The following is a 132,446-nucleotide window of genomic DNA, read 5'->3' as shown; positions in this document are numbered from 1 at the left end:
GAGAACAGCAACAGAGGTCAAACCAATGCTACAATTTAACTTTTTTTTTTTTTCCCCCCTTTAAACCCAGCATTTTGGAAGTGCCGGATATAGCAACACAGTTTAAACAAGTTATCATATTCTGCTTTTTATGGGTTTAATATGCTTTTGAGAAATATCTGTTCTAGATATTATCGTTGCATAGATCCAAGTAACCATAGGGAAATAAGCACTCAGAAAAGTTAGTTAGTTTTTTTATTTATTTATTAAAACCAAGACAGTGAGGAAGGTCTTCCTAGTTTTGCTTCTTTGGATATATGTCAGTGCAATCCATAGCATCAACATGGAATCATATAGTGGAAAATAAAGAAGGCCCAAACAATGATTTTTTTTTTTTTTAAGAGCAAGGGGGAGGGTAAAGGGAAGCTGAACCAAAATGTAAGTTGTTTAACAGCAGCTCTTTTCAGACACTGTGTGTAAATGGTCTCTTATGCAATTAATAAATGTAATGTGATATAATAATGTATACAGGTATTTATTAGAATAGGTTTATCATTGCTTACTTTTGATGTCACATGGAAAATCTTTTGTCTCAGCTGAAACATACCTTTATTAGATTTTGATGTGCATATTAATTCCTGCTACTGTCTGATGCGTAGAAGTGCAGGTAGACCACCTTCATTCGACAGTTACTTTACTGTAATTCCCAAGCCAAACCTTTCTTCTCTTCGACAATGTTCAAGATGTAGGACTTCTATTATTTCCTGCTGCTCTGTTTTTTCTTCTTTTACTTAAATTAGGCTGTTTCTAACCTGGTGAACTGAGAGGTTTTGTTCAGTAAACATAGTGAAAGAGCACTGCTACCAGGTGAGATTTTTCTTCAGCCCCCTTGTTAACTTACTGCTGTATTAATTTCTGCAGTGCCTTCCCCCTCCTCCCCAATGAATTAACTACCATGAATAATACATAATTTTATGACCTGCCTTTCACCCTGAGGGAGAATACTACAAGGTTGCTTTAGACACTAGTCAGGATTACGTCAAGATTGCTAACTTCTTAGTATTACCTTTTTGGCTTAATTGCATTTTTCTCTCACTAAAATGAAAGGAGTAGTAAAAACAGTAGACATATTAGTTCCAAATAATCATGGACTTCAAACTGTTCCTTTGCACTTTTAGTTCAAAGACAGTCTTTTTGATAAGTCATTAAACCGACTTATGCTCTTGGGCTGTAGAGAGTATTTGATGGCAGCAGTTGATGCAGACTGTGCACTCATCACTCATATCTATGAGCAGTTTAAAGGTGAAAAAAGATAGTTCTGACACTTAAAAAACCAACCCAGAATGTTAACAGCATAGCAATGCTCAGTTTAGACTGAGTTTTAATTGCCAGTTCCTAATATGTATCCTGATAGCAAATGTTCAGAAGCATCAAACAAAAATTGGCATGGTAGATGTCAATTTAGTAGTCCAGTAAAATGTGAGTGGAGGCTAGTGACATGTTTTGTGCTACTGGAAGTGCCTTATGTCAATTCTGTACTGTGAAACTGAATGTCCTGTTGCCAAAACAGGATGTGGCGATGCTCTTCCTTTGGGAGAGATGATTGACTGGAGGCCCTTTTGCCCCTCTGTATTCTTGAACATGTTTTGCCCCAGGGAAGGGCTGGGTGGCTGTAGGGTGTGAGCTGACACATGGAACATCTGAAGCAATTTTTGAAATTAATCTTAAAAGCCTAAGCCAAGGAGTTATTAAAAAATGTAAATGAACCTGATAAGTAGTGGCTTTTTTCCCCAAGATTAGTGTAATAGTCACATTAATTACGATACTGCTAGATTTTAAACTAGAGCTTCCTTTTCTGGAGGAGGGGGTAGTGGCTTTTTTCCCCAAGATTAGTGTAATAGTCACATTAATTACGATACTGCTAGATTTTAAACTAGAGCTTCCTTTTCTGGAGGAGGGGTAGCAATCTTTGTCACAGCAGTGGGAGAAGCTTAAAGGTACGATTAAGATGGCAGCTCTGTTCTCAGAGCATCTCTTTTTGCATTTTGATTTCCACTGTGCTTCTCCTTCTGATGCTGAAACTTTTTGAGCTGGGACATGTGTCAGCTACTGTTTCACTAATGTGTTTTCTAGCTTTGAAGCTCCTAAAAACTAACTGAGCCATGGGCTGAGCTGGGCACTATGCAAACGATTACTTTGGGATACAATCCTTGCCTCAGAAAATGTAAATCTGAGTTGGAAAAGGTACAAGAGAAGAGATGAGGATAGGAGTCGGAATATTATGTTAATGATACAAGCAGCTAACATTTACTGTAACAACAAACATCTCAGGTTGCCTCTTGCTTAACAAACATCAGTGATAACGATGTAGAATGAAAAGATTACTGAAAAGTCAGACCAAATTTTCATCTCTGCATTGGTTAGCAGGAACACTAAAGTAGAGCTCTAGATAGGTAGGGATTTAAAATATTATGAGGATTTTCTTTGTTTAGGCAACTCCCAAATAGAAGATCTTTAGAATCCGTTCTTTTTTAGAAAGGTCCTTTGAATCTCCCGTGTGATACTTCTTGACTACAGAAGATTTAAAAAAAAATAATTACTACATGATATGGGAGTGCTTCTTCCATTTCAACAGTCAATGTTTACTAAAGAATATAATAGGAAAGATTTTGTTGCTTGTGTATGCGTGTATTGTTGTTGTTAACCTCCATCTTGGGAAAAAGCAGATGAGAACATGAGTGGAACAAAGTGGCAGTAAGGGACTTCCTCGTGCATGCCTTGCCAGTAGCTGCCTTGCATACTGAAACAGCTTTTCTCGCTACGGCAATGGCAGATTGACTTCTGTCTCTCTGCCAGTCCTGCTAACTGCCAAATTGCAAGCTAAGTAGAAGGGTGAAGGTTAAAAAACTGACACCATGAATTCCCACCAGAGGCTGCCAGTAAGCTTGTATCCACGCTGTGGCATGCGCGCTGTGATCTTGAAGTGAAAATATCTGCTTAAGAGGGGTATAAAATGCTTGGGTCATGTTAGTCTGCATGCTTTCAAGGTGCAGGGGGATGAAGAAGGTGCTACAGCAACCCAGCCTCAAGAAACAGAGCCACGGGTGGTTGTGGCAAGGTCTCGGTTAGTCACTGGTAGGAGTGTGCTGCTTAACTTTAGGCAGGTGCTTTAGGCGCCTCTGTTGTGCCGCTACAGTCTTTAGGCTGTCTGCTTATTCTGCAGAAAAAGCAGGGTCTTCCAGACCTTTAAAGGCATGTGCGTTTCTCTTGTTGGATATGTAGAAGCTTAGGGAAATTACCGTAGCTAAACTGACTAGCAAAAGTTAGGAGGGTATTCACTCTTCTGGTGGGACACAGATGTTAAAAATTGCTACCTACTGTAGTTTCTGTGGCTTGGCAGATCAGATCAGTCCAGGACCTAACACCGTCTCTGTTCTGAGTTCCTACTGCAAGAGGTACGCAGCGCCTTAGACGAGTGCTGATGCCCCCAAGGCCCCCTTTCCTCCGGTCCAGACCCATCTCTCCACAGTTCCATTTACACCCCGCGTGCACAGGACAGGCACGTGGCCAGGGGTGGCTGTCTTGTTGGCTGCGTTGTACCTGCTTTCCCCGACCCAGGTGTGCTCAGCGAGAGTGCCTCTTAGCAGCATCTGCAGCAACAGCAGCCCCGGAGCCCACACCGTCCCCCCGGTGCTCCAAATGAGCCCTTTTTTTCCTTTAAGGAAGGCGTAGAGCAACTAGAGCACTGCAGTTGGAAACAAATTGGGAAAAGATCTCAAGGGTATCTAACGTTGCTGAAATATTTACAAGGTTAGCGTGGACATGGCATGTTCTTTGACAACTAAGTGTAACAGTCAATGTGACCGATGTGGTTTTACTCTGCGCTTAAGTATATATGCTGACTTGTTCAAAGACATGCGGAGGCTCGAGAAATCAACTTGCAGTTTTGCAACCTTATATTATTTTCCTCATACTAAGATGGGCTACTAACTGAGAGTTAGTTAGGCTGTTTCTGCCAAGACTTCTCTACCTCAGCATGACCTTGCACAGCTCTTTAAGGCTCACTGGCACCTTGCCTCCGAGGAGGAAATGCTGACGATGCTCTCTGCGATGGATCTGGTATTTCCCATCTGGCTCTCCCCTGTGAGGTAGGGTAATGGTCCGGTTTACAGGTTATAGCAGAAATCTGTGCCAGCACCTCTAACTTTTACAAGCAAGACTGAAGCACAAGCAGAGGAGATGCAGTGTTTATCTCTTGAGAATACTGTTCTGTTTCCATGGCAGTAGACAGCTCAGTCCAGATTTGGGCGATCTTGTCTGCAAAGTAGCATGAAAAAAATTAGGAGAGAAAAACTTGACTGCAGCTGAATGGAGGCAGTCAAAATTAATCAAGCTTGCATACACTGAGATTGGGTCTGCTATATGAGACTGCAGACGCTATGAAGAAACCTCTTTGCTTCCTGCATAGCTAAGGTATCTGATTTAAAATCTGCCTGCCTCAGTCAGTGAGACTCTGTGGGAGACTTCTGCCACTTGCACTCTAGGAGTTTCCCTTCTGACAGGTAAACTATAACTACTCACAGTGGGAAGAAAAAACATTGCAAAACATAATTATTAAACTTTGAATCAATAGTAGAGAATGAACTATCGTTACAAAATCTCCTATACACTGATAGAGTAATCAATTAAATGGCTGTTGCTTCAAGGATGCCTCAAAGATCATCGGTGCAAACATCTTCAGAAGATAACCTGTTAAAGCAGATCCCTTGCCTTCTTGGGGTACGTGTATTATGGTCTCTTACTAAAAATTAATGAAAATAATGGAGTTTGTTAGTCACAGAAAGGAGGAAAATGATAGATGAGGTAGGTTTCCTGTTAAACTTTGGTGGAATGCAGAAACTAGGTGGAACAATGCCAGTCATCTGAAAACCTGTGTAGTCCTTTTAGTATGTTTTCATTGATTTTGATGGCATGTGAGGGAGGATTTGCTGACTTCCTCAAATAAATCACCATCATATGTGGGTTATGTATCGGATTTGAACTGATTTTAGGAGAAGATCAGTAAAAGCTAGCATTGTGAAACATAAAACTGCTTCCAGAAAATTTTAGTAAGTGGACCTATTCTTTTAAAAACACAGACTAGCTGTTCAATAACAGTTTGAACATTGATTGAGGTAGTAGATAGAGTGTGTGCTGGATGATAGATAATATAATTTACCAAAATAAAAATTTAAAGGTCTCCCCCCCCCCCCCCCCCAGGAGTCAAATTATGTCCAACTAAATTTGATTACTTGAGAGACTTAGAAACTAAAGATCACTTTAAGTTTCTTTGTAAGGTTGTTTAGTGGTACTTGTGCTGTGCTCCTGTAAATTGGCTGTTTCTTCATACAGTCTTTGCCAATGAAATGAAAAAGACAGATGTTTCAGAGCAAACTATGTTATATCTGGGTTTTTTTGTTGTGTTGTTTTTTTTTTTTCTTAAGAGACCGCTAAAATAGATAATAAGGCACTTCTGTTTAGGCAGATTTAATTCTTTCAGGGCATGCTCTTCTGTAGCTGAAGAAAACTATTTGTCCTGCATCTTCTAGGTGATTGTTGATTATGTATGTCATTGGAGTGCTTAAGACTTGCAACAAGATGAGGCCTTCATTATGCTCACACAAAGTTTTATTATTGATGTGTTGCCCAAAAAGTCAGTCAAAATGAATGAGATGGATAAAGAATAGAAAATTGCAGAAATGTTGGGAATAGCATTTCTGAAAATGTTCATGAGGCTTGTGGTCCTGTACCAGGAAGCAGAAGCAACGTCAGTGGAGGGTAGCTCGTCTCTGCTGGCTCAGATAGCCATGCTGTAAGAGAAGATATCTGGCTTGGGCATTTCCCCATTTTTCCATCTCTCTGTGCTTTCTGATTACAAATGGAAAGATTTACCCCTTTTGAATGATGGAAGCTTGTACCCAAGAGCTGTAACTAGTTTGGAGGTACTGCATTCATTTCCCTGTCCCTCAGGACTCTGTATGTTTGACTAGGTCATTCAAAGACCTTTTTTTTTTTTTTCCAGTCTTTGTAAGTATATAGAGAACCTGGAAGAAGCTCAGTGCATGTATTTACATTCTACTTGAACTAAAGAGTAAACGCCTGTTGAGGAGCTCAGTACTGTTCTCACTGTTTAATTAGTCTTCTTTACAAAGCCACTATCTTGCTGACAAGTGACAGTCCCTCAGAAGTGGCATCATGTGCTGGCAAGTTATGAATGAGAAAGACACATCACTGACCTTTAACTGGAATTGAAGCAAATTTTCAGGATAGATCAAAAATTCATTCCAACTATTTCAGCATTGGGCTCTAAAAAATGTAAGTATGGACAGAGCCTGAGGCAATGCCTCTTTTTATAAGCGGAATGTAATATCCTGTATCTCCTGAGAAAACGTGCATCCCACAAATGTGAATCAGCACTGACAAAGCTACTTGAATTACAGCAGAAACAGGTGAGTAATCCTTCTTTCCACCATCTTGCACTGCTGATACCTCTGGCATTAGTAACTGGGGGGAGCCAAAGGGCACCCTGGGGTCATGAATGAAGAAGGCAGTGGCTAGGAGAAGATTCTGGGGTGGTTGACGTTTGGGCAAAGGGCGTGTGGGATCTACTCCTGATTTAGAGGAACAGTGGAATCGAAAGCGGAGGGTGACAGTTTCTAAGCGAATGCCCCTGTGAGAGCAGGTACTTTGGGTCTGGGAGTTTACGAGGCTGGTTGGAAGAGATGATTGATTAGAATGGCTCCACTTGCATTACACGTGTATTCTTGTAGCATCGCAGCCAAAACAGTCCTGAGTTGGGGAATTTTCACTTACTTTATTTATTTTAACCACATGGGAGGCAAGCGCCAGGGCTGGCTGAGGCTCTGGAGGGCAGGGGGCTGCTCACAGCAGGGCAGAGCCAGTTGGAAATGGATAGGACCGGCACTGGGTAGCTCACAGCCATCTCCCTGCGGGCACCCTGCAATCCCGCTGCCCAAACCTTGCTGTTTGCACCCAATATGCTTAGTCAATATGATCGCGTTTGAAGGAATGTGTTTTGCCGCAGAGGCAATGCTAAGCAGGTTGCTGAACTTGGACATGTCAGTGCTAACGAGAGCTTTGGAAAACAGGGAAAGGTGGAAGGAATTTGGGAGAGGAGCAGAAAAGAGATGGGGAAGATGTCTCTGGGGGGAGCTGAGACATGGAACAGGACAGGCTTGAGTTCCTCTGTGGGGGGGAATCTGAGGGACACCCCGTGGAAGGAGCCCAGCTCCACCTCAGCCCCCAGAAGAGAATTGGCAGATTCTGTGCTGGAACTGCCTGAACCTGGAAAGGTCAAAGAAAGGGTGTAGCTTGTGGTATCGGAAGTTTGTGAAGAGGGACATTGCTTTGAAATCTTTCGAGCACCTGTGGGAGGACTGGAGAACCGAGAAGATGAGGAGAACATACGGGTTGGTGTGCTCCAGGGTCTCAACTTACAGCAGGAGGAAACATGAGGATATCCGAGGAAAAGTGCAACTGTTCGGCCCAGAGCTGAGACAGGAGCTGTGTGTGACACTGGGCTGCAGCTGGAGTTAACGCAAGGTAAAATGGGCCAGTCCCAGCTCTACAGCGATGTTGGTTCACGCTCCCCTTCCCAACACCCCTTTCTTTTGATAAGAGAAACTTGAAGCCTATTTTAATGTACGTAAAACTGTACACAGGGAAGGCAATGACTTAACCATGTAGCATGGGTTGTGCTGTGGATTACTAATTAAGCAATGCAACCAGTGCTCACCTGTTTTTTTCTACTGTGTCATATGTCTTCTCAGGAGACCCCAATCTTGGGTTCCCTAGTTTTAATTTCCTTGATAAATATAACATACAAGGAACTTCTCCAGTTTTTCATTTTTCGATGAGAGATACCACATTCCCCAGAATTTCACAAAGAATTGAAGATCTGGGGTGGGGGAAGGCAGGTGAAGCACACCTGTGTGTATGCAGCCCCTCATATAGGGGACTCCTGCCTGCTACTGTGGGACTAACAGTAGACTGATTTCATGACAGCTTTCACATTTTGTCCATCTGTCTTGTCCAATCTTAGTTGTATTTATATTTTTCTACAGTAAGACCTTTTTTCACCAATTCTGTGTTATTGATCAAACCAAGCTTATATTTCAACTGCGTTAACTAAAAATGCAATCGTGCTTTGGAATTTAAAAATAATGACAACTTTCTACTGGCTTGGTTTCCAGCCTTGTCCAATTTAACGACACCATGGTTCCTTACAGTTGTATTTCACAGACATTTACTTAATAGATTAATTCTTTTGCAATTTCAGAGTAGGATTCTGACTTATCAATGTACTTCAGTATAATGTGGCTGTCATGTTCTGCAAGATCTGTAATGAATTAGTACATGTAATTGTAAATAGTAGAGATGATTATAAATAATAAGGGAGAACAGAAAAATACGTGAAACAAACAAGTAGAAGCTTAATAAATTGTTAATGACAGTGGATATTTAATATAATTAGTTAATTTACTTAATCATCAACTAAACTGATATAAATTGGTCATATTTTGGCTGTGTTATACTGTCTTCAATTATAATTTTCCATTATAAAATTGATTTTTTTGTTTGTTTCCTAGTTACAACATTATATGAAAAATATGAAATGGTGACCTGCACTAGAAAAACTTGGTGGCTTCTGCCTCTTCTGTCCTCCTCAGGAAGACAGATGGTAGCTGGGCAGGTTCCCAGGGACCTTCCCAGGGACCCCCTAGTCAACAGGGACAGAGCTCCTCCAGGAGGTGATTCAGAGATAACTGTTACTGGGGTACGCTGCATTTGTCCTCAAATTTGCTTTTCTTTTCCACAAGTCCTTTCTTCCATTTACTCTTTTATTGTTAGACAGCTGGTAACCCAATGACGTTGCATTGCAGTATTCAAGCTTGCAAGAATGATTGCTGCTAGTAAGTAAAACGCTTATTTGGCTTGGGTTTCTGATAATGGTCTTCATATCTCATGTTATTGCTTTGTTGGTTAAAAGTAACATAGGACCCTTCCTTTCATAATACCTATCCAACAGGGAAAATTGGTTGTGCATTGCTCAGTGTCACTCAGTTCCTCAAAGAAAGTTCCAAATCCTGAGCTACAGAAATGTTTCCACTTAACTTTTACATGAACATGTTTGAGAGTATGTGTAAATAGTTTTGGGTTTTTTTTTTTCCATTTGCAGATATATTTCACGGTTAGACTCAGGAGGCGCATTTCTCTCCCTTACGTATGTCTCATGCTTCCACTTTTATTGGAAGCACTGAGAAGTGCAAAAATTCAAGTCAGTCTCTTGTAGGGGGGAAATGAATTCATGTTACTACAGTTGCCTATGTAGAATACTGTCATTCAAGAAAATGTTGGCTCTGGAAAGTCAATGTCTAATATAATTTCATGCTTTATTGAGAAGTCTGCCACATGCTGAAAATACAAGGAAGAGTGACACACAGAGAAATTAATAGCATTCTATTTAGTAACAGACATGTTGTAGAATACGGACATTTTGATGTGACCGAAGGACTATTATATTCTGGAAGAGACCATTCCTTTTCTTACCAGTTGGAAAAATTATTTCTGTGGCTTATTCTTCCCCATGCAATAAAAATGCTTCCCCTGTGTGCTTAAAAAGTCTGAAGCATAAACAGATTTCTCATAATACATGCCTTTTTCATGGCATTGGCATTACGGGATATGACTGTAAAGTTCTTGCTTATGAGATGCCATTCTTAGGTTTCTTAGGTTGTTGGGTGGGTTGTGGGGTTGGTTTTTTTTGGGGGGGGGGAGTTGGTGGGTTGTGTGTTTGGTTTTGTTGTTTTGGTTTGTTTTTTTGTTGTTTGTGGTGGTTTGGGTTGTTGTGGGGTGGGTTTTTTTTGGTGGAGGTGAATGCTTGTCTTGTAACTTGAGCACAGATGTGGGACTTGAGCAGACAGTGACAGTTCAGAGGGAAGTCCTGGTATTCTACGATGATAGAGTTTGTCTAGTGCTTTGGCAGCTACTGCCACCCCATGGCTTTCCATAATGGATGAATGCTGCAGAGCTTTAATATGTTGCATTTCTCCAGAAACCTCTCGCAGGTCAGAATATTCATTTTGTCTTACTGCCTCCTTTTCCATGTCCCCTTTTCAGAAAAATCCCCTCTGCAAAGAAAAGCAAGTATGGCATGAGCAGCGTTGCTTTGGTTTAGGACGGGTGAGTCCTTTCCACTGGATTTACAACTATGTAATTGAATATTAATTTTGGCTCCCGGGAGTTTTCACTAACTGATTATATCTGCTTTGGCAGGATATGTTTTGCTTTCTTTTTTTTTTGAACTTCAAAACGTACATCTGGAGAAAGCTTTTGAAACCCATTTCTTAAAGTTGCTGCTGCTTTGGGAGTCTGTGTTTACATCATGGATGCCACATACAGACAGATCTGGGTTAAAGCAATCTGGTCTAAGCACAGTGTTCGCTGAGCATCGCTTCCAGCAGAGCTTTGCCCTCCCAATGCCAGCAAGTGCCCAGCCGAAGGCTCTGACGCGGAAGGGGGACATTTCAGATACCATTATTCCACTCATTACCCTACTTCATGCCAGGGAATACTCTTGGTGTGGAGGAAGATTTTTCTTTTGAGGAAGCAGCAAGAGGGATCTCCTCTCATTTTGTGTATCTTCTCTCTGGGGCTGGAAGCTTCTTCCCCTTTGACCAACCCAGTTGAAACCAGGCATCAGTAAAATAGCCTGTAGAAAATAACTCAGCTGGCTTGGAGGCAGAGACTTTGGCACAGGCATTGGGCTCCCTCATGTACTATTGGGGACTCCCGACTTCCATCCCCCCCACCGCCCCCAACCTCCAACGTATGAAGCGTACCCACTGCACTGTATCTGTGCACCCACTATGAAGTGTGCCCACTGCACTGTGTCTGTTTTTTCCAGCTGACGTGAAAGTTGGATTCCCTCTCCTCCAGCCCTCCACCCCCGGAGGCCGGGGCTCCTCCAGCTGCCGGCCTGCGCCGGAGCTGGCCCCGGGGGCTCCCCAGGAGCCGGGGCGCCCCTCGCCGCCGCAGCCAGCCAGCACCGTGCGCATCCCCGGCCCCGCAGCGTGAGCCGGGTGCTGCAGGCACAGACCTGCCAGGTGAAGGGCCCTCTCCTGGGGGGCTGAGCAGCTCCCCTCCGCAGGCACCTGTAGCGAGGCGCTGCTTTCCCTGCATTCCTCCGAAAAATAGCTATTCTCAGCCCCGCTCCCTTCCCGCGTGTTTTCCTTAAGTGAACCAAATTTGCATGTAGCTGGAGCGGAGGTGGTGGTGCCTTTTTCGGAGAGATGTGGTATTTGTTTTTGCTGTCGCCTCCCTCCGCCCCGCGGGGCTGGGAGTGGGGTGCTGGAGGGGTACGGAGGGACGGCTCCCCTGCCCCCGCCCCGGGGAGGAGCTTCGGCCCCAAATGAGGTGCGTTTCCACCTTTGGGTTCGTCTTCCCGAAGAGGCGCTGGGATTACGGCAGCACCGGTCCCCGAGGTGCCCCGACTCGCCGCCCATGGCTCCGCTTTCCGCCCGCGATGCTCGCTCGCAGCCCCGATGTGGAACGGCGGCGTCTCCCTTGTAACATGAAGGGAGCGGGATCTCCGAGCGGGCGGCGGGAGCCGCTTTTACGCCTTTCGGAGTTGAGCACGGCGGGAGGGAAAACAGCTACCTGAACGCGGAAAAAAACCCAAAACCAACAACAAGTAGTTCTCGCCCGGCAGAGAGGCACGGAGAGCGGCTGGGAATCGGCGTCCGCCGCCGCGCACAACCGGAGCCCGCCTGGGAAGAGGAGCCACTTTCTCGCTCTCCTCTGGCAAAGGTAGCGGAGGGGCGGCGGGGAGGAAGGGGGCTGGCGGGGGGCGCGGAGGGACCGGCGTGAGCCCGGCGCTGGCTCCGCCGGCGCTTCCCCGAGATGCACGCTCGTCTTCAGGATTTGTCTGAGAAAGTAGCGAGCCGAGCTCCACACAGACAGCTTTTCCAAGGGTGTGCCTGCTGCCTGGGCTGCTGAGGGGCTCGGTGTGTCTTCCCCACAAGCAATCCCTCCCTCCCTCCCTCCCAAAATAGGGGCGGGGGGAGAGACAAACCTCTAATCCTTCTTTTTTTCCCCTCTCGTTAAGCTGTTAGGATAACAAAAGATAGATGCCCGCGAAATAATTAACCGCACACTTTCTATTCCATCAGCTCGGTTCACGCAGCCCCGCGAGGGGGAGGGGGGTGGGGACGGTGGCGGATCCGTACGCGGGAGAAGCAGCAGTGCCATTTCGGTAGCCTGCTTTCGGGGGTAGCGGGGAGAGAGCCCCGAGCTTCGCCGGGGGCGGGGGGGGCAGGCGGGAGAGCCCTCCGCGGGAGGAGCGCGGCCGAGATGCCCGGCGGTGGGCGGGCGGTGCGGGGCCGGGGGCTGGCGGCGGGGCGGGCCGGGCCGGCAGGGCTCTCCCGTCGGTGCGGGGCGGCGAGATCACGGGGGTGGAGGGGCTGGGGCAGGCGGGGAATAGGCCCGCCCCGGTGATGCCTGGGGGGCTTCTCCTCGATTTCTTCTCTCTGTTTGCGTTTAAGGCAGAAGCCCGATCCCCGCGGACCTGCCCGCGGCCGGCTGCCCCCCTGCCCAGCGACCGGTGCGCCCCCCCCATCCCCGCTGCCGCCTCCCGCGCCCTCCCCAGTCATGTCCGACCCGGAGCGATGGGGAAGCTCGAGGACAACGAGAGGGTGATCCTCAACGTGGGGGGCACGCGGCACGAGACCTACCGCAGCACCCTGAAGACCCTGCCGGGGACGCGCCTGGCCCTGCTCGCCTGCGAGTCCCAGAGCGAGTCCCCGGGCGGCGAGGAGCCGCCGCCGCCGCCCCCCAACCCGCCGCCGCCGGCGGGCGGCTGCCCGGAGCCCGGCAGCGGCTGCAGCCCCCGGGGCAGCGGCGGCGCCAGCGAGTTCTTCTTCGACCGGCACCCGGGGGTCTTCGCCTATGTGCTCAACTACTACCGCACCGGCAAGCTGCACTGCCCCGCCGACGTCTGCGGGCCGCTCTTCGAGGAGGAGCTGGCCTTCTGGGGCATCGACGAGACCGACGTGGAGCCCTGCTGCTGGATGACCTACCGCCAGCACCGCGACGCCGAGGAGGCCCTCGACATCTTCGAGGCGCCCGACCTGCTGACGGGCGAGCCGCCCCCCGACGGCGACGACGACGACCTGGCCGCCAAGAGGCTGGGCATCGAGGACGTGGGGGCGGCCGCCGAGGGCAAGGGCGGGCGCTGGCGGCGGCTGCAGCCCCGCGTCTGGGCGCTCTTCGAGGACCCCTACTCCTCGCGGGCCGCCAGGGTAAGCGCCGCCGGACGGCGCTCCCGCCCGGGGCGCCCGGGGAGGCCGCGGGGCTGCCAGGGGCGCGCACGCCATGGCCCCCCGCGTGGGAGTGGGAGGCAGGCCCGCGGGGCGTCGAGGGGAAGCTCGCCCCGCTTGGGGCGGGCATGCAGAGGCGGTGGGGCGGTGGCGCTCGTCCCCTCTGCGTCTGCAGGCACTGTCAGGCAGGGAGGGGGTCCCACCGTGCCGGCGTCCCCCCGTGGGAGCGTATGGGGCCCCAAGGAGCCTGCGAGGGAGCCACGCTCGCCCCCCCTGGCCTGAGCGGGGGTGCGGAGGTGCGCTTGCTGGGGGACCCGTTTGTGTGGGGGTGGGCAGGAGCAGCCCCAAGGTGCCCTCGTCCTTTCTGAGCACCCGCACGGAGGTGCCTTCACCGGGAGGCCGTCATCCCTCCCCCGGCTGTCGGAGGTCTCGGGTTCGGGGTGAGGTGGCGACAGCGATGCGGGAGAGAGACCTCAGCCCTTTCCCAGCTGCGCTCTGTCTGCGCTGGGAGGTGATCCTAGTTCAACAAAGTAAGCGTGACAGGGGGTCACCCTGGCTCTCCCTCCATCGATTTCTCAGGGTGACCCTCACAGGCTCTGCGACTGAGGGCATGGGGACAAGGCAGTAAACGATCGTACTAAATTTCCGTTATTTAGATAGGGATTTTAGATTTTGATGCCGACTACTTTCTACTTTGACGATTCGGATTTCAGTTCCGTCTCTTAGTTGCTGTTGTCAGTGGCGATGCGGGTTCGCTTTCTAACCCAGGGCTTTGGAGCAAACAAATGGTTGTAATTCTTTTGAGAGAAATATACGGCAGTGCCTCGAATTTAACGATGAGAAAAGCAATCACTAGCAAATCCTCCCTGCAATACAGGAAAAAGAACTTGTAATCGGAAATGCTTGATTATAAAATGGTAATAAGTCTTTTGCAGCATATTTACCAGGATTCTCATGAAGTATTCTGAGCTAAGCCTCATCCTGCAGAAAGCGTAGTTACGGTGGGTGTCTTCTCCTGATCAGTTCCACTGATTTCACTGGCAATCTCATAGATGTGACCATAAGCGTGTGGTTAAGTGACTTCCTGAATTGTACCCTATGGCCTCATGCAGTTTCTGTGAAAGTTAGCAACTCCTATGAGCTTAGTGAGGTAAGTTAAACAGAAAGTAAAAGTCTCTGCAGTTACTACTGTCACTTGCTAAGTGCCAGCATTGTTTACGTTTTTGAAGGTTGCCCACCAATACGTTTTCCCTTGACAGCTGGCTCCAGCTGATACTTGAAATACGTTTTTAATAAAGGATCAGTTCTGAAGAAAAACTACCAGAAGTGTCTATCTTTGCTCATCAATGACATACCCACGTTGCTCACATCTTAGCTGTCTGAATCCTAAAGGAAATTTGGCTGTCAGTTACCTGATTAAACAGTAGTGCGCGTGAGCGGTGATTGCGCTGCAAGTTGTCTTTCACCTGCTGTTTCGTGGAAAGTTGCTGACAGCGTTGAATCTGCAGCTTTTACGGTAGGGAATCTTTCCACTCAACTTTGCTGGAGGACTGAGGAGGACGAAGTACACGTTAAATGGAAGATACCAGGAAAAATAGGAAGGTAGGCATGCTGATTGCAGTTGTGCCCTGGACTGTTGATTGGTTTTTCAGTCCACTTTGGTCCACTCTTTGACAGAGCCTGTAGGCACTTGCTTTCCAAATTTTCCATCTGTGCTAGACCATCCTGAACCGTCGGCGGCTTGGGTAAAGGTATTTTGGGTTTGCAAAATGAATGCCGTCATTAGCACTATAATAGAAAATTGTGATGTGGCAATATTCATCACTTTGAAGATCATTTATTTACCTTTTTAATAACTTAAAACCTGGTTTTAAACATCACATTCTGATTTCAACGCCAGGCAGCCGGAGTAAGGCAGCATCAGAGCCATAACAACGGTGTCTAAATCAGTGTTTTAATTTTCTTCAAGGCTGCTACTCTGTACATTGATATTTCAGGTAGGGAGACAACTTTGAGAATTGCTGTCAAGTTTTAAAGCATTAAGTAAATTTGTATTTAAGGGCTAGCATGCACTTAGTAAGCACTCTTGAACACAGTAATTTAAGGTGATGGTAACCTTAGTTTGGAACTGAGACGTTACTGTCAATTCAACATTTTCCCACACCTGAAACAAAGACATTATTTTCTGAGTATTCTGGCAAATACAGTTTTGTTTTGTGTCAGCTGAAATGATGACTAACTCTAAAAACATTTGAGTGAAATGCTGGCCTTACTGAAATCAAGACAAAACTCTGTGAACATCAATCTTTTCCTCGTAGTGTTAGCTACTGACTCATACACCACTTAGATTATGGTGAGGCTGCTTAGCGGTAAACTTTCTTAATAACTGTGGTAATTATTTTTTTTAACATTACTGCCTGATTTAACTTCAGCAATGTCTGTTCTAGGAAGCATGATGATGATAAAAATGAGATATTTTCTATTAATGAAATGGTACTTAATATTTGTGATTTTCTTTATCCTAAACTGTGATCTCTAAAAATAGAAATTTATAGAAATTCAAATATAAGTTGCCATGGTAACCTGTCGGGGGATAGTGCACGCACAAGATTATTCTAGCAAGACCATCCAGTGATGTTATATAAATAGTGAAACTAGTTTGTTGACAAGAAGATTTACTTTATTTGAGATTCTAAAAAAAATTTCAACTTTTTGTGTACGTAGGTTGATATTCAGATAGCGACATCTACCAAACGTGTTTTTTTGTAAATATAAAATGTAGTCCATGTACATACAATTGTTTTGAAACCTTCAACACTTTTCTGTGTTTCTAAAGTTCAGGAGTTACATCTGAATATTATTTCTGTTTTCATTTTACCATTTTGGATTTCATAGACTGTGAAATGAAATTAAAGAGTATAACAGTACTCCTTTCACTCCAGACTTAATAGAGCAATCATTCACAAACTGCTATTTGACAGAATGCATTATGTAGATATGGAAAGCTACTGGCATAAGGTACTGTCATAGGAGGAGAAGCATTGGGCAACTAAATCTTTCTATGCGTTGGTTTAAGCATCTCTGAAACAGACACCTGATTCTTATCTGAATCATACATGTGCGTTGTGAGTTTGACTAGTTAATACCTGTAAATTATTTTGGTATCCTTTGATGGCTCATAAGTGCAAAGTACTCATTATGCTTTAGTAAAGTGCAAAGATACATCTAAATAGTTTGTAAGAAAGTACAAGAGGCATAATAATTAAGCACTGAGTTTAAAAGAGTGTCTGCAGATGCCCAGCAGGAGCTAGAATGTCAGTGCTAGTCTCAGATATCATATGTCAAATTAATTAAGCTTTTAAGGCCTTTTACTTTTGAATAATAGTTGAAACATGATGCTGTTTAAAGAAGTAATTAGTATTTTTCATTGATTTTTCCGAAGGATTATGGATTGCTCATGTACTTAGTGCAGGAACTCAGAAATGGACCTGGGGTTCACAAAGTTCATAGCTATAGATCCTTCACTTTCTGAGAAGACTGTAAATCTGTTCACAGAGAAAGGGACAGTGCCTGTGAAGTTGGGTAGCTCAGCAGGGCGGGAGCCAGCGTGGCCCAGGGCACTTGAGCAGGCGCTGCCTGCAACGCCCTTGCTGTTTTCAGGAGCTGAAGGCAAGTTACACAACTCCTTTGCTGTACAGTCTTTATCTATAGGAAAGATCATAATTACTTGGTTTACAAGAGAAGGATAAAAACTAATTAGCAAGTATTTGTAAAGTTTGTTGTAAGTAAGTATTCACTGAAATGCAAATAAAACCACAAAAGCCTTCCAGTCTAGTCATCAAGATACTTACACCTTGCAGGTGTTCTTAAAAATACTGATCTTGTGCTGCTTCATCGTGACATGAGGAGCTGGGCTTGAGCAGTGAGCGGTATTGTTGGATGGAAATACGAAGTTCCTATCTACTGCTTTACGTGAAGTTACAGTCAGAGGCTCCTTTCAGTGTCCCATAACATCTAGACCAGCTTTGAGCATTTGGTGGGGATGGTTGTAGGAAGAATCAGCTGAAATAACTGAGATGGTAGAGGGAGAAAATATGATTCTATAGATCCCCTCGAAAGGTTAAAGCCATGGAAATCCTATTGGAGAGTGTTCTTATCAAAGATAAGTGATGTCTTTATTTGGTGGCTTGCTTACGTTTTCTCCAGGTACCTAGATATGTCACCTGTCATGTACTAGGGTGAATGAATGGGGTGGGTTAAATTTAGGGCTTTGGCTGTTCGTGATGCAAGAGGGTTTTTATTTTTGGTGGAAGCAATGCTGCTGGGATGGTGCGATTGAGACATCGTGAATGGAGTGGTGAAGATATGTTAATCTCAGAATACACATTTGTAGATTAATAGTGAATAGCAGAGTTTATTTGCTTTCTTAACAAATAAAGAGGCCGTTTAATTTATAAGTGCAAATCTTTACTCTCTATCTTTTATCCAACAAGGAAAGCAAGTATACTTTAGATTTTACCTTTAATAATTTTTGAGTTATGCAGACATCGTCTATCTGAAAATGATTACCAGCATGGCAAAAGGAATACCCTCTTTTCAGTGTCTTTATCAACCTTTACTATTTTCTTTGTATACTTTTATAATCAAAGTGCTGAATTTATTTTTAAGTGGGAAAAGAGTCCATTAGATTAAATTGGCGAAAACCAGTCATTCTGCTTGAAACATTTAGCCTATGGGAGCTGTTGTTTTTAAAGAAACAGCGAGATTTGTTCCTAATGACAAAAATCATAATGCATCACTGTTACAGATATTCATACACTCCGTAGCTTCATGTGTACATGGGCTGACTAAAACCCATTATAAGTAATTTTTATTAATGTACTTCTAGCATGCTGGCTGTTAAAAGTCTTAATTGGAAATTGTAGCTTAATACATGACGTATTCACGATAAACTAGCTTGATCTACCTTAAATGTAGTGCTCTGATGGCACTGACATATCGGTGAGGTAAAATCAGCAAGATTTCTGCCTCCCGAACTTCTGCCTTTTCCTCTACAGCTGTTCTGCCTGATGCTGCTCCTGTTTCCATGGAAACAAGCCAGCTCTTGGCTTCCTCTTCCCATTGAACACAGCCTTCTCGCTGTCACTTATTCATTGGGGAAAAGCATTTTGTCATGGCTCTGAGATGAATGCCACAGAGATGATCCGTCCTATCATTTCAGCAATAGCTGTTACGTGCGTGCATGTGCGTACAGCCAGATTTGTCTGCTGATGACTCTCAAATAATTCGGTTAATGGACTTATGCTGAATTTGCTTTGGTGTAAGTGGAAGTGGAAATTAGCTTAACATGCACAGCCCAAGATAATAATGGTGGGAGAAGTATTTTCGGTTGAGAAATCTGGCAGAGCACGTTCCCTTCCTTTATGTAGTTAATACGTAATGTGCTATCTGTCACGTTTTGTTTACCGTGGTAAAATTCTTAAATGGTTTACTTTGGGGATGAGAACTTACCTTCAAACTGATTAAGATGGTGGTGGGAGGAGTAGCTCACAACTTCTGGTGAATATTGTATAGGTTTCAACGCTACCGTCAGATGAGGTATCGCGTTATCATGCCATTGTCACATGATACAGTCAAGATACGAAGAAAGTGATGTAAGAACACTGGTATCTTTGAGGTCCCTATTTTCTTAAAGTGTCTGGTACTTCGTCCAAGGTAAATGTATCAATCAATAACCTGTGAAGAAGTCAGCATTTTTGCTTGCTTTGGTGAATTTGTGTTGAGTCATATTCAAAGAAGTCCGGAACTCAGACTAATCCCAAATCCTTGATTAGTTTCCTTCACTGTAGGAAAGTGAAGGAAACTAATCCCTTACGGTATTTTAAGGGAAGTTTGTGTAAAACTTGCTCGTCCTTTTCTCCCTCAATGATCATTGGCAGAAAGTGCCTGTTCTTCTCTTCCTATGAAGTTACCTTGCAATTGGGGTAGAAGGATCAGAGAAGGGAAAGGGCATCACTATATAAATTTTTAATATTTTAATAATCTCTTATGAAGTGCTGCTGTCTAGTAGTTTTAAGATGGAAGAGACAAGTTCTTCTCATTATCAAGTGTTGTTTCAGCGCTCTTCATTTCTGCAGAGTCCTCCTGCTCGTCCTGCGCTTCAGACTCTTGGCACATCTTGGGGAAACATGGTTTCCTTCAGCCACAACTGGAAATAAAGCGTTTATGCTCTCTATATTTAGCATGTTCCCTTTTAATTCTCTTTACTAAACTCTTCTTTAGACCTTACTTCTGGCAGCGTGATTTACGTAAGCTTATTGATTCAGTGTCGAAACTTGTGGGGATTTCTGCAGTTTTCTTTTTACCATGAGTAAAGTAGCTAGGTAAATAAAAATATAGATATGGTAATATTTGGAATATCAACGTGATAAAAGGGATTCAAGTTGTAGCGATTACCTGGTATATTCCCTTCCCTATTGTGATATACACATGTATATGTTGATATAACTAAATGGCAATTTTGTCAGAGAGAGCTGTAGAAATAGCTGTAGAGAACAAACATGAAATCACACGGTTGTTTGGTTTTTTTAGTTCCACAAATGTGTTTAATTAACTTCATTGTTAGTACTTTATGATGACTAGAGCACTTTTGAAGGAAAAACTCCACTTCCATCTGTTAATCAGTAGTGTTAAAAATAGAATGCCATCTAGTCACATGAAATACAATTTCTTGTGATTTGTTATTGGCTTTACAGAACTTTTGACTGAAGTGGTGACTTTAAGCTTAAAAACCAAATTATCTAATTATATATTATAACCATGTGTTGTTTCCCCCCCCCCTCTGCCTTTAATTTGAAAATTCTGAGATGTTGCTGTGTTTTTGGTCTTTATACCAGCAGGTTAATTATTACAACGGTATAATAATTCAGTCCTTTCTTATTACAGACAGCCTTTTGTAGTTTTCTAGTGTTTCTAGGTGAAGAACCTTAGATATCAGGTCTTTGATATGCTCCTGAAAAATGCTGTAAACAGAGAACAGACTCTTACCCCAGTGCTGAATATTGTGGTTCAGCACTGGGGTAAGGTTCATTAATATGCATGAAATATACCATACAATATCATCTAGTCTTATTCCTGATATAAGTCTAGTTTCTTAAGTGTTTACATTTTCATTAGTGTTTAGCATACAAAATTATATTATTTTTTTTTTTTAGTGTGCCTAGTCTTTGAAAAAGGTGAAGTATCTCTTGAAGTTTGTGGGTTTGGTTTTGGTAATGTGTAGAGTACTAGCTGTATAGCATTAATCTTCTTTTAAACTGTTTAATCCTTATCCTAAGAGAAATAATTCTTATTTAGGAATGACTTCCACCACACTGAAATGCTTGCTTTGATAAAAGCACAAGGCTACTCCAATACTTCGGGTCTGATAATACGTGGGATTTTAAGGCAACAGAAATCAAACGCTGAAACTCGATTAATGGCTGAGAAAATTCTCTTTCAGTGAATTGCATTGGAGAAGGTGAAGTTCAGTAGAGTGAAAAAGAGGGCTACAGAACAGTGCTGTGAAATGCTGCATACACGTTGTTGCAATATTAAGGAGTACACGCTGAGCTCCTGACTATTTTGCAAGGGGACTGCGTTGGTGCCTGCCGCAGCGCTGAGTGAGAGTGCTTAACCATCCCCAATGGCGTCCTGCTGGCAGGTGCTCTTAAGCAGAGGAAAGAATAATGTCTTCTAATCATATTTCTGTTGGCCTGTTTAATTTCTCAGCTCATAAACGTTCACAAAATATATTAGGCTTTTATATGCTGTCTACTGTAAGATTGAGGGTAATCAAGTATGTAGTAATTTGTATTTTATGTAAAGCCTGTGCAATCACAGATTTTAATTTTTTTTTAAAGTAGTGGTAAAAATTATTACGGGACGACGTAAAAGATATTTTTAAAGTATACAAACGTGTGGGTATAAACTTTCTTTAGTTCTTAGACAATACCAAAGGAGATGTCCTCATTAGTCCTTATTTTTATATAGGTATTCAAAAATTCTTTGTACTTTTCAAGCGAGCTGTCTATTGTATCTTCTTCATTGGCACTTGGCAATCCTTTATCCATATGAATGGCAATTATTTTTAATAATTGGTTTCAGGAGTATCTTAATTTTCACAGGATAATGATTATTAGGAGCTGAAAAGGTTAGCTTAGATCTTTTTTTTTTTTTATATCATCCCCAGTGTTATGCAGGTTTTTTTCTGACAGAAATTTTGTAGTATTCTAAGTTTAATCCAGATACGGTTTGGAGAAGAACCTTATTTGTCTTCCTGGTTTCTGATCACATTTGGGAAAGGAGTTTTCTTGCATTTTGAATTCTAGGTCTGATACCTACCTTCAGATTTGCATTTGAATTTTAGGATATAATTGATGTGTAAGCACATCTGGATTTCATCTTGAACATTCTTGCATTAGTCTGGGAAATTATTTAAACAAATTATAAAAAACTCAGTGGGAACTGAGTTTTGGCTCTCTCCAGCTTCCTGAGGAGGGGAAGTGGAGAGGGAGGTGCTGATCTCTTCTCCCTGGTATCCAGGGATAGGACTCGTGGGAGTGGTTCAAAGCTGCACCAGGGGAGGTTTAGGCTGGACATTAGGAAGCATTTCTTTATCGAGAGGGTGGTCAAACACTGGAACAGGTTTGCTAGAGAGGTGGTCGGTGCCCCAAGCCTGTCAGTGTTTAAGAGGCATTTGGACAATGCCCTTAATAACGTGCTTTAACTTGGTCAGCCCTGCATTGGTCAGGCAGTTGGACTAGATGGTCGTTGTAGGTCCCATCTAACTGAAATAGTCTATTCTATTCTAAATAAATAAGTTTTGGTCTTCCAACCTTCTTTTCCCTTACAATGGAAAATGAAGTCCTTTTACTTAATAATGATGATGTTTCATATTTTCATGGTTTAAAAAAATAAAGTGTGTATAGTAAATGGCATATAATAAATGATGCCAACAGCTTTTTTTTGGGGTAGAAATCAAGCAGGGTAAGATTTCGGCACAGGTATTGAACATCAGCTCTGCTGTATAACTCACTATCTGTTTATTATCTGGTAATAGTTGATGTTAAGCAAATTGATTTATACACCTTACACATCTTCATCCTTTGGCCAGTAAATTTTATTACTGGCTATATTCGAGGCTATTTGAATATAGTTTTGAATTTGAGGATTGAGACTTTTGACAGCAGGCCGGAGTTATTTTGCTGCTTGCTTGCCTAGGTGATATACCTGTGCAACTTGGGGAAAGAAATGGTCATGTTTGTCCTTTGTCTCCAAAACAGGCATGGGAAGCTGATGTTTCAGTGACCTGTGAACGGTCAACAAAATTGGTTTGATGCATTGCAGCTACAGGGTCTCCTTGGTTAGTCATTGCATGTTTTAAGTTGTTGCCTCGATAGCAGAACAAATGAGCTGGGGGAATTAAAAAGGAGAAGATATTTGATAAAAGGGAAAATTACATCTTGGTGAAAAAAAAGCCATTATGGACTGAAGCAGAGAATGTATTTTCATTATTTTGGTTTGTTGTAATATAGCCAGCCAAACCTTAAAACTGGCTAAGGCATTTTGTCATGTGTGTCTGCTTTCTTTGAGTCATGTTCATTGCTGTAAGGATGGAAGATGGTTGTCCTTAAACTTCAGGTTTATCTACTTATACTTCTTGTTGCAGTTGCCACTTCCTTAATCTTAAAGTGAGAAGGGAGCTTTGATCTTTTGAAAATGACTTCTCTAATGACTAGGTTTATTACATTTTGGAACCAGCTACTGTAGGTAGGTACAGTCTTGCAGCCGGTCTTCACCTCAATCCAGGTGCTGTGACAGCTGCAAAACTATCTGCGGAGGCTCTCAGGGTTGGTTCTTGGTTATCTGTTTCCTCACTCTTCAGCCCCACCGTGTTGCATTCAGTATCTTGCACTGTCACTGAGCCAATGACTGGCTATTCTACTACTCCTGAATCAATACCTTTTCCAATGCTTTTGTAATAAAATTAAGCATTCTACTACAGTTTGAAGTACAATGATAGTTATAAATACCTTTCTACTGTTAATGCTACCTTTAGTAGCTGTGTTAGCAGCTTTTCTTTGAAAGTGAGATGGCATATGTCACTTATTGAAATGAAAACCCAGCAAAACTTCAATGATTTTGTATTCTCAACAATTTAAAGCTATTTAAATTCAGTAGCAGAAATGTACCCATCAGTCTCTACAGAAGTGCAGATGTAGTTCACGCTGGGTTTGTATTTCATTAGAGCAACCTACCTTGCACTGCCATCCTGGCAGATTCATGAGATGAGGGCAATCCTTTTTGAAATAATGTCTGCTTCTGTTCAAATATCAATAGCTAACTTTCTAAATTAGCATAGGGAAAATTATTAAACTCCTGTCTGGTGCTGCTACTGTTTGTGTACTCCTTGAAAATACAGATCAGGAGGTGTGTATCAGTAATTATAATGAACAGACTTCGCAAATCTTATTTTGTTTGTTTACTGGCAATGCAATTTTAAAATAACAAGGTAATTGTTACAGTTTCCTAATCATACTGTGAGTAAAATGCTGCTTCCAGAAACCCAAGCCTTGTCTCTGGGTGGGAAAGCCTTGGCAATAGTGGAGGCTAAAGGAAAATGTGTGACATAAATTTTTCATTGCAATTCTACTGTTCAGACAAGTGCAGTGTGACAACTGTGTGCACTGCAGAAACAGGGGTGAAATGTGAGTCTGAGACAGGGGAGGAGAACATTTGTGGTCCTAGTGCTTTCAAACTTCAGGTGGAGTTTTTATCCATATATATAAATATGGATGCAAATATTTTTTGTATGTATGTATATGCACACACACAGATATACATTTCTAAACAAATGCATATGTTGGTGTTCCTAACCTGTAATTTTCTTTTTTTTTTTTTTTTCCTATTTGTCCTTGAATATTTTAATGAAGAAGGCTGCATCCCAGACCTCATGACTTAATTCAGTGTTCTTGCTTTTACTTATTTAATTCAGCTCCCAGCTATAAGTTCAAGTAGAGTTTTCTGGACTGTCTGAATATGATAGATCTATCTTACTGGATATACATATATTACTATATTGGCTTGCAATATTTTGTTAATCATGCTTGATGATAGAAATAGTGTTCTATTCTTCATAAATTTTATCTCACTAAAAATGGGAAAAACCTGAAGCAGTTCTGTAACTAAAGAAATTTTGCTTTCTGTGCATGTATATCTTACGGGTGACTCTCAGGGCCCATTAAACTTTTCCTGCACTTGGCCTATTATAAAGTCTCCTTTGAGTGCACATTTGGTGCAGTCAGAATGTTCTGAACTCACTTTGCAACTTTTTCTCACTGAAGGATTTTTGAATCTGCCTAGATGGGTCCCTTAATTTTCACAATCCTATAGAGATTTCATTGTTTTCAAAATCTCTATCCTTTCGTCTAACTTTGTTGTAAATGGCCGGCTGGTTCAGAGCTCTTAGGCAGGAGATCGGTATGTCTTTTTTTAAAAAAAAACAAAAAACCAAACCACAACAGCAAAACAAGGTGAAGTTGCTTTTCACTTGGAAGTCCTGACAACATAAGACATCTTTTCTCAAGAATGCAGTTACGTTTACACTTGTTACATCAGGAAGCATAACTCTGCCGAAGTAACTGGAGCTCAAGAGCAGGTTAAAAGAGCAAGCCACGCAGAGGCTGGAGGACTGTTGTGACTGGGAGGAGGGTCAACTGATGTAAGGAAATCCTTCTACGCTTGAGAGCTCTGCCTTTTGTGCAATGAATACTAAATCGAGATGAAAAATTTTTTACAGTGTTTTGTGCAGTCCCTGCTGTATTATGACAGGCATTATGTCATTTAAAAAGTACTTAATTATTCCAAAGCAAACCAATATTTTGTGGTGTACGTTTTTATTATGGAAAGCACCTATAAAATGTAAACAAGGAGATTATTCTTTCTACGGCTTTATTTCAAACATCTTACATAAGTAATTATGTTGCTTTTATAGTGTTACACAGAACGGCTCAAAAACCTATAAAAAGGACAAGTTCTTCTGTTAAATTATCTAGAATTGCACTAGAACCCTACTGATTTTTATACTGTAAAAACCTATATATTATTTATATTATTTTATAAAACATTTTAAGAAAATCGTGTCTCCCAGGGATGCAGCTTTCCCTTCTTCAGCTGTTGGTAAGGGGATATATTAAATACAATCAGATTTGGTAATAATTTTCATCAGGTCATGTTGATAACACCATGATTTTTCATCTTTGAAGTGTTGCAACCTGTTTTATTATTCATTTATCTGTATTTTTTCATTTAGTTATTTTTTTAGAAGGAAGAGAGGATCACTTCAAGTCGAGTTCATATATCTCTGCTTCTTGTGAGGAATACTGAATAAAGAGAAGCACAAAACCACGAAACCAACATTTAAGTGGAAGACACAAAAGGTCACAGTACAGTGAAAACTGTGAATGGTGTAGGGATTGTGTTATGATGAACTTATTTGGTCAGGCTAGGAGAGACATTGAGAGTGAAGAGGGCTCAATGACTAAAGCACTAGCAGGGAATTCTAGAGATCCAGGTTTATGTCTTTGCTAGGCTGTAACATCTTCTGTGGTTCACTACACTACTGTGGTTCACCCTGTCTGCAAACTGGGAAGGTACAAATGTTCTCCTACCTTAGAAAATAAAAAACTTAAAAAATTATGTGGCACTCAAATAATGCAGTAAAATAAAGGGGAATTGTATTTTAGTTGGTGACAGTCAAATATAGTCCAAAGGAGAGCTTAGGTACTTTTTAAAGAAAGTTGGGGGATAGTTTGCTGTTTTCTCTGCCCAAAGATTTAAGCATACATAATCATCTCGTGGTCCTTTTTTTTTTTTTTCCCCTCCTTTATTTTTTTTCTTGTTTCTTTCTTTTTTTTTTTTTCCTTTTTCTTCAAGACCTTTGCCTCATTCACTTTATGGCATGGATCTATGCTGGGAATAAACTGGGACTGTGTAATCGTTTGGATATATGCAGTGATAAGTATGAGAGGAAATACTCATATTAATAATTTTGTTTGCAGAGCAGAGTTGGAAGAGTGTATTCAGATGAGAAGGCATATATCCCACACCTGAACAATATGGAAAAAAGAAAACTTTGAATTCAATGAGAAAACATTGTCCATGTTGTGAACTGACTGAGGCAGAGTCTGCATGGGAAAAGATTCTTCAGTCATGTTAATAAAAATTGGTTTGTAGCACATGAACACAAGGAAATCATACTAAAGTGGGGTTTGGCACAGATACAGTTTGTCAAAGTTTTTCCTCTAAAATGTAATTTCAGCATGTCTGAAATAAAAGGTTTCCAGAATTGAATACACCTGAAAACAATTTAATTCTCAATTTTTCTCACAGATTGCTGAACACTTGCAAAGATTTGGCATTCGGCCTGTGCAGTTAAATTCTGGCACAGCAGAGTAGAGAGTCTTAAAATGAGAAATATTGGTCAATCTTTACAGCTGGCTCTGCTACCAATTTGATCTGCAGTATATTAGAAAGATTGTTCAATATTTTCGATGATCTCATGTTGATTCTTGGTTGTGTTCTGTACCTGCTTTTGAAGTGTGGTGGCTAAGGATCACCATCACTAGATATGGGGGGGAATGGTGGAGCTTGCAGGCCCCACTTCTAGGGAATGCATGTTATGAGACTTCTCCTATTTAAAAAACAAAGGCAAGATCCCAAAGGAGTGCCCAGTGTGGGCAATATTATGGTAGTACCTAATTTTGTATTTCAGGAGAATTTGCATTGCTTAGTGAAAGCTAGTTGCTATACTTCGCTGCTTTTTAATATGTTAATTAGTTGTGCTCAACTATCTTGGTGATCAGTATTGGCTAAGCACAGGGCAGTGTTGTAACCGAGTTACTGTAAATTTTGGTAAGAGATTTTTCCAAAGCAGTAGGTAATACCTGTTCTTTAGTTCTGAAGTAACACCCATCTTTCTGTCTTGCTCTCATATACAAGACTGACTCACACAAGAACTCTAGCTGTGAGTCCTCTCTATAGAGATGAGTGAATTCTTCCTATATAGGTGAATACATTTTCATGAGTAAGATGTTGTTTAATAATTTATTGTGAATCAAAGACGAACATTTTGCTAACTTGATCAGAAATCTGAATTGTTCTGCACGTAGTGGAAGCCACGGAGAGCAAGAGCATTGCCATCAAAATTGTTGAAGTATTTGAAGATCTGCCTTTCCAGATGCCTGGGGGCTCCAACGATGTTTGATTTTTCCCTCCACAAACACCCCTTCCCAGTTCAGCACAGGCTGCTACATTACTTTTACCTATCAGGGACGCCATACTGAATTATTACAGGAAATTCATTAATTGTTTAACTGCTGTGTTTCTGTGCTGGAAAAAAAAACCATCTAGCTATATCTGGCCAAGATTTGGGGATGGGCTTGAAGCACGTGACAATGTTGTCTGAATTAATTCCAAAAGATGGCAGTTGACAAGTGTTAAGTCTGCTCTGATTGTGGACAGGCAAACAATCTCTTCATTCAGTTAATTGCTTTGGAACAAGATGTAGGATAACCAAGTGAGCTCAGTTTCTTTTTCTACCTGAAATGATAATTGCCTATAGCTTTGACAGGAGAAAGCTGCATTTTTGGGATTTCTTCTGAGGCTTTGAGGTTTGAACCTCAAAACCTTCTCTGGTGTGTTGTTAATAGCTGCAGTAAGCAGGGCTGGATTTCAGCATGATTCCTTACACAGAGTAATGTCTGATTGTGAAACAATGTAAAATCTTTTAATTAGAATTGAATGCACATTTCCGAGTAATAAACCAACTGTAAAGTATTTAGCGACAGAAAATTTATAGAATTACAGCTTTATAAGTCTGCTGCATGTGCTTTCTCTTCTGCGTATGCACGATGTGGATGTTGTACATGGTTCTGAATTTGCCAAAGCTGGTTCTGAACCAGGAGTGTAGGACAGATCTTGTTTCACCATAAACTTTAAAAAACAAACCTTCCATTACAAGAGTCTTAACATGAAAAAATAGTTCCATGTATTCCTAGTGGTAACGGCAAATTCTTGGCATGGGTGACTAGTTTGGCCCTGAAAAAGCTATGAGCTGCTAGCCATGATAATGAGCTGCAGTGCTTTTTAAACTGAATTTGGCACTAGATGTTAAGAAGATCCTCCTTCACTGCTGTGATGTTCTAATATCTTAGAATATTTTCCAAACTTATCAAGCTAAATACTCACCTTGCTTTTTGTAAAGATTGAAGTTCATAGTACTGTTCTTTCAAATCAAGTGTATTTGTGTTTAAATGGCCACTGCGCTTCCCACATTAGTCTGGCAATCTCTGAACTGGGGAAGGATTTCCTAGGACATGCAGGGAGTCCTGGACAGACTGAGCATTGTCAAATTGGTAAGCTGAGTGTGCTAGAGGAGTTGAGTGCTCCTATAAATAGGAAGCCAATCTGAAAAAAAATACATTAAAACCTTGAGGAGAGAGGATCTTAAAAGAAAAATGTAATCAGGAGATGCTGAAGAAAAATGATACATTTGAAAGGCAATTAAATAAGAAAGGCTGGGGAGAGAAAAGAAAAGACCTGTTGGGGAGGGGTTTTTTGTTTGAAGACCACAAAGTAAGTGAGGCTCAGGAAATTAGGGACTGGTGTTGCCCTGAAATATAGGTTGTGTTGGTTATAGTTGCTTCTGGATTTGTTTTATTCTGTTGCCTAGGGAAGAAAAAAAATACATGTTAACAGTTTTGTAGTGTGAAGATATTTGCATTTATCACAGTCCTTGGGAATTCTTCAGCTGATTAGAATAAAGTATTGGTGGGGGAAGGGAAGGGAGAAGGACTGGGAGAAGCCTCAATGCCCATTTGTACAGAGCTACACAGTCTTCTTAGGCATAATTATGCACTTGGTTCTTTAATTTTGAAAAGCAATATATAAAATCTTTCAGTTTGCCATCTCTCTGAAGCTGTATCCCAATGGCAAAAATTCGGTGTACCTCTGTAAGCTTCAGAATGTGATCCTGTACATGCACGTGCTTTTTATTTTTCTAGAGTCAGTAGCTCACAGTCTTGACACTGTGCTCGTGCATAACCTCTCTATCAAATGTGATGCTTGTTCTGCAGTATGTGTCGCTTTTTAGATAGGAGATTTTGAAGTTAAATGCCTGGAAGTATGTAACATATATGGCATTGAGGTGTAACTGTGTCAGGCAAAACACTTGGAGTTAAGTATGTACCCGTATGTACCAATATTATGAATATTATAATATGGTGATTTTCAGGAAAACAGAACACTTCTTTTGTTGTTGTTGTTCATAGGAAAGTGAAAAATAGGTCATGTTAAAGAGAAGAGGCTAATAAGATAAATGTTTAATATTTGAAATTCAGGAAAACCACTAAGTAGCATAGAGAATTTTTTTCTTTTATTTCTAGCTCATTAGTTTTTACAAAATAGCCTTGAATAGTATAGTCCCCTTAGGATAATTTTATACATTCTGAACTGACATGCTCAAATCAAGGCTTTTTCTCCATCTCAAAACCTTTTTTACGGCTGTTGTTGGAAGAACACTGGTACTGCAACAGTAAGAAAGTATCCTAATAAGGCTTTGAGGAACCTCAAATACCAGGTGATTCTTCTACATTTTTAAACAAAGAAAACATTTTAAGTTAGTGGAGGCTGAGAAAAATAGGTGAGCCATAGTCCATTGTGGGGTACTCTTCTGCAAAAGTTACATTTATGTGATATCAGCTAGCAGTGGTTTTTATTCTTTTGGGAGAGAACCACAGAATGTAGTGCCAAGAATGGCTAATGTCTTGCTCTGCAGAGAAAAGGTGAAGATGACTATAAATGATGGGTTGGAACTTTTAAAAGATGATTTCAATTTTTTCTACGTTTCCCGGTGCAAAGATTCCCCCTCTCTTAATAAAGGAAATTATGAATGAATTAGAAACTTAATAAACATTTTTCCTAAGCTCCTTTGATCTTATGTTATGCTTTTCTTTGGTCAAAGGTAATGTGGAGAAAAAAATGTTCAACAACCCTTTTTTTTTTTTTTTTTTTTTTAATTTTCTCTGTAGGATGAAAAGGACTAAATTTTCTCTCAGCTGTTGTCTGGAATACAGGAATGTGATGGCCTCTGGAGTCCCAGTCTTGGGCTAATACAAATTCCTGGTTTTTCGTGTCTTAAAAGCTATCTGAAGCTTTGTAGTAGAGTCCTTTTTTAATAGATTTTTTTTTTTGTGGTAAACTATCTATTTTGTGGTAAACTTCTAAAATATTTTTGTGATATGTAGTGTTTATGATTTATAATGTATTTTTATGCTCACAGCAATGAAGAAGAGATGGTTGGCTTCATCATTCACTTGAAGTGCCTCTCTAATTCTGATACTGTTTAAAGAAGTCATGCTTGTAAGTAATCTAGAACTGGAAATCCTTTTCTTAGCTGTCGGAGTCGTAACATTATTTTCAAGGGGAATTTCAGGATGAACTGCTTCTGCTAGGGATTAATACCATAAAAAAGTGGAATCATTGTCCTTGACTGTGTCATCAGTTTTTTGTCTTTAAAGATAGCACTGTTAATGCTATTAGCTAATGTTAGTTTGATATGAAGAATGAGAGACAAAGAAGAACAAGTGACTTGAAGTAACATAAAGTGCTATATTGCTTGGCCTCTAGGATACATTTTTATTACTGGGTTTAGGAGACTTATTATGTGTCCATTCAATTAAGATGAAGACTCAGAAAGGGAGAGGAAGAACAGTAAAAATTGAAAATGAAGCTTAGAGATTTGTGGTACCCTTTTTCCTGAATTATAAATGATGGAAATTACAGTGTCAGACAGTCTTGATAAACTGCTTTGTCTGTGTTCATAATCAGACCACTTTATGAAAATTGGAATTATTTTGGAACAAACAGGAAGAAATGGAACAGTCAAACATGAAAATTGGTATGTGTGAATGACAATTTTATGGCACCTTTCATCAGAAACTTTAGAATGCCTTATTGATAATTGTGTAGAAAGGAAAACTCTGCCTAGATATGCACAGTCAGAGACAGTTCTAGTTCTGCACTAAATTTAGATTTTTCTTAACTTTTTAAAATTCAAGTATATGAATCATCATCATCCTTATTTCATAAATTTGTTAATTTTTGGAACAAACTAATTTTCTTTTGACTATTTCCTGTTTTTCTAATTCACTTGTTTTTCCTCTTTATTTTTTCTTATCACTTGTGGACTTTCTAAACTTAAGTAATCCATTGCTCCTCTGTAGAAAGATTCATCAGCAAGGCTCCATTCCCTAAGTGTGCGTCTTTACATCTGTAGAGCTAGTGGTACATCTCATAAGCTTAGATATCTGATCCTGCAACACAGAATATGTGGGCAGAGTCCATACCCTTTTTTTTTTTTTCCCTTTTAGTGGGTAATGTAAAAAAAATAAAAATATCTATAGACTCACAGTTCACCACTGTTAAATATAATGAACAATATTCTTCTCTTCTTGAACATGGTTAGACTTACAAACTTAAAACTGCAGGGAGAACTGCCTCTTTTTTTTAATCCTATCTGTAGGTTCATTATATCCCTATTACAGAATCCTCTACACAATTTCTGCTTGAAAAGTTCTCAAATGTGGTGGTATATAATTTTTTAGTTAGGCGGCCAGGAGGTGCAATTCAGAGCACCTAAAATCAGGGATCTAAGTTCACCATCTTCTTAATAGTTAGAGATACAGGCCTAGATGATTAAAAATAGCTGAGAGATGCATACATTTGGATGGAGTAAATCCTCTTTTGAGTGTTTTAAGTATAATTCTGCTATACGTGTGACCGAAATAGGCATTTGTGCTCTCTACTTCATTGTGATACATTTGTTTTCACACAAGCTGTACTACTGAGAAATAAGCAATGTGAAAAGTCAAAAAAGAGTGAATCATATTTGTGGCCTAAATACAGAATTGGCACTGATTTCACTGAATTGTTTGCTAAAGCTGATTTACCTAAATCAGTGTAGCAAGTTTGTATGACCATGGTTCAATCAGGTTAAGAGTGCCCAGTACTCATTTAGCTTAGTTTGGCTTCCAAACCAATTTTGCCATGCCTAACAGAACGCACCAGAGGCTAGCTCTGATGTAAATAAGTCAATTTGCAAATCAATTCAGCTAAAAATTGGTGCAATTTCTTGGTGATTTCTGTATAGGCTACTGTGGTATTAAGGTGTTCAGACTCTGATGAGATATTCTAGGAAACCACTGGTGTATGCCTAGAGCTATCGGTTTTGGTCCTGAATGCTTGATATGTCTGCTTGCTTTCGGTATGCAGTGCTTTTCTTGAAATGAAACTATTTGAGTGAAATCAGATAGAACTGAGACTCAGCTACTTAGATACTTGCTTCCAAGCTACTCATTGCCTATGTTTAGTACTTTTCTGCTCCTACTCCTTGCCTTGGTCTCTTTCAGCTGTAAATTCCATATAAGCACAGACTGTTGTTTTCATATGTACAGATGTATTTGACTTGTGCATGTTTTGGATTGTGCGGCAGGAGCTCGGTTAGGGGCTTCCCTGGTTGTTACTGCAACAGAGATGGTAATGAGTTCCCAATGCAATTTGCTGTCAAGTTTGTGACCTCATCAAAGTCAAGCGTAGTTTTAGAGAGCTTGATTTTTTTTTTTTTTTTAAGTCAGTAAAATCATCTTAATTCTATTCTAGCATGTCTTATTAATGTTAATGGGGAAGAACTGTGACAGCTGCCAGCATACCTTATTGCAATTTATAACATCATGTAACCACCAAGTGATGTTTTTTTCATTCTTTACATTTGTGCTGAATTCCCTCCTTGTTTGCCATGCCCCTCAAATGCACAACAAAGCTATTGCATGCTCTTGGGACATGCTGTGGCTGCATGAACCCTGTTGAGGCAGACCTCTAAATCTGCTACTTCAACATTAGTGATTTCTGTTCCCCCCAGCCCACCCCAGCTTCTGCCCTTCCAAGCTGGGGAGCAGAGGCTGGGACGGCTGTGCCACATGGAAGGATTGATGTGAGGCTGGAATGTGTTCAGAATCAGCAGAGAAATTCTTGTAGTAAATAGCGGACTTGTGTGGTTTTGTGGTGCGTCGCATGCAGAAGGATCAAAGGGTGAGGTCTGTTTGTCCTCTGTCATGTGAGGCAGTGAGAGCAGCACTTGAAGGCATGGTCAACTGCCTGGATGGACCTGTGGAGGTCCATGCAGGTGCAGCCTTGTTTTTATCTTTCAGGCCTTTTTTGGTGGTAGAATAAGAGACACACCAGAGCATCAGCAACCTTAAAAGCTCTTTTTTTACATGAAACAATAGATGGCAATCACAATCAAAATGGAGGCCAGCATGTTTTCATTTAAAAAGGTATGTAAATAGTCTCTGTTCAAAGGGAAAGTAAAGCAGGGGCTCAGCAGGATGCCTCAGACTAGGCTGCAGTAGGCACACACCTACTCAGCAGTGCTGAAGTGATGTTCAAGTGGAAAGCACTATGTGCCTGTGCAGCATCACAGTAGCTCTGTTTAGTTTCTTTTTACTTGATGAAGCTGGACAGATTCCATAACTGTAAATTCTAGTTTTGCTGTTTTAATTTTTGATAGGAGAAGAAACTATTTGGACTGACTTTTGCCTGTTGTCCTCTTCTTCATTAAACGTCGTCTTTCTGCTGCTGTACATCCCTATTCATTTTGAGGAGATGAATGCAGCCCTCTGTTGGGTGGGGTAGGAGATTATACAGTTGCAGCTTTTATATAATTTACTCAGTCTATGTCTGAGGAACAGAAACCCCAAACCTTCTCAAGATCTTTTTGTCATTGTAGATAATAGATCCATGCTTTCTTGTATGGGAAATACTTTCATACACGATATATAGCCTTTAAATGCAGAAACTATGGTAAAAGGCATCTATTAAAATTGTACAGTTAGCACCCTGAATTAGGGAATACTAAAATTCAGCACTTAGCAGTAACATCATCCATATGTATATATTTAAGATGCAAGATTGTAGCGCTGGGTGATACTGTTCACCAGTCAATGAGGGCTGTTGCTACCTCCACCGTTTGTTCACCGAACTCTTGTTGCATGGTATAGACATGCTAGTAGGTAGCTATTAGTTTGTAATGTCTTCATATTTCCTTGAAAACTTTGTAATGAACTCAGTGTCTATAGATCAGGCAATCTGGTGTAATCAAAAGCAAGGATCCCAGTGTGGACTGTGAGTTGATTTCATTTGGGACCACTGTGTTTTCTTTTGTGCTAAGAGGGTTTCCTTTCTTTGAATTATATCTATTCTGCCTCTGTGGGAAGTGAAAATATTCTTGTAACTTTGAAAGTCATTGAGAAGGATGTTGTTTTTATAGGGTGTGTTTGAAAGAAACAGATTCAGAGATTAAATAAAGGATAACATGGTGATGCTGTAAAGACCACCTTGGCTTCCTCATTGCATGCTAAGCTACCTTCTTAACACTGCTGTAGGCATTGCTGTGATTTGTATCCATCCAAGCTGACTTCTTGTTCAGGTTGACTAATGTATGCACTGGTCTGAATGGACAGTTCACTGCAATGTCACGTTCAGCAGTGGCAAAGAGGCTAGAGAACAAATACAGACTTTCTGTCAAAGGCCAAGAACTGCCCTCCAAATATTGCCAGAATAAACAAAGCAGTATGGAAAAACTGCTTCTGAAGGGCAGCTGCCCATTGCTATTTTGTTTTTCCAGAAGCTGGAAGCCAACTCCATTTGCTCAACTGCAGTTAATGACTTCATCCATTTCAGAGGAAACTGTCTTGTAGCGCACTAGAAAGAGATTGATTGTTTGACTAAATGTCATTGGAAATGTCATAAATATGAAAAAAACCTTGCTTTAAATTTCAAAGCAACAGGTCTTGCCAGTGGGACTCAACCCAGTCATGCAATGTGTTGCTGCTCAGTATCGCTTCAATGTATTTTGTTTCATACTTGTATTATAGTTTCCAGCAAGTGAGAAAGGTTGTGAGAACCAGAAGTTTTGCCGCTTTACTGGCTGGTGGATGCTTATGTGGTGTGTTACCTCATACTGATGGATTTCTTTAATTAAGTTTGTTCCTAAATGTAGTAGTATTTATTACATTTTCAAATGTTTGTAACCACTGTAGGATCTGACTTAGCAGACAAATTAATGTTTCATGATTTTGACCTCTGAGGACATACAGACTTCCAAGGTTTGGCTGTTGCAGAGCCTTAGGTTTGATTCTGGATCCAAAGTAATATTTTGTTTAGTCTGGAGCCAGGCAAAGTAAACAATAATGTGAAGAGGCATGAATTTTCTCATTTACCTCAGTGGATGCTGAAGCCAGGTTCTGACCATATGAGTGCCAACATCATTAACCCTTTAACAGATGAACACATTTAAAAAAAAAATAATCTTATTTTTCTGGTTATTTATGTAATCTTGTAAAAAAGAAAATAAATGAAGTCCAGTAATGTGAAAAGAATGTAGCTTAAGGACTAAGACCTAAAACTAAATATTCAGATAGACTGATATCATAAAAGATAATGAATATCTTTTATGATGGAATTGTGAAATTCTAACATTATGAAGACAATACTATACAGCTAATATGACTTTTGTGTTGTGGTTTGTAAGGTTTTGTTGTTTTTCTGTAAAACATGGTTTTAGGCACAAAAGCTGTGTGTTCAACTGCAGCTGAACAGCTGTATAAATATTTCCAAATGACTCCCTTTCAACAATACCTGACACAAACACAGAAAAAAATGGAAAATAAAAAACACCTGTTCATATTAGCCTGGGCCCTAAACAGACTGCAGTATTCCTCCCTCCTGAGCTTACCCGAACCTCCGCCTCTTGAGCTTTACCAGTGCACTTCTGCCCTCCTCCTCCTCCTGGTGCAGCCCTTCTGAGAGGCTCTGCAGTGGGGCCAGCAGCAAGGTCCCACCTCGGGGTGAGTTAGTGGCTGTCATCCAGGAACAGGAATAGGTGATGCTGCTTTTCTTCCCAGGGTGTTTGCATGAATGGGTGGGCCAGGCTCGTTGCATCTTCCATTTGTTGCATAAATTCCTGTTGAGTATTATCTTTTCATTGGTTGTCTTGGTCAAATTCCCAAGTGTCCCTAAACTGCTCTGAATTGATGACTGATAACAACATGTTTGGGGAAAGGTGGAAAAACAGGGAAGAAGGTAATGACTTACTGTGATCAAGTCTTCTGGGTATGCGGGTGTAGCTTCTTCCTCATAACCTCTGTTCTTGTAAGTGTGAGTTTGTTTTTATTATGGAGCGAAGATAGAAAGGTGTGGACTAATGGAGACAGTCCAGATCACCAAAGTAGTCAGAAATTTAGAAATGATGGCCTATGGGAAAGAATAAAGGACCTAAGGTTGTTTGTGTTAGGGAACAGGATAACGTAGAAAGACATAGGGGACTTCAAATAGGCTGCTACAAAGAAAAGAGTAAGCTTTTCCAGTGTCCATACCAAAGAGACCAAAATGTAATAGGATTAAATTGGAGGTGGAAGGATTTAGTACAGATTTAGTTTAGTTTTAGCTAAGTTCAGTGCTTTAGTTTGTCCAGAACAGATTCTGATGAGACTGAGCTGAAGCCGAAAGCATGAAACATCGAGCCTTGCTTTGCTCCTGTCTCCTTGCATCTTTCCAAATTCTATGGAGTTGCAAACAGTTTTCAGGATTTAAAGTTCATATTGTACTTCTGTAGCTGGAGAGTTATAGATTAACAAGCATTTGCCCTGGATGAGATAATCCATACTTTATTTCCATCCATTCTTGTTTTATGTTTTGTTCTTAATTGCAATACTACTTTGCAAGAGTTTTTAAAAGTGGTAGAAATTGTTAATATTTAGGACAGTATATATTTCTAGTCACAGGAATTTGGGAAACGTGTATTTGACAGTGGATTGTGAACATAGACTTGTAGAACAAGAGAGTGGCCTCAGATTATAGGTTAAGGTTTTGTGTAGTCCTGATTAAATTTTTTTTTTTTTTTTTGCAGGCATTCTTACTTCATGTTGTCATTGTGTGTAGCTGCTAAAAGCAGCAAGTGACAAAAGTAATTCCCTATGACAGGAGTGTTGGGAGCTAAGAGAATTGTGAAGTCAGGCAATGTAGACTGAAGCTATTTTGCGTTCGTATTTAAATCACTGTGTAACAATAGTGATGATAAAGAGAGCAGTAGTCCACCAGGAAGAGTTGGCTGGGAAGTTGGAACATTTTTGCTCTACAGCCTCTCTTTGCAGTCATGAATTTCTGCTCCACCGTTTCTAGTCATGAAGCAAGCTTTAGTGTTTTTTTTTCAAGTAGACCCTGAAAGGTGAGTAAGGAGGCGCCAGATCCTATTGTTTTTGCCACATCAAATCCAGAGTCATCATTTATGATTTCTGTCACACAAATCAAGATTTACAAGCGTCTTCTACATAAGAGAAGATGCCAGCCAATTTGTACCTCTGTATCTACACTCCATGCGAGAGACTTATACTAATTTATAAATAACCCACTGAGGTATCTAAATAAGCACAGGGAGAATAGAAATGTGCTTGTGCCAAAAATACTTCATCTCTGAGAGACCTATCTTTTTCTCATGTAAAATGGTAGCAAGATTTTTACCTGAAAGAAGATCTGAAAATAGGTTTTGAAAAACTTGAAAAGAATAATAAAAAACTTCTGGAATACCCTCCAAAACCTCGAACTCAACCATATTTTATCTTCCATGTATTTTATATTCATTCAACTGTTTCTCCTTCTGAATTTGTCATGCCTTCTGATGTTGTGCCTTTTCATGTTTGTGCTTATACAGATAAGTGCCTGTTTAACGTGCTTCCACGCTTACCTGAGTCGGGGCTGTAATATTTTCCTGTAGTATGTGTGTTTCATACTTGGAAGTCCATTCAAATGCATGAAAAGCAGCTGAAATGCTGGGCAGTATTTATTACTTGGCCAGTAATAAATTTGTCCAAACTGCAGCTTAGGGGAGATAGAAACTATTAATAAAGTTTGTTGTTGTTGTTGGATAATTTAGATATGGGGAAGGACAAATAATGGGAAGGGGCAACATTTTTAAGGTGCTGATTTTTTTTTTTTTATCAGCTGTTAATTCTGAAATGTCATTTTCAGTAGAGATCTCATTAAAAAATAGAAAAAAAGGATAAGATAGGTTTAAATGTTGAGGAAAAAAAGAATTCCCCTGAAAAAAAAACCAGAAAAAATGTCAATTATGGACTGATCTATATTAACATTTAGTATTTCAGTGTGTTCCTCAAACTGAGAAGTCCATTATTTTTATTGCTTAAGTGACTGTCCCCGGTTAGATATTTAGGGCTTTCTGGGGAAGCGAGAAGAAAACAGGCAGAATTTAGAGCTCTCTGGAGGAGTCTTACAATAGCAGCATTAAAGGGCGAAACACCCTGGATGTCAAACACCCAAAGCAAAACTGACAGACCGCTCAGGTCAGAGAAGATGCCGCCTGAGCACATGACACCCTGAAATGTGTACCGGTACGTCTGAGCCACGTGCGCTCTGAGAGCAGTTGTCTGGAGAAGGTTCATTAATTTCAGAATAATAGTTGTCCTGTGAGAGGAAAAATGGAAGTCACAGCTCAGAATTTCAGCAGAAGTAAGAGATATGCAAGGAGTTAAAAAAAGAAACCAAAACCTGGTATGCTTGGTGGTCTTGATGAGTTCATTAAATTTCAGGCTCAAGTACAGGCAAATTTTAGAAAAATGTAGTAGATGAGATCTCTTATATAAACATGAATATCTTCTGTTAAAAGCCTGTGTAGATAGAGGTAGTGAGTCTTTATGAACATTTGTTGTCATTTTAACAGAGTTCATTATGCAGAAATATGTCTCTTCTGCTCATTTTAAAGTTTGGACGTTAGACTTAATTGATTCATAAGAAGGTGACATGGGTAATAAGCTGTTATTAATGTGCATAACTTACTAAGGTGAGCTTTGTTCTGCTGAATTAGTAAGTGAATTGTAACAGAAATGGCCCAATTACCAGCAGAAATGGAACAGAATGTCTTTGTGGACAAGTTATAAATAAATATTATCAATTTAGATTACTTTTTAAATTTTATTGAAACAAAAAAGCAAGTGGAGAAGAATGATAGAAGTTTCAACGTGAGAAATCACAACGGTTAACTTCTTCATAACAGCAGCTGTTCTGAATTAATGGAGTAAGACTGCATGCAGGCAAGGGAAGGACTTTTTTCTCTTAAAGGAAGAAAGAAGTATCATCCTTAGACGCACCACTGGAGAAAAAAAAACAAAAAACACTTTAAAAGGCATCTCTACGAGGGAAATCAGTTGCTTTTGCTCTGCTATTTGGAATGCCTACTCAAAATGTCTTCTTATGTGCTCCTATAATTTGTGCCATGATGCATCATCTTTACACTGCGAGTAAGATGTGCGTGTAAATGTTGTTGTCTAGGTGTCACTGAGCTGCTGTACAAGCGTGTAGGCTTGTCCCTGGCCCTGTGAATGTCAGCCATCCTGCGGGGGCCGAGTGACCTAGTGCCAGTGGTGTGAGATTCCAGTGTCGAGTCCCCCCTGGCTGGTGTGATGTCAACTTGCAGACCTGTATAAGTCTTTCTCCTCTTCTAGAGAGCATTGTAGACCTGGTGGTGTGTAGAGAGGGACTTTCTTTTCCCATACATGGGACAATTGGGAACTACGTCCTACATGCTCTCTCTGCACGTAGTACGAAGTCTTTTGCACAGCACTCAGTTTTGACTTGGCTCCATTGATGAAGCTAATCAGTCCCAATCCCATTTGCAAGGTTTAAACGACTGTTTCACTTTGAAAACTCGAAGCAGGAGAAATGCTATTTCCATTAAATGGTAATTGCTCACCCAGATGAAAAAGTTATAAACTAGTCAGAAATTTAGACGAGAGCTGTTCTTTGCAAGAGTAGTTACTGGTTGCAAGAAAGTAAGTTTTTGAGGAGAAAACGAGTTTGTACAACTTGCTGGCAGCCTCATACAAGAGGAATGTACTGCTGCTGTATGCGTTCCCTGCAGATGTATGAGGAGCTCTTTTGCATAATTATGACACGAAGGGTGTGTTGTGTGAAGGAGTAGCCACCAAAAAAATCCTTAATTGTATTAAAATTTTATTCTAGTATTAACAGAAAATTTTTTGCAGTCCTTATGTGCGCTATGCTCAGTGCTGCTTCCCAATCACTGTGGTATGAGTTGAAATATGAGTTAACTCAGTTCAGCGATCTGTTTGATGTGGCAATGAAGGTGGACAAAGTCTGAGGTGAAGGCCTTTTGTACAGGAACGTCAGCAGACACGTACGCCCACAGCGTAGGCTGGTTTTGTTATTAATATTTTTGCTCACAGGACTGTCAAGGTTAACTGTCTCCAGCAGATGTTTTACCAGGAGTGGTAAGTTCCTGATGCTGCTGGAAGGTTTTCATCCGAGAGATGCAGCAGTGTGTTTCTCTGGCACTCATGATGTTATAGAACAGTTTCCTTTCAGAGTAATGCTGCTAAAGGGAGAAAGAAATGCTAAAATAATGAAAGCATGTATCTTGAATATTTGAGGTTAAAAGTTCTTTGAATGATCAAAGCAGCAAATAATTCAATCAAAAAAGTGGGGGGGAAAAATCCTTGAAAATACCAAACCCGCCCTGGTAACTATGCGACTGGATATGCCAATTTCTCAAATCAGCCCAGAGTTTGAGCAGTGCTGGGACTATTTTGGCAGCTATGTAGAAATGGACTCGTTGGCTTCAGTGTGATCATTCAGCTCATGGTCTTCTGCGTGGGGCTTTGAAATGTGGTCTCTATGTCCTCTTTTCTTCACTGATTCCTCTGCTTTAGAAATTAATAATTGGCCAGGTAAATCTGGACACTGAATTTGAATGAGGGAGGTGAGGAGGGACCCACACAAGGACCTTTTGAACTGACTCTCCAGAATATGCATCATGAGGGGCTTTTTAGGGCAAAATGAACCTCATGGTTATGTTCTGCGTTGAGACTTATTTCTTCAGTGGAGGAAGGGCTATAGTACCTGTGGTGAGGAAAGAGGCATGAAGGGTAGTTAGAAAATGCGCATGTGTGGCTGAAAGGGCAAAATGGGGCACCTCTGCTCTCCCTTCTGTCTGTCCCGGGAGTAACAAGCAGTTCCAGACAGGTTTGTTAGGAGTGATAGACTGAATCTGCTTCATAGCATTTCTAGTATGATGATGAACTAGCTCTCTTTTTGGAAGAATCTGATTTTGCATCAGTGAGTAATTGCTATGGATGCAACCAATAGCTTTTAGATGATAGATTTTTCTTTTTTTTTTTTTTCCTTTTGTCTTAGAGATGGTGTTTTGCTCTATGTGTAATGCCAGCATGTATCCAGGGCAGCCATTCTTTCGATTGTGATGTACTGGCATTACAGCTATTTAAAGAATACCAAGCAGTCTAATGGGCAAGTGGGAGAAGCGCTAGAGAGATCTTGCAATCCCAGGGAAACCAGGGTGGTCATCATGGGAAATGGTTATTTGAAAAAGTCTGCCAAGGTCTAACTATTTCTGATAGAAAACAGAACTTGAAACAGCATTTTTTTATGTCCATCTCTCCTACATAGAAACTCTACCTGTCATAAACCAATGGAAACTAGAATAAGCTTTTAATTTTTCTTAACATCTATTATATTTGGGTCAGATAGAATAAGGTGAAGAAAACAAAGAGATGCAAAAATGCATTTTTTTAATTCATTCTGTGTTTATATCTATTTGGCTTTCTATCAATAAAATATGTTTGTATGAATAACAGTTTTCTTACCCAGATTTTCAGTGACTTCAAAACAAATTGGCTACTAATAATGGGAATAGAATTTGGCAAATAACTACCCCAACTCAGCAATAACATTTGTTAAATCTGTCGTCTTTTTCTTTTAGCTATAACATAATAGATCTAGTAATCTGAATATATTTTCTCTTCAATGGAGAGTGATAACTACTATAATTATTAATGCAATTCCAGTCACTTAAACATGTGGTATTCAGTATGAATAATAGTCTTTCTTTTAAAACAATTTTCACTCCTACGGTAATAATTTCGTTACTTACTTCATGTCATCTTGTTATTAAATGGAGTATACCTAAATGCTCTTCAGAAAAGATATTGCTGACACTTTCAAATTAGTTTTAGGTCTAATTAAACTTCCACTATAACAGATCAGGCATTTGGGGATTTCTAAATTATTATTTTTTTTTAAATAGCAGATGAAGTGCCACTGGAACAGGAGAGATCTAAACACAAGTTGCTGCGACATGATATATTTGATCAATCACACAGAGCCTTTTTTCCTTGTGGAAATGTTAAATGCAGAGTGCCAAGTGTCTCAGGACACAACTGAAAATTAGAACTATGACATTTGAATGTGTCGCTGGTCAGATGGGATGCCACAGAGGTTGATGAGGCAAAGTAAGAACATCTGACGTGTTGAAGCCGATGGGAGTACTGGAATGAGTAAAAGAGTAGGAGAAACCCTTGTTGTAAATTTGTGATATTAATCACTGTCTTCAAGCCCAGAGCCTGTTAAGTTTCCATTAGCAGGCAAGTAGTGCGATTAGGTCCAAACACAGGAGTACTGAATGCCTCCTGTTGATGTAGAGGTGAATGGTCTGGTCTTCCTGACATGCGTTTTAAAATTAGTCTTAGGCCTGTGAAACGTGCCAAAAGAATACCACCCCCAGTGAAATTGCAGGAGGGGTCACATTATGATTTGCGTGTTTTATTTGCTTGTGTTCTGAATGCAGCATGACTTTTTGATTTGTGATAGTTGTATTTTTTAGTTCTGGATCAGATGTATATACTGGGAACAAATTTGCTTTTTTCCACACTGAAATGGTTGAGAAGGAAACATTTGAGGAGTGAAATTGTGGATCTAGCTGCATCCACAGCTCTGGAGTTAAGAGAAGTATCGACTGATTGTCTTTCTCCTACATGCAATGAATAAAACTGCTGTCATGTGAGACTTATTCCAAAAGAAGAATTAAATGATACTCTGGCTTCTTGTTGCTGAAGTTCTTCATGGCTCAGAGCTGCAGTTTTCAAAGGAGAAAAACTGTGCCAAATTGTACTGCATGACAATAATGTTTCAACTCATGAAACTGTTTTGTGATTCCTGGTTGACAGATGTCAATAGTCAAACATATCTTGTAGATTGCTGTAAACTGGGTTTAATGAATACTGGTGTAGTTCAGTGGAACAACTCTCGTTTATACCACAACAGAAGCTCACATTTTTCTTTACTGGATGCATCAGAAAGCTATTATTACTATTTCTTGATTTATTTCAGGATTTTTTTTCTCAGTATCACTACCCTTTATTAAGTAGGAAAAAAGCCTCAGTTTCATATGTGAGACTTCTATGGCTTTACTTTTAATAAATTTTGACATCCTTAGTTTTCTGCTTGCAGATCAGACATTGAAAAGTATTTGCTTCTTTTGACTATTCAGTGGAAAATTGGCTTGGGAGAATATTTTAATTTTGTGAGGGAAAAGGAAATTATTATTTTATATTACACCAAAAGAAAGTGCGTGAGAGGCAGTTGCTTAAGGGTTTGGCATGAGGTTCTGCTGGGCATATCTGGAAAGCTTTAGAAATTAATGTGGGATGGAAGCCAAAATGTAGTCCTGTTTATGGGACTGTAAACAATTCTAGGTTTAGTATCAACTTTCTGTTAAATGTCACTGTCACAACTGATGGAAGTGTTTCCTAGACCCGATTAGGATTTTGATTTAATGCGCTTTCTTCTTATCTTGATAGTTCCTTGAATAATTTGGTGATACAGTAAGTCTTTTCCTATACTATTTATTTATTTATTTATTTTTCTCCTAACTTACAGTTAGAAGTCTAAGCCACATTTCTTTTCCTTTCCCTCATGTAACACAGCCCTATTTACAGTTCTGGCCCAGTCAAGAGCATGAAGGTGCTTCTAAGTCAGAGTCAAGCCAAAAGGCTTGTTTATTGGCTTCTTTATTTAGGCTAGAAGAAGAGCTGAGGTGATGACACACATAGAAAAGGTAATAAGCATTAAGCCATCAGTGATCCCAAGAAATTCCAGTAGAATCACAGAATGGCTGAGGTAGGAAGGGGCTTCTGGAGATCGTCTAGTCCAACACCCTGCTCAAGCAAGGCCCCCTAGAGCTGGTTGCTCAGCACTGCATCCAGTTGGGTTTTGAGTATCTCCAAGGGTGGAGACTCCACAAACTCTCTGGGCAACCTGTGCCAGTGCTTGACCATTCTTGCAGTAAAATGCTTTTTCTTGCATTTAAACGTCATTTCCTGTATTCCAGTTTGTGCCAGTTCCTCTTGTCCTGTCTCTGGGTACATCTGAGAAGAATCTGACTTCTGTCTTCTTTCATTTTCACTGGCGCATGGCTGAGCTGGGTCAGCCATAAACTTGGCTTGAATCATCATGATGTACCTGCATCAAATTGTTTTTATGGAGAGGCTTAAAGCATTAAGATACAGATCTTCTAGATTTTTCTAAGACCATATCGGAAAACAGTATTCTTAGTACTCCATTTGGTGTGGTTTATTAGTGTTGCATTTTGATGAGTTTTCAGTATTGAAAATAAATTACTGCTCATTTGATTAAAAAAAGAAACAAACATTGACTATACTGGAAGAAAGGTAAACTTCTGTTTCAGTGGAAACAGCACCTTCTTATTGCACATATTCTCTTCTGCTGTCTGTTAGAAGTCTTTAGCCCAGTGAATAAAATTAATATGTATTTGTAAAACAATGTACTTCTACAGTGTCATTTTTTTGGCAGAAAAAATTGATAGCACAGAATGGGCCCTTAATAGCGAGGGTCTAAATGATTGCATTGTCATTTACAGGTGTATTTACTGATAAAAATGTACAAGACAAGCAGCTGGTTTTAGTTTTCAGGCAGTGGGAGAGTGGGGTATTTTACTTTTCAGCAAGAAAGAAATACAGCACAGAAAAAAAGTCCAGATGTTTACTTCACAACATGGGGAAGAATCTTACTAACCTCACCTGCCCATGCCAAATGGTGAGACCATTTTTCTTCGTTCAAACTTGTGTAGCCTTCATGGGTTCATAATTGCCTACTCTCTGAGCAATGCATGTGAAATCTCCTGTTTCGCAGTGACAAAAGTTTCAATAAATCTCCATGAACTATAAGCACAGCACTCTAGCGATAGAAACCCAGCTTGGATTAATAAGAAGTCTTTGTGTTTATAGTTTCTTCAGTCTGAGAAATGTCTGAGACATTTCCCCGTTATGTAGAAAATTTTAACAATTTGAAGAAGACTGGACTCAGAGACTGCAAGTGGCTGTTGCCAAAGCTCATGTCTCTTGATGTCTTGTGTTTGGTGTCCTCTGTGACCTTCAGAAAATCATATTGTCTGGACAGCTTTTTTTGTGTGGCGTTATTAACTCTACCACTACTCTTCACCATTGTTCCAAAACTACTAAAACAGTGCTTGAAAGCTCATTTAGCTATCACAGTGCTACTTGTGGCCTCAAACAATTCAGGATGTGTCAGCACTTCCATTGTAAGTCATGGTCTGCAGGATGTAACTACACTAAATACATTCTTTCTGCTCTGAAATATGATTGACAAGGTATGTTAGCAACAATATTTGATTTTAATTAATTTGTTTTAATGGAAAGCTCTTGAGAGTGAGAGAGATTGGCTTTGGCTTGGTTTCAAAGCCTGCGTGCTTGCCACGGATTGCTGTGTTGCCTCACCCCAGCCAGTGGCCCCAGCCTTCCCAGCATCATCTCTCCTCTGGAACGCTTTGCATTACAGTGAAAGGATAAAAGGCTGCTATGAGGGCTTTTCTCCTCTGAGTGCTTAGGTTAAGAGCAACAGCCTTAGTTTCGTCTATACTAAATGTGAAATTTGAATCCAGTTTTGTGGAAAATAAACAGTTCTGTCATTAAGACATTTAAACACAAAGTTTGCCGATTTGGCCAGTTTATGTTCTCTGCTAAAAGAAAAATATTTATTAATGAAATGGCTCTTGTATAGCTCCAACAGCATTATGAATAAAATTCATGTATTTCTTTTTCAGATAAGTAGAAATCATGGCTTGATTATTACTTAAAGAGGAAAAAGGAGAATTAGGTAGAAGATTAGTTTCCAGTATCATGGTCTACTCATTTTAAGCCTGCAGATTTGTGTAGGGGTATGAGCCTTTGTATAAATAATGTTTTGCTGCCCTAATGGGCCACATGTGCCTTGAGGTGATTACTTCTTGAGAAGAACATGTACACTCAGACTGTCCAAGAGTTAAGCAACAGGACATGAGCTTCTGCAGTTGTTGTCCTGCAAGAAGTCTGCAGACTTTGCCTGTGGAGGATGATTACAGTTCTTTTGGGAAGTAAAAATCCCCTCTCTTCAGCAGTGGCAGAATATATGATTACGTATCATGGAGCATTGCCTTGGATTATAACCAGTCGGATTGCTGAGCCTGAAAATCTGCTCTGTTAAACTGCCTGCTGTTTGATTATGCCTCTCTGTCAGGACTTGGGATTACAGCAAATGGCTCCTAAGGGCAGAGTTGCCAGAAGCAGATTGAAAGCTGCCCTTATGCTTCAAGATATTCTCCCTTGTGGCCAGTCAGGACTGTATATGCACGTGTGTATGTGCTGAGGGGAGAATGAAAATTTTCTGTTTACGAAGAAATGTAAACAGAACTAGGCATTCCTTGAGTATCTGCTCATCTGGGAGTAGTTGGGGATCTTTCATGAAGAGGACAGACGTGGGTGGGAGTGCTAAGGGAGTAATGCTCAGGAAGGGCGGGTGCAAGGAGAAACTGTAGATCCTTGTCTTCCTTCGTTTGGCCATTGTTTTTATGCATTTCAGCTTTTTCATGGACTCTAACTGTAAAATCAATGTTGATGTAGGCTAGCTTAGGCTTTGCTGGAACTAGGAGAACTCATGCTATCCAACAACAAAGATGAAAAACTCGTTTAAGGTAGAGCTTGGTAAATTTATAGATGGAATTGGGTGTCAAGGTTGCTGGAAATTGAACCAACTAGTATGAGTCCATGGGTGTCCAGCTTGGTGATATCCCTAAAGGAGATGTGATTGGCATTGACAGTGTTCATTTGTACCCTTTTTGTATGTATCACAGCCCACGGCTTACTGGGATTGTCTGCTGACCTTCCTTTGTATATCCTGTCTTCTCAGGGGTTTTTCTTTTTTCTTTTTTTTTTTTTTCTTTTTTTTTCTTTGAAGCATACAAGAGTGGCTGCAAGTAGGTAGGTAGGAGAAACTGGTGGGATCTGCTGATGCTATAAGAAGTACTGGTGTGTCATTGTCCCTGGATGGTTTGTCATGTTCACATGCTCAGACCTGTCACCAGTTTTACAGCTAGGGCAGGATTCTCACCCAGGTTTGGAAGTCAGGAGTGGGTTAGATGATTGTTTTGTTATAATTAAATTCCATTGCAGAATGGGGCCTGGGACACTTCCTTGGAGCTTTAGGTCTCTTCTATGAAAGAAAGGTAAGGTTTTTTTGTTTGGGAAGGGGTTTATTTTGTTTTAAATAGTGTGTTGTAAAGTGCTTGTTAGCGGCAACGAGGGGTCACTTCTTTAAAAAATAAAATAAAATAAAAATCTGTTGTCTACTTGCCTGCAATAGTAGTACTTGCCTACTTGGCCTGTGAGGGATTAGGCTTGATGATGCTAGTGATATGTTCTGTTCCTCTGTTCCTGTGAATGGGGGCTGAGCAGGTGAGCCTGGCATTTCCAGCTTCTGAGTGTTTGATATTTATGACCTAATTAACATTTTTAATGTACTTCCTTATGAGTGGAGTATGTAATACAGAATATTGCTTTATGCAAATTGTTTTTTGAAAAATACTGAATAGAAAAATATCTCATTCTTTTCAGTTATGAAAAAGCAACTTTCACATGTAGGAAATATTGACAAAGATGATACAAAAAGAACTTTTTCCATCAGTGTGGAGTATTTGTATTTTTCCTTTTGTATTTTACCATTTAATATCAATGCATTTATCAGGCAGTAATAATTTTGAAAGATGAAGCATTTACCTTAGGTCTTACACTTAAAGAAGACAAAATATAAAATCAACAGGCATCTGTTTCAACAGTCGTTCCATTAGCTACATTCCAGTCACTCATGAAATGTACCCCTCAAAAAATATTTTTCAGTCCTGAGGTGGATCTCTCTCAAAAAAGGTAAATCTCTATAAATGAAATTGATTTAATATTCAGTCCTTTTTAAACATTTGCAAATTTACTTTGTGCCGAGGTAGTGCACAAATATTGCACCTTCTCACTCAATAGGTCTTTTATTCAAACATATTAACAGATTTCTGTGTTTAATGAGAAATTTTGAACGTCTGTTCCCACTACATAGGCTGCAGCTGTTATGAAGAGTTGACTAATGATTGCTCTTTCATGTACATCAGTGAAGGAATCGTTTACCCAAATGGTATTTATCAATTGTCTGTGAGCTATGGGAGTGTTTATCATATAAACACATTTTCTCTTTTCAAAAGACATGAAAAACTGCTTCAAAATCTTCTGAATGGAGCACTGGTCCAGGCTGTGTTTGGAAATAAAGCTGCTGCCTTCAGAAAGTTTGGAATATTGTCTAATTACGTACCATACTGTCTAACTTCCACCTATAAATGTCCTGGAAACCGACATCTTTCACACTGTCGGAGGTATAGGAGGCTGCATTACAGTAGCTCTTAGGCTGAAAAAGAAGTGTGCTGTGATCTGACCTGAATTTGCATGGGTTGCACATGCAAATGTCTTGGGAAGGGTCTCGATGCTGGTCCTTCCTTGGGGCAGAGATCAGTCTGGACATTGATAGGATGACCAGTTTGTTGAAAGTACTTATTGTGGGCTTTTATGTATGGATGGATATAGATAGTAAAGTGAGAAGTACACTTTTCTCCTGACTATTGAAATTCTCATCAGAAGTAAGATGAAGACATTTAATTCTGTAAGTTTTGCAAGCTAAAGGGTTGCCAAACTTTTCTTCTCGGCTTAAATTTCCTCTCATGGTTTTTATTTTTTACTTTACAGTATTTATTCTCTTTTAAAGAGATGCTTTCTTTAGTTGCATTTTACTCTGCTGTCTGACATGATTTCTGCCTTTTTTAGCAGTGTTTCTGCCTGAATTGGAAAAAAAGAAAATTATCCAATCTTCTTTGCCTGTTTTCCCTGTGATATAATGCCTTTTGTGAGAGGCATTGGCAAGGAACTGAGGTGCAGAAAACTGTGAAATACATGAAAATCCTAAAAGCATCATATAAAAAATTGAATGTCTAAATGTATAAAGCTCACACAGCATATCATCCTACTACATATTTAACAGTTTTTCCTGAGCAGTAGGCAGCTAGTGTTGGAAAGTTAATGAATATTTTATTCTGTGAGATGAAAAGTAACCATGTAGCAAACATACAAGACCTACATTTTTTATTTTGTTTATTCCTTTTTTTGGTTTTTGTTTTTTGTATGGGTGAATCAGCCTTTCATCTCCCACAAACCTTCTAAAATTATTCCCATCGACTTAGTAGTACTCATTGCTGAGGGCAGACCTCATCAGCTGGAGGTTCCCTTAGTGAAGAACTGAGCTAAGCGGCAGATCATGACTGTTTCTTTAGTCTTGGGGAGGTTTATGAAGAAAAAAATAAATGGGGGGAGTTCTAAAATGATAATGCTGAATGTCAAAATTAAAATATAGTTTGAACCCTTTCTGCTGCTGGAAACTGTAATGTTCTGTAACCTTCTGAACTGAGGACAGAAGCTGAAACCTGGGATGTTGGCAAATGGGCTTTTTGACAGAGCAACTAGCTGAAGAGAAACCAGCCATCCTATATGAGGTATTTGTCCTAGTTCTGGTAGTCAGGCTGTTGTAGTTCTGCTAGAGTACAGATGGAAGAGAAATATGATTTACAGGTAGAAATAATACCTTTTCTTAGATCAGAAAGCATAGATGGAAGAAATAGGCAAGGCTTTGGCTGTGTAAGCCCTTGTTCAGATGAGAAACAGAAAAAATACAGAGTACAGGTTGAAGACAGTCGTTTTGAATTTAATTATGTAGATCATCTAGACAACTTGGAGAAAAGGATTCTTCCTACCTGTGACGCAGAGTGCGCTGTTGAGATGGCTCACACTGATCTGGAGGAGGCAAGCCCTAGGCTGGTAAAAATTGCTGACATACAGATTTTCCTTCAAGTCTACAGGTATGTTAGGGGAAATGCATGATCATTTTTGTCTGGGCAATTATTTTGTCATCATGCTGGAATTTATTTTACTGCTTGTTGACAGGCATTTGTTGAAATTATTATAATGCAGTTTTAAAATATTGTTTTATGGCTTTTTTTCCCCCAAGCACTCTTGAGAGATTCTGTTGCCCTCTGCCTTAATTTTTTTTCAAAGTTTTTTTTTTTTTTTCCCCCTTCTTTCCTTCCTATCATAAATCTGCTTAGTTTACATCTCACTCTCATTTTTCTATGTTAATCAGAGAATTCTCTTTTCTGTGGCAAAATGTCAGGAAAGTTAACTGAACATGCAAGTACAAGTTCCCGAGATGTCATATCACATGTGTGGTATCTAGAACAGAAGTAAAGAAATGAATCTGTATGCATTGTAGTTGGAGGCAGCGGAAAGGAAAGCCTTCAAGCAGCTGCCAACATTTATTTAGTACAGATGCTGAAACCAGGCAATTGTTCTGCAGCTGTAGTTCTAAGGTGGCCAGGAGATCTTCTGTAAAGGGCCAGCAACTGAATAACTGTCTTTTTAAAAAAACGGAAATGTTAGTAACTGGTAATCAAATTCCAAAATGGTCCCTTGGAGCAGAACACAGATGCAGTAAGACAGCCAAGAGCACCTGAGCAATTCATGGCTGGAGGAAGGGGGCAGAAACCAATAGAAAAGAGACAGTTTACAGCAGCTGAAGATTTGTGATAAGTCTGTGTTTTATTTCTGTAAATCCTGAAATGTACAATAGTATTCTAAGTGTGTTATCCCTGTAAATCAGAAAAAGGGATAAGCCAAAACACATTGAAAACATGTACAATATCCATAGCTCCTCATTTGAAATTGAGGATTCGAAGCACTATTTACTGTATATGTAAGAAAAGTTCAGGATAGTTTGTGACTTGTGTGTAATAAAATGTGTATGTTTACACATACAGCAGTTGGAGGAGAGAAGAGAAGAGAAGGTTTTGTCACAGCCTGTTGAAGAGATAGTATATTGTTGAACTGTATTGGGAGCAGGAAATGCATTGAGCCTGCTGCCTTTCTTCCAATTCACATGGTCTAAAAAGAAGGCTGTACAAATGGGTCTGGGCTTGCCTCCCTTGAAGGGACTTTTGCTTTGCAGATCTATCAATAAAGATGAGTGTTGCACTTACAAAGATGTAAAGTTACTACATATTCCCATTTGCACTCTTTCTTTCTTTTTTTTTTTTTTGTGTGCATACCTGTCTTGCAAGGGTGGTCGTGAGGATTAAATGCTGTGGCATAGCATCGCAAGATGTGCTGGAACTCCCCGAGTCCTCCTTCCGTTTTTTGAGTCCTGATCGCTTTTCTTTTTGCACGTAAGCTTGAAACTATTGCAAGTCTTCGAAGCCTTTAGGCTTTTCTCTCAGCATATGTAGAGTACCACTGAGTATTACTTCATTACATTCATGCCCCCTAATCAACACTGACTCTGAAGGTAAAACAGATGGAATTTGTTTGCTTATGAATTATGCAAAATTATAGTTTATTAAGTTCCTGCATTTTAATGGGCAAATGAGCTAATGGCTATGTGGGTGGGCTGGGTACTACACAGTGTGTAGCTGTGTAGATGGACTACAATTACTTCAATTCGCTAACTATGCATTCAACTACACCTGTTCTCCATTGTGGTTTTCAGCTGGAAAATCTGCCATCTGGAATCAGATCAGGTTTTGAACAACAAAAAAAATGAATGGCTATAAATTTAGGTCAAAACACTTTTTTTCTCAGCTAAAAGAATGCACTTTTTCATGGAACTTGATAACAGAAACAACTATTTGTTGAGAAATATAAGGATAATTAGAAAGTAAAGAGTTTCATATTGCATGCCAATGGATGGTGAAAGCTGAAAATGAGGGAAATACGTGAAGTGTATTGGCTCCACTTTAAATTTTGCAGATTGCATTTAATCAGAACCTGATTTGGCTTGAAATGGCTGTTTGTTGAAATTCCATTTTTTTATGTTCTGAGAGACAGAATATAAAGCTCCAATGACTGTTTTTGATTTAAAGGGAATGAACTAGAAAAGATAGGAAGCAGCAGATGACAGGTGTGTTATTTGGTCATTGCCTAACTTTATTTACATTATTCACAGATAGAAGGTGGGCTTCTCATCTTACTTTTTTTTATAGCTGGGCAAAGTTTGATGGAAGATTCTGTAAAAAAATCAACTTCCATTTTGGTTTTGAAGGACACTGCGCCAACCCAGTTTCATAATACTGGCCCAAAAGCATGAGAAACTATATTGCAGAGTATGTGGTAGTGTAGAAAAAAGCAATAATTAAGGTAGGAGAATTAATCTTTTAAATTACTTTGAGTTTTCTTGTGCGCATAAAGAGTTTGCGGCCATGTAGGTGACTTACTAAAAAGAACCAATATGTAAAGAGAAACAGGAATAGTACATATTAGCAAATTAATGTTTAGCAGTTAATTAATTTTATAGCTCCTCCTCCTCTTGGTGTGGGAGAGTAGAAAACTGAAAAGATGAGCCAAAGTATGCCTTTATATACACTAGTGCCAGTGCATTGACCGCAGAGTGATTGCAGAGCTGTAACAAATGCTGAAATGTGGCTGTTAAGAGGGAGCCTGAATGACAGTTTCCTCCTCTGCTAAGGGCAAAGGCAGATCCCCTTTCCTGCAGACATCAAAGGCGACGTTACAGCTACCTGTGTGTTATCACCAGGATGAAGGTTATTATGACCAAAGGATACTAGCCACAAGGTAGAATCATTTATCCATTTGTCATTCAGGTCTTCCAAAATGCTTAAGGAAGGTATTTAGAGCTAAGATGAAAAGCTTTGCTTTGAAATGAAATAAGGATGCTTACGGATTTTTTTTCCTATGGGACTGGTAAACTGTAGGAGAGGACAAGTAACAAGCAGCTTGGGGAAGAGTGGTAGCACAGCCACTCCGGTAGCTTCCAAAATAGTCAAGGATATCTCTTCCCTAACTCTCCAGTCACTACTTTGTGGTGATTACTGTTTCCTCTTGCTATTTTTATGCCAGGGAGAGTGATTTTAGGTGTTGATTTTGGTGGTTTGAAAACATATTTTTTTTCCTCCCCTTCAAAAGGGGAGTGTTTGACTGCTGATACTGCATGATGCATAAATGATGAGCACTGATGACAGCTGCTCACTCACATTTGTCATCATTATGTAAACCGCCGTCTGTCAGAAATGAGCACTGTCCAAATAAAAAGCAGAAGAGCTCTGCTGAATGTCAGCTGCTAGGCTGGGCTTAGCTACGGCAGGGCTGGGATGAATGTCTGGTCGTGGACTCAACTTCTTCCTTTTGTGTTTGTTGTGGTGATTAGCTTTCAGATGAAATCGGTGTGCCTTGGCTGGGTGACGTGCGTGCCTTGCTTCTGGTACTGTGCTCCCAAGTAAACGTTCAGCAGCGAAGAACTAAGCTAATGATGTAAATTGTTTCAAGCATTGCCAGTGACCGTGGTGACTTTTATATCATGTTCACTGTGAACGGCACTGCTATATTTGGGAGAAAAGTTGGACTACCTGGTTATTGCTTTTCCAACAATACAGCTCTAAAATTCTGCAACCGACAGGCTTGGAAATAAGTAATGGAAGACTACTGTGGCCAGAACAGAAGGAAAAGAGTAATGACTAATCTGAAACAGGACGACAGAACTGTGTTCTGCTTTGCAATATAGTGTAGTTTGGAAACGTTTCTCTGAAGATACGGTATTTGTGTCCAGTTAGTATGAGACTGAGAAAATTCCAGTTAAATATATTAAAACCCCCTAATTATAGTTACAAATTGCTGTACAACCTCTTTGCTGTTCAGGTGCTTTTTTGCAAGTTTATCTCGTTATTTTTATGTTACAGCTAAGTTAGTACTAGCCTAAACCCAGCAGGGTAATATTCCACGTTGGCCAGTATACACTAATACTGTAGTGATCACCAGCTGAGACCGGTCCTACAGCAAAAGGGATTTGTCTTGTTCACAGGCTTTATGTTGCTGTAATGTTCACAATTTTCAGTCAGAATTATTGATAGACTGTAAGTCTTGATTAAAAAAAATTATTGCAACTTCCTTTTTTTTTTTTTTTAATTTCCTCATGTCCTGTAAATCAGAGAGTCATCGCAGAATGATGATGCCTGCCTCAATGGTGCTGCAGCACAGTGCATGAACAGGGCAAGAGACAAGCAAGGGCTAAATTTTGTGTGCTCTAGAGGTTTACCTCTCTGTGTTGACAGTGATGCAATATGATACATCCTGCTCTTGATCACAAGCCATTTAAAATGTGATTAGTGCATTTAGTCAAAACTTAAATATAAATAGAAAATAACCATCCATATAAAAATATTTGTTGTGTGTGATTTTTCCCATGGAGTAATAAATTAGCCACTAAGAGGTTTCATGCAGTTCTGTGATGTTTATTAGCTACTGTGCCACACTGTACTTTAGAAAAAAATTAACTCTTTTCAATTTTATGAAGCAGTAGAAGAACCTTTATTTGAACATTTTGTGGCCTGATGTTCCAGATGACGGGTGGAGGAAACAGTAATTTTAATTTTTAATGTGTTTTTTAGCCTTACTTCATCAAATACTGCACATAACAGAATGAAAAATGTTTTTCATTGCAGTTTACGCTTGGTCTCAGTTACCTGAAATTGCAGATTTTGCATTAAGGAGTTGGAAGTACAAGGACAGCAGTGTGGGCTCCGTAGAGTTGGCCCTCTGGAGCAGAACTGAATGAATGTTTTGTTAGGGTGCATGCAATCAGGTAGTTCCCAGTATCAACACACAGCACTTCCAGTCTGTACGCTGTAGCCAGTTCTGTACCACACTCCAGCAAACAGCTACAAGCCTGGACTCCTCCTTAACCTCTCTGTTTTTAACTGTGACATGAAGTCTTCCCTCTTCACTCCTGCGTTATTTATGTTTTGCTGCCAAGCCTTTCTTCTGGTTCTTCTTAATCCACCTAGAAAATCTACTTTTTCCATCTTTTGCCTTAGCTAGGAGGCAGAAGGCTAGAAGTCAGCTATGTTTTCTTTTGCTATACTTTCTGCAAACCTCTTTTACTACTTTCCAAACTCAAGAAATCAGCTTTAGGCATAAAGGCCACCTGTATTTTTGTCTGTTGGTGACTTGACTCTGACACTAACTGATCTACACCACCATATTTAGTGGGATGCATTTTAAAGTAGTCTATGGCTATTGTGTCTATACTGTAATGCCTATGCTTTGCAGTCTCTTTAGTCGTGCTAGCTTGGGGCTTAGGTTTCATGCTTAGCCTCAAATTCTGTATTGTCTTTGCTTATTCAGTTTATGTTAAGGGTCCTCTTATTGGTCCTCTTATCTTGACCTGAGAAAAGAGCCAAACTCCTAGTGGTTTTCCCTGGTTGGCACTGTGTTTGCTTCATGGAGTACCTTGAACCAAAACATGACCACGGTGATTCAGACTTTGTAAGATCTTCATAAAGTCTCCAGAGTGTTTCTAGCCTGTTCAAAGCCCTTTTCACTTGCTGTTCGCAAGGGATTGAGGATAAAAATGTGGAAGAAACAGCTGAAATAAACAGACATGTGAACCATTTGTGATCTGCTAATGTAGTTAGCTGTCCTTGTGTGCCAAATATGCAAGTACCATCACTCCAAATGATTTTGTCACATTTATAGTTAGGAAAAAATTATATTTCCAGTACTTTTCCAGTATTTAAAATGAACCAATAGTGTTTATTCTGTTCCAGCACTTACAATGGAGCAGCTTCTTTTGTGTTGAGTTTATTTGTTCTCTTCTTACTCTTTTCCCTCTTAATTTTCACCTGTGAACTGATTCATAGGATTTGTTCAATCTTTCTGTAACATGGCACATTTGGTCTGATTCTAAGAAATTTTTAATCGTGCATTTGCTGCTGAGATAAAATAAGCAAGGGGGAAAATGGAAAACTGCTTTGCGGAAATGAACCTTATTACAGCTTTGAGGAAATGACACTGTAATTAAAGCTGAGACATTTTATTCAAATCCCTTCTCTTCAGCTGTGCATAGCATATTGAAAATAATGTTGCCATAATTTATCATATTTAAACTCTTTAATGGACAGTTTGTGGAGAGAATTTTTACTTACTTCTAAGAGAGAAAATAGAGTATTTCTGCTTCATATATCCAGACTTCTGTGAGCTTTTGCACAAAATAACTGGGAAACTGGCTTTAAAATTCTATTTTGTGTCAAATTCCATGTATACTATTTCCATGGATGTTCCTATATGGTGGAACTCTGTCTTTTCTTCTCAAGAGCCACAAAATTGGAGTTTGGATTTCAACGTTAAAACATATGATGTTCTGTAATGATTAATGATTTATTTTTGCAAGAGTAGATGTGGAAAGGGAGCAAACAAAGAAAAAAAAAAATGGATAAAAATGACTATGTTTCAAGTTCTTGTATTGCACCTGTGACTCTGCTGTCTGGAGACCTGCCAGTTTTGGGAATTTGGAGGGGAAAAAAAAGGAAAGAAAGAAAAGAATATAAGCAAATATGAGCATACTTGCTCTCATTTCCTCCCATCTCAGCCATGATATGTACTGTTGAGCTGGAAAAGTCATGAGATCAGACATTTTTTAGTTTGCCAGCATGGGAATACTTGGAAAGAAGAGTTGCTGTCTTCTCTCTTTCCTTTGCAGTTCAGTTCCAGTAAGTCAATTACATGTCAATTCTCATTCTCACAGCTTCTCCATCCCTCTCTTAAAACCAGCAGTATATATTTTTCAATTAGGAAAAAAAAAAAATAGAATAGACAGACAAAATATAGAATAGAAGATTTGAAGACTGACCTAGACGTGTTCCATAATCAGCTCTTCGCCTTGTTCTGGTCAAAAATGCCTCAATTTTTTTCAGTCTTTTCTTCTTGCAGCCTTTTTTAATGTCTTCTTTTCATTTACCAGCAAAGATGATAGTTTCTCTGAACACAGCGAGAATCAAAGAAACCCATAGCTGTAACCTGCAGTTATATCACCTGTTATTTTTCATTACAAATCCCTTTTTTTCAGTTGCTTATATTTTTGTCAAAATCACTCCATACCAGTGTGTACTAAACTAATTTACAGTGCACAGAACGGGAAATTTGTCAAGCAGATCCCTTTCCCTAGCAAAGGGGGGAACTGTATTTTAAAAGGTTTATGCTTAAATGAGAAGCAAGTTATATGCATGAAAAATAACAAATTTCACATATACACACAAAAAATACACAATAGTTGCAAGGATGCAAATATAAAACTTTGAAGAATCAAGCTTTTTTTTAAGAAGTGTGAATTTTGTGATGGTATGTAAGAGGTTGTTATTTTTAGACAGGAAAAGTAACGACTACTATTTTCAGTGTCCTTTGTTGGTGCAGGGTCAGGGTTCCCAACTATGGAAAGCATATAACTAGTGGTATGAAACCCTCTTCAAAGTGGCTTGTAAAAGCTGCCTAAGCAGATAAGTGATATCTCATATTGAGTTTGAAAATCTTTGATACAAGCCATGTAGGCTGAACTAAAATCCTTTCAGGTGAGGAGAAGGGTGACTTTCTGCCCTGTCTCCTTAATCCATACAGAGAGTTTAACTGTGAGCTTTTGACTGTGAAAATTTGTGGTATATTGTCAAGTAGTATAGGTAAAATAGGGAAACAACCTTTTTTCCCTGTGGCAAACTTCCTTTTTTTTTTTTTTTTAAATGTATTTTTGTTAGCAGCAGGAAAAATGACAGAACAACTACCACAAAATACTACACAGCTAAAGATATCAACTGTGAGGAACACTTCCCTAACAAATCTACTCTCTGCTTCAGCTTTAATCCCTTCTTGCAAGAATATTTTCACAGATGCTTTTCAAGGAGAGCTTCCCCCGTACGGGTGCTGAGCTGCAGAGGAAGGCTGACCACATACCTGACTGGCAACTCGTAACAAGCTCAGATTAGTGAAGGGGTGAGCTCTTGTCATCATCTTGATCTGGAAGATGAAATTTGTTGGAGCTCAGCAGGTTGTTCTAAAAAAGCCTATACATAGCAGCAGATAACTTATTTTCAGTTTTCGGTGTTGGAGATGCACTGAGATTTGTTCAGAGATAACTATTAATAGCACCATACCCAAAGAAGGTCTGTAATGCTTCAAAGGGATGCACAAAGCCTAGGGGTATGCTCAGACTTACTGCTGTGTGTGGTTGCAGAAGAAAGTCATGAGGCTTGCACACTTCAAAAGTCAGGGCATGCAAAAGTTCAAGCAGCCCACGCAAATTCACCTCCCCCCTTCTGCTTGTTCATTATAGTGCATATAATTGCTCAATCAGTTTCATTTCTTCAGGGCGTTTCCTTTAGCAGTTAAGAGATTTGATGATGTAAGTATGAATGAAGTCCTTAAATAATGTTTATTGGTATTGAGCTTTTAGCCGAATAGAAATGCAAGCTTTTTGTTTTATTGCTGCTGCTTTGCCTTTACAATCCATGTCTTTTTTGACCATGACCTTGTCTATTAAAGATCTCTCTTGTCTATCAATGCAAGCCTCTGTTCTCAAATGCCTATATGGTACATAATTTACCAGTGTTTTCATCTATGGGTAGCATTTTTACATGCTGCCATAGCTGAAAGAAAAATTAAACGTGAACAGTACCCTATCTGCCAATATTTAAATATAATCTATTAAAAATATTTTATTTCCATACAGAAAAAGAACATATTTCTTTAAAAACATAGGGCTAAGTTGTAGGGATGGAGTCTTAACTCCACGTGTCATGGTCCTCCAGTCCAACAAAATGACTCTGGCATGATGCAGACACATATGGGTTTAAATCTGGCATAGTTTAAGCCCTCTCTGGAGCGTATGAGGTGAGGTGAAAATATACTAATCAGGACTATTATAGGTTTAAGTTCATAAGTATCAGCTTTTTCTTTGTGTTATGGAGGCTGAGGTACACATAGCAATTAGAGTAGCTATGTCCTGCAATGGCTGATGTAATATGCCCTTTATCTTGTCTAAGGCTCTAGCAAGACTGCAATTAAGCCTTTGTTTTATTATTATTGTTGTTGTTGTTGTTGTTGTTATTAAATAATAATAATCTGGTTTCTGTCTTTTCAGTGATAATACCCAGCCTCATTTAATACACAGACCAGCCTTTGCCTTTGGTTTCAGTGGTGTGAATCGACATGTAGAAGTGTTCTGGATTTGAAGGCTGAGGTCTCTTTTCTCTAACAAAATAAAATTAATCCATTATTAAATGTGACCTCAAAAAGAGGGAATGTACCGCACTGTCTTTATCCATATAGAGTCAGATAGTTTCAATGTAATGGCTTCAAATAGGTGCTTTTGTACATTTACATTTCTTGCAGAGTACTTTACATAAAGTGAAAGGCGATAAACTGGTTAAAAATATTACTGTAAAGGATTTTTATGATAAGGTGAAATAGTCTAAACAAATTTATAGTGACTGAATAGATTTTAGGCATAAGTGGCAGGTGAAATTTGATAGGTTTGACACATACTAATTGCCTCCAGCACTAGCTATTGCTGACTAACCAGTTAGTAAAGACATTCAGTAATGTCAAATCTGCGAATACAAGCTATATTAAAATACTTGAATTTCTGTTCATGAAGTATTCTTTTCCCCTGCACACTGAGCCAATTTACCTCCAATGCTTTTATCACTGAATCGTCAGGTTTTGATGAGACTACTGCACTTTCAGGCTCTTTTTTTTTTTTTTCATCGCATAGTTGTGTTGGTTTTTTCCTGTCTCCCAAAACAGAAAAATGCTAAAGCTAGTGGTGAACTGGAGTGTTAACAGTGAATGAGAGATGAGGCAGAACATTTTTAAAATGCTGGAATTTATATTTATGAAAAAATATTTTAGGGGAAAAAGGAAATGGCTCATAATTAAACCAAAGAAATAAGAGTCAGGCATGGTCTTTATTTCCAGCTCTGGCAGAAGCTTTAGGAAATCATTTAACCTTTTATATGTCTTTGTTTCCATGTCTGTAAAATGGGATGATAAAGGTGTACAGCAAGGCTAAGCTAGTTCAAGGCTGCAAAGTGTTGAGAGACCTGTGGATGTGTCAGATGGAAACAACTACAATTTATTTCAATATGAGAATTTACCTTAGTGAAATTAACTTGATTGCCATGCTAATTAATTTTTTATCTAAAGCACACTATTGAGTAGCTCGTGTATCAGAGTAATAACTTATAAAAAATGGTGGAAGAGCTAGAAATGGATCTCATTTTCATGTCATAGAACAGAGACCACTTTGATAGTCTGTTTAGTTTATTCCAACGCTGAAATAATTTTGAATTTCTACCAGGAATATGCAACAACAATAATTCTCAGGCATTATCTAAATAAAAGAAATGACCATAGATTTTCAAATACAGCAAAACCTGGAAATTCTGATTACTTGAACTCAAAAAGCTTATTGGGAAATCCCTGAGTTCGACTAACTTGCACAGGTTTTTGATGGATAGTCTGTCCTTTCCTGGCCATCCTACCTATTTGATTTTGGAAATGCTTTTAGAGTTCTCCAGAGGTCCTGTTGTCTGGGGGAGTAGAGAACTGAAGTTCTTTGGAGGTACTTTGGTTGAGATGGTTGAAACAAAGTGTTTGGCTTTGAAATTTGCATCTGGTTTAATTTCACATTTAATTTCACATTAGAGTGTGAGGTGAAAAGTAAATATTCATCAATAGAACTGTCTTCAATTAAGTAATTTTTCTATTGAAAAACACCTTTTAAAATATCCATCCCATTAAGATTAAACATACTGTTTTTTATTTACTCTGGATTACAACATTTATTGTCCCATGGTGAAATATTTAAGAGCTAGTCTGTGCAAATGAAACAAACAGCTAAAAATAAGTGAATATTGAATTAATGAGATGCATGTTACTTACTAAAGTGTCTCTAAGGGTTTATTGCCTTAGTGAAAAGAAAATGAAATGCTGTGTATATTTTCCTGGTGGAAAATCAGCTGGTAGGAAGATAGTCTTTGCCATGAATAACCTCCCAGGGAACAAATACAAAGGAGAAAAATCTGAAGCCAAATTGGTTCTCCATCTAGAAAAAAATACTGAAAGTATCAGGATTAACCTTATTCTAATTAAATGATAAGCTTTTATTGAGTTAGGCAAATACTGTATATTTGAAAATTGTATCCCTAACATATGGTTTATTATAGTTACTAATTTTGCTATGCTGAGAAATACAGATATGTAAAGCAGGTGAAAGGAGGTAGTTATTTGAGATCCAGAAGGAAACTCTTTTAACGTTTCTTTTCAAGTCAGCAAGAACCCGAGGTACTTGATTGCAAGGTAATATATGAGAGAGAGGAGTGAGCAACCTTTCAGAGTGCAGGCCTTCTGAATACAAAATCCCTGTGTAGATTTCAAGAACAGGTAGTAACCAAATTGGTTCCACCTCTTGATAATCTGCCTTTATATGAAAAAGGAAGCCTCCCTCATCCCTGGCTGTAACTTTGAATGAGTTTTAGGTTATATGATCCACACCTCTTACAATGTATAGAATCGGAATGAATCAGTACAGTGAATTATACAGCCCAGCCTCATGGTGGTAAGCAGGGTGAATTGTGCCAAGCTTTTTATTTTTATACGAGAAAAGAAGATGTGATTTTGAATGTCAGATCTAGGGTTTTGAGCCAGTAATCTCAGTCCTTCACGAGGCATTCCTACGCATCTATAGTTTACTATGTCTCAACATTGTCAGCTCTTAAAGGAAAAAATAATCAAGTGTACCAGAGGCTTTTCCCTAGTCATTTGTTTTACTAAGGTCTTCCACGCTTTTCTTGTTGGTTCTTACAGTTTTTGCATTGCAACTTCAAAAACTATTTCAGCGTACTGGCCAGATAAAGCACTTGCTTCATAGACACAAAAAGCTGTCTTATCAGAGCTAAGTTGCTCACAGAATCAAATAAACATTCACAGTAATAAGTAATAAGTAATAAGTAATAAGTAATAGGCTAAAGATGGTGGTTTGTGTATCTCTGGCTTAATAAATGTGCAATATTTCATTGTCTCTGTTCCTTTAACTCTTAGAACTGTGGATGTGTTTTTCATTTATGTAAAAAATAGTTGGGCTAAATGATTTACTTTCTTTTTGCATCTTTAAAGCTAACTGTGCAAAAGAGGGAAATGTCTTAAAAATTTATACTAGAAGAATTTTAATTACCTAAACTCTAGCTTTAATAATGTTTATTTCTGTCCTGTTCAGTAGTGACTTGAAAATCATGGATATTTAATTTGGAAAAGAATCAAAACAAGCAAACTTCAAGTTGGCTTTTCAAAATGGGAATTTGAAAAGCTGTAGTTCCTGAAAGAAAAACAAGTATTATTTGCACATACAGGTCTTTTTCTGCACATAAAGGTCTTTGTCTGACTAGAACAGTTTCTATTATCTAGAAATGTATCATTTCTTATACTGAATTTCTTTTGAAAACAATGACTTAAGGGGAAAATCATGCAAGTTAAAATGCTTTGTAGAGACCCTGTCCTTAAAAATGGTAGTTCTGAAGTGTAGGTGAAACCACACTGATTTTATGTCGTGCTGCATAAAACTACAGAAGGCTATCCAGGCAGAAAGATTTGAAATGCCATATGCACCATGTAGTATGAATATGCACGGAAAGTTAGCTGAATGGTATTCTAAACTCATAGGCAGTTGCCTATAGCCACATTTTTTGATGTATCTCTAGAGAAATTCAGAAGAAATCCATCAGGGGAAGATTTTCAGCCTTCTCATAAAGTTTTTTTTTTTCTTTTTTCCCCACTGTTTAAACACAAAAATCAAGAGAGGCAGATATCTGGGTGATAGCTGTTGGAAATAGAATGCAAGAATTTTTTATGAATGGGAGTGGGATTATTCTTAGTAATTTATGTCAGGCTTGTAAAACATCTTTTGCCTACTCATCCAGAACTGTAATAACAGATTCACACTGAGCTTGAAAGACAACTGGACTTTCAATTATCTTTCTTCCTTTTTGTTCCTAATGGATTGAAGAACACCATGACCCTAGCTCAATAAACAGGGTAATTGCCTGTGCTGGAGAACCAGTGATTTCACTGTGTTTCTATTAACTTCATGGGGAAACAGGATTTGTCTGGCTTGTTAAAGTTCCAGCAACCTGGCTTCTAGCGGGAGTTACCAGCTCTCCTGGATTCTCCAGCATGAAGATTCATCTTAGGAAATAAACTGAAATACATACTGAATTGTTTGTGGTACCCCTGAAACCCATGAAACCTTTCAGAAAGAACTTCCCCGAGAAAGTCCTCTGCTCACATTGAGTAGGGTCCCAATGGAGTCCCATACAGGACCTGGTTTAGTTGTGCTTAACCAGTAGGCCAAGCATGAACAGGCTTAGTATTAGAGTCTGTACTTGAGTGGAAAACAATGTTTAATCAGGTAGATGAAAGCCTGAAGAACCTTACTGATTCTAATCATGCTTCCCAGAAAACAAAATAAGCTGACTTTTGTCCTTAAGACCTTCTGATAGTTCATGTTCTACCCTCATTGCAACTTCCAGGTGCTATCCCTGAAGCTCTGCACTTGTTTATTTGGCAGAGGCAGGTATGTTCATTGGAATATCACATGCATAAACCTCTTTTAAAGCTCTTCATGATAGCAGTAGTGTGTTCTAATAGTGATGATGCACATACACACAGGTTAGAAACATAATTAAGAAAAGCTGAAATTTCTCTTGTAGATTTTTTAACTCCTCATTTCTCATTTTATATGGCTTGTGGTTGAGGACCATGCAAAATTGCTTCCTAGAGTGGTATAAATTGTCTAACATTCTGCATGGAGGTCACTGATATGTGTTACTCTTTGTACTTAGCCTGTTGAAATGCTGATCCCAGACAGCAATATGTGAGTGACAGAGTAGTACAGATTTAGAATAACTGGTGGTGGAAATGATCAATGAGTATACCATTCTTTTTGCCTAGCCTTATCCATCTAAACATTATTTATCTGCATTTAGCTAGTGTCTGCACTTGCACCATAATCAGTGAAAAGAGTTACCATAGGATAAGGAGGATCACTCTCTTGAGATACCCATCTCGCTCCATAGGCTATAGAAGAGTACTTCTACTCTTGGTTCCTCATCCAGCATATTGCTTTCCTGAGGGCATCCCTGGTTAAGAATTACGTTTGGCAAAAGTATTTGTATTTGTCCGAACTTCTAGAATTTTTTCCTGTATTATGTGCAACCAGATCTATATTCAAACAGCCAAGGGGATATATTAGCCCTACCTGGATTTATACTGTGAAAAATATAAACCTAGTGTATCTGCTTTCCTACTTTTGTTCTGATTTGAGCTTGGTTGTTGTGGTACTTTAGGCTCTTTGACCCAAATCCATCCTGTCCCCCAGCGTACCCCTACCTGCAGACCTATCCAGGCTAGGTCAATCACTCTGGTGTGTGTATGACTCCTCAGCTGGAAGAACTCAAGATGTTTTCCACTTGAGGTGTAGGCCCTGTTCTTTCAAAATTAAGCCTATCTGCAGCAAGTAGGCTTTTTCCAGTTGCTTCTCAGCTGCCTGTTCTCCACACTAGTTATCTGCTAGATCCTTAGTTATCTGCTAGTCATTCCAGCTTCTGCTAACCCCCTCTTCAGGCACTTCCCTTCATCTTTGTTTAACACTATTCATTTTCTGTCTCTTCTCCTCTTGTAACCAGATTGTTCACATAGCATACAACATTACAAACATTTTACAGATCATGAGTGCTCCTAAGGTAACTTTAGTGCTACTGCACTTCTGGGTATGGCAAAAAACTACCAAAATGCTTGATTTTATTTTTGTTTGTTTTTAGTGCCTTTTCTTACAGCAAGAGCCTTTCAGCAGGTTTACTTAACTTTAGTGCTACTGCACTTCTGGGTATGGCAAAAAACTACCAAAATGCTTGATTTTATTTTTGTTTGTTTTTAGTGCCTTTTCTTACAGCAAGAGCCTTTCAGCAGGTTTACTTTTTTTTTTCATTGATGAGAACAAGAAACTCTTTTAAAATATATGAACATTAGGATTCTGGAGAAGCTGAAATTACTGCTGCAGAGGAAAAAGGGGGTTTTGCATGCTGGGAGTATGATAATTACAGCTGTGGGCACGATTTAAATAATTCTTCCTGGTGAGCTGGGTGGGTGCCTCAGGCTATGTCAAGGCTGAACAATTTCTGCCTGAAGAGATCCTGGATGTGCCGGATCCTCCCAGGACTCCCAGCTTTGCATACCTGGCTTTCCTTCTTGGGGAAACCTTCTGGAGGAGGGAAGAGAGAGAACTGTTGTGTATCTAGATCTTGACCACAGTGCAGTTTCAGGACAAGTCAAAGAAATTCCTGGACCTGTGAGCTCAGAAAAACTCCCAGCTCCAAGTTCAGCCACGGTTTTAATGTGCAAGAGACTCTTAATCAGATGGAGAAGAATTCTTCTTTAATACACCATTAAGTCTATAAAGCAAACTAGATTTTTTTTTCTTCTTAAAAGTTTTAATTAGGATTTACTTTTATGAAACTCTTCTGAGGGCTGATATTTAGCTGAACCACGGTCTACTGAGAAAGGGGACAACTGAGTGCTCTCTTGAAGTCCTTAAGCAAATGTTAATTGTCTACACTTGATAAGGACAATAAGTGCTGGAGGGGAGATGCTGCCTGCAACCCTTGTGGTAACAAACCTAAGATTGACTAGAACACAAGGAAGGTAACCCTTGGCTAAAGTTAGACTCAAAGTGAGATGTTGCCTGTGAAAATCTGAGCTTAAAGCAAAAACATATGATGGCTGGGGATTTCTGCTAGCTATAAAATCTTTCTAATAAGAAAACAAGGACTGGCAGGATAGTGCTACTTTTAGCAGGAATTCTGCTCCAGGGTTTGGGCTTGGGCTATATATGGAAGCTGTGACTTTCACTCTCTTCTGTAGATTTTATTTTATTGAGCTGTAAATGTTATGTGCGAATAACCATTGTAATGTTTCTGAGGCTGTCTGCTATGCCAAATATTTAGTTCACCCTCAGATAAGCCTATAGACTCTGTAAATTCCACAACACAGATTTATTGCATCTAAATTTCTAAACATTGATACTGAATTGAGGAGACCTGTTAAAAATATATGAATGCAGGCTTTATAATTTGCATTTCATCTGCTTTTGTTCATAAGAAAACACTTTAAAGACAAATTTCTAGGAATTATTTCATTGAGGATTTATTAGCATCTGTGTCCTCTTTGCAGGCTCATCCAGTCTCAGGCCTTTTGAAAAATAATTGGTGTTTTGGAGTGAAGCACTAGTGCAAAACCAAGTACCAGTCAGATATCCTGAAAAGGTGTAGGAATTGATGCAGCAGAAATATATACAATCAATTTGGGAAAATAGTTCAATGATAGTTTTACTCACAGCCCATGAAAATGTCTGCTTTGGCTTTGTTGATATTCCTGGTAGGAGGCATTAGCAACATGAGGTTTCCATGGGTCCAACTATTTGTTGGCCGGGGATAAAAATCACTAAGAAAATAGACAGGGTCTGAGTAATCTCAGTTGAGTTTAGTGACAATGTTTCTACTCCTTAGGCAAAATCCTGCAGGAATTACCACATAATTTCCTCCCCTCACCCCAGTCTAAAATATGCGCTGTGGAAAAAGACAGGACCATGAGCACTTCCATGTGTTAACAACAAGTATTTTCTGTTTCTTTTTGAAACAGCCATGCAGTGTATCCAACAAGAAACTAGACTGGGTCTCAGCTCCCATGTATACTTCCACTCTTCAGTGTGGCATAAGAAAAGAATAACTCACCTTCAGTCATTTATTTGCAGACTAACGAATGTGGAAACCATACCATGGTTACCTATTGATTTTTGAGCATTTCACCCTGAATCGTAATGCACAACGTCTGTGTATGTTCCTATCTGCATTGGTCACGCTAAATGGATAAAGTTAAAAGTTTCAATAAATTAATTTTTAAAACTGATGCTTTATTAAAATGTCTATGGATTTTTTATTTTAAAGTCACATGAAGCAGAGAAGCTTCCAGATGAAAGGTGGTTACCTCATGGGCTTTGGAGAAGTTCAAGGTCAGCACTGAATTTTGTGGCATGGGTCCAATGGCAAGTGAGAACTCACAGAAAATTCACAAAAAAGTGAAAGAAAAAAAGTTGTAACCTTAGAATAAAAGTTGCACATGCGCGTCTCTTAGCAACACAGTCCATAAAAGTAAGGAAGCTAATGTTAATATCAGCACCCAAAGTGCCTATCACTCAGATGTCATTGCTGTATAGAGTAGTCCCGAGGGTGAATTAAAAAGCAAAATAGTTCCTGTCTTTATTACTTGGTGGCAGGAGAGCTGTGGAATTACCCTCCTTGTTGCACTCATCTGGTCCTATCTGGAACACAGCAAGCCTCAGAAGGTCCATCTACTAGAAAATGAGAGGAAATGCTAATGCGTCCGGTTTCTTTATCATCCATATACTCCTCAGTTCCATCTAGTAGGTATGTTGCCTGGTGGTTGCTGGTACTTGTATTGCTTTTTCCTTTGAGGAGACAAAGAAGAACCTCTGCAGCTGATGAAGTTAAACCACCCTGGAGCTAGATAGTGCTTTGCCCTTTCCAGTGTTTCCGTGGGTGTGAGTTTATCTGTGAGTTTTTCCCCTAGAGCCACTTCAGTTTGTTTCCTCATGTCTGCTTCTTTTTGCACTTGTCTCTATGTACCTTTCATGCACAGAACAGGATATCTCCAGCAAAGCTTCCCACTCCTCCAGGTTTTTCTCCGTAGAACTTAGTATGTCAAACAGTTTACATGTTCCAGGACCATTATCTCATACCCATCTGGGCTGCAATGGCAGAAGAAAATCTTTACTTTGGGTTGAGATGCTGTGCCTCTTAAGAATGCTTATTTCTCTCTGCTGTCTATGAATGGAACCTAGATTTAGATGTCTACGGTGCAGGCATCTACGTTTGATCGTTAATGCCTGCATAATGCTGCATATGCCAGTTGTCTTCTTTTTGGATTCCATATAAAATAGCCCGGTGATCCAGAGAAATTGGGGAATCAGCCATAAGAATAAAAGACAGAGTAATTTTTCCAGATTTACTATTCTAGTAGCATTTGATTGGTGAGGTCTAAGGATGGAAAGGAACCAACTGGTTGGCAGGAGTTGTTCGTTAAATGATGTGTTAGAGCACTATGCAAAGTCTTGCTTTACCTGGCTGCAGAGAAAGTTGACTTTTATGTAGCTGGGAGGAAGGCGAGTGTCCATAGTGCCAGCGTTCATATAAACAAGTTCTAGGAGTCTGTTTTCAGAATGAGCATGGAGAGCCCAAATTCTCTTTTTTTGTGTTAGCTGATTGAAACTGCAAGGAATGTTGTCCTTATCAATCAGTGAATGGTTGTGTGTGTGTATGTATATATAAATTCTATATAATGCATATATTTATATTTAGAAAACATAAATTATAATGTATATATACTTACATATGTAATTTTAATGTATGTATCTATTTTAGAGAGAGAGAAAGAATCAACTACTGTGTAACTGTTTTATTTTCATGTAATCCATGCAATCTACTTCCATTCTGCATGAGTAATAAATAGTATGTACCTTTTAAGCATACAGCTACAGGGCTTAACAGATTAATTGCTGTAATGTAAAATGACTCCACTGTCCCTGAAGATCATGCTCTGTCAAAATTGCAACTAATTAAGGCTCGTTGGCTATCCAAGTTGATGCAAGTAGAAATAACTATACACAAAGCTATATTCTTATAATGAATTAATTAAATAGCATTTTCACTAAGCTTATTCAGAAATTTCTTCTGTGCTTTCATCAACTAGATAGTTCCATTCTTCATCTAAAATTTTGAATCAATTAAGCCATTACTGATTTCATGGATTCAAATTATGTCAGAAACTCTGGGGCAGGGACTTGTCGCTTCAGTGTTTGCGAAATTCTGCTCTCATTGCAATTGAAGGTTTTGGTACTACCACAATTGAGTTAATAGCAGAAGATAGGAATCTTTTAATTTCATATATTTAGGATGTGCATGAAATAATTTATGGAGGATTCTACTTTGTTTCTTCTGAATATGACAAATGTTATCAGCGCTTTCTTAAAAATTGGCCATTTCCTCTTTTTACTTGTACATGTACTTCACTAACAGGACATGTTAATTTGCATCTTCCTGTGTAATAGAAGGGGTTGTAAAACTGTAAGATTCATACATTTGCTTGTTTCTGAAGAAATGTCACTTTCATACAGGCTTATTTTTCTTCCTTATGTGAAATATTTCATATTTATCAGGGAAATAAAAAGCCCTTTTAAATGCAAGGACAGTATATATTAAAAAACAAACAAACAAAATGAATTAAAGCCTAGAAATCATTTAGATAATGATCTAAGTTTACATGTCTTTGTATTTGAATGAGTCCTGGTAGTTACAGAGAGAAAGAACTTGATGTTTAGTAGTTGAATTGTAGGGTCTGAAGTCTTCCGTACTGAGTTGGTGGCAATTCGTAACTGTATCTAGAGGAACTGATAACTGCAGTATTTATGAGTATTTACAAGTCCTTGTTGTCTGCTTAGCAGCAGTCAAATAACAAAATGAACAGATGTCTCTCCCAAGCTTCTTAAAAAGAACTCAAGAAGAGAGGGAAATGACTTATTAAGCATAACTAATGCTGCACAAACTACCTCTCTCTTCAGCATAGATTCACATTTGCATGGTGAGGTGATGTGGTTCTTGTTATGAATAAAGCAAACCTGTTCCTGATTGCATCCTGACTGTGGTACATTTATAGTGCTAGCCTTTGGCATAATCACGGTGGCATATGCATGTTTCGGAGAGCTGCATGCATCTGTTTTATTTTCAGGCTTCCAGGTAACCTTTTCAGGTTATTTGGGGATATGGAGAAGGGAGGCAAAACTGACTCCAGACTGATTGTTGTGGGTCTGCAGAGCATCAGGAACCTTGCAGAAATGAATTGCTGCTGGTCTCAGCAGCTCACATATTTTTAAGGGGCTCAGAGAAGGTTTTCCCACCCTCTTCAGCTCAGCCGCTGTGGTCCAGGGGGCAAGGTGACTTTTGGGGACTGCATCTCCTAACACATACCCCAGTCATTCTCTCCAGCTGGGTGACTTTTCCTAGTTGCTGATGCAGGCCCGTGATTAAAAGGCATTAGCTCAGAACGTATAGTTTGTTCTAGAGGTTTGTCTAATGCAATTTGTATAATGCGTGATCATCCCTGTCTCGCTTGTCTAATATGGGTGGAAAATAACTCAGGTTATGAAATTGGCAAGAGAGGCTTGTGGCCGCAATATTTTGAAAATAAAAATGCTTGATGATTGTTTATGCTTTTGTTCTCCTTTATGCAAATGGGCTGATGATAAATGAATGCAGTATTTTTTCTGTAGGCAAACTGAAAACATGTAAGACATGAAATCCTCTACCATGCATAACTCAAGCTCATCAGTAAACCTGACTGAATGTTTATATCTTTGGTTTCTTTTCTGCAGTTTAGCATGGAGAATGGCAGTAATTGTAACTGCTGAAAGAAATCTGTCACTATCTAATCATACTGTGTCAAATATACTGTTAAAGTAATGTTAGAAGTATTTTGGATGTGGGTGCTTATGTTGAAATTCCCACCTCTACCTTTCAGTATGTTTCACATCCAAGGAGCTCTTTCTCTGCACTGCCTCTCTGAATGATGCCATGACAGTGTCTTCCTCTGTTTGCTGGCTTTCGTCTGCCTTTAAGTTTTCTGGTACATCCCGCCTCTTCCCTTGCTGAACTAAGCCTTTAAATTCTGTGCTGGGAATCAGGAAACTCTCCAGCTGCAGCATATAGCTTGTGCACTCGCCATGTGGCACTCGGACTGTAGCTTCTCGTGTGTCTACCTGTCTCATTTTGTAGAGGAGCACTATTGCTCCTTCCCTTTGACTTGGACACATGCTTAACACATGCAGCTTCTCTCACCAGATTTGGTGTTGCCTGTTGACCAAGGACTCCTTTGATGACAATTTTGATGCTGTCAAGGAAACAATGGCAATAGTTTGCTTGTATCTCTGGCACAATGTAGGCAGATCATCAACAGGAATACCAAATGCATCCTGTTTAAAAAAGCTGTGTTGTATCAAGTATTGAAAATTTCTATTCATCTAGATTATTTGACTAGGTCAAAATATGGTCAATGTTATGTCATTTTATGGGTCTGTGTATAATTTCTGTCCTCATTTCCCTTGACAGTAACAAGAAAATCAGTGAAAACAAAGCTGTTTAATGCATTTGTCTTCTATGCCATTCAATGCTACTGATAGATGTGTTTCATACAGGCCCATTTTAATTGAGCATGTTAAGGTTGACTTTATCGTCTTACAAACTGTTCTGTTTCACCATGATGGTGGACATAATCTCATAATTTTTATATAATAGATGGTCTTGCTTCATAATGTTTGTGTTAATTTTTCCAAAACCTTGCCAGGCCAAAGTTAAAGCTCACCGATCTTCAAAAGTCACCTGGAAATCTTGTAAGAACTTGTACTTTTTCAAAATTTCAGTAAGTCTAGAAATAGCATGAGAAACAGGATTGTGTCATTAAGGGCTTTGGTGGCACGTAGAACACAGGAAGATGAAGGGGAGGATGGACTAACTGTTGAAGTTCAGCAGTAACGGGAACAGTTAGGATCCTTTTCAGGAGCACTTCCTTTGCCTTTGGAGGAATTCTGATTTCTTAAGCATCAATACTACTGGAGATTTGAAAACACAGTACCCACTCATCTGTCAGACCACTGGATGAGGCAGCATTGTTTCACACTCAGCTTTTTCCTGTGCATTGGATAAAGCTCATACTGCAGATAGTGTTGCTAAATCTTTGGCAAAGTTCTGACTAACCACCCTCTTCCAGAAACAATTCTTACAGGGAAAGCCAGATGATACCACTAGTCATTTATGTTGCCTGTTTTTCAGTTCCTTATCCAGTAGATACTGATTCCTTTAAACTTTCCAGGGAAGTTGCGGTGGAGGATGCGGGAACAAAGAGGTAAAAGAAGGTAGTAAGAAGAGAGTAGTCTTGTGAGGAGAAGAGGATAATAGCTTTGTGACTACTGTCTATGGATACATTACCTATACAGCTGACTGATTTGAAATAATATAATGGATATACAGAAGGAAAACAATCATGTTGCCAAAGTTGGGCAATATTGAGACAGAAGGTTAAATGGGATAACATCTACAGGAAGAGACAAGAAAAGCCATAAGTTTCTGAATTAGCAATGTGTTTTTCAAATCAAAATACTGATATTTTCAGTAGAATCTAAACATTTTATCTGCCTATGTTTGTGTGAATGTAAGTTAGAAGCAAAGTATTTTTAAACAGCTTCCTCCAATTTTTCACCTACTGAGAAAGATCCTATATTTCTTTTAAAGGACTATTTAAGTTATTTTCAAATGACAAGAGATAAGGTAAGGGAAAGAATCTATAGCTATTTTTCCACCGAGGTTTTGGTGATTCCATTGGAGAAATCAGACGGTGACACATGGAAAGAGAGCCCTGTATACAATAAATCATTTTTGACACATCCCTTGGGCAGTTGGCTTTCTTATGCTATGCAGTGCACTGGGATGTACTATTATTATTTCCCATGTGATTATATGTGTGCATATGCTGTCACTTTCCATTGCTGGAATAAGTTGTTTGAGCTGAATTGTTTCTGTGTTTAAATGTTCCCTCTTTATTAATCAATGAAAAGTTGTTTTCATGCAGATTAAGGCCTTACTGAATTTGATTAGCAAGGAAAAATATAATCTTTCTTTCCTCTGTTCCATCTCCAGTTGTACAGCTAAGGGGAGTCAACAACCTCTAAGGTGATACCTTAGATGCTGGAAGTGGTGTGAAGTAAAATAAAAAAAGTGCAGCTTTAGCTGTCCATTTCCAATTTGAAGGCCTCCAATTTGAATTTGTTGAGTGTTGGCAGCTAGCACTGAAAACCAAAGGAGCTGTGTGAGTGTTCATTATCTCCCCACATCTAGACCTAAGGAAAGATGCCTTGCATGAAGCAGTGGGAAACAGAATTGTCTTTTGTAAATCACCATGTGATGCCCTGTGTGGTTTTCAGAGAGATTTTGTTTGTGGCTTTCTGTCCTTCCATCTCTTCTGCTTAGAGCCTGGCAAGATGATGATGCTTTCACTGTATTAAATCAGGACGAAGACCTCTGTGACTCCTGATCGTAATCATATCTGGTTTGTCCTGGAGGGAAGAAGAGTCTGGTTACGTTTGTTTGTTCATGAACCCTCTTCTATCATATTCCTTTTGACAATTATTATTTCTCACTGGCTGTAGGTGCTTGTTGTAGGGGCAAACACAGTGTTTAGCATCCCTGTCAGTATAGGGAATGTAACATGCTCAAGATTTTGCACTAGGAGGTACTAATCATTCTGTAGCAGATTGATTATTCTAGTAAATATTAGTGAAATATGATTGTTCAGTTTTTTGTTGTTCACTGGGTGTTTCAGGATGTGTGTTGATGTGGAAAGCCCTAGGGACTGTACAGGTTGGCTGCAGTGGGAGAGGGGCAGGTTCCTAATGCAGCAACTCCTGTTTGCCCTGAGGTTGCTGTGTTATTTGCCAGCCCTAACACTAAGGTGTGGGGTGGGAGAAGAGAGGAGATTTCATCACCCAAATTCAGGCATTTCATTAACCAGTTACAGCCAAGGTTTTATCAGACAAAGTCATATGTATGATATTGACCTGTGGTAGTCCTTCCTGCTTTGTCACCAACCCATCATTTCCCCTCCTGTGTTGCTCCCTTTGCTGTTTTGCCACAAAGCTTTGTGCAGCTGTGCTGTGAGTTGGATTTGGAAATGGATGACTTAAGAGCGTGTGAGCTGGGAAAATTTAAGTCCAAATGACAGTGCTTCTCATGAAACCACAGCCAAATTCAGAGGATAGTCTTCTGAGAAACCTTATGAACCTTAAGTGAAAAGAAAGAGTGATTCCTTGGAGTGCTCCTTTCTCTGCAGAGGGAACTGGCTGGAAGTTGACTGGTGTGAAAGTGCCTTATAAAACAACATTTTCAGAGGAGCCCTAAGTCTGAATTGCCCTTCTTTGTGGTTTTAAATATGGATTTCATTTTAACAAGCTTTCCTATGCTCACAGAATAGGTAGGGTCATGTATTTCGTGCAAACCAAGTTGTTATCAATGGCATGAGAGCAAACTGGATTTTTTTTTGCAGTTACTCATTTTACATTCAGTGGTGCTTGCTCTCGTGCTTTACGAGAGGAAATAATGTGACTTAAAGCTATTTTGTGTTTCTCCTTTAGAGTTTTTAGAGACTTCAGAGATTTTCCTCTTCGCCTGGCACTCATAATGGCTTTTTCTATCCACAATTAATAGTCACCGTGCTTTGGCTGCAGTTGCTTCAGAGCCCGCGCACTGAGCCAGTGCTTTGGGCAGAGGAGGAGTGAGAAGCCGCAGCCTGAGGGGTTGCCTTCAAAATGCACCTAGCACTTGGCTGGTCTACTTCAATCAAGTTTACTTCAAGTTTACTTCAAAGTATCTCTGACTGTTACTAGATGCGCAGGCAGTGTTAGTTATCATGCTGTCAGATGTGCACACTGGATCTGACCCATTTGGACCTCAGAAGGTTATTGCAGCCTTCTATTATTGAAGTGTTTAAAAATAAATTGTGGCTTTGAGCTGCTGTCCAAGGTGAGGGGATGGTGAATATGCCCTTCCTTGCTGGAAGCACAGCAGAGAGCCCACAGATTCAGCTCTTCCCACGTTGTCAGAAGGAGGTGAAGAAAACTGTGCGATTTCCTGTCTCTTTTCTTCCCCATAATCAATTATCAGACTTTTTAAGATGTTATGATATCAGTTGTTAGGAAGGAAGACTGCTTTTGACTGTATGTGTTGCAGAGGGTACATAGAATTTCCCTAGTAGGTGAAATTATGGGTCCATCCTAGTCAATGTACTTTGGTAACTTCAAATCAGCCAGCAGCATTTCTTCTTCTGTCTTTGCTTTCTCTTTTTTTAACTGTGGGATCTGTCCTAATACAGTAGAGGCAGAGAGAGAAAATTGTTTCATATAGAAAAGGAAACTGCTTTAGGATTACAATTATTATACCAGAACATATATAACGAGTTTTCTTGGAAGTGTGAAATATGCATGTATACATAACTATACGCAGATGGTGATTTGAAGTGATTTAGTATATGATGGTATACATACTGTCACTTCAAATACATGTTATAGAATTGTCTGCAGAGAGGGTATGGGGAAAGAATAGAGACGTACCATTTCAACCCTTGTGGTTTTGTGTGTATCGATGCATTAACAAACAATTTAGAATAAATTATTCAACTTTAAATATAATTCTGACAAAGCCTTCTAAACAGAAAGGTGATTTTATTTTTTGTCTAGCCCCAAGCATGTGTCTTAAGGGACCATTGCAGAAATGTATGTTTTGTATAACTCATTATTTCAAAGTTTTATTATTTCATAATGAATATCACAGTGAGTCAACTGAAGTATGAAATTATGAAAGGCAACCATTTCAATACCAAAAAAAAAATGCACAATCAAAGCAAGTATTTAAACTTCTTCCTTTATTCTTTGTTTACATGGCAAATGGAGCAATAGATAAGTGATATATCCATAAAAGAGTCAAGTAGGATTGAAATCGTGTAAACACCATCTGTTGTCATTTGAAGCTCTCTCTAAACGGTATGTTGTATGTAACCTTCATAGTCAATGGCAGAAACATTTCCCTGCCTCCTTTTAATTTTTTCTTTCATTTATGTTGTCCATCTAACATCTTCAGTTTCAGCCTCTTACTGAAGTGTATGTTCCCAGAATGGCAACCTCCCTAACTCCATGGTCTCTCGTGTAAGGGATTCCAGCTGGTGTCATGGTATCATGCCCATGTCATGCCTATGCTGTGAAGCACCCATTGTGGAGTATAAACCTTACTGCTGAATTATCTTGTTCAACAGTAGTGATGTACTCTGAGGGCCAGATGCTAGCATGTCATGGGCATTCGTGTGGGCATTTTAGGGCTGAAGTGTGCCCCATATCCTGTGTACTTGTTTTATGGGATGTACTTTTCACTTCCTATGCCTGCAGACTGCTCATCGCATGAACTTTCTAAATGGCAGTCACTCATGGATGGCTTGTACTGTTACTTAGACCCTCCTGCTCCATGACAGTGCCTCTTTTGCTGCAATTTTCCTTATTCCTGGCTTCTCTGACCTTCTTTTACTCTTCACAGCTCCCTGACCTACCAACCATCCCTGTTTCATTGAGAAGACCTGCAAGGAGAACACGGTTCTGGAGAGAACTGTGTAAAAACCAGGGATTCGCTGACCATCAGGAAACTTACTTTTTCCTTCATTTTCCTTCCTACTTTTTCCTTGAATATCAGTTACTTTTTCCTTCTTTTCTCCCCCCTCCATATTTTAAGAAGGAGGTGCTTGAAGGTGAGGAGAAATAGCCTGTCTGACAACAAATAAATTTGCCCTTTTGACTTGCAGAGGTGAAAAGGACTGAGAAGGTTCAGGGAGGGCTTTTTCTTGATCATCATCTTAGCTTTGAACAGTGAAGTACAGAGACTCCTCAGCCCTCATATTAAGTGGTGGCAGATGAAACAAGGGAAGGAATACTCTTTTAGCATTAGATGATGAGTATAAGAGGTTTAATGGATTCCTTCCTTCCCATTAGCTCCCTGCTGGTTTCAGTGGTCAGTCAGAAATGCCACCTTCAACCCCACAAACCCTGAGAAAGGTGAGAATCGGATAATAAAGGGTGCTGCAAATGTAGTAGCTCTTCATGGAAAATTTGAGCTGAACGTTTCTGATCTTAGTTCATTTAGCATGCTCAAAAAGCCTTCTTGGTGTATAGTGTCTCAAAGGGCAAGAACATGTTCTGCATTATTTTCTGTTCTGCAGAAAGGAAGGCACCTAGCCTGCTAATGTCTATTGAGTGCTGTTAAATATTTGTAAGCAGGTGGAGACAATCTATACAAGGGAGGTAAAGAAAAGCCTCCCTAGAAAGACAAAGAAATTTCATGGAATTATGATAAATGTATGGGAATTTTACTTTACAGTTAAAATGAAAATTAATGCCACTGAACTTAAGAACTTTTCAATATCTGAAAGCAAATTTAAAAGTCAAACCAAACAATGTTACACCACTGCACTACAAAACTAGGCCCCCAAAGTGAAATAGTTTCTAGGTCTCTACAGCAAGCGTTTTTACATTCCAAAAGAAAAAGCACTGAACAGAAGCATTCTTGCTGTTATTTTCTGCCTGATTTTCTCAGATATTATTTCTAAGCACATTTTAGCACCATTAAAGATATAGATAATTAATCCTCATTTGCCATGTGAAAAACCAAAAATGAAAACCATAGCAGTTTAATGCACACATAAACCTGCCTGTCAAGACTCAGGCTGTTTTTTAACCTTATTACGTGATGTTCAGGGATAAAGGACAAGGAGAGTAAAGCAACTAAATACTTTAAGAATTCTGAGAACTGCCAAGGCATTAGTTCGTAAGTCAGACATTCTTTCCCTTTGGGAGGCTTACCGACTGAATTAAAGGAGAAAACAGAGTGCTTTCTTCCATGGTGTACTCTTACTTTTGAAGCAATAGGGAAAGGAGTTCATCAGGTACTGAATTTTGCTTTGATTTTCCTCTTTCAAGGCAAGCAATATTTATTGTATTTTTGTTTTGCTTTACTTTGCTTTGTCTTGCATTGATAGCTCCATAGGAAGACGCGGTCTGTGTATGTGTAGGATGTAAAAATAAAAGGGAAAGTATCACAAATCCTTTCTAATTATATGAAAAACATATTTAAATATCAGAGAATGAAGTTACTACTGCCTTTAAAGGCTGGCAAAAATATATGATTTTAACTTGAATTTTATTATTTAAATGCTTCTAATTCCTAATAGCTAATAATTTCTTAGCTTTGAAGATTTAAAGAGCTCTCAACAATGCAATGTTTGCTTCTTTTCAACTTTCATTATTATTATTTTCTTTCATTTGTTCCAGAACAAAAAAGGGAATATAGCGTCTAAAGGTGCATGTGCCAGGCAACAAGTCCAAGTTCTCTTTCATATGCTGTAAACCTAGAGGTATAAATAGATGTAGTTATCAGCAATTCTGAAGGTCAGCAATTTGAAAAATTAATTTTTTCACTCCACAGGGGCAATATTTCCCCTGATGCCTACATCCAGTGGTTATAAATCTGCTCATGTTAGTTCATACTGGTCTGCTATTTCTTACATAGGAAGAGTTCACCAAGCAACACAATAATCATCCATCTGTTGTGGCTATATTAAAGAGATGACACTTTTCCAGTCATCTGTTTATTTTTGCCATTGTTAGATCCATATAGAATCCTACTTAACTGAAACAAGAAATGCAAAATAAGTCATGATAAAATATATCTAGCTTAGGAAAATGTAGCAATGGTAGCACATCTAGGACATAGGGGGTTGGCTGTGAATATTATTATTGGCTCATTTATCAAATATTATGAAGGGGAATATTAATGTGCTGCCTTAGTTGGCCTTTGTGTATCACATTTATGTGTATGTATTTTGTGAAACCAGTTCATAAAAGCATTCAAGAGTGTGTTTTTTAGAGGACTAGAGTATTGTGATTTATGTTTTTTCTGAATGAGTTTTTCTATGATAACCTGAATAGCTTGTTTTTAGATACAGTAATCGTAAGAGCAGCTATGTAGCACTGTATATTTTCAAAGCATTGATATGATGGAGAAAACATGAAGAAGCTCTTCGAAAAAGAGAGTGTTTTTAGCTTTTTTTTTCCCTCATAAAAGGAATTGTATGGTCTATAGTTCCTTTTCCTATCTTTGAATTCAGTGGCATTTTACGTGGGGAGCACAGGGGAGGATTAGGCTTTGTTAGTAGTTCTGTAGTGAAAGTGGGAAGTAACCATATTAAACGGGGTTTGGGTAAACCAGAAAATGTGATGGCAGTATTAGTAAATTAGCGATGTTCTTCTGAAAAGTGACATAAGTGACTAGCGAGGATACTACACCTAGCTGTGGAGCCACAACATGGGAAGGGAGGGAGACTATCACTCTGACCTCCTGTAAGTAAACCCATTTGACTGCATTATGGGCCAGTTTCTTAATTTTTAAAACATGCAAAGATGAAGAGGTGTGCTGTGATGATTTGCTAATGTTTGTAAAAAACGTACTGTGGCCCAAGAAGAAAGTTTGTTATGTTGAGTCACTCTTGCTCTCAGCAGCGTGTTGTCCCTCTCAAAATCCCACTGTCAGCTCTGAGGTCTTCTGAAAGGCTTCACACGTGAGCGTGCACATTAAGACACTTTCCGAGTTTCCGATGAAGGGATTGTTCCCTGAAAAGCCAGTCTTGTTGGTTAGTCTCTGGGGAGACCTTCAAAACTCATGTTCTCTGAATCATGATGTCTAGCTTGAACAGTAGCAAGCAAATCCAGGTTTGCCTCTGTTAAATAAAATTGTGCTAGTGTAACAGGAAATATCACTAGTCCCTGGTGTTATAAGCACTCTTTAAATCATACTGTATCAAAGATGTTTTTCTCTTAAACTTTTCTTTGCATTGTTTCTCTAGAGCAAAATATTTCTTATTTTGTATTTAAAATAAGAGGTTTTGTTCATTACAGTTCTTTGTCACTCTATTACAGAAGTTCATTTGTAGGCTTTCTATTAACTGATTGCTTTTCTACCCCAGGTTGTATATCTGTGTTTTAAATAGAAAGGAGTAAGTGGCCAGTCATTCAACCAAACAGAGTGTATCTGAAGGTCAAATTAAGACGGCACATTTGTTTCATGACCTGATAAAATTTCAATGTTATTCTTTCAATAAAAATTTCTTCTAATCTGGCTTTAACAATACATTGGAAAAAAATATTTTAAAACCTGCCCCTTATATTACAATTCCCTTTAATGCCTGACTTAGCAGAATTCTTTCTTTTGACATAATTTTACAGCTACAAATGGCGTGAGATGCAACAAGGAGAAACTATTCTGTTGTGCTTCAGGATCTGAGGCAAACATTTTGATTTGAAAGTAAAAAATTTTAATGGACATTCAGGGACATCTAAAGAATGTGATGCAGTCTAGCCATAATGAAATATTTCAGGGGGGAAATAAACTCCTCACTTTTTTTTTTTTTGAGTGAAATTTTAGAATGCTGTAAATATTCAAAAATTTTGAATTTTCTCACCGATGTACAATCTCATATTCAACATTTCAGACTTTCCTTATGTGATGTGAATTTTACACCTGTAGTTCCCCTCTCCCTCTCCTCAAAATTAGGGTAACTGAAGCCTAACAGATCTAACCAGAATTGCTGTCACTAGCAAATCTACTGTCTTAAGAAATCTACTCTCTGTGTATGAAGTATCTACAAGCTGTTTCAATGGTTATCCTGAGTGCATTAGATATGAAGATGGGAGGCATCTGCTCAAATGTTGGTGTCCACACAGTTCAGTCACGCTGATCTCCTTTCATAATCAGCAGAGGCAAATGCCCACTTTCATGTCCTGTGGTTCAGTTCTAAACGAGACATCTTCATGGGTCAGATGAGTGGTAGCTTAAAATTGCCTGACTCTCTCTGTTGACTATAAAAAGAGGCTAGAAGGTAGGATTTCTATGAGAAATGCTATAAATGTGAGAGAATATCTATTTTCTGGAGCCCCAGTCAGCTTAAACGGAACAGAGCCCTTAAAATTCCCCAAATGGGGCTGTTCTGGATAAGGAGGATATGCACATCTCCAGATGCCCAGAAAATTATAGACACAATAAGGAGTCAGCGTGTAATATTGGGCACCTCCAAGCTCTGGTGACAGATGAAGAGGCTCTTTTAGATCATAGTTTTCGTGTGTTTTCGGACTGTAAGTTACATGTGGTGTCTAAGACCTCTGAATTTGGCCTCATGAACCTGGGAACCCAAGAAATTAGAGTTTATTAGCTAAGAAGAAATAGAAAACACATAGGTGCCAATTCAGAAGAATGAGCAAGTGCTAGATTGTCAACACAAGCTTATTTCCCACTAACTTTGATGAGATTTATTAGTCCTACAATAACAGGAACTTACAAGATGTAAGAAAACATTCTTTAATAAGACCTCTTTGAGATAACTTCCAGTGTGGTCAAGGATTTCATAACACTTCCCATGCAAAGATGGTGTGTGCATGCACATTTTAGATCCAGTAATTGTAATAGCAGCTATGTAGCACTGTATATTTTCAAAGCATTTCAAAGCACATTTTCACAGTATTATATGTGGTTTCAACTGCCCTATCTCAGCACTTAAGAAACATACATCAAAGAGTTTTAAATCCTACCAATCCTACCAGCTCTGTTTCCCCCTTTCTACATAATTAAGTTAATCTTTCAAGGCAAGTTGACACATGTAGTCAATTGGTTACAGGGATTTTTAACATATTCTTCTAACAGGCTAGTAACTATGGTGAAATCTAACTTGGGAAATTTTCTAGCTGCACTGACAGTTCCTTCTTATTAAATTCAAAGCGCATATATGGTGATTGATTTCTGATTAAATCCTTGTCTTCTGGAACACTCCAGATAATTTATCTAGACAGTTTCTTTTTCAGTCAAATATTAAGAGGGAATAATTCACTGTGTTACATGCAATTATTTGCAATAATAGGTATTTGATCAGTAATATTTCCAGGATTCCAGACAGTGGCAACATAAACTGCAATAAAAAGCTATTGTAGTTCAGTTTGTTATAATTTTACTCACATTTAGCTGCTTTCATGCATTATTAGTTGAGCTGTGAAATTTATAGGCAGCTTGAGAGACAAACAGCTACCTAGTATGAAGTGTGAAACCTGCTTTTAGCGACTGCTGGAGTCTTGACTGATGTGGTATTATGCTAAAAAAATGGTATATAAACAGTTTACTGACGAAGGAAGAATCTTTAATTGGGAGTTTGACCAAGGCCAACTAGATATTAAGGAGAAGGTCATGTGCAGAAAATTGGTTCACTGATAAATGGCATGATCATCTGCAGAATGAAATCAGGGACTTTGCATGACTGATTGCCAAAGGGGAGAATGCAGTAGGGGCTACAAGGTAAACAATTTAATATCATCACAGTGAGATGATGGTGGATCAGATGCTGCTCCTGACACACCACTTTGAATCTGGACTAACGTCTGAAATTGCTGAACCAGCTTGGGTTTCTGTTCGCCTTGTTTTTCACTGTCGCAGAGCTATTTCTGCTCAACGCATTCTGGAGGGCACATAGCTATCTGTGTTTATCGCCACTTGTTCCTGCATCCCTGTAGGAGAAGCATCCAAGGAAGATGAGCCAGGGAAGGTGGGAGGGATTGTGACTAGGACTGTTTGCTGACCCGTGGCTCGCAGAACCACCATGAGCAAGCCTTTCCAGCTGGCACCATGGGAACAGCTACGATGAGGAACAGATGTAGGACTGTTACATTCAGTGGAATGTGTCCAGGCTCACAGTAACTCAAGTGGCCTGTTGTTGACAATGGCATGGCTGTTGTTGCTATGAGAAACCAGCCTCATATTGGCAAGAGGGAAAGATTGCAGAGTAAATATTTATGCCATGTTTATTTACCTTTTCATTAGGAAAGCAAACAAATTAACTGCCTATAGCATGGTCAGGTTAAAGATACGATTATGTATTTTTTTATTGTTTCTAGTGAAAATGTGGTCTCTCTTTAGATGTACTCTTAAAACACCCTAAATAGAGGAACTAGCATGCTGTGGAAGTTGCAGAGGAGCCAGTAGCAATGGCAGATTTTCAGCTATGTATATTTGCCAGGGAGGGATCCTATCTTCTAAACAGCAGCTCTTTCTCTCTGTCCTTTGTTGCTGAGTGTACAAGAGCAATTCCCAAAGCTGTTGCACTGACAGAAGGAAACGCTTGTTTCATTTCATGTTTTCCAGCTATGGTAATTGTAATAAGCTCCTTCCTCACAAATTTTCAGTATTAACTCACTACCTGCGGACATGCCTATGCAATGGTACGAACCTCTGATCTGATGTATGTATGGTTAGTGGTCTGAGCCTAAACTACACGTCCCATCCTAGTCTTTCTGTGGGAGGTGGTAAATGTTTATGGAAAACTTGTTTTTGACTGTGGCACGAGTGACTGCCAAAACATGTGTGAATGGCTATTATGTTAAATAGGTACTGATGATCAGAGAAAATGTTCTGCCTGTGCTGCATTTTTCCCCAACCAGGCTGTCTACTTGAGGAATCGGGATGCTCCTCCCAGGGGAAACATCGTAAATAACCATCTGACTGAAGGTCAGCTCTAAGAAAATGAATTACAGTTATTTGTGGTGCGTTTCTACACTGCTGTGCTAAGAACAGCTCATTTAAAGGTGCACTGCAGCTCCCACTTGTAGACACGTTCCCTCAGGTAGACTGAATCCTATTTTTCTGTTTCATTCCAATATCTAGCATTGCTTTTGAAGGTCCTGATGAGTTCTTCCTTCTTTGCTTCTTTCTCAGTCTACCAAGTTGAGAAAATAAATAAACTTTTGAAGCCTGGGATTTATTTCCTCTTTCAGTGATTGTAGGTAAATCTCTGTTACAGTAGTGAAAACCTGGAATGGGTTATTATATTTTCTCTGAGTTTTCTCCTTATTAACAATGTGGGCTGAAAATGTAAAAAATGTAAGAACTGCACAGATTATACAAACTCACACAAGAACACTTACACACCCAGGACAGGAAGAACTTTAGAAAATTTAAACCTGTGCCTCACGGTGTTTTTATCTATGACTTAGACAAACTGTCCAAATTACATGTATTGGAAAAACAGGAAATCCTGAAGAATTGCTCCTTCAGTACTGCATGGTGGCAGCAGGCCTCTGAAATAAATCCAACTGCCCTATTTGCAGGTAATTTATTTAAAAAAAAATTAGTAGGACACTGCATTGGAAAAATGTTTTATTTTTCTGTATCAAGTATGTGAGCCTTCCTTTCCCTCCTAACCTGGGAATTCCTCCTGTCTCCTCCATGAGCTAGTTAGCATACATATGATAAGCAGCACTCAAATCTAGCCTGAGGTTTAGAGTAAATTCATGCTGAAGATCAAAACGAAGCTTCTAATCAGATGAATGCCGTTAATTCAAAACACTTCTGCTGGCATTTCATCAACTTGGGTTGCCTCTAAGAAAAGAGTATTACCAGAGGTTGAATAAGGCTGTGTTTACTTTTTCTTTTGTACTCAGCTACCTTATTTGGTGTAATTATTAGTACTATTCTTAGAAATTAGGAGTCCCTTTATGAAACGAAAGTTTGGAAATAGCAACAACAGTTTGCAGTCTCCTATAAGTCGTTCCAGCTGATAATCTTAAAAATGGCAATGTCATAGTCTTAGAAGTGCCTTGGGGAGAGCTGGGTAAGTTTTATTTTACTGACCTCCTCTGTTACACCAACCTGTCCACATATGCCTCATTTACAGTGGCAACTGAGTACTTTAAATTTGGCTGGTTTAATATATGAAGAGTTTCCAATTACTTGACGCATATATATCATCCAGATTTAGTTTACTAAACACTTTTATCATGCCAATAGCTTCATGGAGAAATTTAGCAGGGACATGGGAGAAATGGATCTTTCTCACATACACTGTCACCATTTTGAACTTCATTTCAAGCTTACTTCTGAGGTAAACATGCAAGAGAATATTAATTAATGATTCATAGACCAGCATTTCGCTGCATGTCTGCATATCTTACAAGCCTGTACTGAATACATTTGTTGGGCACTTCTAAAACATGAACCTTTCCAGATTTACTTTGAATAAAATAAAGATCTTAAGGTCCCTGTCACGAGCCAAATCTTGGATCATGTAACAATGGATTTCAAAGTTTGTTTTATTGCTTCTCTATAAGTTTACTACACCTAGTAGCTGCAGAACAATACAGCAGCAGTCTGTGCACATTGAGTGAGCTTACGCACACTCAGGGGACACAGAGTCAGCATCACATTACCAAAATCGATGTGTTTATTCCTGGGTCAGCAAGATTCTTAAGCACGTGCCCCATTGAAAAACCTCTGTGTCGTCACATTGACTTCAAAAGAATTGCACAGTCACCGTCTTAGACGGTCTGACATTGCCAGGCCAGGTTACTTTTTTTGGCTTACTCTTCCATTTCTCCAGTTCTATGACATTGGATTTGTTTCTGGTCTCAATTCTAACAGCATGAAACTCCATTGCGTCGTACTAAGTTATTCTGTTATTACACCAGTGCAGCTGCATTCATAATCAAGTCTTCTATGGTGATGATCAGCCACTGAAGGAGTACCAGCCTGAATCAGCTTATATTTTTGGAAGAGCATCATTGATACCAGCTAGCATTGCAGGCAGCCTGGATCTGAAGGAAATGAGGGAAAGATGTCTTTGCCTGTGCAGGCTGTTGCTGCTCTATCACATAGACGGCTGCATGTGTACCACACTAAGTCTTATCTAATAGCCTACTGCCTCCTTAGTGCAGCTTGTAAATGCACACTCAACTGATAAATGTTCTTCTTTTGCTCTTGCATATGGCTTGCCTTATTGCCTTCTATTATCTTTCATGGGCCTCAGTTTTTAAATGGGCTGCTTCTGATCTCCATGTGCATCCTTTGATATATGTAAATCTTATATGACCATATCTTGCATGAGCCAATTTTATGCAGTCAATTCTGCAGCCAAAAAACCCCTAAAATATTTTAATATCTGGCTCTATTTACACAGAATTTTGGCTTGTTTTGCTTTCATAAGGGAAGTTTTCCACCTACCCTATATTCTTTCCTTGGAAAGTTCAAGAATCTCACGTGCCAAACCAGTTATGGCAATGTCACATTGTGGCCTTTTTAGCCTCTTGCAGTGTGCATATTTCAGTAACACAGAACTGTAGAAAACAAATATAGTTATGTTTTCACATAATACTATTATCAGATAAAGTATTTTTTTTATTTTATTTTACTTCACTCAACCAGTACAGGTAGTGACTTTCTGTTTTCCTGTTCTTGTTATCCAATGCGGTCATGCATTTGTGACAATGAGTAATGTAATATACCAGCAGTCAGTCCTTCTAGGGTGGGTACAGGTCTATCTACAAATGCACAAAAACCTTCCCAGCTTTCTTCACCCTCAGTTTCTAATGTCTGAGTATTTGGATCGTTAGCCAGTGGTAGATAAAAAGGGGTTTAATAGTAGACATTTGAATACTTTTTCTGGTCATATCCAGCATAATTTTTCATGCATTTGAAATAAACCATTAATGGATACGAAGGTGTGAAACTTAGATTTTCGCACTGTTGCTCATCACTTCATATCTGAAGCATTATATCACTTGATAGTGTGCTAGTAGTCGAAATGTTTAATGAAATCCCTACAAGTGACCTGGGGAATAAAACTTTCTTTATCTTTTAAACATAGACTTATACTCAGTGAGCAAAACTCGCATCTCAGCTGGCCTGACACATACTTCAGTTGGGGACATAAGTAGGGACATAACCCTGTTTTTTACAAAAGTACTCTCAAAACCTGTTCCATATTGGTAGTCTTCTAAGAGAAACAATATTTCTTGCTTCCCAACTTCTTGCTATCCATGATTTCAGAACCTAGCTTTTAGAATATGTTCCCAGGCTATAATGTGTATCTGTTCCCCAGGATGCCTGTTGAGATTCAGCTGAAATTTCATGGCTGAAATCTGAAAAAAAAAGTGAATAATACATAAATAACTATTTTTTATTTCACAGAACCTCCCATCCTGGCACTGCAATTATCTGTACCTGAAGGATTGTCTGTTTCCTACTAATTTACCTTATGAATAAACTACAATGAACTTACAAACAAGAAAGGCCCCAGAATAAGGAGGCATGTAATGGCAACTGTTCAACAAGCCCCGTTAATCTTGGTAGTGATTTAACCCCATGTAACATCGAGAATTTTCTGCATCCCAGAAAATTTTTAAAGAATGGGCCAAAAAAGAAAGCTGAAACTGGCAGTGTGGGTAAGGGCTGCATTAGGACATTACATAATCAAAGAAACAGTAGATGAAATGTTAATCAAGTGAAAAAATTTCCAGAAAGCTATGACAGCAAGTCATGAGCTCTGGAAGCACTAACATAAGGTTTTCTATAAATCCCATACAAGAATGTAGATAAAAGCCCAAGAGTGTCAGATGAAACAGTGTGTAAAAACTGAGATTTCTACTGTTTTTATTTTCCATAAAGCTAAAGAGCTTTGTCAGATCCCCACATTCATATGTTTCCTCCAGGGGGCCTGACCAAACAGCCCTCACCGGACCACTCCTATGTTCTGCTTAACTATCCCTCTATCGAGTATCCTCAGTTCCCACGGCAGGAGGTGCTCAGTATTTCACAGGATTGAGCCTGAAAAGCTCCATCTATTTGGTTCTGGTTGAGCTCCAGCCACTCTTTTTATTTTATTTATTTATTCATTTATTTAAATGGAAATAGTATTGGTGCCAGCTGTGCAAAATGGAAAAAAAACCCCACCCTTGCTTTGTCTCATTCTGTGTCTGATTTCTTCTGGAGAGAAGCTCTTGTATTCAGTGAGCGCGTGGCCAGGCCGTTTGTCTGAAGGCCAGTTTTTGTTCTGGGTTGGCAGCGTAGTATTTTTGTGAGCTTCCCCCCTGCTATCACTGCAGCTGCACCTGGCAAGAGGAAGCAACCCACAATCTAAAAAGCTCATCAGAACAATAACGTCTGCTTCTCTCTTGACAGGTTAATTAATTGCATGCCATTGTATTTTGTGTGTGGTTTTGATACTTTTCTTTCAAGTGTGTTTCCCAGTAGGGTTTGAAAAGGCTGGTGCATTTTCTGCCTGTCTGTCACTTCAGATGGCGCTTGATGCAGAAAGAAGAAATGGAGAGGAAAAGAAAGAGAGAGAGAGTATGTTGGGGTGTTACAGTTAGAAAATCTTACCCACTAGGAACTGGGATAAAATCATGGTTATGGCTGACTGGAAAACAAAAATTTTGTTTCATGAAATTTTGGGGATTTGCAGTCTGTTGCATAGCCCTTTGAAAGGCAAGGAAAGGCGGACTCCACATCAGTGCAAGGCTGTAGTTTGGGGCACTCATTGACTCCTTAGAGACTTTAACATGGCCTTTCACCTGCCCTGTGAGCATCCTAAACCCCAGCTACTGGTTGTTTTGGTGGGAAACTTCTTTTGTGGGAGGCAGACAGGGGAGCAGAAATTAAATTCTCTCCTGGAGAGACTGGAATTCCTAATGAAAATTTTGCAAACAGTTTTTCTCTGAATAACTGCAGCTTTTCACCTTTTGGATTGCATTATTTTAGAAATTAAAGTAGCAGCATGCAAATGATGTGCTAGAACTAAGGGAGTTGATCAGACATTATGATTTTTCAAACTGGAACATTTCCAGAGGTTGTATAACACCTCTTTATGTCCTCCCACCCAAAAATATATTGGGACTTATGGGATGAAGAAGTTTGACGGTTTTCAGTGTTCTTGGAAGATCCACTGCCACAGAAAGTTTTAAAAGACGTAAGTGCCATATTAATGTATTAAGACTATCTTGGATAAACAAGGTAACATATCAATGTTCACATTCAGCATAAAGGAAGATATTATTAGAAATGTGTTATTCATATGCAAGTGTGTAGGTTTGGAGGGCATCTGTTATATGGCCCGAGACAGGAGCTTTGTCTCCACACAAGAATTTGCCAATGAAAGTGCCATGCACTATGCAGTCCTTCCAAATGCTCTCAGTAATGTGCAAATGTGCTGGAGTTGCTAATGGCTGTTATTGGGCGCTGCTTTTGTGTATCGCTGTATGTGGTACCAGTGCAGAAAGCATGCCCTGGCATCGAGGGTTCAACTTCACATGAATGAAACAGGTGCAAGTGGGCACATTTGGACCAAGAGAAAAAAAAAAAACAACAAAGCGCAATGGACTTACCCAAACACCCTAACTTATAACTGGATGTCATTTACTGTGTAGGAATTTTTCATTTCATCTAACAATGACAGAGAAATGAGAGGTCTGGGAATGCAATGAAGGTCTGGGAAGCAACCAGCCTCCCTGAGACATGTGGGAGACAGGTTATTTCTATCTGAACTTCAATGATTTTCATCTCCGTTGTATACGAGGAAGCTAGAAATAGTCCTTTTTTTGGCACTGGGACATCTGGAGCAGTGTTGTGGCCTGGGAGCTGCCTACCCTTGCCACAGTGAGATGGAATCAAGCTCAAGATCAGGAAGCACTAGTCACAAAATCCCAGCCCACGCAGTACAGATGGTATCATGGATCATTATGGAGTACTTGAGCTGCGTGGATGAAAAATATTCTGTACAGGTGAGTTTATTATTAATTTTAATTTAGCAAGTAACATCTCTTTTCATTGTTTTCCTCTAGAGGAGAGGGGGACTGGATTTGCAGACAGTAGGCACTACCGCTGTTGTGAAATAAGATGACTAGTTTCTTGCAATGCTAAAAATCCCCTTTGTAGCAACATTCTTCCATTTGTTGAGTGGCCATGCTGCTCTCAGCCTTGGTACCTTGTGTGAATCCTGCATCACGCTCATCTGACACCAGTTACTCCCTGTCTCTCCCTAGGGACCAAGCTCATAATTGCACTGAGAGGCATGGACTAAAGGTGCCTGTTATAAAACTGCAGGTCAAACACGATAATGTATAAGCAATCTGTATTTGAACTGGAAATAGCATATATTATAAACATATTTATAAACATAGCATACATGGTGAACCCTGCTCATGAATGATATTTTTTTGAGCTGTCCATGTCTTGAGGGCAGGGGAAATACCTGATTGGCTGGGATAACATTTACTTTATAGCATATCCTTTACTAAAGGAAGAAGCAGCCTTTTATTCCTAAAATGGAGCAGAAAGAAGACCTCTCTCTGCCGTGTGCTGCAAACCAGAAAGAACCCTCTGGTGCATTCAAGTTTGCTTCTGTTTCCCCCAGTCTTTCATGTTTGTCACTTAATAGTCACTTAGTAGTCTCACCATACAGCCTCTTAATGTGTCTCTGCTCTTGCTTGGCAAAGTAATCCTGCACACTGCAAGTGATAACTTTATATTAGACTATTTTAGTGACCATCATATCTCCTAGTAGCTCCAGTCCAAAAACCATCCCCCCCCAAAAACCCCCACCCTACCAAACCCTATTTGGATAAAGGTTGATGTTTTAATGCAGTTATTATAATTCTGAACATCTTAATGGACAGAGAGTCTTAACGGTTAAGACTCGTTTGTGAGTAACAGTGTTTTTATTAGGAATTAGGAGGCTGTAAAGAACACAGTTGCCACTAGCATCCTGCTAATTTTTTGGTTTTGTTTTCAGTTTCCCCAAGACTTACCAGGGCAAAATTCATTAGACACCAGGGAAATGGACTTTCATGCAAATCCTGAAGAAGCAAACCATCTGGAAAATTCGTGATGAAATGGCTTATCTTCATATTCTACATCTCAAACTGTAGAATAGTAAGAGAAGAGTGAGTAGGTGAACTGATGAAAAAGAGCTGAAGAAACAAGGTGAAAATGAAGGCTGAGTCTGCCACTAGACTTCTGTGCTTGTATGCTGTTAAATAAAGTTGTTTTTCTTGGCATGCATCATTTTGTCAAGATGTTGTATGACTGTCAGTGATATGTAAACAAAGAGAATTTATTACCCTTCAAATCGAGACTGCAAAGCCCTAAATAAAAAACAGAGTTCCCCAAAGCCCAGTTTGCTACTTCATAAACACCACCAGTGACCAACCTCTGCTGGTATGTCACATGCATATTTCAGCAGCAACAACACTTGTAATTCCATTTACAAGTAACCTGCTCCTTATTTAAGAGAAGTATGCAGACAGATGTGACCAGTCTTGAAAGGAATGTGCCAGCAGTAAATATCCCATGTAGACCTTAAACTGGAAATGGAAACTACGAAATGTGTCTCCGTGCAGCATTGCATGTCACTCCTTTTGCAGAGTACATTCACAAACAGTCTCTAGTAGAGAGAGTCTGGCTGGTAGTGGCAATTCATTCTCCCAGAGTTCCTACTCTGTGCGTAATCAGCAGCAAGATCTCAAGTCATGTCAAAGCCCCCTTTACTGTGCGTTTTCCCGACTCTGGTCTTCACCACAGAAACTGTCTAGAGAATTCCGTTCCCTTAATGCAAATTTTCCACTGCATGCTACAAACGTTGCCTTTCATTGCTGTGAGGATTGTTGTAAAGATGCCAGCCCAAACTATAACCAGTGCAGAGTTATTTTCCTTCAGATAGCCTGAAATCCTAGTTGCACAGAGAAAGAACTGTCCCAGCCAACTCAATGGCATGTTGACTCTGACGCATAAATGATAATATAAGTATTGATATTGCTGGCTGCTTTACTGCAGATGAATTTTAGCCATCCAGGACATCCAAATGTTTATACTAAGTTTATGTTTCTTCCCACACCCCTTTGTGTAGTGACTTTAATCAAAAAGATCATGGAATGGATCCACTGGGTATATTCTATTATTGATTTTTCATAAGTAAGCTATTAATGTAAGTTAAAAAATAAACAAATGGGGTTTAGAATCATAAGGAAAAGGATAAAGATATTTATTTTCTGAATAACTTATACTTCTGAAGGAGAAAAGAGTTGTCATAAAAAGTGAAAGTGCAGCAGCAGATAATAGCTTTCCCTGGCAAGTTGGGAAGGCTGCTTCTGAAGCCTGCTGGATTGGGATGAATGCTCTTGTCCATCTCAGCACCTGGTGCTGAAGAAATATATGCTCTGGTGGATTGACAGGTTTGACACAGGAATTCATTCCTTGGTTCTCCTGAGGTCACAAGGCAAGTCCTGTATGGTTCCCCTCTGCTGCTAGCAAGCTGCCTCTCATCAATAACAAGCTCTTGGATAAAGAAATCTTCAGCAGGATGATGGTCTGTGCCCAACATCGCTAGTATTTGTCATTGTGCTAATTAGTCCAGCCCCGAATATAAGGATTAGTGTCAGTCCCTAGGGCAAACTGGTGATAAACCTCTAAGAGAATGTTTAAGCTAAATAATGTTGGCAATGCAGATGCTATTAAGTAATAGGAATACATTTGAAATGGTGCTGTACGCGGCTTCAATGCTAATGCTTGCAATGGCAATAGCTTAGAACATAATCTATGTATTAAATAAATGTGTAAATTGGATTTGGAAATATTCATGGGGACAGAGGGCTGGAGGAGCCTCTTGGGTCTTTGAGTCCAACTCTCTGTTATCACAGGCCCAGTGTCATATAATCCCTCTCATAAACTTGTGTTATCTTTTTCATGTGCTTAAACGTGCTTCTCCCAGGATCTAGAGGAGGGACTTGAACTATCTTTCATCTCAGTTCAAATGTCTGCTTTGAACAGGGTAGGAATGAAATCTGAACGTCACAGTTGTCTGAGCATCCTAATAACTGTCGTACTGGTGGCTTTTCTCTTTCTTACATTCCCTTTCTCAGTTCAATTGAACTGTCACTTCTGCATCCCTGGAGACAGGGGTAAATGGAATTTTAATGTATTAAAAACTACAAGTAAGCTACATATAGTTTTTTACCTATCTTAGTGTCCTGGTTTCGGCTGGGATAGAGTTAATTTTCTTCCTAGTAGCTGGTATAGTGCTGTGTTTTGGATTTAGGATGAGAATAATGTTGATAACACACTGATGTTTAGTTGTTGCTAAGTGGTGTTTACACTGGTCAAGGACTTTTCAGCTTCCCATGCTCTGCCAGGTGCACAAGAAGGGGGCACAGCCAGGACAGCTGACCCCAACTGGCCAAAGGGCTATTCTGTACCATATGGCGTCATGCTCAGTATGTAAACTGGGGGCAGTTGGCAGGGGGGCAGCGATCACTGCCCAGGGACTGGGTGGGCATAGGCCAGCGGGTGGTGAGCAATTGCATTGTGCATCACTTCTTTTGTACGTTCTTTTATCTCATTATTATTATTATTTTCTCTTCCTTTCCTGTTCTATTAAACTGTCTTTATCTCAACCCACGGGTTTTACTTTTTTTTCCGATTCTCTCCCCCATCCCACCGGGGGGGGGAGGGGGGGGAGGGTGAGCGAGTGGCTGTGTGGTGCTTAGTTGCCAGCTGGGGTTAAACTGTGACATTTAGGAAAACCTTCAACAAGATTCTGGGCAGCTGGTCGACCAATGCAATTTTTTTGCACGACAAAGCCAAAAGATACATCTGAAAAAACAATGTGTATGTATGAACTAGTGTTGTCTGGGGTGATGTGCTCGGTTCCTGAGAGTCCCGATAAGCCTAGCTGACTACTGTTGCAATGAATAATTCACTGTCTCTAAATTTAGCTATGATCTATGTGATTGTGTTGTGAGCTTGAAACATATTCACATACATCATGAACTTGAGCTTTAACAGCCTTCGCCTTCCCCCTCTCACAAAAATGCCCTTCTGACCTCAAACTCTTCTCCAAGTGCATTACTCTTTCAGCTGTACCAGGGTGTTAGGGTACACAGTTCATCAGTTTAGGTATCTCAAAGATTTTTTTTAAATCTTAAAAGACTTTTCAGAGGCTCCTGTGAGATCATGGAGGAATTCCAAGGACACTGTCTTGTTTGGCCTAGGAAAAGGTTAAAGCTGAGATACTGTTTTTATTTTATAGACTATCCAGTGATTTGACTATAGAAAGACATAAATCTTCCTTTGAAGAGGAACCGTTTTAATTTTATTAGATAGTAGATATGTTTAATTAAGGTCAGCGTTTATCCTGTGCTCCCTTCCGCTTTCCTGGCATCTAGCTGATGCAGGGGAGGAAACCTTCAGCCTCAAAGTGAGGCCAGGCTTGGAGGGAGAAATAATATCTTTCATTAGACCAGTAATTTGGTTGTAAAAAGCAGATGAGTTTGCAGGCACATGTGCCCTTCAGATTCAAATATAAAAGTCACAGAAGCCACACAGGGAGAGTATACTGGCATAAAAATCCTGATGAGGTTGTGAGTGGAAGCAGAATAGATACCTGAGAGTGGCTGGACCAGGAGACCATGGGGTGGTATCAGCACTGGAGCAGAAGGAAGATGAAGTTGCTTTTGGAGATGGGAAACAGGAAGGTGGTTGTGATTTATGTCAGAGAAGAAGAGCTTGAAGATCCTCCAGAAATGTGGAGGGAGGTAGAAAGATACAGAGCTTGAGACTAGGAGGAAAACAGGGTTTGTTGAGCAAACAGCCTGGGACAAAAAGCCAGGGTAGCATGTGCAGTGAAGGTGGAGGCTGGAGGAGGACCCTGGAAGAGGGGAGGTGCACCAGCTCTGGAGAGAGCTGCGTATGAAAACAAGGAGCGATTGGAGATGCAGGACATGGATATACAAATAAGGTAAGAACAAGTTGCTCAGAAAGAGAGAGGAGGAAAGGCTGGGATCCAACTGTAAACCTGAGGAGTAGAGCTGGGGTTGAGAAAGGGAGTGAAGGACAGGGAAGAGACAGTACCAGGGGAGGGGCACAATGGAGTCTGAAATGCAGAAAGGAGCAAGCTATGGACACATGGGGAAAAAAATCTGTACTCCATAGAGGCTTTTCATGTCAGAACCAGGAAGCTTGAGACTGCTGAGTCTCGGCACTGTGAGCTCTACCATGAGTCAGTTAAACTACTCCTGTTGTTGGCTACCGTGCTAGTGCAAGTGGCAGAGGAGTTTTGTCTACTGCATTGCAACTGTGACAGTTCCCGTAAGAAGCCATAGGATGAAGTTTCTGGGTTCATCATTTGCTTTCATTAAATCTAGATTACTCCACCAAACCTGCTGCATTGGGAGCTCATCATTAAGACTACCATACCAAGTAACTAAGATTTAGGCAATGCCATAGTCTAGGTAGCCTATTCATCATGTTTTTGCTTTCCCATAACTAATTTGCCATCATGAAACAAGGGTACCAGTTAATATCAACTGTATTGTATTACTGTGGCGTAGGTATGAAAAATTCAACTAATGCTGCTTAATTAGTGTAAGGAAGAAAGAGTTCCAGTCAAGAGACCTGGTAATCAGCTGTTTGAAGGCTCTGCATACACTTTTGAGTATGGAAATGTCTCTGGAAATGGCTTTGGAAATGGCTCTGTCCCTTCAATTTTTAAGAAGGAGTTTGGTAATTTCTGTTCCAGCACTTGCAGTAGAAATCTTATGATGTTGTACAAGAAAGACACAGGCCTGGAAAACTTGTAAATAATTCCAGTATGTTTTGATTAGATTTGGGAAGGCAAAAAAAGGGTTTGGTTATAAGGCTTCTCTGGTGAAAGCTAAGATGGGCTCTATTACAAATCTTAATGGATGTCAAGCCTCAAAATCTTAAAGTTTTCTAAATTTGCCCAAGTGTAATTTTAAATTAGGCCATCAGACTTGTTTTGAGTGAGAGAAAAAGTAGACATAAATGAGCCTGAGTGCTTCAGTGAGACAGAGATGATAGGGCTGAAAATGTTTCTGTAATTTTAATGGACGTGAGATTTATGTACTAGGCAAACTACATTATAATAGAATTTTCATGAATTTGTCTTCTTAAGAATTTCTCTCTTTTCTCCATTTGTCTGCATGGGTGTGAAAGTCTATTAATAATAAATAGTATTATACTGAAATTTTTTTTTCCAGTTTTGACCCATTGAGCCAAATGAAACCTTTTCATGATAAATCAAGTGCAGAAAGAAAGATACTGCCTGTTAAGCATTTCAAGTTGCCAGGTCCCAGAGCCTAATCTCTGCTGTAATGGTGTGAACAGCGGGTAGTCTAGGGAAGGGAAACAAAGCATACAGAGAGGCTAATTTGACTCACATGTAAATTTGGGATTGGCTGAAATGGGTCCTTCAAAACCTGCCTTCTTCAGCCCTTCAGAGAATTTTAGCTTCTTTTTGGCAGATGCTGTTTTAGTAATAAGAAGCCTCTGAATATCTGATACCAGACCCAGAATATGGACTGAGAATTCCTCTTTTTCTCACCTTTGCCCTGACTTCAGGAAGAACATCCATTGCATTTTTGCAGCCGCTAGAAAGATTTTGCCTGTTTGAGTGCATAGATTTATAGCAATGTTTAATGAATGAGTGGCAGTGGTTTGCTTATCAGGCCACGTAACCATGCAGACCTTTTCACTAAAGCAAGGTCAAAGTGAGCTTTGCTGATGCCTTTTTAAAAAATGATTGCTATTTATCAAACGTATATAAAATTATACATGTTCCTTTTCCAGGTTAAGTAAAGGTGGCCCGTCCACCTAAGTAAAGACTGGTAATTAATGTCTTTATAGACATTAGGCAGGATAGACGACACGTCATGATTCTGAGCCCATAACATCCCTACATACTATCAATACCCTAACACAAGCTTTTGTTGTCCTTGGCAGCTTTTGTCACCATTGGCATTCCTGGGGGGTCTGGCTCCTGCCTTTGATAGGTAGATAGAAAGAGTCAGTTTATTAACAATTCATTAAATGATATGATTACAATTCAATAATTCATTAGGATCTTAAAATAGTCCATGCTTGACTAGCAAATATATGTACAATGTCCACTGAAGAAAATAACGCCTGATTTGATAAACAACAAGCGACCTTTTCCTGTCGGGAAGTGGAGAGTCCTAATTCTGCTAACAACTCGTAATTGCCTTGATACCATTTTCCACGTGCACCTAAAGGAAATCCTATAAATTTGGTAGTGTTGGTATTCATCAGTTCTGGAATTTGATCTTTTAGATGTTGATGTTTCTTAACTTTCTCTGCCGCTGTATCAGCCAATGATGTTAATTTACTCTCATACCTAACTGTGATGTCAACTACTAGGGCCTGATCTTCTTTAACAAATACTAAGTCCGGCTTATATAATTAATTTTGTTCATCTTTCAACAGCAGTTCCTGGAATACAATCCATTCTTTCTTTTTGGCCTCATCTGCCAATAATTAACATAGTTGATTATGTCTTTTGATCCTAGAGTCTTGTACCGCTGGACAATATCCAATAATATGCGAACAGGTCTCATTCTCTGCCTGACAATGTTGGCACGGTTTAATTTGAGTCTCTTGTCCTCCCCTTGCTAAAAATTCTCTTGTGGGGTAGATGTTAGCTCTCAGCTGTAACACCGTGATGAGCTTTCTGTGGGGAATGCCTCTATAAAATTGCAACCAGTTGTTACTGATTTTATCCCTCTCAAAGTTGGAAATTCCACAGCCCTGGGATACCAACTTGGTCCAGTTCACAAATTCCTGTCTTCGCCAGTTACAGGGTCTCAGAAAGATGACTTTTGGAGTGGCCATCTCCCGTTCTGAGACTGGTTCCTCACTGCCTAGTTCCTCTGATATCACCATATCTGCTTTCAGGTCCCATATAGATGGAACTTTATTCTTATCTCCTCCTGCTGCAATCCACAATCTTTCAAGTTCTTTCTCGATACCTTCCTGACAAACCTCTGCTCTTATTGACTCTCCTGAAGACTGCGCAATTCTGTGTAGTCTTTGAGCTTGTACACTGGGAATCAAACCCGAGAGCCTGGTAATACCTAAACCTCCATCCTGAGTGCTGGAATACATGATGGCATCACAAGTACTGTCTGGAAGATGTAACTATTCCTTGACGGCTGTTCCAATTGCCAGGTCAAGGGTTTCTAGGTATGTAGCTTTCACATTGGCCTGGTCTGCCAAGTAGATCAATCATGGAATAGTATATCCTTTCAAGATGTCAACTTACTGAAATGGTTTTAATGCAGCCTTCCCAATTCATTGTAACCATCCATTCACTTTCCCCAGTAGCTCCAGTTTTGATATTGCAATCCATGGGTCAATACATAAGCCCAGCTACTTCTCAGAGCTACCAGGCTCAGTCATTGAGGGGGGTGCTGTTAATTGTCCATGAAGGACAATCATTGATCATATGTGAGTCTTTTGTTGGCTGGATGTAAAAGCATGGCACTTATCCCCTTGTGTCTTGAGGCCAGTTAGTTTGCAAAAGACCTCCAAAATGTCGATGTTTTTCTGCATTCCTTCCCATGATCCACTCAACAGTACCAAGTTGTCTGCAAAAGCCATAGTTATATTTTTTGAACAGTGTTGGAACCCACTTCCTTCCTCCTCCAACTTACACAGTAGGGGGCCCACAGATAAGTTAAAATGGAGGACATCGGATTGCCCTGTTTTACACCAATCTGAATCCTGATGGGATCTGACTGTTCATTCTTCAGGTCAATACAAGTACTGATGTTATGATACAGATTTGTAATCAGGGCAATAATATGATCGTCCATGCTCTTCTGTTTAAGAGCCAAAATGATGTGAGAATGCCTCATGGTGTCAAAGGCCTTCGCTAAATCAGCGAAGACTACCCCCAGGGGCTGATGTTCCTTTCTAGCTTTATGAATTAAAAGCTGTAATAGTTTCAAATTTTCTGCACATCCTGATGACTTAATGAACCCACTTTGTTGTGGATTAATGGGACATGCCTTAGTCAACCTTGCTGTTAAAATCCTTGAGAACAACCTTAAAATGGTTGATCCGATGGTAATTGGCCACCAATTATTGATGTCATTCCAGCGCTCCGGTAATGCAGATTGTGACATTAATACAGTCTGACATTCTCTTACCATGTCCTGTATAGTACCAGATACCAACCATAGATTGAAAAATTCCATTATTCAGATATAATGAGGAGCTATCTTAATAAGATCTCTCAAACTAAGCCCATCCGGTCCTGACGCTGCCTTCTTACTCATCTCCTTGATGTTTTTAGAGATTTCTTTTGCTGTGAACATGGCTTCGAATGCAGAGTTGTCCACTTGGCCAACAGTTCTAAAAGCACCTAGGCCCTTGAATGTTCCCGGCAATTCCCATCTCGACTTGAACACCTTGTGTACCTCGTCCAGTGGTATACCACACCTCAGGGATTCCACATTCTCCAGGATAATACCAGCAAGTTTCCCTCTATCCAGGTAAACCAGCCACTGGAATTGTAGGAATTGCCCCCGCTTCTTGGCCCTTTTCTTCATCCACTCCTTTGGTGGTTCCGAAGGAGCAGCCCTGCGGGCCCCTTGGTGCTTCCGACCTTGGCTTGCTTTCAACTCGGTGGACTTCATAAATGGGCATGAATAGCCATCCTCTACTGCCTCATCAATCAATGCTGATGGATATTCATTCCCTTCGATCACCTTTTCAAAAGTTCCCTGAAGAATGGGCAGTTTTTCAGATGTTATCCAATCTGAAATCACTCTTGGATAATGGGACCCGCAGTCCTCCTTCTACACTCGATCCAGTGTCCACAGGATGTTCTCGTTCTCATTCTAGGTATTTCCTCCACTCTTGATCTTTTTCCCTTCTTTTCACAGGACTCTTATGAAGTCCTCTTCTCTTGTCACTTATCTGTTTAGTTGGTTTTGATGGAATATGTTCTGCAGTCAACTTGTTGATGTTCTTACTTCCCTCATACTGTTTATCCAATTTCTGCAACAACTCCACCTCTTCCTCCATCCAGCACTGCCGATGTACCCCTCTTTCAGTACTCTCCTTTGGGCAGGAGGCGATGATCCGCTCAATATTCCTGATAGCTGCATGGGCCAAGCGTTTATGCTGTCCCAGGCCGGTTTTTGATTTGAATACTCTCCCATATTCCCCACAAATCAAGCCCTCCACTGGGGTGGCTTCCATAGCCCTCTTGCACTTTGGAAAATGGCAGGCAATACTATCATGTTTCACATTCATTTTCCCACATCTGGCACAGTGAAACAGGATCTTTCTTTTTCCATGGGCTCTCTTCAGATGTTCAGTCAGTCCCGATATTTTTCCTATCCAGTTCCTGCAACATGGACATGATGGATTCTTGTCCAGGACCTTCACCACCGGTGTGCCCTCCGTTGGCAGGTCAATGTTAGAACCCAGGACAGGTGTTAATGGCAATGGAGAAGGTGGGTCCATGGCCCCTAGAGGTGAGAATTCCCCTTCCTCTTCTCTCTCCACCTCTCCCAGGCGCGGGCTGATGTTAATGCCTTTGAGACTTGGAGAGGTAGGTACCTCATACACCTCTGGAAACATGGCCAACCTATCAGCCCAGGTGGAAGGATGACACCATTCTAATCCCTCAATCTTTGAATTACTAAACTCCAATCCCTTCAAATTTAATCCCTCTCCCACCAATTTTTCATGGTCTTTGTTGTTTTTAGTGACCACTTTATCCCACAAGTCCATAGGACTTTTTTGTGTGGCCACTGATATGAACATAACCCGCATCAGCTGGCCCGTTTCACCAAATTTGGTATGAGGGTGAGCTAAAGCCAGACAGCACCACCCTCCAAAGCTGACACCTTTTTAAAAAGTGATTAGAATATAAATGCCAAGTCTAGTTAAAAAAATCAGCACAGCTGGCTGTAAAACCTAAAACATTGCTGCAATAGTCACAGCTCAGAAAGACCACAAGTGAAACAAGCTTGATAAATTCAAGTGGATGGGAAAAGGAAGCTTCTGGAGGCAGCATAATTGCCTTTCAAGCAGTTCTGCTGAGTCTTCAGGAGGAAAAAACAGGCAGTGGGATATATGTTGTGTGTTGGTATGACATGTTTGACTTAGCTGCTCAATGGGACAACAAAGTCAAATGATTTTGAATTGCATAGTGGGAAATGACACTGGTCATTTAGGAAATTAGTAATTTTCTTGGACATGAGGCAACCAGGGATAGAGTACAACGGAATGTCCTGGGCAGCAGATCACTCCTGTCCCAGGGACTCCCACTGTGTGAAGTGTGGCTCTGCCACCGAAATGCGTTGTCACATCTTCTTTCCAGTTGCTCAGCAGAGACAAAGTTTTCCATGCTGAGCAGCAGAACATGTGTCTATATCAGGGTAGGTTTGTAAACCAGTTTTGAATCCTTTGGGAAGTTATACGTCACTTAAAAGCAATTAAAATACAGCATAATTTTAACTCTGGTTTTTTTAATGATCTGCTTTAAAATGTAGATGTGCCTAAGATTTGTTGAGTCAGATATGTATCTGGGTCAAAGTGGTGTCAGACTGCTGATTTACCTGGCAGCTGAGTTAGAGTGACTTAATTGTGGGTCTGGATTTCTGAATATGAAGAGAGGCATTCATAATCTTTTTATTTGTACTCCAGCTGAGAGCACAAATAACTGCTTTGTAAAACTGTAAGAAATGGGAAAAGAATGAGCAAGCAAGAGAACATTTGTGTTCCCACTACTACGTACAGATGGTAGCCAGTCTGAGCTGTAAATATTCCTGCACTATAAATCTATGCATAGCATATTACTTATAGGCTGTTCTTAAACAGTTTATCAATAGAAGTGTATTGATATATAGATTTTTTCATTCAAATATGACTATGCATAGAATTGTAGCAGCAGAATGTTAACCGTTAAATTGAATGCCAAATAGTGTTAGCAGGAGAGAGTACAAATGAGGAAGAACTGTACTGGATATTTGAAAAGAGTAGACTTATCTTTCACAGGATGAAAATGAAAATATTGACAAGAACTCTACCAACTATGACTTGATGTTGGCTGAGAAATTATAATGGCCAGTTTCCCAGTTAGGATGCTAAGGTTGGGCTGTTAAATCTTTATGTAGACATGTAAAAAACAGTTTAATGCTGACATTCCACCTTATCCCCCAGAAGGAGGATGGGTTACAGATTTTTAGAGACATTAAATTGGTCTCAGTGCCTGATACATCATGTATCATGTTTTTGTTTTTCCCTTGAAGATTTATTTAAAATGCTGTGTCTATATCCATTCCTTAATCTTTGGAGAGTGATAATGTGAGAGGTTATGATTTATGAGTGATGAAGCAAACTGATAGTGTATTTGCCTTAAGTTTATATTTTAAATGCCAGTAGTTTGGTTAGTAGCAACTGATGGTATTTGGTTTCTTACTCAGTATACCCAAATGCAATGCACTGAAAATGCATCACACCATAAAAACATATGTGACTTTTCTTTTTTTTCTTTTTGCATGAAATGATAATTTTCCAAGGGGAGCTTATAGCTGAGGAAGAATAACAACTTTGAGAAATAGAGTCATGAAGAGACTGATGAGCTGTTTGGTGAGGTATTTGGGTTTGTGTAAAATGAACGTTAATATTTAAATTTCACCCCATAGAACATTAAACCATACAGAGAGGTAAGGCCATCACAAGAGCTCATTCTGAAATCACATTATGATTTTAACAGTCTCCTGATAGCCAGATAAAATTAAACAGAGGGAAAAAATCTGTCATGTTAAAATCAGAAATGAGGACAATCTGTCAAATCTAAACCCAGAGACAACTGTCTTTAAAGCTGGAAGTGGTATCTAATTCTGTGATTTCATTCCAATATTAGTTGCTACTCATTAGAGTGAAACATGCCATGTACTTTACAAATGCAGTTTATTTTTCTGCTTAAGTAACATCCATAGTCAAGTCATATTTTCACTGAACACCCAAATCCCTCAAATTTATTGGAATTTTTATGGGATTTTTTTTTTAACACTTTGGTTTTATATGACTAAGCAGCTATAAAACTTGGTTAAAAAAATCAGCATCACAAGTTAGTTGTGACTGATTGGAAACAGTACGTGACATTGGCTTTGTTCCCTGTTTGACTGGGTCTCACTCCTACAGAAGTAGGGGGATTCCACAAAGTAATTGGGGTTTGAATTCCTGGAAGAATAAAAAAGGCTTGTGGAGAATATTACAGGACAAACATATGGAAGATTTACAGGAACAAAGACTTTTCTTTCCTGAACCTTGAAAGAAAAAAAAGTCCATATCAGATTATAATGTTTATGATGGGAATATTTAATTTTGGTATAACCACTTGTAACTGTCTTATTCTAAGAAATAGTGTTGATCAATGAGTCTTAGAGTACATATGAAGAAAAATTGTAAAATACAGTTTTGTAATGAATATACCTGACTAAATTTTTGCAGTCAGTGCAAAAATTTTGGATGCCTTTAATGCATATATTGGCTTACTTCTTGTGGTCAGAGGGTTAGGAGGAGGAAGAAACTGAATCAGTTATTTTTTCAAATAATTTGTATCATATTCTGAACTATGAAAATATGAGGCTTAAACTAACAGGTGTGAACAGATGTCACTGAAAATAATTTTTAAATCTCCAAAGTATGGAAATTTATTTTTGATTTTTCAAAATGAGTATGATATATTAAAAAAATACTGCTTTCCTTTTAAGTATTTTGTTATCCAACAGAAAAGTTACTCTGTTTTGAGGGTTCTGTTTAGCATGAATGATCTGGTGGGAAAGCAAAGAACTCATGACTGTGGAAACTCCCCCACTCTTGTTTTGATCAGGAAAAGTTAAGTCGTTCAGTAAACTCTTATCTTTTGTAATGAAAGCAGAATTTTGGTTTCAATACTGAGCAAGCCGTCAAAGCTGGTTTCTTTAAGAAATAAAACATGATCTCTTTTCTGTGATGGCCTCCCTATAGTTGTATTTTTAGTCTACTAAGTGTGGTGGGGAAGATTATTGTTTTTTTTTAAATTGTTTTAAATTCCAGCAACATGCATGTATTAAGTCTCATAATGTGCCTGTGAAGATATTTATTTAAAGCAACATTGTCATCTTTTTTTCTTTAAAGGCAATTCTGTACCTGCATTAGAGAATATTAAATGTTGTATTTCCAAGGGCTTATTAAATATTCAGTAGTTTTCTTTTTCTCTAGTAAAGTGTGTCAAGGGCAAGCCTTCTAACTCCTGGAATGAAACTCAAATGAACTAACTGAACCTTAAAAGCTGCTATTGAATACTCACATTAGAAAATATTCATTACACAGTGAGGGGACTTGAAGGAGGAGGTGTTGAGATCCAACCCCAGAACAAGTTGTATCCAGACAGGATACAGAGTCTTTCTGGGAAAATACTGAAGTATTGTGAGAGTTTTCGTTCAAAACTTAACTATGAAACAAGAAGTAAGGGTGACTGTGACTACCAACAATTAACTGTACATTAACCATGTCACTGACTATGACCTGTCCATCCTGGAATACTAAATAATGTGTAGAAATGTGTAGAAATACTAATGTGTAGAAATACTAAATAATGTGTAAGCCTGTTTTAAGGGTGCGGGATGCACAGACAAAACCTATCTTGAATATGGAGTAGTATAAGTCTGATTTTATGAATATGACTAACACACCTGAGTGTGAGGATCAATTTCTAGTTCTTTTGCTGGTTTATTTGGGCTGTGTCTAAGCTGATAAACCTTAGAATGACTGAAGTCAGGCCCTGGCTCCATCACAGGACAACAACAAGTTGTGCAACCAGTCCCATGTCTGAGTTTGCGTTGGAAAGGAAACTTGGGCAGGTGGATTAGATGTGAGCCATCATCCTCTGACCAGGCGCCCTTTCCTACTGTGAAGTCCAGACATGGCCTACAAGACTGTTGTCAGGTCATTTGCAGCCACGATTTTTAAAATGACCTTAATTTCTTCAAGGCACTTTAGGAGCTATGTGCAAGGTAAAACATAACATTGGACACACAGAAGTTCTGATAATCCACAGACTGCTCAATTTGCAGTCCTAGAATTGGTTGTCATTTTTGAAATTGCTTTAAACTCCGAGCACCTCAGTTCCCCATGGGACACTGAATTCAAAACAGGAATCATAAAGTTTTCTACTTCCAAGAAGCTATGTGCAGGCATCTGACACGCATTTTAGATTTATGTGCTTCATTAAAAATCAAGTCGTAGATGATTAATCCACTTACTGTGAACATTAGTAGGACTCAGCAACAGAGCTTGGCTGGTGATCCCATCAACTAGAGAAGCTAGGAGCTGGAATCTGTACCAATGTTGTCTGAAATGTGATGCCAACACACATGAACAAAATTGGGTGCACACTGCATTCAAAATGTGAGCAGAGGGAATCAGCAGCCTACTGAGAGCTTTAACTACCTAATGAGGAACGTTCTGCATGCTGTGTATTACATACTGAACATTTTTGTAACTTTTAGCTGCTCTCTTCTGGCAAAAATGGACTGAACTTTTTATTAATTCAATTTGTATTAATTTCAGTTTTGAAAAAGGCTGGTTTGGTGGCCCTGGGGTGTCTGAACAACCTTTCTCTCACTTAGAAAAGTGTTGTCCCTCAGGAAAAAAAGAAAACCTAAATGAAGAAAGATAACTTTATCTCATCCATTGAAACGAACAAGAAAAATAATTTTTAAAAACTTTTAAGGAATGAGAAAAAGATCCTGATTATTTGGATCTTATTTGAAAATTTTTCTTCAACTTTTTTTCCAAAGCCATGTGCTTGGGCCACAGTCTTTGGTTTAAAAAAGGGGGTCAATGAAGCTGTTTTGCTGTATACCAAAGCTGATTTTGTCTTGCAACTAGTCAAAACCTAAGTTTTCTGAACTTCTCACAGTGAAAGGTTGCTAATGATTCAAACAAAAAATTGTCTCTTGCTGTGACCTTTCTGAAATTATGATCAGGCTAGCTCCTTTTAGATTTGTGTGCTCCACAAAAAAAAAAAACCACAAAAAGTTGTGTGCGGTACCCCAATTATTGTGGACATTAGCAGGACTGAGGAACAGAACTTGGTTGGTCCCACCCACCAGAGAATTTGGGAGTTTAAATCTGTACTGACTTTGTCTGAAATGTGGTGCTTGCCCACATGAACAAAAATGGATGGGTTTTTAGAGGCTCATTACCTTCAAAATGAGAAAAGATGGAATTAAGATGAAGCAGAAGGAAAGCATAAAGTGAGGATAGCCCATGACTTAATTTAATTTCTGTCATTACAACTGTTTCTGGAAAACACGCTAGAGTCTTTTCAACACATTGCCTAGTATTATGTAATATAATACTAAGGAAATATCTTTGTTAATGTAAAGTAAATCCCTAAGCATTTTTCTTTGACTGATAAAATATTCCTTTTTGCATTGGCCATTGCATTTTCTTCTTGCATGTTCTCTGAACCTTCTGACTATTGCAATAACATTGTAGGTGTTCTTGTGTATGAGGTTTCATCATGTTAGGTGCTGTGCAAGCTCTGTCCAGAATGTCCTGATCCAAGGAGTTTACAGTTTAAAACAAAACGCAACGAGAGATAAAAGGAATGAGTGTCTTTGCTTAAAATTAGTGATGTATATGCTATTGTGTGCATGGAGAAATGTGTACATCTCATTGTTTTACATTGCTATGAATGGAAATTGTGGGATTATCAAGAAATCTGTCACCAGATTAATAGTTTTTTCTTGCCTTTGTTTGTTCTAACCTCTGAAAGATGATTGACTTTACGATAACAAAGTAGGATACTCAGTGGATTTTGGAAATGACTGAATGTCTTTTTCCTTTAGGGATAATAAAGCACCATTGAATGTAGGTGCATAGTTAAAAATTTCGATCTGCTTTGCCAAGTGCCGAGTGCCAAGTGCACTGTGGCCTTTCACAGTGTCATTGTTGAGCAAAAGAGTAATAAATAGCTTGTCAGGCAGTTCTACCTGTAGTTAATCCCTTGGTATTTGGCATTTTTTTTAGAAAAGATCTGAACCAGAATGGCCTCTCTTTCTGAAATACAGAAACAGGTGCTAATTATTTACATACTATTAGATTCAGTGCACTGTTGAATGCATAGTTAATCCTTATATCTGAGTTGTTGGTAAATTTTAGTTTGGCTAGGTTGAATGTAATTTTCTGTTCTTTTCAGCCAAAAAAAGTTCACAGTTGTCGGAAATCACTGAAGTGTTGCTGTTAATGAGGTTGCCCAATATTTTATCTATTAAAAGTTCCCACCCAGATTGCAAACTACAGTGCTGACTTAGCTTTGGTGATTCTCAGCCTCCACAGATTTGTTTGCTTTTTCCCTCCTTCACTGTGTAGAAAGATGCTAGAGGATGCTCTAGGAGCCTCCCAAGGGTCATTCTTAGCCTACTGGTGGCTTAGAGTCTGATAAATTCTCTATCCATGTTATGGAGAGGTTTTGCAAAGATGTGCTAAGATTAATTCACTTGGGTCATATAAATCTGGTTGTATTTGCTGACTCTAGTTGTCTCACACAAGACTGAGGCTTTTTTTCTGTATGTTGGTGTCAAGTGCCAGGAATAAATAAGCTATGAACTTGCAGCAATTTTGTAGTTGTGCTGGTTTTGGCTGGGATAGAGTTAATTTTCTTCATAGTAGCTAGTATGAGGGTATGTTCTGGATTTGTGCTGACAACAGTATTGATAACACAGGGATGTTTTTGTTATTACTGAGCAGTGCTTACACAGAGGCCTTTTCTGCTTCTCACCCCACCCCACCAGTGAGGAGGCTGGGGGTGCACAAGAAGCTGGGAGGGGACACGGCTGGGACAGCTGACCCCAACTGACCAAAGGGATATCCCACACCATATGTTGTTATGCTCAGCAATAAAACTAGGGGAAGAAGAAGGAAGGAGGGGACGTTCGGAGCGATGGCATTTGTCTTCCCAAGTAACCGTTCCATGTGATGGAGCCCTGCTTTCCTGGAGATGGCTGAACGCCGCCTGCCCATGGGAAGGAGTAAATGAATTCCTTGTTTTGCTTCGCTTGCGTGCGTGGCTTTTACTTTACCTATTAAACTGTCTTTATCTCAACCCACAAGTTTTCTCAAGCTGTGGGGGGCTTAGTTGCCGGCTGGGGTTAAACCACGACAGTAGTTAAGGCAAAGGCAGAAAAGCCTGTTCGGTAAAAATCAGCCAGACAGTTTAAGGTTGTTTGCTTAGCTCGTGACTGGATGATAAGTGTTCAGTTCAGTCCCTGAGTCAGTCCTTTCTGAAAGATAACAGATTTAGAGCGTTAGTAATTGAGGGGCTTGGTGTAATAACTTTGTTTCATTGATTGAGGAAAGGAAACCATAAATAAGCTGCAAATCTCTGATATAGGTAGATATATGGGTTTTTTTGATAGATAGATATATCTTGTGAGTCTGAATATAATAAATTTGCCAGGCCTGCATTCCAAATTTAAACTTGTTTCTCAGAATAAAAGCAATTCTCTCTACCAGTTGTACAGACAACATTTCGTTGTCTAACTAATGTTCTCTGTTAGAAAAATGCAACTATTCAGTATTGTACCAGCCCATATGAACTCCTGTGGCACACAGTACTAAATCTGAATGCTAAACTAAATTCGGTGATTGATACCTGAAGTATACTTGTGGCTGCTGTTCTGTCTCCCTTGCAACCGGATTTTTTTCAATGAGATTCAAGATTTTAGTGTAGTAACATACCAGCATCCTGCTGCCACATTTTCGCTTGCCTGGACCACTGGAACCTGGACTGTAAGCTGCCCTTTCCAGTAGGGTGGTAGTAGAGAATATGGTACTTTTTTCTACTTGCTGGGCTTCTTTAAGGTACTCAGTTTCAGGTTGGGAATTAACGCATTAAAAGAGTGATACCCTGAGTGATTTGTTAGTATTAAGGGAAACATAAAATACATGAAGTTTATTTACTAAAATAAGTAATATTAAAAAGGATGAAGAGCCTGCCTCAAGCTCTGAGATCCCTATCTTTTTTTTTTTTTTACTAGCAAGTAACAGTTTAAAATTATAAAAACCCAAAACCAAAAGAGTTAGTCATTTGCTGCCATTTGGAAGAAATGTATTTTTTCTTGATATTATGCAATGGTAAAATTTCAAGCTGCTAGATATGTGAGGAAACACATAGGCACTAGATATTTTCAAAAACCTGGTTAGGCATCTTTTTGTTTCTTTGGGCCCCTAACACCTTCAAAAATATTCAAGCCTTCAGAGAGTTTTTTCTGGGATAATACTGGCTATAAAATGTCTATTAAGCTGAAAATCCAGAATAACAAACACATTGATAACATGTTATAAATCCTGCCTCAGGGAGGAATTTAAACACATCATCTATTCATGTACCACACCATTGCTGTTGGAGTGCTAACATGTTGGTAAAGTGTTGTCACTTAAAAGAAGTTAACCATTGTAGTAAAGGAACAACTGCTCTCAAAATACCTTTTCATTTGGCGTGTTTTATGGGGTGTAAGAAAGTTTATCTCCCTCTCCAGCTGTTTGGCTCAGTGTTAATTTTTATGAGAACCTTTCCTGGATGTTCTCTTTTCTTCAATGCTTGACTTTGATGACTGAGTTGAAGATCAGGCAGTAAATGTTTTTTAAGTCCTTAACAATCCTCTGTGAGGGCTGTTTCCAGATTATTTAACTGTATTTTATCTATTCACGTGCCTTTACTAGAATTGAATTTGTATTTCCCTATTTGTTCAGACTATCCTGGATTTGTAACTTTGACAGCAGGATTGTGGATTGTAACACATTGGCAAAGCTCTGCCACCACAGTGAGAGAGGTTCTGCTAGGTTTTCTCTTAGTCCTGCCTAAGAGTATGAGTGATGGATGACTGCAAACAAAACAGGCTGTGCAACCAACTCTACCTGTAACACGGACGGCATCTTCTATCAGTAAATATCCTGTGTTTGTGAACCATAGAAAATCCAAAGGAAACACGGTGTTTGGATCTGTTCCTAGGACTTTCTGAGGTGCCCTTCAGGCCAGGTGTAAATTCCTGAACCATAATGTCAAGACCATTAGGGTCAGCCCCGTTTTCCACTATGTGAGAGGTGGACAGCCTCAAGTCTTGCTGTGGTTGGTGTGTATGGGGGCTGTTTGTAAGGTACCTTGACAATTGAAGGGAATTCAGATGATTTAGCACAGATTAAAGAATTTGTTGCCACTTTCTGAATGAGTTGCAGCCTGTCTTGGTGTCCATCACTAAGCCTTTTCCTGCTCCCAGATTCCTGACCTACATGTGAGAGCTGTCTGCTCTCCTCTGGCCTAGATGCAAAGTTTTATACACATGAATTTGTGAATCATTTGGGGATGAATCAGTAAAAGATTTATAATGATCACTGACATCGTTAGTATTAATGTGAAGAGCTGTGTGGTTCTGATGTCTCTTTTCACTCTTTTTGTTTCAGTTCATCGCCTTTGCCTCTTTATTCTTCATCCTAGTTTCAATCACAACCTTTTGCCTGGAAACACATGAAGCTTTCAATACAATTGTAAACAAAACTGAGCTGGTTGTCAACGGGACAGAAACTGTGCTACAGTATGAAATTGAGACAGATCCTGCCCTGACGTATGTGGAAGGAGTCTGTGTGGTATGGTTTACATTTGAATTTTTAGTACGTGTTGTTTTTTCCCCGAACAAACTTGAATTCATCAAAAACCTCTTGAATATCATTGACTTTGTGGCCATCCTGCCCTTTTACCTAGAAGTGGGCCTGAGCGGGCTCTCCTCCAAAGCTGCTAAGGACGTGCTTGGTTTCCTCAGGGTGGTAAGGTTCGTGAGGATCCTGCGAATCTTCAAGCTCACCCGGCACTTTGTGGGCCTCAGGGTGCTGGGCCACACTCTGCGAGCCAGCACCAACGAATTTTTGCTGCTGATAATATTCCTGGCACTCGGTGTTTTGATATTTGCCACCATGATCTACTACGCAGAGCGGGTGGGAGCCCAGCCTAATGACCCATCAGCGAGTGAGCACACACAGTTCAAAAATATCCCTATTGGCTTCTGGTGGGCTGTAGTCACCATGACCACCCTGGGATACGGGGATATGTATCCACGGACTTGGTCAGGCATGCTGGTGGGAGCCCTGTGTGCGCTGGCAGGGGTGCTCACCATAGCCATGCCTGTGCCTGTGATAGTTAACAATTTTGGGATGTACTACTCCCTGGCCATGGCAAAGCAGAAACTGCCAAGGAAGCGGAAGAAACACATCCCTCCTGCTCCGCAAGCCAGCTCGCCCACCTTCTGCAAGACAGACTTGAACATGGCCTGCAATAGCACACAGGGTGACATCTGCCTGGGCAAGGACAACCAGCTGATGGAGCACAACAGATCATCAGGTAGGACCCCACTGGAAATGCATGTCCTCTGAAAACACTTTATAGACCAGTATGTTTGGTAGGAGTCAGAAAGCAGCCAGTCTTTCTGCCAGGAGAAGACGTAGCTCCCACCCTTCTCCCCTCCAGTGTTTGCGTGTGTCAGTCTTGTAGAGGACAAAATAGGTATAGCGATGTTCCCAAACCTCTATGTAGCTGGTCTATACAGTTTTGCTTGCTCTGTTGAGAATGCTTTCCTGCTGATGATATCAACCTTTTCTTTTGCCTGTTGTTTGTTGCGTCATATGGATGTTTCTTGTTTTTCTGCATGACTTGTGACTATTTGAGCAGCCACCGTGTCCCACCCTGTTGGACTCCATGGTGTTTTGCCTCAGTGTCTGTCTCTTGTGTCAGCTTTGCCTGTGCCACATCGTGGCCTGTTAAGCAAGATCCTACAAAGAAGCAGTCATTTAAAAGGAGCAGGTGCTTTACATCAAAAGCCCAGCACTCAAAGGAAATAAGAAGAAATTCTCTTTCTAGCTTTCTTTCCATTTGGCATTCTGCTTCCCTGGCTAGGAGAACCTCCTTTGTCTGTGTTAGATGAGACATTGCATGATATTTACTATTAATTGAATGATAATAGCATAGCTGATGTAAAGTTTGTCAAGAAAAATGAAAATGACAGCCCCTCGCAACATCATGGTTATTAGTGTTGATTTTTATGATTTATATTACCTTATTTGTTAGAGTTCCAAATGACAGATAAGGAGTATTTTGTGCTAATCGCTGTGAAAATGCATATCAGATGACAGCCTCTGCCCCTCCAAGCCACTGCCCCATATTCTGTATCTCTTCAAATTAAAGAGTAAATTTTATCTCTCAGTATAATTAAAACAAATTTTTTAGCAGTAAGGATTTTTTTGTTTGTTTCTTGAATGTATTTATTTTTAAGCCAAGCACAATCTGATTACAAAGCTCACATACCAGTCATAAGACTCCTGTTGGAAAGCTGCTAAAGAATAATAAGAACAAAACCACCCATGACTGGTGTCATTCAGTAATTGAAATTTTTTAAAAAGAGTCTGGAAAATCAGTCTCTGAACAGTATCCATCTTTGGTCTGTTGCTCAGTTACTGAATAGCATTTATGTTCAAAGAAGCTTGGTTTCAGTCTCTGAGTGAATGTTCACAGACAAAGTTAACACAGCTTTTTGAACATCCTAAATATATTTAAGAGGATGGAAATCCTTGAAAGGACTCACACTGAGGGTGGAATATAGTTAGTTTTACAGTGCTTTGACTGATACCCACTTCCAGACAACATCTTTAAAGTGTTAGTGATAACAGCTTTTTTATGCCATCAGGTCCTACCAAAGGTATTCTGGTATGGAGGAGGCTCAGTGTGATCAGAGCAAAGAGACACTTTTCTGTGTCTGCAGCTGTATTTACAAGGTGTTATAATCCTTGAAGTTAGAGAGAAAGCAGATATGCAAAAAGGAGCCATTTAAAAGTGTTAACTTTCTCTTCAGTAGTGCCACAGCTCACATCGTGCACTGTAGCTTTATTTCTGGTAGACAATGCTATTAGAGACACTAGGAATTCTGTGCAGAACTTCAAGGCTGAATATAGCCCTTTGCATTACCAGCTCAGAAAAACACATGCTCAGGTTTAAGTGCAAAGGTAAAGCTGAAGTCAATAACATGCCGTTACCTGTTATGTGCTGTACTGAGCAGAGATTTTTTTTCTTGAAGTGTGGCCTGAATCTGAAATACTAGATAATTTTAAAAGAGAATCCTTTGGGAGTGCCAAATCAGGAGAGGTAAGAGTTTCGCTGTTTGACAAAATAAACTACAGAGACCAAAGACAGCATTTAACATTGGGTACTTATGATGACAAGCAGTGCAAGTGTGATAAGTATAGAAATGAAAGCTAGGTGTGTTATTAAACAGGTTTTAGTGCCAAATGTTGAAAATTTAACCCTCCTGGGGGAGGGGTTGTCTTTAAAATATGCTAAACAACATATTCTAAGCAAAAATGACTAACATGACCTCTTGTTTAGCAAAAAAGATAGCCAAAATAGTAAATACTTGTTTGAAATATCTGAGGCTGACTGTACTCTGAAAAGTTACAGTCCATAATAAGCAACTAACTGAGCCTTGATTTGATTATTTCTTATTTCATGTTAGTTTAGTATAACTTCATGAGTGCAAAGAAGAACAGGAAAGTCAACAGATCATTTGTTCTTGAATAAAAAATATACTTTTTGCCATTTTGTACTGATTAATTGTGAATTGCAATCTTGTTTTCTTCTAATGATTTACCTTATAACTATTTTTTGAGTGATGGGAATATCCAGCATTCAGCGTAAGCTCTTTGTGATGTCTCATTTCCTCATTCATTATTGTCTGTAAATGGGCATGGTGCTTTAACCAGTGTTATCAGGTGAAGACAGTGCAGGAAGTGAGCAGCCACTCTCACCTGGTGAAAGGCTCCCTCCCATCAGACGCTCTAGTACAAGAGACAAAAACAGAAGAGGGGGAACATGTTTCCTACTGACGACAGGTGATTACACGTGTGCTACTGATGGAGGGATCAGGAAAGGTATGGACTTCTTTCATTAGATCATAAGAGGTTACTCAGCAATGTGCTTGTGGAAAGCAATCTTAGAGTAAAATGATGTGCACAATGCTCTTAGAGGAAAGACTGTACTCACAATGTAACTTTTTTCTTTATTCCTAGTCATTCTTTTCCTGCTGTCCTTTTAGAAACACTCATCTCCTTTAGTCTTCACAAAATGTGCTTGATGTTGGACTCACATTTCACTTGTGTCTTCATTTGTCTGTTATCTTTAATGGAAAAGCCTGCAATTCAGACCTTGCTCATTCAACCACTCATCACTCAATACCATTTGTCATTCTAAAAGACAAATTAGTTATTTAATAACTTTGGTCTGCACTTAATAACTTAGTAAAAATTACAGCTGAATAAATTACACTTAAAAGGTTGAAATGTCAGAAGTAAGCAACGTTTTTGTTCTGAACACAGCGACGCTTTTCATATGGGATGCTGTTTAGATTTCTTTCAAATAAAAGTTTGAGTTCATAATGCCACAAAATGTTTCCTCATTGTAATACACCACTGGTGCTAACAGGTGACTGTCTACCCCAACCAGAATTCAACTACAGCAACCAATGTTTGATCTTGCAAGGTGCTAAAAATGCCTTTCTAGTTACTCAGCCTCTTCAAATCTGATTACTCACTGTTCAGTAGGATTGGGTTCCCCAGGTGGAGTTTGCAAAACCTTCTGTCATTATATGTATCACCCATGTGACTGATGGTGTGGCTACCCCATCAGGCCACAGCTGGCTGTGGCTGCAAACCTAACCTCAGGGCATAGCCCAAGAATCAGCAATGCCAGTGGTAGTCTTGCCATTTCCTTAGATAAGAATTGCTTTAGTTTCTTGGCAAATTGTATCATTACAACAGGTTTCACGTTCCTGAGTGCTGATGTGCAGTTGTTCACCTCAGAGTTCATCTGCAGTAGCCATGTGGCACTGGAGAAATATTTTTGGCTGAGATTTTTCTGTCTTTTTTTTTTTTTTTTTAACTTGCTTTGTGTACAGCAAACATAGCTGTCCCAGCCAGCCACAGACCCTAAAGGAATTCTCTTAGGTTATTCTGCAAATGCTCTTTTTACATTTCAAAAGCATGAGCTCAGCAGGTTAAACCTGTGAAGGCAGATATGCAACCAGAGTTCGATGTGTACGTTATTTGTAAAGAGCATGACTGTCTCTATGCTCCTGCGTTTTACATATTCCTGTATATAATGTTTAGATTAAATGGGACTTCGCAAACATGTTTTTGCACAGATTTAGGACACTTCCCACTGAGCGTATATCTCGCACTGTCTTCTCAACAACTAGGATTATTTAAAATATCTCTAATGGTAAGAGTCCAGTCTTTGAGGAGGTCAGGAACACCTGAATAAGGCCGATTGCCATGGCATCTTGCAAGATAAGGTTCTTGACTTCTTTTAGGAATGTTAGTATAAACATTTGAGTGCTGTGCACTTGGCAGTAACCATAACTAGAACAGATCAGAAATAATAAAAGAAGTTACCCATCAGCTACTAAAGATATATTCATGTAACAACAAAACACAATTTATATTGGGACCATGTGAATATTTTAATTTCAAAATCTAGATTCAAGAGAAAATTGTTTCATAGTTTTTACTAGAAAAATGGGGCTTGAGTTCAGAACTGACAGTTTCTCAATGAGAAATGTGCTCTTTGACTGGCTCTGATGATAACCTTAGTCTAAGCTAAAATGTTTTAGCCACTGGCTTTCAAGTTTATTTTATACAGAGTAGGGAAGTTAGCTCATAAGCAGAAAACATCTTCAAGTAACATCCAAATGGTTCTGAATACTTGAATTTAATTCACACTTCAAGTCTACTATTTTTTCATTTTATTTTTGCCTTTCTTTCTTTTGGTACATCCTTCTTGTTTGGTCGGTTCCTTGGTTGGTTCTTGGTTGTGTTCAATGATCATTTATTCTGAGCTGTTTTGCATTAACACCTTATCTCCATCTCTAAGATGATACTGATACAGAGATGATCCAAACCCCACTAAAATTCCTGGCAAGTACTGATTTCGGATCATGCCTCTATCTCTATTCATCTTGTGTATCTGGTTTTCATTTTTTAGGAGTTCCTGTTTTCTTTATCATCTTTACCATCTTCCTCTATCAGTTCTTTGCTTTTATCGTTAGAAAAGTAGCAGGAAAAATATTTTTAAAAAATACTTTCCTAGTTTCTGTGTAAAAAAGCTACCTGATTATTTTGATTTTTTTTTTGGTAAGCTTTATGTTTACGGGGGAGGTTAAATATATACACTAGCATTGTGCTTCCCCTCGATTCCCCTTTCAAACATGACTCTTTCTAATCTGTGTAAATACTTAGAGAAACTCAGAAACTGGAGGCTGTTTTTGAAATGTATCAGAAGTCTGTGAAGCATCACAGTCTAGCCTGCCCTTGCAATCTGGAGATAACATTGCACAACATTTTAGCAGACATGAGGTTATGCATTTGCTTTAAGTATAGTTTTACAGTATGCAGTTCTCAGTAGGTAAGAAATATGTTAATTTTCATTAGGGGAGAACCTAAGATATGATTTTTCATGAAGATGCTAGCAACTGTCTGTTAACTGTCTGTTATCTGGAGATCTGGAATTTGAGCCAGTAACTAGTTCAATAAGAAAAAAAAGTCTGGTGACATCCCGTGTAACGTTTAGCTGTATTGTCATTGATATTTTATAGTTTCTGTGGGAAAAGTCTCAGTATTTCACTGTAAGCCATTTATACCTGAATGTCTTAACCTGACAAACGCTTAAATGCATACTTCAAGGAAATAGGTAGTGCCATTGAAACCAATGGGACTTCTCATGCTTGCAGTGAAGCATGTATCCAGGTACTTGAAGGGTGAGGTCCTGTCCAACTTCATCTTCGTTGTATTTCCTTGCTAATAATCTCTCTCCAGAATGACGGGCTGATCCTTTTCTTCATAAATGGGCTTATTCAGGTGCTATTGAAAATACTTGAGTATGAAGATAGTGATGCAGTGAATAGCAATGCTTTTCTGTCATTTAACGGCATAGCCTCTACAAGGTGGAAACAATCTATATGTAACAAAAAGCAGGTAACTAGAGTTCACAGTGTATGTGAACAGAAATGTCTGCAAGTGCAATGTTCCCTCCAAATTGTGAAGCATTATGTGGTTGCCTCATTTAATGATTGATAATTTACTACTTGCTTATGTGGATTAATACCATTTATTTCATTTGAGTCATCTGGAGAAGGAGCACAACTATGGTTTTTTAAATTTGCCAGTCAGGAGGCATTCGCAAATATGTCAAACTCTGCTATCTTATTATACTTTAATATTAGACACAAAGTCTTAGGGTTAATTTTTTTGGAAGATGGAGCTTCTTTCCCATATTATCATTCAGTCCTCCGCAGAAGTGATTTACACATACTGTATGCAATTTATCTGGTTTTTGTTTTATTTATTTTTAAAGAAAAATTGTCCTTTATTAGGAATTGGGTTTAGCAGAGATTATACCATTCTAACAGTTTTTATAGTCTGTCTTAATGGGTTTTGGATTATGCTTAGCCAGACAGCTCACCCAGTAACTCTGTTGGCACCCTTTATCTTGCACTCTGTGCAACCCTGCTGAAGCCAATAGAGTGGCATTGAGTGCAAGATGGGATGTGGATGAGCAGGTCAGACCTCTTGTGTGATGGTCTGTTTAATTTTCTGGGAAAGAATAGCTGCATCAATTTGTCAATAATTTTATTTATTAATATCTTTTGGTAGTAATGTGTCTCAGCATTGAGTTCTTTTCCAGGCAGATTCCCTCTGAGTCCCAGATAGCTCCTTGGATTACATTACATTGTATTGTTTGTCTTTGTCTATTTTTTGGCTGAATTCAACTGATGTCTGTGCATTTTCTCATACAAGGCTATGAAAAATCTCGAAGCTTAAACAACATAGCTGGCTTGACAGGCAATGCTCTGCGACTGTCTCCAGTAACATCACCCTACAGCTCACCTTGTCCTCTAAGGCGCTCTCGGTCTCCCATCCCTTCCATCTTGTAAACCAGATGGCATCAATCGGCTACATAGAATTAATTCAAATACTGTTTAGCACATATTGGAAATAAATGTAGCATTAACCATAGGCTCCACAAATATGGTGTAACTCCTGCATGATATAACTGTCAGTAGTAAGAAATGCCACTTGGGTAGCTGAAGATTTTTATCTTAGCTTTTAAAGATTACCTGAGGTAGCGCTTCTCCTTTTATCTACTATATTGTCCTACTTTCCTGTGGCAATAAAAGGACAGTCAGTGGATGCCATTGGCCAGTATTTTCAATAAATAAGTATATTTTCAGGGAGATTTACTTAAAATAATGTGCTTCCAGCTAATTATCAGTCACTCCATTGAACCTCCATTTCTTGTGACTCTAATCCATTCTGAAGATGTCTGGAATCGTGTCTTGGTTGCACACAATGTGACTTGGGTCTGTTCATTTGCATGGACCATTCTGTCTCCATCACCTGACAAGCAGTGTTGCCGATCGCGGAGACCACAGAGAGCTCTGGATGTGTGTTCTCGCATTGTACCATCCTGCTGAAATGAAAGCACTGATAAACTGGTCTGCATGTGGGATTGTTTTTCTTTGTTTAACCTTTTCCTTTATTTTTTAACGATCTACTTGTTTATAAATGGCTTTATTTTGTGATTAACTTACTTCGGTACTGGATTGCTGTATCAGAGTTCTGAATGTCTCCGGTTGTTTGCACACAGATAACTGCAAAGAGGTTGTCATTACTGGTTACACGCAAGCAGAAGCCAGATCTCTTTCTTAATGGCTTGGGGAAGGCACAAAACATGCAAGAAAGGTAAACGCCATCCAGACTTGCAATTTTAAGCTAGCAAGTGCTGCTTGGTACTGTAGTCATTTCTCTACCCAGGGTTCTTCAACATTTTCAGAGGCTGAGTACCAAGTAAAATTGAGAAGATTACTGGGGGCTTTTTTGTACCACTGTAAGAGGGTAGTAGTTCTCAAGTCGGGTTTTTGACCAGCCTTATACCTCTGGCTCATGAGCTTCAAAAATTTCTTCAGTCAATGTTTTTTGAGGTGCTTTGTCCTATATGTTGTTTGTCTGTCTGTTTTGCGACCTGTCTACTGTATTCTCCATCTGTCTCCATAAAGCACAGAGATACTGTTTAAATGCCCCCCTCTTTTAAGGTTAACTAAGGACATTTTTCTCCTTTTCTCTTTTTTTCATATGGACTATACTTATGTGTATAGATACAAATATATATATTTTTCAAGTGCAAGTTAGTATCGTCTAGAGTAACTCATGTGAGCACTCTGAAGATTTTTCAAGTGGGATTTAGTAGTGGCTTTACAGTACTGACCGGTTGCCTATTGCATCAATCTTCCTCCTAGCAACCAGCATTCATTACAGTTTTGAAACTGTATCTCCTCTAGTGGCTTTTTCATTCAATATTAACCTCTGTTTATGCAACAGGACAAATGCAATAGCAGATTTGATGTTCTGGGCTGGTGAGGAAAAATTACCCACAGAGTTTTAGAACCACATGGGGAAGATCATAACAACCCAAATCTTAACAGATCCTTGAGATTGTTGAATAATCCCTGATTGTCATGTTTTATTTTTTGTTAGGAAAAGAAATATAACTTATTGTTGACCATGTAACATGTTCTTCTGTATATAGCCTAGCCCAATAGCATGACCTGCATGTCAGAATTCTTGTACAATAATGTATTTATCAAAGTATACATTTCTGATATTTAGAGATGTACATTGATTTAGTTTTGGTAAGATATTGTCAATAGAGAGATAATTGCAAACAGCTTTTAGCAAAGGAATTAATATAATATCTGGTGCTGCTGTTATATTAACTACAGTGTTGTACAGAATTTATCATGGATTTTTGACTGCTGAAAAAGGGACAATGGAATTTAGCCATACCAAGGACTGTACTGGAAAGAGACTGCTGCTGCTGAATGGGCCCTGATAAACAACTCACGCCTTGAGGAGGTCACTGAGACTTTACATGCAAAGTAGAGCTTGTTAAAGAAGATTAAAGACTGCTCATAATTACTGCTGCCAGAGGAAGGGGTGACTAGTCACTGTTGATGAGTCAGCTGTAAATAAAACGTGTGTGCATGGAATATCAGTTTTTATCTATATCAAGGAAAGCTGAATTCAAGTCATCATTGCTAAGGCTCCATGCAAAGACCCACACCCCTGTGTGTATTATTCCTGGTTCCTGCAGTAAGTTGTGCTGTGGATCATACAAAGACACACACTTAATAATGATAGTGATGTAAACTACATCTGTCTTGACTTCTGTCATAATAATGGTATATTTTGCAAAGGTCACAAATATGAACAGAGTAAGTTTGCATAAGTCCTTGCTTTCTCAGTTTGCCATGACGTATATTTGTATGAATTCTAGTGTACATGCCAAGTCTTAAGTTTACTTTTCACTTTGATAACAGAAATGTGACTGCAGACAAACATCACCGACTTTGTTCACAGCACACAGTCTTCTTTCATTGTTACCTCGAACTATAAGTATTATGAGAAATAAAATTCTGGCAGCAAGACTATATTGGTTTTTTTTTTTTTTTTTTAATTCAAAGTGTTGCAAACCCAACATCAATAAGTATAAAAGTTGTATTAAAATTATATCCTACAAATGTATATTTTACATAAAAAAGAGATATTCTTTGATCAGTTACTTTCTGTGATTTTTGTGGTAAATGGATCTAGTCTATTCTATGTTTATGAGGCGTTGTAGTGCTACGATGTGGTAATTATGTTCTCTCCATCCTATTCAGTGGGAAATTCTCCAGAATCTGTTTTGTCACCCTGGTGTCCCGATTGTAGGGACCTGTCCCAGTTGTGAAACTCTGTATCGTGGAACTTCTGTGAACATGTCAAGGTGCATGCACAATCCTGGTGGAAACCAGTGGAAATGTAATACCTGAATTGGAGAATAAAAAGCAAAAGACCTGGGGAGGAACTTGGAACATATCTTCTGAAGTGGCTCATGCGCTTTCTTTAGCTGTATCGGTCCCCTGCCTGCCACTGGCCATCCCAATTCTCAAATGAGTTTCCTGGGGTACATGAGGAGCTAATTCAAAAACTAGCATGAGCTGGCTTCTAAAACAATTTAAAATCTTCCTTCTTGTTAATAAACCCACGCCTCATGCAGAAGTTGTAATTGGGCTAGATATTATCAGACTCAAGGCAGTTTTATTGCATCCTGGTGTGAAGTCAACCTCAAAAGGAGGTGATAAATGGTTGCTTAAAACACCTAATCCAATACTGTATTTGAGGCAACCAGTGAAATCCCTGAATACATGAGCAGAGTCTCTGAGAGGGGTGAGGGAGCTAGTACAGCTGTACACATGATCTGAGAGGCTGTTACTGCAGTATTTTGGAAAAGGTGCTGGAATGTAAGAAAGATTCCAGAAAACAGAATCAAGAGGTGTTCAAGTTTTGGAAAATGTGCTATAGTGACATACCACAAAAGTTCAGTGTGATGAGTTTGCCCAAAGGTTAAAAGTTGTCTGTACTGTGACCTGTGAGCAGTACCCACATGAAGAAGAGGTGTAGTGGTTAGCCAGGACAAGGCTCACAGCCAGCTCCAGTCATGCAGGTCTGATGTCTGCCCCCAAGCACCCACATGGCTTTCCTCAGTGCTACACGGGGACGGTGAGGAACCACAGATGGGATGCAGGCAAGGTAGTGCGTTGTGTTGGGCAAGAATGTAGAAAACACTGACGGCCAGATGGTGTCTGACATCTACTACTGTCTCTGGATGGTAAGGAGCTTAAGCCTGGATGGACCTCCACTGACACAGGACCTTGAGTCCAGAATATCCTGATTGCAGCTACTTCTTTTTCCCCTAGAGAACCAAGCCCATGTTTAAATCCTTTCTTTTAAAACGTGCTTGGAGGAGAAGCTGATGGTGAGTCAGTTAACTGTTCATCTGTCTTGGGACTACAGCCCAAGTCTGACTGTTCTAAGAGGAAGAGTTGGCTTAACCACCAGCCATCAAAGACTAGCCCCCTCCTGTTCTTCCCCTGCTTCTGGGCCCAAGAAGGGGTGAAAGTGCATTTTCATGGGAGGTAGGCCACCAAAGGTTAAGTTTCTCAGACTGAGGAAGGCTTTGAATGTAGACTTCACTCTTCAGGGTAATGCAGTCCTTATGTCTCAGATACTATGTAAAGGATGGGCAGCACATTTACATTCACTTCCTCTTTTGGCCATCCTTTAAAAATAAGTAGGTACAATGATCTGTTGTAAAGGGGGTCCTCACAGTGCGATGTGCTTACGCAGAGGAGATCTATCCGAGCCCCCAGAGGCCTTCAGCCCTGCAGAAGCAAAACTGCGCCTGGAAGAAGGAGCTTCGGGTCAAGCAGGAAGATGCTGTGTGAGTGTGGGTATCCTGGGGATCAAATACTCACCAAGGGGCACTTGTGGGCATTTCTGGGCCTGCTTTAAGAGTTCAAAAACTTATTTAATCCTTGTATAAGTAAGACTTACAGGTTAGAAGTCAAAACTAGATAGAGTTAAACAAGCAATGAGTTTAGAAACAATGCATCCATGAAGACAATTTACCAAAGGCTGTTGCTTGTTCGCCTTTTAAAGTTGTAAAGTCAAAATGTCAAAAATTAGCATCTTTTTGAAAGATAAACTAGTGCAACAGAAAGGTTGGTGCAGAGATCAAAAGCTGTGACATATTGTGGAGATGAGCAGATTATGGGACCTTTGGGCTTTGAACACAGTTATTGTTCTTATGGGGCCTCATTCAACACTGAGAAAGCGTTGCTGTTCCAGTGAATTTTGAGACACTGTATTATGAGTGTTATAGGTGTGTACTGTAAACTGGTGCCAGAATTGCTAAGAAGCATGCAGCTAATGATAATTAATATAATGCTGTGTGTCAGGGGGCTTCTTCATGTGTGAAACAATTATTGTTCCTAAAAGTTCTCTTACAAAAGGTCTGGATTAAATTAAAACTCTTAAAAGAGAAGGAAATTTAAGGAAGCCCCTGTTCAGATGGGTTACTGAAAACAGGAGGAGGAAGGGACGAATCTGACATGAGCAAACTTGCCAGCATATTTAATGTGAAGATATGAATTTCAAAAGTCATGAATGAATTAACTATATGAAAGAGGAGGGCATTTTATCATCAGAATAAATCATGCAGGAGTCAGATAAAGGAAATTGGAATGGAAAACTGCTACTAGAAAGAGAAAATGAATATATTAATATGCTGTATTACAAGCAGTGGCTTGAACGATTCCATAATAGAGCTTTTGAATACTAACTGAGTGAGAAGAAATTACAAAAAAAGCAAAGGTTTCTATCAGGTTAGAGTTATCAGAAATATTAATAGTTTTATAATACATTATTTTTCCCTTGGAAATATTTGTTATTTATTAAATTCTAAATAGACAAGTTATTTAAAAAAGGGTGGTTTTTAAAGTGGAGAGTTAGCTCATGAGCAAATACTGGTTAGTGTTGGGTGTTGGGTATCTAGCTGGTGTGCCATTACCAGCATTTCCCTCCTACTTAACTGAATATTCCTGGGACATGTTGAAATTGCAGAGGTGTCTGATTCCTGGCCCCAGAGGCGGGGATCCGTCACACGACGGCTCCACGGGAACGCCGGAGTGCGCTCCAGCCAGGTGTGAGCGGTGCAGAGCTCCCGGCTCCGCGGCACAGCCTGCAGAAGCACCCCGAGCCGTGGTCTACGTGCAGTTTCTTATTGCCTTCTGGCAAAAAATGCATGCTTCCCCCACCCTCTGCAACCTCCTCCCCAAAACCCAGCCTTCTGTCACTTGCATTTTTTTCTCATGAGCATGTTCATGAACAGCTGACAGATTTCAGATTCATACTTTCACAGCTTCACATTCACAGATGGCAATATTCTAGCATATTTAAAAAAAAGAAATTGGAGGTGGACACTTTTTGAAAATTTGTCACCAAAATTTTATGCATTTCATTTAGCATCTCCTGTATTATTTGCAGGTGGAAGACTGGAGATCAGTTTAAAACCAGGGCCACAGCTAGGCTATACTGAAACTTTCAGGATACATTTATTTTATATTCTGCATCTGGTTAAAGCATCGCTGCATTTTACTATCACATGAAGCTCTCAGTTTTCTCCTCAAAATAGGATTTGGAGATAAGACACTAGGGCAAGTCAGAGAGTACTATTTTAAGTTAAATGTTTCCTCTATAGAATGGTTGTGACTCCTATAGGACTGTAAACATGAATTGTAATATGAAAAAAAAAATTGCTTGGGAAATACTGAGGCTGTAATAGAAGGCTGTAATCCAATCTTTGTCTTGCAGAATGGTATAGGCACTCTTTCTTTAAAACACGGAAAGCGGGCGATTCCGTGTCGGCCTCCTCAGAGCAGCATTAGACCTGCATAAGATAATGAACTACCAAACGAAGGAAGTGGAAGTTGTTTCCCTTTGACCTTAAGACAGCTTATTTGCAAAAGCAGCAAGATCAGACTTATTTAAGAAGCTTGACCTTTGCATTGAAACAATGCCAAACTCCATCAATCTGAAGAATAGTAAACCATAGCCACATTATCCTATTAGGCTGTTGCTAAATAAAGAATGGATTTTCAGTTTCTTACAGGGATTTCCTTGCTTTGTGACTAAATGCAGCACCAGGGCTTTAAGAAAATCGTATTTTCTTCATGCCTATGAATGTTGTTGGTACAATGCAGTGTTTGGCACTCTGAAAGTCTTAAAATGATGCCATTGTTTAGTAGTACTTTTTGCATTTTGCCAGCATGAAAAATCAGGTTTCTTCTGAACTGGAACACTGGAAAGGGAGGTAGAGGGAGCACTGAAGGACACGGTTTTCTTCAACTCTTATGGAATCTGCTGCATGTAACTGTGACCACACAGAAATAAAAATACTCAGCTTTCCCTGTGTCAGTGTCTTGACATTGACTGTAACTTTTCCAGTTCTGAAACTCCTCTTCTTAATTTTGGTTGGAAATCATGGCAACAAAACTTATTTAGTTACTGCTGTTTATAACCTCTACTTAACCCTTTATAAGTTTGCTTTAAATCTGTGAATAATGGAGCTTAACAACACTAGGACTGAGCTCAGAGAAGAACTTATGCACAAACTTAGTAGGTCCATCTGTAATTATTGAAGAGTTTTCTCAGTACAGGACATTATCTGAACAAGTTCCCAGCATGAAATGGCCTCACTGAAATGAATGGCAAAACTGTCCTTGGCTTACTTAAGCAAGACTAGGTCTCGGGAAGCAACTGGTTTATGTCATGGACATTTCCAGGACATTTATCACCTATATCTTAGTATTCAAACATGTTTCAGCTGAAAAAAAAAAAAAAAAAAAAAAAGTGATTTATCATAGTGGTCACCAATTCTGGTTTGAGTACAAGTAGCCATAAGGATATGCAGCCACAGCTTTTATCTGTGCCCTGTTCCCCTTTTCTCCATCCTCCACCAGCTGCTGCAGCTGCAGCAGAATGGCCCATGCGAGTGCCCAGGCTTCATGCTGCAGCTGGATGGTCCAACCTCCTCCCCAGTGCAGGGGTGAGGAGGAGAAGGCAATTGTCACCTCTGCACCCAAATCACCTGCAGGGTGTGCGGCAACACCTCTGTCCTGTGCATGCCTGGTGCCTACTCCAAGGAAGCTGCTTGGGTTTCTCCAGAGCTAAAGAAGATGGATCAAGCATGTCCAAAAAGTTATTTTTTACCCATATCTTAGATACTTCTTTCGGTATGGGTCAAATTAATCTCTGTGAGTGCCTGTTGATGGAAAAAGTAGCTGGATCTGTCTCCCTCCGGGCTCGGGGGCAGAGGCTCAGCGCAGAGGCAATGTGCCCCTGCTGCAGTGCCTGCCCCTCCCAGTGCTTTGCCCGCTCTTGCAGATGTGCGGTGCTAAGGCTACTTCATGAACATTTCCCCTCCACTGCCCCAGGAATAGTTTCTTTTTCAGCACTTGCACTCTTCTCAGAAGAGGAAGGGAGTGTGCAATCAGAGCCTGCCGGGGAAGTGGCTCATGCTCAGGTGTACGTGCGTCTGACATGCCCCCACATTGCCTCCCAAGCTTTCTGCTCTTTCTTTTTGTTGCAAGAAATAAATCTCTGACTGAAACCATCCTATCATGTGAGCTTCAGGCATACTTCAAAAACACTTCTTGGAAGAGCATTTGGCTATCTGAGAAGCTTTAAGCAGAGTTCATGTTACTTGTTTGCTTTTTTTCCTTCTGCAGTCTCCTGAACCCACCATGTAGATTATTCCCTTGTTTTCTTTGCATGTGCCTTCACTGCTGTTTGCCTTCTGCAGCTTTCCAAGCTTCAGCTCTGCCCATCCTGTATTCAGGACTTACCCACATGCCTCCTTTGCCTGTCTCCTCATTACAGTGCAGCTGTAGCCTGCATGAGAGCTGCTGGGAAGGGAAAAGGTAAGTGAATTTGGACCTTAATCACAAGGATAGAGGAGTACAGGACTGAGTCTCCTTGTGAAGCTGACTAACACCTGTTGGAGATGTCGCCTTATGTCGTTGGGTCCAGCCCAGCTTGGAATGAATTTGCAATTCTCTGCAGCTCCTTTTGTATGGCCACCACAGTTGGGAACACTAAATTTTGGAACCACAAAGTGCTGTCTAAAAGCAGCACAGCTGTCAATGAAGAGCAGTTTGCAACTGGAATATGGTCAGTGCCAGGGACACTGCAGAAGGACATGCCAAAAAACGGATAGAGATGATTGCTTAGAAACCAAATTCAGAAATTAGATTTTCCAACCATATATTCACTGAATTACTGATTTACCAATCAATATAATAGTACTGAGCAGAATGATTGGAGTGCTGAGTATATCATAATTTGTCAAAAATAATGACAAATACTGACATGATTCTTTCTGCCCTTTTTTAAGGCTTACTGTAATACCGGATTTCCTTCAGACCCGAAGATAAATACAATGAAAATAGGTGCATTACCTAAATTAATGTCAGGGGATAAACATCCCTCAAAGGTAACTATAAGAATTTACTTTAAGAAAAGTTGTTATATTCTAATCCTAGACAAAAGCTGTTCATTAAGTTTTATTCATAGTCCTCAGTACCCTCCAAATAGGGCATAATTGCTAGACTTCTACTGTCCTTATTACCAGGAAGCTTATTTCACTTATTTGTATTTGAATCTTTAGGCAGTAGCTGATAAGTTTTTGATTCAGTCATTCCTGCATTGCCTGTGTCTATTTAAAAATACTAGACAAACTGTGTTATATCCTTCCCCAAGTTGTCAGGTGAGATGCTTTGTAACGACTGGCAGGGCAGGCAGACATGCTTAGCAACAGAGATGCTCCAGATTACTGGTCTGTAGTTCACAGCAGGTCCTTGGGGTGGCTTGTGGGGCTGGCTTTGCCTCAGTGGGACTGTTGCTACCACGTCTAAGCTAAAGGAAGGGGCTGGGACTGCAGCTGTCTGACTCCCCATAGCGGTTTCAGCCCACAGAGCTGCGAGGTGCCAGCATCTGTCTATGGCCGGCACTGGGATTTAATTCCCTGCCTCCCTAAAAAGCCCATCCCAGCCCCCTGAGCAGTGTGGACATCCTCTGCAGGGCACAGCTCTGGTGTTACGCCTGCATTGCTAACAGCATTGCCAACACCCTTTTGGATCCTGAATCTGATTTCACCCCTGCAGCCAGCCACCTTGTTTGGGACCCAGCGGCGGTGCGTGGGGTAAGTGTAACAGCATTCAAACCTTAACACTAAACTGTGCAATCCCTGACAGAAGTTTTAGTGAGTCAGCTGGAACGTGCTGTCTGGGCAAGAAGCAGTGTTATGTGAGAGCCACAATGCTGCTGCAGCACGTGTCTGTGTCCTCTTGTCCTGAGGATTTAATGAGGGTGTTTTCTCCTGTGTGGTGGGCTTTGCTTGTGAAGCTGCTGGCAGGGAAGCAGAGCTGTGGGGTGAGCCCTGAACACATCACAGCTCTCTCCCTCTTCCCCTTCGCCTCCATGGCTTTGCAGAATAGTCACGTCATCACAAAAATGTTTGAATAATGCCACACCTTGGTGTTTTACAATATCACGTGCTCGGTATAAACTATAAATTGTAGTGCATGGCACAAGGTAGTGGGAGGCAGGGGATCTTCTCCAAATCTCTCTGCATCTGCAGGAGTACGCCTTTGGGAGATCAGCTGTAAGTGATTTTTTTTCTTCAGAGGAGTTTGTGGTTTTGCCCATCAGGTAGGTGGGAGGGTCATGCAGATCCAGGTGGGCCTGAGAGTGGGACAGATGTGCACTGGATGGTCCCTGTGTCCAAGTGCTGGCCTGCCTGCACCAAGATCCAAGGGACCAGTTGGATGTGGACCATGCTGTGAGGGATAGAGACAGTATATCCCAAATCAGTCTCAGTAGCCAAATCCTGCTGGTCCTCATCTGCCGGGGCTCTGGGTGTGGGCAGGGGGTGAGTGAGCTGCGATGCACAAGGAGGTAGGCAACTGCAGAGGCTGCAGGTCAGTGGGGAGAGCTGCTGCCAGGGCCTGGGCACAGGTGTGGGGTGGTCCAGTGGGGTGCAGCATCTCTGCCCACTGCATGTCCCCTCCTGCTCACAGCCAGAGGCATTGGGCCTTTCGCTCCTCCACGGTCCCCACGTTTTCTCTTTTAGGGCTTGATTGGGCTCCTGCAGACCAAGGGAAAGCACAGAGCATCCCCCAAGATGGGGGCACAGAGAAACATTTGCTCCTTGGGTGCCCTGAGTATGGGGAGCTCCTCCTCTCCCGGGCATCACTGCAGCCACCAACTCCTCTCCTTCCTGCCCCATCTTGCCCCCCCGTGCATCCCCAGCAGCTGGAAAATGAGAAACCACTGTGCATTTCTGGTCCTAATGAGGTTCTTTCTTCCTTCCCTGATGCTCTGTGTAATGCGGTGTCACCATGAAGGTGACATCAAGTACCTTTGTCACCACAAACAGCCCAAAACAATGTGGTCAAGCATAAGGCAAGGTTTGTTAAATGACTCCGTGGGCTAGGAGTGGACTCTAGACCCCTAGAGATGCAGTTATTATTACGCATTTTGCACAAGGGATTGTACTGGTTTTGGCTGGGATAGAGTAAATTTTCTTCATAGCAGCTCGTATGGGATATTTTTTGGATTTGCACAAAACAGTGTTGATAAGACACCCATATTATGGCTGAGCAGTGCTTACACAGGGTCAAGGCCTTTTCTGCTTCTCAGACTGCCCTGCCAGCAAGCAGGCTGGGGGTGCACAAGAAGTTGTGAGGGGACACAACTGGGACAGCTGACCCCCTTGCAACTGACCAAAGGGATGTCCCAGACCACCATATGATGTCATACTCAGCAGCAAAAACTTGTGGTGTTGAGCTTGCCAGGGCTGCTGTTGCTTGGGGACTGACTGGGCATCGGTTGGCTGGTGGTGAGCAGGTTTTTTTTTGTTTTTTTGCACCACTTGTTTTTCTTGGTTTTGTTTTTCTTTTTTTGTTGTTTTTATTTTACTTATCAAACTGCTTTTTTCTCAAACCATGAGTTTTTCCACTTTTACATATTCTTCCAGAACCTGGTTTTGGTTGTTTTTAAGGGGATAACAGGGCTTGTTTGTTTGCTTGGATGTTTTTGCCTCCAATTAGTCAGGCTTAAATACCCAGTTTAGCTTCTACACAGGAAATTCCTTTTTTCCCTTTTTTTGCAACACTAATTTCTCTTTCAAGACCAACTTGAGGCATTTTCAAGGAGACATCAAAAGCATAGCAGCTGATACTGAAATGTGAGTGCTGGCTCACAGTTTCACAGCTGCATGTGATCTTTAGCCTCATCAGAAGGCCACCAGTGTTTCTGAATTAATTTTACATAACTTAATTGTAAAAACGGGTTTCTGTTAAAAAGCCTACTAAAATAATACAAGTGACCACCTTCCCTCTCAAAGGATTCAAACAAGAAATAAACAAGGGAGAAATTCTGTCCTTTCATTGGCACCGTGGATCGCCAGTAATGGGTTTTAGGGACAATAGACTTATTGTCAAACATGCAAGGAAGTATCCCAGGAGCTCTCCCTCCTACCAGTGTTTGACTTCATGTTTCTTCTGCGTCAGAAGTCCTGGGTCCCCAGAGAAAGGTGGTTCCTGGCTATACCGGTGTTTTGAGTGTGGGTGCTCTGATCCTACAAGCTTCTGCCCTGCTGCTGGTCCCCACAAGCTCCCTCGGGTGAAACCATCAGGCTATTCTGTTCTTTAGCCAGGGAAAAAGCAACAGCAGGGACCAATGGATAAAAGCCAAGAGGCTAGCATTTAGGACACTGGGATTCACTGAAATCAATGGGGTGTAGGCTCCTAAATGCTTCTGGATCTGGCAGATGGAATGGATCTGCTCCAGAAGTGGGAACCAGAGCTCTGTTAGTCCAACCTTGATCATTGAATTATTGCATTGTCTTAGCCTAAATGCTGAGTGACTGGGCCTCTGTTTCCTTCTTTAAAAAAAAAAAAACAACAAACGCTGATAATATTACTCATCCACTTCTGAAAGGTGCTTTGTGTATAAGGTACTCTGCAGGGGGAAGCTGGGACTTGGGTAAAAGGTACTCTCAGCCTTGCGCTGACCTTGGGGGTAAAAGAAGATAAGATGTAGCTGGAAAAAGCCCTTCCTTGTATGCATGTCAAACACAACTGCTGTGAAGAAGCTGCTAGTCTCTTTGGTCACAGGTCACTCGGGAGGGTGGCTGATAACCTCTCCAACATCGCCGTGCACCGAGCTGCAGATGAGAAGGCTGCAGTGGGGCCGTGAGTGCTGAGGCACTGCCACGATTCGGGAGCTCCAGAGACCACTAATTCTTGGTATGCATGGCTAGCGCTAATTCTTACCACTAGCATGCAATAAAATAAAACTCTGTCCCCCTCAAAAAGGGAATTTTATCCTTCTCATCAGACAATGCAGCAAGTAGTGCTTGCGAGTGTGAGTGCAGGGAGCAATATGTATGCAAACGGACTTCACATTTCAGAGCTTAGCACTGAATTTTTAGAGCTGTTTGGGCTAGCTTGTTGTGCCAGGTGTTTCCCTTGCATCTTACACAGCTGCCTGGAAAGCACAGGGAAGCCACAACCCTGCCTGGCAGCTGACACCACCAAATTAGACTGGTCGGTGCCCCAGGCCAGCGAAGCCATGGCAGGAGACATCCCCTTCCTCTGGGGAAAGGCATTTGCAGTTCAGGACATGCTCTCTCAACACGTTGGCTCTTGAGCAGCATCCCCACAGACTCCATTCCCTCGGTGTATGGGCACTTCACAACCTGCCACCAGCTTTAATTTGGACAAGCTCATTCCATCTTTGGAAGCCCTCCTTTGTGGACCTGGATTACAAATGAATTTACCAGCACTTTGTTTTTTTCTGGAGAAAAAGGAATAAGGATGAAGAAAACCTATACTTGCAAAGGAGTACTGTGTAGCTTTGGAACACTGTTTAATATAATGGTTGTCCAAAAATTATGTTCACAAGGAAATCCCAGAAAAAATAACTAAAGGAAGCAAAATTAATGTAATCTAATGAATGTCCATTAATGCAGTTCCTTAGCTTTTGTCTCCTGAGTCTTTCATCAGAAAGACCCCTATTTACTGTTTATAAACAACCAAACTACAATAATAACAAAAGTAACCCTTTTCAATAATCACCTCAAATGACTGACACTGTATTTTTGTCATCTTGATCACACTGAGTTAATTTTTTCCCCATCTAAATAAAAACTATAAAAAGAATTCTGTTTTACTTTCTTTTAATATTTGACACTACCAAAATATATATTTTTCTCTTGTGGAGTACAGAAACTGCTATACACTGGAGAGATACAGATTTCTCCAACACTAATTTTTAACTGCTAGCACGCAAAGAAGCAATAATGTAATGTATTACTGGGCAATAATGTAACGCTATGGCAGCAACTGTGTTGTGTGGGTGGTACCCAGAGTTAAGGGTTCTTAACCTCTTTGCTTTCCTCTCTCGTGTATCAAACACTTGTGAAAGCCATTATTATGTGGTATTAACATGAACTATTTTTAACAAGCTATGATGGCAAGCTGAAAGTAGTACGTTGCATAAAAAGTCTTCATCGAACTTCCATTCCAACAAAGCTATTTTCAGATGCTGTATGTATTAGCCCTTTCCATTGAGACTGTGTTCAGCCGTCATGAATACCACTAAACATTTGCTGAATCTGCTTTAGCTTCTGGGTAAGCTGTTTCTGATGTGGTAGCCTTGACTCATCGGCTGGGACATGTGCACCGTTCTGAAGAGGAACAGCACAGTGCCCCATACATTGGTCCTATTTTAACTGTGCAGAGGTTAACACG

At 39.8% G+C, this 132,446-nt stretch overlaps 1 protein-coding gene across 7 annotated transcripts; it reads left to right on the top strand.

The window, feature by feature from the left end:
* Positions 1 to 12,704: 12,704 nt before the first annotated feature.
* KCNC2 (potassium voltage-gated channel subfamily C member 2) lies at positions 12,705 to 120,082 on the top strand. 7 transcript variants are annotated; one of them, XM_072880143.1, is made up of 4 exons: positions 12,705 to 13,337; positions 110,566 to 111,496; positions 113,905 to 114,072; positions 119,973 to 120,082. In XM_072880143.1, exons 1-4 carry the CDS (start codon positions 12,705 to 12,707, stop codon positions 120,080 to 120,082), a joined length of 1,842 nt encoding a protein of 613 aa, XP_072736244.1. The 7 variants fall into 7 exon arrangements, with proteins under 7 accessions (XP_072736244.1, XP_072736498.1, XP_072736336.1 ...); XM_072880397.1 differs by lacking the exon at positions 119,973 to 120,082 and adding an exon at positions 118,841 to 118,902; XM_072880235.1 differs by lacking the exon at positions 119,973 to 120,082 and adding an exon at positions 117,991 to 118,127 and having other exon boundaries at positions 110,566 to 111,491; positions 113,954 to 114,072.
* The last annotated feature ends 12,364 nt before the right edge of the window (positions 120,083 to 132,446 follow it).

The sequence above is a fragment of the Ciconia boyciana genome, chromosome 1 (genome assembly GCF_034638445.1).
Source record: "Ciconia boyciana chromosome 1, ASM3463844v1, whole genome shotgun sequence".
NCBI classification, from domain to species: Eukaryota; Metazoa; Chordata; class Aves; order Ciconiiformes; family Ciconiidae; genus Ciconia; species Ciconia boyciana.
This window is presented reverse-complemented; position numbering and strand designations above follow the sequence as displayed.

What these genes read in the sequence shown, in the direction of transcription:
- KCNC2 (XM_072880056.1), top strand. Translation starts at nt 12,705, where the DNA reads ATGGGGAAGCTCGAGGACAACGAGAGGGTGATCCTCAACGTGGGGGGC. An exon ending in ACTCCTCGCGGGCCGCCAGG is followed by an intron (nt 13,338 to 110,565) that starts GTAAGCGCCGCC and finishes TTTTTGTTTCAG; the next exon opens with TTCATCGCCTTTGCCTCTTT. An exon ending in TGATGGAGGGATCAGGAAAG is followed by an intron (nt 114,073 to 117,990) that starts GTATGGACTTCT and finishes TTCTCATACAAG; the next exon opens with GCTATGAAAAATCTCGAAGC.